Genomic DNA, 128,166 nt, shown 5'->3' with positions numbered 1-128,166 from the left:
CAGTGGGCTTAGGAGGGGCGGGCGGGAGGCACCTGCCTCCGGGGGAGGAGGCGTGGCTTCCAGTCGAAGCCTGGACTGGGAGGGGGAGACGAGTTAGCGGGGTGCCCACAGGCCGCGGGGGGCCGGGTGTCACCTGTGCGGCCTGGCCGGGTCGGGAGCAGCGGAAACCCCACACAGCCCTCGGCACCTGTTCCAATAGTTAAGGTGGTCAACGTGCCGCCTTCCCGGGCGGAGATCTGCCACGCTCTGACCCAGAGAGCCCGTACTTAGATCCGCGTTCAGGAAATGCCCCGCAACCAGAGTCCTTTACACACAGTGGAAGGGGCCCACCGCCCCAATCCAGGATTCATTCGAGAGACTCTGCTCTCCCAGGATGCCCGGGGTCCTGGCGGGTGGCACCGTGCTAACCCTCCTGCTGGCTCCTCCCAAGCTTCGGGGACCGAGTGCAGGCAGCTGCCTCCCCAGGACTGGGGTGCCAGGGCCCCGGGCAGGAGGGCGGTCCCGCTGACAGCCGCCCGAGGGGAGGGGCGCGGCCTCGCTGGCTGCGGGCCGCACCGGCTGGGAGCACCCCTCTGCTGGGTGGAGCACAGCGGGACGAGGATCTAGATCCCTCTTTTACTTTCCAGCAAAAAACCCCACATGGCCGACGTCCACTTCCAGCTGAGATGGACTACAGGGCCTGGACTACTTTTCTCGTCAGAAACAATGAAACGCAGACAAAACATCTGAAGTTAAGAGTTTTCCAGGGGTCCGGACGTGAGGTGACGCTGAGCCACGGTGCCCACGGAATGTGGAACAGAGCAGGTGGGCCAGCCGAGTGCTCCGGGACGGAGTTCCCAGGCCGCTCCGCCTGAGCTGAGGGTGTGAGCATCCGGGGAGACCGAGGCAGCCATGGTTTGCAGGGCGAGCACAGGGCTGATGGGCAAACTGAATCTGTAGCTAAAATCCTTCCCACGAAGTCAAGGGTCTGGACGGTTCCGAGGGGGGAATTGTGTGTCACGGGTGAGGAAGAATGGACGTCACTTCCACATAAGCTCTTCCGTAAAATCCAGAAGGAAGGAAGAACTGCCGTTCCGCCAGGCCGGCGTTATCCTGACACAGAATCAGCCACGATATCCCAAGAAAAAGAACACGAAGTTTCTCAGGAACACGGGTGAAACATTCTCTGAAAGTTTATTAAATTGAACCTGACAATATATTTATTTTATTTTTAATTTTCTTCATTTATTTGAGAGAGACAGTAATAGTGATGGAGGTAGCGATGGAGAGTGAGAGTGAGGAGGAGAGGGAGAAGCAGGCTCCCCACTGAGCAGGGAGCCTGATGCGGGGCTCCATCCCAGGACCCCGGGATCACGACCTGAGCTGAAGGCAGATGCTCAACCGACTGGGCCACCCAGGCGCTTCCAACGATAAATTAAAAAAAAGAAAAAGAAAAAGTCATCAGACACCACACCCAAGTGGGGTTTGGCCTGAGAATCCAAGGTGGGTTTATATTCAAAACTCAATCAGTGTAACTCACGCTGGCAAAGTCAAAGGGAAAGAGTAGGGTTGATTATCTCAATACACAACGGACCCCCGACAAAATCCAACACCCACTATGCTAAGAACTGGGCAAACCAAATAGACGGGAACTCCCTCCTGCCTGATACAGGGCGTCTCTGGAAACCCACCCACGGCTGACGTTACCCCCAGGGTTGAGACCAAATGCTTTCCCCCTTGGATCAGGAGCAGGGCAGGGAGTCCATGCGACGTCCACAAGAGACCCCAGCACGTGGACAACTGAGTCTTGGCAAAAATGCAAAGTCAGTTCAGCGGAGAAAGGAGTCTTTTTAACAAATGGCACGGGAAGCGGGGTCTAGCCATGGTGGGGGGACGAGCCCTCTCCACACACCCCGAGCTAGCAAACCAGCTCACGAGGGGGCGCGGGGGAAAGAGAGGGTCCGCGTCGTACAGACACACATGAAACCTAGACTTGAAACTCCCACACAGAAACACAGAGGAAAATCTTTGCTGCTTTGGGTCAGGCAAGGATTTCTTACACTCAAAACAAAAAGTAGGATCCACGAGAGAACACATCAATAAAGGGGATTTCATCAAAATTTTAAAAACCTGCTTTTTAGGGCACGTGGGTAGCTCAGCAGTTGAGTGTCTGCCTTTGGCTCAGGTGTGATCCTGGGGTCCTGGGATCAAGTTGCACATCGGGCTCCCCTGCTTCTCCGTCTGCCTAGGTCTCTGTCTCTCTGTCTTTCATGAATAAATAAATAAAATATTTAAAAAAATTTTTTTAAATACCTGCTTTTTAAAAGACACTGGGAAAGAATTAGAAGACCAGTAGCCAGAATATATAAAGAGCTCTCAAAACTCAACAATGAGAAATTAACCCATTTGAAAAGACGGGTAAAGGATTTGAACAGATAACTCACCAAGGATGATGTACGGTGAGTAAATGAGAACACAGAGAAAAGCTCAATGTCATTGGTCATTAGGGAGATTAAAACCACAATGAGACACTACTACCCACCAACAGAAGGGCTAGAAAGGAGAGGCCCGCCAACATCAGGTGTCGGTGAGGATGTGGGGCGAGTCATACGCTGCCCGTGGGAGTGGGAAGGGGTACAACCATCTTTAAAGACAACTGGACGGTCTCTCCTACAACTAAACATACCCGTCCCATGACCCAGCACGCGACTCCCCGAGAGAAAGGACAGCACACATCCCACAAGGACTTGTGCATAAATGTCCACAGCAGGTTTTTTTAAAAACAGATTTTATTTATTTATTCATGAGAGACACACAGAGAGAGGCAGAGACCCAGGCAGAGGGAGAAGCAGGCTTCCTGCGGGGAACCCGATGTGGGACTCGATCCCGGGACCCCGGGGTCATGCCCTGAGCTGTAGGCAGACGCTCAACCCTGAGCCCCCCAGGGGCCCCACAGTTTTATTTTTGACAACAGAACCAAGGACAAGCAGATGTCCATCAGCCGGGAGAGGGTAAGCCTCACAGGGATTCTGTTCAGCAGTAAGTGGGGGTGAGACACAGGCCCGCACAGCGACGAGGCCGAGTCTGAGGACGCCGACGCTGGGTGACCACACGGTCCCGCTTACGTAAGCTGGAGAAAGCCCCACCTAATCTGTGGTGACGGAAAGCAGGTCAGCAGTGGCCTGGGGATCTGGTGGGAGGGTGCAGAGGGCAGGAGCGCGGGCTCCCGGGGGGCAGGGGGAGGCGGGACGGTTTCCCGGGGTGACGGAACCCGGCGGGCCGTGCACTCGGGATGCATGTCGTTGCGGGCGCGTCAACTTTAGGAGGCTGTCTTGAAAATTCCGCATCACGACGTTGAGAACACGGCAGAATGAGGACATCGGAAAAGCCTCTTATCCGTGAAAGCAACGAGGGCGCTGCAGGAATGGTCAGGATCGACTTTCTCGGGCGCCTGGAAATGAGCCAAAGCCTCAACGTGGGGAACGTTTCTTCAGGAAAAACACCTGGACCTCGGTAGGGGCAGTGAGCTCCGTGGCATCATCCGCCCCATCTCCATGGCAACCTGGAAACCAGCAGTGCCTGGAGGGGACGCCTGGGGCCCCACCCCCGACAAGCGTCCTCGTCCCTGGCGGGTGCCCCCCCTCCCCCCACCAAGGCCCCACTTGCTAAGCCCCTTGGTGCGCCGCGGCCTGGAGCTCACGGCAGGGACAGCCGTGGCCCCGAGGGAGTTCGCTTGGGGATATGGCATCCGAGGGAACTGTCTAACAGGGCAGCCGCCCGAGGCCGTGGCTGGCCTGTGGGGTGAAGAAGAGGCAAAAATAGACCAGGGAACGAGCTTGAGAGCAAGAGCTGAGGAAGGAGCCGTCCCCGGGGCATCGGGAGATCCTACACGGTCCCAGGGCTCCGCACGGCCCGGCACACGCGTGGGGCTGCACCGGGGCCCCTGGAGACTGGGGGGCCCTGCACGAGCATCTGGGGAGCGCAGGATCCCCGCTGCCGGGTGGGCTCGCAGGCACAGCCTGGGGCGTGAGCGGCCTCCGAGGTGGCTGAGCGCTGCGCGGAGAGGACGGGCGGCCCGGGACGCGTTCGTGAGATCACCGTGCACACGGCGACAGACCAGACACGGGGCGTGGGGGCAGAACCTGGTGTCTGCAGCTGCCCCACCGCATCGTGTCAACTCTCCAGTCTGAAAACAGCAGCGACGCGCAGAGAACCGAGAGACGACGCCCCGTGCGCCCCAGACGGGACTTCCAATCAGCTGGCGTACATGTGTGCACAGAGCTGGAGGAAACCACGTCTGAAGACCCCAAAGAAGGTATGAGAACGAAGTGTCCGCAAACAGGGAGGATCCGCAGAGAGACAGAGGAAGAGCGGGGGAGATTCTGGAAGACACGGGGCGGCCACGGGCGGCAGGGAGGCCGGGGAGCTGGAGCCAGGGCAGCCCCCCAGGCACACGCTGGAGCCCCACAGACGGGGAAGGAGAGGCAGGCGCAGGCAGGATATTTGAAAATGCGAGGCCCGAAACGTCAGCAGTTGTGGTGACAACCATTCCCGCGCACGTAGTGGAAGCTCCGCCTGGGCGCCCCGCGAGGGAAGCGTGAGGAGCAAAAGCGGACGGAGGCCTCCCTGGGTGGGGGGGAGGATGGAGGAGGCTGGCCTCCCCGGGGGCCCTGAGGCCCACCTCAGAGACCCCCCAGCCCAGGACTCTGCCCCCACGGAGGCCGTCCCCAAAAATGAGCAGTGAAATTAAGACGTGTGAACAAAATAATGAACGAAACAATAAAATGTAAGTAAATGCCTTAGGGTTTATAAAGACATACTCTTAAACTTTGACAAAATGAACAAAATAAACCCGATCTAGCGCGCCCCTCAGGAGCTGGCCTGGCCGGCCCCAGGCGGCGGGGAGGCAGCCCGGGGGGTCACCGGAATCCGCGGGGAGCAGCCTCGAGCCTGGGGAGGTGGCGGCTGCGACAGGCGTTCCACACTGTGCGCGGCTCCGGCCGTGACGGCGGCCCCGTGAGCACGGAGCTGCCTCGTGGGCTGCGGCCCCGCTCCCAGCACGCAGCAGGTGCACAGCTGAGCACGGCCTGGCGGCCCACCGGGGACCACTCACCACGGGGCCGAGGATCAGATAAATGTGCAGCCGTGAGACAGGACGGGGGGCCGCAGACACCCGGCAGGAAGCGAAGCACGCCGGACACAGCCGGTCCCTTCGGGGAACCACTTGGAACAAGGAGACCCAGGGAGCCGGGACTGGGAGCTGCTGGGGGCGGGGCTTCTGTTTGGAGAGAAGGTTCTGGACCTGACGGAGGTGGCGAGGCCCAACAGGGTCCGTGGGCAACGTGGTGCTGAGCCACACTTCAGCGCTGAACGGCAAGATGCGCGAATTCAATCTCAGGCTTGAAATGTCCCTCAGAGGATTTCTGTAAGAGGTGGAAGGACGACAAGAGCACACGGCGGGGCCGGTCCCCGCGGACGGGCCCCTTGCCCCAGGGCACGGGGGGCCCACTGGCCGCACTCCGGGGGCGAGAGGGCAGCGCATCGGGGTCCCCCCGCCCTGTCTGCCACGGCCCCTAGGAGCACCCTAGGGCGTCCTGACCTGGACACCCTGGTGCCCGGGGTGCCCTGACCTCTGGCCACGGCAGCTCGTGGCTTGGGCCAGCTGACTGCCCCTCCCTGCGAGGCCCGCTCTGCCCACACCTGCCACAACGTGAAGGATGTCGTGTTGTGGGCGGGGGGGGGGGGGGTGAGCGCATCTTTGCTGGGGATTCTGGAAGCCAGTCTGGGCGGGCAGGGGCGGGGGGCGTGTGCCTGGCATCGCCTGCCCTTGGCGCCCGTGCCCGGTGCCGGCGGAGGCCTGGCTGGGGAGGCTGCGGGGCAGCCCCAGGACCGCCGCCCTCGCTGCGGCCAGCCAGCGGCCTCCAAGCCCCAGCGCCGGCTCACGGACACCCGACAGCAGGACGCTGCAGGAAATCACCTTCCTGGCCCGGAGACAGGAGGCCAGCGGCTCCCGGTGCGCGTGGCCGTCGTGCCCCAAGCAACCGCGGAACGCACGCGGCCAGAGGGACCCACGGGGACTTTGGGGTGTGGAAATAATGGGCAGCCCTGCTGCTCCCTCCCAGGACGCGCCTGGCCAGGCAGGGTCTGTGCGTCTGTCTGTCCAGAGCCCCAGCAGCCTCACAGACGCCCCGGGAAGACAGGAGGCGCCCCCGCCGCGGGGGGAGAATCTGTAACACCTTGCACCATCCCAGCTGAGGAGGCCCAGGCCGCAGGGTCGGGAGCGAGGTCTACACCTGCACCGTGGTCTACACCCCACGGACTCCACCAGCCCGGCTCGGGACACTGCGGGATCCTGACGCCCACCGTCCGACCAGTAAGGAAACTGGGTGAAATCTGACTTTTTAATAGAAAGTAAGCATTTGAGGTTTTCAGAGTGAGTGGGAGGGTAAACAGCATCCTCACTGGTAGGAAGATACAGATACTGGTGGGCACCCGGGGTCCTGGGGGGAACTTCCCAGGGGCAGGGACCCTCCTGCAGGTGCCAGGTGAGCCCCGGAGCCGCCAGGGAGCAGATGGCGAGACGGAGCCCTCGGGTCAGTGCGAAAGGTCTCCAGCCCTCGGACCCTGCATTTCCTGGCGCGGGCAGCTCTGAGCCTCTCCGACCTGGATCCCAGGAGACTTTCCAAACACGGACTGGTTTGGGAATCCTGCCACCCACCCCCTCCGGAGTGTCAGAGCTCGCAGAGCCCATTAAAGGCTCTGGTAAGTCCTGCTGCAAGCCAAGCCTCCACCTTGCCCAACTCTGAGTCTCCCAAACTACTCTGGCCAGAGAAGCCCCTTCCCATGTCATGGCTGATACCTGCCCCCCCAGCTCATACAGCGACCTTGGCAGGGCTGCTGCAGGGGAACCGCACGGGGAGACTGAGGCAGGATCTGGCCCCCGACGGGGGTCCTCTGCAGCCCTCCCTCACACGGGGGCTCGGCCTTGGCCACACACCCTCCTCCCCCCGCAGAGCGAGACAGTCGTGGGACGGCCTGACTGTGGAGCGCGCCACCATGGCACCCGGGCGGACACAGGATGCAGCCAGCCGCGGGGCGGTCCAGGCTGAGGGGCCCTGAGGACACGGCGGCTGTGAGGCCCAGGGGCCGGCAGGGCTCAAGAGCTGGCCCTACAGCGGATGCGGGGCCCTGATGCAGCGGCTGCGGTGTCCGTGTGGATCTGGCCCAGGACAGGCCCCACCGTCGAGGCTCGCCCCATGGCCTGGCCATCTCCGCATCAGAGGCTCGGCCTCCACACAGGTGGGCCCCCAGCAGCCAGAGGGGTGGGCAGCCAGGGCGCCCAAGCCTGAGGGTGCTGACACCCTGTGGTGGGCCGAGCTGAGCCCCCTCCAAGCATATGCTGAAGCCCCCCAGCACCTCACGACGTGGCCGGACATGGGGACGGGGTGATTAAGGGAGGAGGAGGTCCCTAGGGTGGCCCCGATGCAGTCTGACCCATGTCCCTGTGAGATCAGGACACGGGCCCAGGGAGGGGCCCCAGGAGGAGCCAGCCCTGCCCACACCTGGACCTGGATTCCAGCCTCCAGCCCTGGGGGGACGCCCCCCGGGGGATGGTGTTTGTTGTGGGTGCCGCCAGCCTGCCTGAGCCAAGACAGCCCAGGACCCTAACTGGTGAGAGCCAAGACGAGCCAAGGGACCTGATCCCCCTCATAAACGAGAAGAACCCCCTGGGCTGTGTGGGGTTTTGTGGGGACACCGCACGTCAGCAGCCCCCTTGGTCCCTCCAGGAGGAGCGTCGTGGGGACAGTAACCAAACACGTTCTCCGAGACGCCCCCGACTTGGTACAAAACAGCACACAAGCCGCACACCCCGCTCCCAAGGCCCCCCCACCCGGGGCAGGAGGGCACGGCAAGGTCCTTGGGACACTGTGGGTGGTAAGCCGTAGGCTGAGACGCTTCGGGGGTCCATGGTCCAGCCCTCACAGACTAGGGAAACTGAGGCCAGAGAGGGCAGGATGTCCCCGAACGGTCCTTTCAGAGCGGGCCCCCCTCCCGACCACCCTGAGGCCCCCACCCCTGGAGGACAAGCAGCCCACCCGGGCCCTGCCCCGGGGCTCCGGGCCCGTCCCCGGGGGGTGTGGGGGGGCAGGGCGCATGCCAGCTCGAGGGGGCCGGGGGCCGCCCCCCCTGTGCCAGCCTCCAGCGCCTGGCTGGCCCCTGCTCCTCCCTGCTGGCCCAGGGCAGGCCCTGCGTCCTGCGGGCCCGGGGGCGGGGTGAGGCAAGAGGGGGTGCCCGTGGCTGGCTGAGACCAATTCCTGAGGTCCCCAGCCCGGGCAGGAGCTGGGGAGCCGGTGAGTCCCGCGGGAGCCTCCCCACGGCCCGGTGCCACCGCTCAGAGGGGAGGCCTGCCAGGCCCCGGCAGCACGACGGGGTCGGGGGGTCCGTCTGCTCCTCGGCCCGCCGTCCACCATGGGCTTCACCGCTCTCACGGCCCACCCCCTGCTCCCTCTGTCCCTCGGATTCCCGGGCGGGGAGGGCCAGCTCCCCCCACCCCTGCAGCAGCACCCGGTGGGCTCCCCGGCGGCGAGGCTAGCAGGGCACACTCTGGGCAGAAAGGGTGCCTCTCCTGCAGGCGCCCAGCTACACAGCAAGCTCCGCCCCGCGTCACCAGGGGCGCCAGGCTGGGGGGCTCCGGGGAAGGCTTGGCCAAAGGGCACGGAAGCAGCGGACCAGACGCTGGGGGCTGGGAGGCACTGGCCACGGACCCCCGTCCAGACTCCCCAGGAAGCCCAGCCTGCAGCTTGGCCCAGAGGACGGCGGGGAAGAGTGGTCGGGTCTGGATTCTGTCCCTCCCACCAAGCACCTCACAGCTAGTAGAGCCCCCTCCCCGGCTCATCCCTGTGTGTCCCGGTGGTGCGTGCGGCAAGGCTGCTGCCTGATGCCAGACGGGACAGGCGAAGGTCCTGGGGTCCAGGAAGAGCTGGCGCCTCTCCTCGGGTTCCACAGCCCGCTGCCCCTGCCCACCACTGCAGCCTCGGTGCGCGGAGGGTCCCTGGGCACCCCCCGTGGCCCCTGCCCTGTCCGGGCCAGCCTCCAGGCCCCAGACGCAGGGTCGTCTCATGTCCCGGCTCCTCCTTCCTGGGGCCCCAGCCCCCTACTCCCAGGCCTGACCGTGGTGCCCAGACAGCGCCCCGAGCGTGCAGGCTGCCATTCGCACGGCCTTTGCATGTGCAGAGCCGCTCGCCCACGCAGCGCTGCCAGGCTCGCTCCTCCCCCACCCAGCCCCGCACCTGGGTGGCCTCCAGCTGTCCCGGGTGTGGCCACCAGCAGCTTCTTGCTTCCCTTGCCTCCTGGGAGATGGACTATTCCGGTTGCTTCTGGAAAGTGTGTTTGTTATTTGGCTCCTGGAAACACCATCTGATTACAGACTCTGCCCTGGGCTCCCAGGGCCCCCCAGCAGGCAGGAGGGGGAGGCCACTGCAGCTGTCCCCAGGCTGGGACATGAAGAACTCGGGGAACCCCTCTCGGGGCAAACAAACGCGTGCCTTCCCAGCGCCGACCTGCCGCACAATCACACCCCGCAGGGCACCTCCCCTGCCGCAGGTGGGCACCTTGGGCCTAGGAGTTCAAAAACAAAGAGAGCTGGGGATCCCCGGGTGGCTCAGCGGTTAGCGCCGCCTGCAGCCCAGGGCCTGATCCCGGGGTCCCGGGATCGAATCCCACGTCAGGCTCCCTGCCTGGAGCCTGCTTCTCCCTCTGCCTGGGTCTCTGCCTCTCTCCCTGTCTCTCATGAATAAATAAATAAAATCTTTTTCAAAAACAAGAGAGCCCCCTTTCCCACACGTGCGTGCACACAGGCACATATGTGTACACATGGGCACACAGGGGGCACACTGTGTGCACACACACACGTACATGTACATGTATGCACACCGCACACATGCAGGCATGTGCAAGTACGTGTGACACATGCACACATCCCGACAGTGTGATGCAGCATGTTTGGAAAACACATGCATTCCCACATGTGTGCAAGACCGGCATCCATGTGTGTGCACACAGGACACATGCATGTGCGCACACATGTCCATGTTTGAACACACACATGCATACACACACGCACAGACACACACACGCAGGCCCTAGTGCGGCACCGTGGTGCATTCAGACGGACCGCACCGCCTGCACACCTAGTAAATAAGTAACTGAACAAAAATGTAAATCGTTAGTAACGTCTCATCAACGCCACTTGGTGGAACGCGGTCTGCTACACGCGAGACTGCGGAACTCCTTCCTTCACAGAACACGGCCCAGCGCCAACCCCTCGGCTCCCCGGAGCCCTGAGCCCTCCCCCTACAGCCCGCAGTTCTGGGGACGCAGAGGGGCACCCCCACGCTCAGGCAGACGGGGCTCATGAGGGAGGGACCCGGCTCTCCGCGGGTCACCCCCCACGGGCAGTGCCTCGGGTCTCCCAGACTCCATGTCTTCACACACTGAGGTCAACAGACTCTAAGGGTGGGAGACCCCATTCCAGCCCCGGGTCCCCTGGGGCGGTGCCGTGGGTGGAGTCCAGTGCGCGGGCCTCACTGACAGCACGTGACCTGGTGCCTTTTCAGAGGACGCGGCCGGCTCACCCCTTGGGGCTCTCGGGGCTGCAGATTCACTCCCGCGGCACCTGCCACCCTGCCTGCCTGACGATGAGGGTTTTGTAACCCGAATGGTAGCTACTGAGGTAGGCATCTGACACATTCCCTGGGGTAGGACAAGTGTGTAGGACGAGACGGGCGTGGGGGGTGGGGCGTGGGTGGAGGGGAGGACGATGTGGGGCATGGAAGTGTGGGGGTTGGGGGACGGGAGTGTGGGGATGGGGGGTGTAGGGGATGGACAGGTGTCAGGGCGAGCACTGAGGTGCTCGGAGAGCAGGGCTCTGGCTGTCCTCCCAGAATGCCGTGAGAAATGACCCCTTGGGGCCGCCAGAGCCGTGACCCCCTGCACCATCAAGGCAGCCCAGTGCCCTGTGGCTCAGGCTCCTGCTCCTCGTTGGCTCGGGCATTTTTCCACCATGTCCCCACCAGCCTGAGAGCGGAGCACAGAGATCCCGGCTAGGGCTCTAGGGCCGGGGTTGGGGAAGGGAGTGGGGGGAGAGCAGAGGGGACAGGAGAGGAGGGGAAGGGCAGGGGTGGAGGGGTGATGGGGCAGGGGGAGGGATGGGAGAGGGAGGGGAGGGGAGGCCAGGCCTGTGTTCCTGACGCCATCCCGCCATCCGGCAGAGGTGACAGCTACCTCACGTCATGGGGAAGGCATCTGCAGGGCCTGTCGCCACCATCGGGCAGGGTGAGGGGAGCGGGGCAGGCTCAGGCCGGGGCAGATGGGAGCCCCAACAGCCCGGGGGAGCACTTTCCCGACAGCCGCCCACCTCACAAAACTTGTGCCCGATTCCAGGGACGATCACCGACCTGGTCCTGTTTGCCGTCAGCCAGACCAGCCAGTCCTGTCACTTTTGTCCACGTGTTCCTCGCTTCCTTGGCCTTTACCTCATTTTTCTTTCCTAGGTCTGGGATTGAATGTTGAATTCACATATTATTTTAGTTCTTTCTCTCTAACTCTTTTAAGTAGGCCGCACACCCAGCACGGAGCCCAAGGTGGGGCCTGAACTCACGACCTGGGCCGAGATCAAGAGTGGGATGTTCACCCGACGGAGCCACCGTGGCGCCCCTATTACACTGAGGCCCTTAAAGATGGTAAGCTTTCCTCCGAGTGCATTTTTGGCCGCCTTCTAGAAGCTTCCCCGGGCAGGGTCTTCTGCATGCAGCAGTCTGCAGCAGTCACGCGCCGTCACCTCCTCTGGGACTCTAGGGTCAGCTGCAGAGCGTCAGTTCCATTTCCCGATGCCCCACTAGCCAGGAGGGGCTTCCACCGCCCCTATGGGTGAGCTGGGGCCTGGTCCCTGCGGTCTGCACCCCAGGAGCCCAAGCTGCCGGCCAGGCCACCACGTCACAATGCTACACCGTGTGCGGACTCGAAGCATCCCCCAGGGCGGCACATGTCACTCACTCTCGAGGCCAGATCCAGGGCCAGGGGTGCAGGCCCAGCATGCGCTGCGCGGGGGGAAGAGGTCAAGACAGGGTCTCCCCACCACGGCGCCCTTGACATCGGGCACCCTGACGCCCCCGGCAGAGCCAGCACGGCCAGAGTGTGCACACAGGCTTCCTGCCGAGAATCGCTCACCGGGTCCCAGAGCCTCCCCTGGAGGCGGCCGTGGGCACACTGTCCTCTGGGTCCCTCGGGGCTCCCCTCCTGGGGCTGCCCATCGCCCACGATCCTCAGTGTCAACCTCTCCCTCAGGCCCTCCAGTCCACTCTTGAGCGGACACCTTACTTTTGCATCCCTGTTAGGGTCCAGCCTGAGGGAAGCGTGGGGGACGGCAAGGGGCTGGGCTGCGCCCCGTGCGGGGCTGGCCGTGGCTCCTGGTCCTGAGCGCAGGCGGGCCCTGAGGCTCAGAGCTCACTGACTCGGCTGACCCGGCGGGGAGGGACAGCGGTGCCCGGTGTCGGCCCTCTGCGCGCTGGCCGGGAGGTAACAAGGAGACCCCAGCAGGCCTCATGGGTGAGGGAGGAGGCCGGGGCCCTCCGGTTAGGGGCGGTGAGGAAAGGCCCCCGGCAGGACCCCAGAGATGGGGGTAGCCACGGCACAGGACCTTCCGGAATGTTGGGAGCAGGGCATCTGAGGGGCAGGCCCAGCCAGGGTCCTGTTGGGTCCGCTGTGGCCTCTGTAGGACCTCGGGACTCCCCCCCCAAGGAGGAGGTCAGGGTGGGGCTGGGGGCTGCTCTGGGTCACCCCCACCGCCACCCAGCCTGACCTGCATCTGGGCGCTGGGTATGGGCCAGTGGGAGTGGGAGCGGGGAGCAGGGCAGAGCCAGGGCACAGCCGCCTCCCCCCCCACCCCTGCCCCCTCCAGGGCGGGAGCTCCGAGGAGAGCGGTGTGGGTGTGGGCACCCCCAGCTGCTGCCCCGGCCGGGAAACCCCAGCAACAAAACATAACCCAGCCAAGCACGTGACCCCAGGAATGCAAAGCCGGGCGGCAGGAGGAAAGGTAATCACACCACTGGGCCCCCAGCAGGAAAAATAATAACAAAATAACAAAACACATGACTTTCTCTACAGGAGCCAAGAAGGAATTCAGTAAAAGTCATCTCTGCCCAGTACGGGCGCGCCCCAATTAGGAACCTCGCTGTCGCCCCTCGTCTGATAGGAAGGTAGGCACGGAGGAGCAAACGCTCACCGAGAACACGTGCGTGCCCGGAAGCACGTATACTGAGCGTGCACACGTGCAGATGCAGCACGCGAGCACACGCATACGACGCGCGCACGCAAGGGCATGCACATAAGACGCTGTGCACATGCACACGGCGCTCCCGGTCCCACACCTGGGCCCCACGGCAGCTATGTCCTCAAAAGTGGTGCCGGGCCGCCGGGTGGGGCGAGGGTGAGGAGCTCCCGGGGTCCCCGATCCGTGCGTCTACCCCCTCCCGCTCCCCCGCGGGACGTGACCCCGGCCAGGCAGCAGGATCTCCTGGTCCCAGTGCTGCCTCGTGTCCGGATCAGGGCTCTCCACCCCTCGGGGGAAGGTGACCGAGGTGCTGGGGGCACCTGGCCCAGAGCAGGAGCAGCCCGGGTCAGCGCCGCGACCGCCCGGCCCTTGCAGCCGACGTCATGTGCTTGTCAGGACTGTCGTCCGAGCAGGGCCGGCCCCGGGTGCTCTGAGGGCCCCTAGGCCGGGGGCCTTGCAGCTGGGCTGTCCCCAGGCAGCCCCTGAATGGGGTCCTCCCCGGGGGCCATGCCCCCAGTGCCGAGAAGGGCCCCACCGAGCTTGGCGCTGCTGGGAAGGGCAAGGGACGGGGCCAGGTGACAATGACCCAGGGCTGCGGCCCGCCCTCCCCACTCCCCCTTCAGGAGTCCTCGCGTGTCCCAGGCCCTCCCGCTGCACGGGGGCCGGCAAGGCCAGCGTCCCAGGTGTGCCGGAGCCACATAGCAGCCCACCCAGGTCAGGGCCCCCACGACAGCGGGGCCTCCAGGTCCAGGGGCACAGGGGTGGGGGGGGCTTCAAGCCCACAGGACAGACGGCAGACCAGCAACTCAGAGGGGGCTCCCCCCAGCCTCCCCTCCCCGCGGCGTTCCCACGGGAGGACGACCCCCTGTAATGCCTCTGAGCACACCGGGGGGCTGCCAGGCTAGCGGGCAGCTTGACCGGGATGCCAGAGGCCTGCCCCCTGCGCGTGCACCGACAGCCTCGGCACCGTGCGGCCGTGCGCGCACACGCGTTTGAGGGGCAGGACCGGACAGTCAGTCGGAGGCCCGGCCGTGCGTCCCTCTGGACAACCCCTGCTGGTCACCAGCGCCTGGTCCGCCCGCCTGGGTCCCCAAGGCCACCTTCTCCCCCAGGAGTCACTCTTGGGCCCCGACGGGCCTCGTCCGCACACAAGACACAGGCAGAGGCCGAGTGTGCCGTGGGCTAGACGGTCCCGCTGCCCCAAGTAGGCCTGGGTGCAGCTGGGGTCCCAGGTGCTACCCTCCCGCTGGCCCCCGGCCCCAGCACCCCAGGGCCCATCTGCAAGGCCAGGGGGACCCGCGCAGGGCTGAGCCAGAACACCTCCTCTGGCCACCTTGTCCTGCCTCCGGAGGTCTGCCCTGTGCCCAGCGCCCGAGGCGTCCGACCACCCTGCGGCCACCACCACCCCCGCGGCCCTTCCCCTGCAGGCGGTGTGCCCAGCCGAGCCACCAGGAGCCGCATCCCCGTGGCTGGAGGCCAGAGCGCAGCTCAGCCCCCGGCGGCAGGATCAGCACCTGAGGCCTGGTGACAGGACTTGCTGCGCATGTGATGCTCAGATACGCCAACACCCACCTGGCGCGTCCACGGTGGGGTCGAAGGCTCGGCTGAGGAGCCCAGGCCTTGCCCTACACTACCGAAATGGAGACCGCTATCCACCCTTGGCCGTCCCCCTTTTCCTGCCTGGAACAGTGGCTGGCGCACTAGCAGCTGCTATAGCAACAGGAGGAATAAAGGACTAGCAGCTGCTGGTAGCACCCTGGAGGGGCAGCCCACCTCAACATAATGAGCTGCCACACAGCATAGCCGGAACGAGCAGGTGACCAACGCACCCCTCTCCTCCCGGGTCCCCCACTAGGTGGCATCCCCACCCTGCTCTGCCGTGATGCTGGGTGGGCCCCAAGCCAGGCTCCCCTATGCCCCCCACCCATGCGGGGCCTCCACCACCAGCCCGTGTTTGGGACTTGAGTTCAGCTGGCAGGGGCTGCCGTCTCCCTCCCTCACACTCGCCACGGGCCCCTCCCCTGGAGCCCTCCCCGCGGGGCTAGGCACGGCCCTGGAGCTGCAGGTGGCAGACAGCTGTGCGCTGGCTGTGGCGCGAGGGTCGGCCCAGACCCGCGCAGACAGGCTGGCTGGGAAGGAGAGCACAGGTCCACTAGCAGGGGGAGGTGCTCACACAGGCGCCCAGAGCCTGGGGCGCTGACCAGGCCACAGTCTCTAATTACACAGTGATGGAATGACAACCGGCTCCCAACCTCGGAGACGGGGTGGGGGGGGGGGTGTGTGTGGGGGGGGTAATCAACCCTGCGCAAGAAGCCCGTGCACCAGAGCAGGGAGCGGGCGCCTGAGCCCCGGGCTGTGGCTTGCCAGGCACTGGCCGGAGCCTGACCTGGGGGCAGGGGTCAAGGGTGGGGTGGCTGGAAGCTCACACTCCTGAGGACCTCAGGCTCAGCAGGCAAAGCACCTGATCATCCAGCTCCGGTCCCAGTCCCGGCCAGGGGAGCACTCCCCCTGCAGAGAAGGTCCTAGGTAGGGGAGCGCTTGCCCCCGCAGAGAAAGTCCCAGCCAGGGGAGCACTTGCCTCCTGCAGAGAAGGTCCCATCCAGGGGAGCACTCCTGCAGAGAAGGTCCTAGGTGGGGGAGCACTTGCCCCCTGCAGAGAAGGTCCCATCCAGGGGAGCACTCCCCCTGCAGAGAAGGTCCTAGGTGGGGGAGCACTTGCCCCCGCAGAGAAGGTCCCATCCAGGGGAGCACTCCCCCTGCAGAGAAGGTCCTAGGTGGGGGAGCACTTGCCCCGCAGAGAAGGTCCCATCCAGGGGAGCACTCCTCCTGCAGAGAAGGTCCTAGGTGGGGGAGCACTTGCCCCCGCAGAGAAGGTCCCATCCAGGGGAGCACTCCTCCTGCAGAGAAGGTCCTAGGTGGGGGAGCACTTGCCCCCGCAGAGAAGGTCCCATCCAGGGGAGCACTCCTCCTGCAGAGAAGGTCCTAGGTGGGGGAGCACTTGCCCCCTGCAGAGAAGGTCCCATCCAGGGGAGCACTCCTCCTGCAGAGAAGGTCCTAGGTGGGGGAGCACTTGCCCCCGCAGAGAAGGTCCCATCCAGGGGAGCACTCCTCCTGCAGAGAAGGTCCTAGGTGGGGGAGCACTTGCCTCCTGCAGAGAAGGTCCCATCCAGGGGAGCACTCCTCCTGCAGAGAAGGTCCTAGGTGGGGGAGCACTTGCCCCCGCAGAGAAGGTCCCATCCAGGGGAGCACTCCTCCTGCAGAGAAGGTCCTAGGTGGGGGAGCACTTGCCCCCTGCAGAGAAGGTCCCATCCAGGGGAGCACTCCTCCTGCAGAGAAGGTCCTAGGTGGGGGAGCACTTGCCCCCGCAGAGAAGGTCCCATCCAGGGGAGCACTCCTCCTGCAGAGAAGGTCCTAGGTGGGGGAGCACTTGCCTCCTGCAGAGAAGGTCCCATCCAGGGGAGCACTCCTCCTGCAGAGAAGGTCCTAGGTGGGGGAGCACTTGCCCCCTGCAGAGAAGGTCCCATCCAGGGGAGCACTCCTCCTGCAGAGAAGGTCCTAGGTGGGGGAGCACTTGCCCCCGCAGAGAAGGTCCCAGCCAGGACTGAGCTGGCCCGGCGGCCCCCAGGGCCCCCTCTTCCACCAGCAGGAACCAGAGCGAGAAGGGACAAGGCTTCAGGCTGGCAGGATGCCCAGCAGCCTCTGTGGCACCAGGAGACATGTGAATTCAAAGATACAAGTACTCACTGATTTTTCTCCCTAGAATCTGAAAAATAACATTTCCCAATCTTAACCAAACCTTAAGAAACACAAACCAACGTCAGGAACACGTCTGTAATTATCGCTGCAACCTATGCTATTTTAACACCTTTAGAAGAAAATGCAGTCTACTGAGTCTGTTTGACTTCAAAATAAGGAGGTTGTCCACACAGGCCAAGGGTCTCAGGCCCAGAAGCAGGGGACTAGCTGGCCTGGGAACGCGACATTAGAGAAAGGCCCGGAAGGCTGGCGTCTTGCTATCTGCAGGAGCCGGCTGGCTCTCCCGGTATCTTGGAAACATGCACTGATAGCAGCCCCCTGGAACCCTGGTCATGGGGTGAGGGCCAAGAACCCACTGGGGCCATGCAGGGGCTGGGCCCCGGCATCTCCACAACGCTGCCAGCCCAAGTGGCTATTGTGGCAGTTATCGCTGCACGAAGAACGTTCCAGCAGTTTGCACGACGCTTGACTTCCAAGCAACACAGGACCCTGACAGGCACGGCTGCCTGGGCCTGACTCACCGCCCAGCTGGGGCGACCGGCACTGATGCCCTTCTTTGCCCGAGACCGAGAGAGCCTGAGTCCGCGTGCAGGCCGGCACGCAGAGGCTCGGGCTGCATCGGGCTCACGCGTCACCACCCGCCCGGCGCCGACCCGGGCTCCTCTTGAAGCTACGTGCGGACGGGGTACAGCCATCACCCGCCCAATGAGCCAGACACCCAGACAGGAGCCAGCCCGATGGCCGACCTCAGGGCCCTGTGGCTTGCAGGCGTGTCCAGAACCAGCCACCGTGGTCCTGCGGAGGGGACCCTGAGGGCTGTGTGTTCACACCCGACTCCCCCCTCCTCTCCAGGCACTTCCGAGTCAGCGCCTCAAATAACCCTCTCCCCGCTGCAGTGTGTAGACGCGAGGCTGGGCTCGCCTGGACCCCGGGCCCGGTCACCTGGGCCCCACAGCCCGGTTTCCCGCCTCAGTCATTCACGCAATGCCCTGTCACCTGTTGGCGCGGTTCCGGGGCGGCCGACCCAAGCAGCGCCAAGCCAACCCGGCCCTCAAGCATTTCCGCGTTTGGGGAAAAAAAGCCAGCACGGAGAACGTAAGGGAAGGCTGGAGCGACAGGAGCAGCCGAGCCGGAGAGAAGCGCTGGGTGCTGAGCTCTGGGGAGGGCGGGTGGGGTGAAGAGGCCCCGCCACGAGGGGGCCCCAGGCCACCGCCCGAAGCCCCAGCGCGGCGCTCTGCGGTCCTCGGCTGCCCCACGCCCCAGTGCCCTGGCCCGTGTCAGACCCCGACCCACAAGGCCTCCCAACGCCCAGCGCTTGGCGGTGCAGGGATTTCCCGCCCCACTCGGCGACAGGTAGTCCACTCTGGATGTGCAGATGTGCATCCTGTCGGCCCGGGACCTCCCCCCAGGCCTCGCTGATCTCTAAAGCTTCCCGTCTGCCAGGGACCTCAGAGCGGAACTGTACTAGGGGACAGAAGTGGAGGTGGGGTCACACTGCAGCAGGGTGGGCCCCGGCCCAGCGACTCATGAGAAGGCAGAGGGAGAGCCAGGGACACCCAGGAGGGACCCCGGAGCCGCTGGCAGACAGCACACTGGAAAGGGAAGGGACACCTCCGTTGGAGGCCGCTGCAGACGGCGTGGCCCTGACTCCCCGAGATAATACGTTTCCGGTGTCCAAAGCCACCCCGTGTGGTAATGGGGTGCCCAACAAACAAGTCCAGTGGCAGCCTCAGGCGAGCCCGGCCTGGCCCAGACATGCGGGGGAAGCACGTGGCTGCATGCTTTGGGGGGTGTCTGTCACGCGGGGAGATCACGGCACAGGACGACGGAGGCACACGTCAGGCAGAGCAGGGCAGCAGACGCCGCAGCCAGAGCTCCAGAAGGGAACAGGGGAGGGCTGTATGGGGAAGGAGGATCTGGGTGGGTCACTGGAGTGCAAAAGGGGGTCTTGAAAATTTCTGGCTGGGTAGATCCCTTGGCCTCCTTGCCAGGAACCCTGAGAGGTAAGCCTGGTGCGGGGCGGGCGCGCCACGGCAGGAGTGCACAGGGTTTAAAATGCACCACCACCGCCCGACTGCTCCGTTCCACCACCTGAACTTACCAAGTTGGCGAGGTCCGCCGCACGCACGCACGCACGCCTTCCCTTCCTGCTGGGCTGCAGGGGACGCACAGGGGCGGCCTTTCCCGCCCCATGAGCCCCGCTCATCTGAGCAGCAGCAGTCATCAGGGCCCCGCACTCTGCTCTGCGGGTGAGGTCCCTGCACGTTCGAGGCTTCTAAGTCATCTCGGGGTGCGTTCTGAGCTCAGTGGTCGGGGCGGCGCGTGCGTTACCTCCTCGCGGGGAACCCGCCCACCCTGGGCCGGCCTCTCCCCTTCCCACAGCACACGCTCTCCTGGGCAGCCGAGAGCACAGTGAGGGGAGCACGCCGGCCGTCGTCACATTGGAGCTGCTGGAGGCCCCTCAGGACACCACATATGGCCTCAGTCATCGTCCCCAAACTCAGACATTCAGACAAGCGTGATGGAGAAACGCCACGGCGCCCACACCCCAGTTTCTCCCAGCACTTATTTTATTGCAAAAATCAGTTCGTCACAAATATCATTTTGTAAGCAGCTGATCTCCCGTCTAGAGAACCGGGTTCTGTGCGGAGAACAGGAACAACCCGTCACTTAGGGGCTGGCGGTCCTGGCTGGAGGGCCGTGCTGCCCTCTGGCCGAGGGGATTCAGGCTCCCACCTGCAGCCTCACGGTCACATCTGTCCCTGTCTGCGTCCCATGCCTGGGAAGTGCCCACACTGTGTGCTCTTGTGCAGAGAAGGGGCCCAGGATGCCCAAGGGGGGGTGGGGCACGGGCTCAGATTCCGTTCAGCCGCCAGTTCCCAAACGGCCTTGGAGGGCACTGCTCGGGTGTCCGTCAATCGTGAGGACTCCGGCCACGGAGGTGGAGGGCATACCTGGGCCCACGCCGCTGAGCCACAAAGCCGAGTGCCTGGCGCCTGAACGCACAGACGCAGCACCCAAGGCTGGAGCCCACCCCCCACAGCCGCATAGGGGTGCCCAGGCCCCTAGGCCACACACCACCACCACCGACCCTGCAGGATGAGGGCGAGGAGTCCCCACGCAGCACTCCCAGCTCCCACCCCCTGGACAAGCCTCGGCCTGTGGGGCCGGGAGAAGCAGCCCCTTCCACATCCTCAAACTGAGGCTTTCCGTCGGTGTTCCTGCAGTCTGGTCTCCAAAGCCCAGGCTTCTAGCACACAGTCATCTCGCTCGCAGGTCAGCTGTGTGGCCCCAGGTGGGACCAGGCCAGCTCCCAGCCTCGGACTGTGGACAACCGGGGCCCTGCCCACTTGAGTCGGAGGAACAGGCAGGGAACAACACAGGCTTGGAGCCAAAGGGGACCCGGCGAGGGAAGGGCCAGCGCGGCACGGGGCAGGACAGGACAGCACGAGGTGTCCCATTTGAGCCCCTAGGAAGTGGGAGGGCAGCAGGTTCCCACAGAACCCGACACGACGGCATCTCAGGGCTGCGGAGCAGCGGGGGTCCTCACAGCCCCCTGGGTGCCGGGTGCTGGATGCTGTGGGGGCCCGGGGACCGCGGGCAGCCATCCTGGCTGGCCAGCCTGGAGAAGCCTCAGAGCAGTCTGGAAGCGCAGGGGCCTGCGGGGGGCACAGAGAACTGCCCCCACCCTGATGCCTGAGATCACACCTTTATTCATTGCACCAGATTCGGTGCAAGGCCGGCGAGGGGCGATCTTGGGGCTCACGGCACGCTTCCCGGCGGGGTCACAGCCACTCAGAGCTGGCTGCCACTGTCCAGCTGGATCTGCTGAGCCAGCCGCTGCCCGATGGCCAGCAGGGGGCTGGCCCTGTAGGTCGGATTGGCCAGCAGCTCCCGAAAACGGGCACTTTCTTCCTCGCTGAAAGAAAGGAGATCAGAGCAGGTCAGCAAACCCCACAGCCCTCGTGGGGGTGGGTGGGGATGAGCATCAGCCCCGCCTTGGCCAACCCACCCCTGAGGACCTCAGGGCAGGCAGCCCAGGCCAGGGCTGACCACGGGGATGGGGTGGGATGGGGGGCGGGAGGGTGAGGAAGGTGGCAGGGCGGGAAGAGGGCTCAGGAGCAGCCTTGCTGGCCAGGCCCAGGGGGCTGAGCGAGTGCTCTGGGCAGGAAGAGAGCAGCCGCCCTGGGGCCTCCTCCGATCACACACAGGCTCAGGAGCCACCGTGCCCACCCGTGGGTCTGGGGGGACTGGTACCCCTGCCTCCCCCAGGAGGTGGGCTCTCGGCCCCCGCCCCCTGCCCCACCTTGATGTGGAGCTGCTACTCAGAGAGGAGGCAGCTGATCGACGTGGGGAGGTAGACCCGCAGCCTTACACAGCGGCGCCCTCCGTCCAGCGCTGCCAGAAAAGGGGTGCTGCAGGAATGGAGGGCAGGAGCCCCGCAGCCCACGGGACCGACCCGGCCCTTGTCACCAAGGGTGCCAACAGACACTGCAGCAGCTGCCCCGCATGGGGCCTGGAGGCTTCCTCCTGCGTCCCCCGAGCCCGCAGTGCTGGCTGTCGCCGTCTCCCCCGGGTCTCTAAGCCCAGCCAGCTCCCAGGTGGCGCCGCAGTCAGGCCACCTCTCAGAAGCACTGGGGCCAGCCCCAGGTTTGCAGGAGCCTGGCCAGGCGCCCTGCAGGAGAAGACCTCCACACTGAAACGTCAGGGAGGCAGCTTCAGAACAAGCGCAGGTAGGGACGGCCCTGGTGCGGGGGCATGGGGAGCAGCCAAGCCGGTGCTGCGCCCGTGTGCGCTTGACGGGGGGCCAGGCCAGCCCTCCAGGGGCCCGTGCCCTCGGCCGCTGGCAGGGACAATGAGCCCACTGGACTGACCGCCCGAGCCAGGGGTCCACACCCACAACGCCCGGGATGCAGGGGGCTCTGGGCTCCAAGGGTGATCCCCAACAGCCGGCAGCTCGTTCTGGTAGCATCTGCTCCCTGGCCCAGCTACGAACAGGCTGCCTCACGCCAACAAGAAGAGCCACTGGCCACGCTGCCCACGTGGACCAGGCACTTGGGACAGAGGCCAGAGAGCATGGGGGTGAGGTGGGAGGACGGGGTGGGGGGCTACTCACAGGAGCTGGAGCCTCTGTGCAGCGCTCATGCGGCTGAACTCGGCGGGCCGGGGCCTGCTGCTCACCCTGCTGGGGACACAGACAAGCAAGTCGGCACAGGCTCCCTGGAGCCAGCGCAGCCTGCCTCCCCGTGGAGCCGTCACCCCGAGGCACACACGTGCCCGCACCGCCAGCAGGAAGGGCGAGAAAACCAGAGCCCCAGGCCAACACCTAAATTTAGCCTCCAGACCAGGAGCCCTCATCCTTTATTCATGGTTTCTGTTAAAATATGAATGAAAGACCTGTCTCGTGGGCCCAAGACAGAGCCCGCACGTGCCCCCGCTGCTCCCGTGGACTGGGACACCCATGCTCAGCGCGGGCCTGCCCAGACGGCCCTCTGCGCTCAGAGCCACGTGCGTGCCGGGGCCCGCCTCAGATGCCCCGCCTGCAGCTGGCCTTTCCCGAGTCACCCTGAGCCCCAGGCCACCACCGGTCTGCTCCTCTCACTGCTGCCCTCCCCGTGTCCACCCTGCGGCAGGCCCCTGGCAGAAGCGGCTGGCATCCCCAGGACACTGCGGGGGGTCAGGGAGCCCAGGCCTTGGGTCCGCCCCTCTGCACCCTAACCTATGAAAAAGTAAAATCTGGGCATCTGGGTGGCTCAGTCAGTTCAGTGTCTAACTCTTGATTTTAGCTCAGGCCATCTCAGGGTTGTGAGATCGAGCCCCACATCGGGCTTTGTGCTCAGCAGGGAGTCTGCTTGGGATTCGGAAGGAAGGAAGGAAGGAAGGAAGGAAGGAAGGAAGGAAGGAAGGAAGGAAGGAAGGAAGGAAAAAAAAGAAAAAGAAAGAAAAGAAAAAAAGAAAAGAAAAGAAAAAGAAAAAGAAAAAGGTAAGGGGCACCTGGGTGGCTCAGTGGCTGAGCATCTGCCTTCAGCCCAGGGTGTGACCCCGGGGTCCCAGGATCGAGTCCCACATCGGCCTCCCCGCAGGGAGCCTGCTTTTCCTTCTGCCTGTGTCTCTGCCTCTCTCTGTGTCTCTCATGAGTAAATAAATAAAAATCTTTAAAAAATAAAAAGGTAAAACCCACTGAGCCCCCCACGGCCCTCTAGCTCTGATAGCAGAGCATCAGTGTAGACACATCTGGGAATCCTCTCGGTGCCAATGGGCCAAGTGCAGTCTTTTTGTTTGTTTTTCAATTTTTCAATTTTTATTTTTCAGTGGCAGCAGCCTCGAGACACAGCTAAGGCCACCAGGACCATATGAGGTGCAGTGGGTGGCCGGCCTAATGGCTCAGCTACACAAAGCTCCCCACCCCAACTCATGATCTCATGATGACCTTCGCCTGACGCTCTTCTGCTCAGAGGGCTGATTTCCTAGAGAACCTAATCTTCCACTGATGAGCAGCGTCAGTGCCTGCATGTTGGCTGGTCTCGGGAGCCCTGCATGCAACCTGTGCTGTGTGGCGCCCACCCAGTGGTCTGGGACACACCGTGCCAAGGCGTGCCCTAATGGCTCAGAACCTCAGGATCCCTGCAGCCACTGCCTTGTGAGGCCACCTCATGGATTTGGAACGGGCTTGGAGCAGCCCCCCGCCTTGGTCAGGGTGTCCCAGTAGGTGACTGGTGACCCTTGCACTCAGGTCTGGGTGTCCAGAGCCACAAGGTGGCTCCTGTCCAACGCTGAGTCCAGGACTCGCCTGGAGGAGTGGTGGCAACACACCCCAGTCAGCAGAGCCTTCTGTAATCTGTGTGCTTTGCAGAGTCAGCCTCTGATGTGAAGCACCCTCAAGCACAGAAGCTTCTCCCTGGCTCCAAGGACCCTGACCTGGTGAAGGCCACCAAGGGGACCCAACACCTCCTGTGACAACACTGAAGGCCTGGCCTGCTCTCAGGGCTGAAGGGTGAGAGGTGATGGCATGGGGATCCCGCTCTATGAAATGGGGCTGAGGGCTCCCTGTCGGGCTCCAGTCGGCTCGGGGAGACGCGGCGCAGGAATGGAGTAAAGGGACCGAAGGCAATGCTTACCAGCTACTGGGGGCGGGAGACACAGGGGCTGGGGAGCACTGCTGGTTGGTAACAGTCCCTGCATATTGTCACGGTGCACCCATGGGGACAGGACAGCTGGAAGCTCTGCATCTGGAACCCTCCTGCTCCCTGCCCCACGGGCCTCCCCCTCAGCTGACGTTAGCTCAGGCCCTTCAGCCAGGGTTGTTGAGTCCTAGGCAATTACTGAAACTCAGAGTGGTCCTGGGGACCCCAGACTTGGAGCCAGCGTTAGAAATGCACGTGGCTGGCTGGCTGGCTCAGTCGGCAAAGCGGCAAAGCGTGTGACTCCTGGTAGCAGGGCTGTGGGTTTGAGCCCCACAGTGGGTGTAGCGAATGCTTAAAATAAAAAAAAAGTGAGAAGGGTCTTGTAAACTGTTCTGGTAACATTGTAACTTTGCAGGAACACACAGGGTGCACGCACACACAGATTTCCTCCCTCTGGCAGCAGGAGGGACCAGGGCTCCCTGCAGACACACGGACTCTAGGCCGGGCAGGAAGCTACCAAGGTGAGCCTGGAGCCCCTGGAGAGCCGGAACGGAAGGACGTGCTCAAAAACAAAACCCAGCACCCGTCTCAGTGGGCACATCAGAGGGACACGGCGTCCGCCTGGAGAAGCTCCCGGGGGCCAGAGCGGGGTCAGCCCCGGCCAGAGGGAAGGCGTGCTGGATCACAGCCCACGGTACTGAATAAATATCCACGCGTCCCTACGGACGTCCACGCGGGACTGAGTCCCGCCCGATGCAGAAACAGTACTGACCCTCCTCCTCCCGAGGAGGATCCCACCATGTGGGCACAGCGGCTCCGTCCCCGGGGAGCGGCACCCACCTCCCCACTCCCCAGGTGTGGGCTGTGCACGGTGACGCCCTTCCCCAGGGGACAGCGCGGGCAGAGGAGGGAGCACCGTGGAGTGGGGACGCCTGGCAGACACACCTCCGCCAGGTGACCACGGCCAACATCAGCGACAGGTCGTGTGGACGGCATGCACCTGGGCCGGGTAGGATGGGCCGGGCAATCCCCCTCCGGGGTCGTCCCCCCAACCACCCAGGACCCTGTCCCATCAGAGAAACCATCGTGCTAATCCCACCGAGGGGCAGCCCCCCAAATGCCCCACTAGTGCCCCTCAAAACTCAGGGTCATCAGAGGAGCTGTCAGGGCCCAGAGGGGATGTAAAGGGCCGTGGCCAATGTCCCGTGGTGTGCTGGAGGGATGCTGGACAGAAGAGGGACATTAGGGGTCACTGAGGAAATGTGAACAACCTATGGGCGTTATCCTCTCACCGTTACTTATGTACCAACACCAGTTCCTTAAGCTGGGCGTCAGGGACGTGGGAACGCTCAGTGTCCTCTCTTATCGTTTCTCTGTAAATCTAAAACTGTTCTAAAAAAATATTTATTCAAACCAACAGCTCCCCAGTGCCAAAACACACTTGAGGAGGGACAGTGAGCAGGAGACCAGCCGGGGACCTTCGCGTACCCGGGGAGCGGGAGGGACCTCCAGCCCAGCCCAGCCCGGCCCAGCCGCCCGGCTCCTCGAGGACACCCACATTCCTGCTCGGGCTGCGGGCCGGGTGCTTACACAGCACTTCCCCGCTCTGGGAGCCCCGAGCACATTTTTCAGATGAGAAAACTGAAAGCTGGGGAAAGACACTTGACCGGGGTCACATGTTTTATCAAGCACCGAGGGGAATTTGCATCTCAGGCTCTGCTCAACCACCAATCTGCACTGTGACGGCCACTCCTGGACTCCTGGTCCAGACCAATGGTTCTGGGTGCTTCCATCCCGGGAGCTGGCCCGGGGTCTTCTGGCTCCGGGGCCGAGTAGCCCTGAGCAGGTCGCCTGACACCCCCACCCCCCAGCCTGCGACAAGAGACGGGAGGGACAGCAGAAGGACTGGCTCTTCTCCAGCACGCATGTCCGGGGAGGCAGGAAGCGCCACAGGAATGCGTGCTTCTGGGTGGGGGGGCCACAGCTAGCAGGCACGGTGCAGGCTGCGCCCCTGGGAGTGAAGCAGCGGCGCGAGGGAATGAAGCCCAGCAGCAGTGCTGGACGCCCCCCCCGCAAGCCCCCCCACCTCCACCCCCGGCTAAGCTGCTCCGAGGCCCCCACGGGAGAAGGCCAACAGGCGCCCCTCACCAACATGCCGGCCAGGCCCCAGGGCTCCAGCCCCAGGACGCCGTCACCATACCGCCTGCCCACAGAAGCATCAACACGCAGGTGAGGCACCTCTGTGGCCTCTGCCTCCCCCCCACACCTGCCCCAGCAGCTGCTTCTCGGGCTCCTGGCCTGCACTCCCCGGGCAGCCCCAGACGGACACTCACCCTCTGGTCCGTGGCTGCCGGCCAGCAGCCTCCAGCTCCAGCAGCTCAGGGAGCGCGTCTCTCAGGGGCTGCAGGTCCCCCACCACCACCGTGGCCCTCCGTCTCCGCTCCGCCTTGCGCTTCTGCTCAGCCAGCTTTATGGCTTCGATTTCTGAGGTGGGGCAGGGGGTGGGAGGGGCAATGGGTTAGTGACCGGCAGGCCCGGTTCTCTCCTGGCGGCACCTACAGGGCCCTGGGAAGCGGAGAGGCAGGCCTGTCCTGAGGGCGGGTGCTGAGCCTGAGCTGCAGGCGCTGAGGCCTTCTCTTCTCTTGAGGCCCCGTGCTCTGGGCAGGCGGGCGAGGGGAGGACAGGGTGAACAGAGAGTCCCTGGGCAGTGGGGTCATGCTCTCCTGTGCCCCCCAAGTCTGTCCTGACACACCAGGAGGAAGGAAGCGGGTCCCCACGTCTAGGGAGGTGACACAGTGGCCCGGGGCCTCCAAGGAGCACCACTGAGGCCCGAGGAAGGAGGCAGCAAGGCAGGCCAGGGGCGATGGAGCGGTGGCTGCCGCTGACCGCAGGACAGGGCCTCTGCACTGGAGAAGGGACATGGGCAGGGCCTGCATTGGGGGCACAGTTTCAGGATTTTTTTTTTCAGATTTATTCATTTGAGAGACATCGCATGTTGGGGGGGGGGCAGAGGGAGAGAAAGTCTCAGCAGGCTCCCTGCTAAGCACAAGCACTGAGCCCAACAGGACGTAGGACTCGATCCCACGACCCTGAGAGCACGACTTGAGCCGAAACCAAGAGTCAGACACTCAACTAGCCACCTGGGTGCCCCAAAGCCTTGGCATTTGATTTTCACTTAGTGATGTTTTTATTTCATGGCACCCAGGTGGCTCAGTGGGTGAGGCGTCAGGCTCAGGTCATGATCCTGGGGTCCTCGGATCAAGCCCCTCAGGCCCCCTGCTCAGCAGGGAGTGTGCTTCTCCCTTTGCCCCCACCCTGCTTCGTTAAGGGGATCCCCAGGTGGCTCAGCGGTTGAGCATCTGCCTTCAGCCCAGGGCCTGATCCTGGAGACCTGGGATCAAGGCCCACATCGAGCTCCCCGCATGGAGCCTGCTTCTCCCTCTGCCTATGTCTCTGCCCGCCCCCCCCCCCCATGTCTCTCAGGAATCAATCAATCATTTAAAAAAAATTTGTTTCAAAATTGCTAGTAAAATACATATTCTAATGCATTATTTCCAGTGTGGCTGGTGGAAAATGCCCCCTCACTGGTTTGTGTACAGCTCTCCCCAGGGAGACAGCGGGCAGGGCCAGGGTTCAAACACCACTGAAGAAAGAGCCAGAGGCTGTTCTACATGAAAGATGCACATGCTCTGCACTGACGGATGTTAATTTGTTCTGCATCAGGTCTCTTCTTGAAAAGCTGAGACAGGAGAGCTGCTGTGGGATGACCAGACCTGAGCCTGAGCCCCGTTACCCTGCTGAACAGCCAGCCATACATAGGATCACACTTAAAAAGGCCGTGAAAAGCCACCTTCCTGACGAACAGCCAGGCGGAGTTGCAGCCCAGAGACCACCAGCCACCAGCCTGCACAGGCCAGGTATGGGGCCGTTGCCCCGTGAGCTGCTGCTGTTGTAGAACTAGGTCCGACAGCCTCTAAGGGCACGTCGGCCACAGCATCCAGAAAGGCAGTGACCACAGGGCACTGGGCAGGCCCGGACCGGAACCCCAGCACAGAGGACAGACTGTGGACAGCACGCCGCCCGGTACCAACGGATCAGGTCCACACAGAGCCCCAGGGAGCATACGTGAAAGGCAAGTGGTGAGGGGTGACCCCAACAGGCATCTTCAAGAGACCAGTTTGTAGACACACCTGCCAGGGAGAAGCACCAAGGAAGGCCTCCCCGAGGTAAGAGCCAGCTCAGCAAGCCTGCGGTGCTAGGGCAGTGCCGCCCCCCCGAAGGCCCCCAGCTGCCCAGGGCAAGCTCTGAAGAGCCTACCCTGCCTGGTCCAAAGTCAGGGACACACATGCTGCCCCCAACCACGGGCCCTAAGAGAGTCCTGGGGCACCCAGGGAGTAAGGCTGCTCACCTCGCCCCGAAGAGCTGAGCTCAAGGGAACATGGATGGCTCAGCTCGTCAGCCCCTCAAGCACGGAGCAAGCCCGCAATGCTCCCGATTATTAGGACTCACAAGACGACCATTCAGTACTTTCTCTCCTGCAGGAAGAGACCCAACAATTTACTGAGCATCTCATCAAGCCAGGTGGCCTCTTCCCCGTGAGCCAAGTATCCTGGGAAGGCTGCAAAGGCCAGGGTGGGCACTCTGAGACCGCAGCCCCTTCAGCGGCTGACAGACCAGCCCAGGGGCCAAGGGCAGCCAAGCACAGGCCCGTGGTTCCTGGGAAGACACATGCACACAGCTACACAAATGTTCACAAATCCCAGCTGGAAGCGCTTTAAGTGTGTAACACATGCTCCCTACTGGAGCATAACTGAGGCACGCAAGGACAGCTGCACACGGGGACATCTGCCAGGAGGTCCACTGCGGGTCCGTTTAAACAGGAAGGCCACCATCGCCGCAGAAGTGCCAAAGGAGGGACGCCCGGGTGGCTCAGCTGTTGAGCATCTGCCTTCGGCCCAGGGCATGACCCCAGGGTCCTGGGATCGATTTCCACATCGGGCTCCCCGGAGGGAGCCCGCTTCTCCCTCCCCGTGTCTCCGCCTCTCTCTGTGTCTCTCATGAATAAATGAATAAAGTGTTTAATATTAAAAAAAAAAAAAAAGTGTCAAAGAACATGAGAGAACTCACTATCCACTCACCATGAAAATTACAGAAAAAACCACAAACGGAAGCAAATTCCTTAATGTGACAAGAGGTTATGTGCCAGAAATAACACTCTCTAGCGAAACATCAGAAACCCCCCCACCAACCCTTCGTGACCGGCTCCACACCCAGGGCGGGTGGGGGTGCGGGGCTGGCGACCATGAGAACCCACAGGACGGGGCTTGGCCGCTGCACACAACCAACCTGCAAAGTTGACACAGCCTCAAACTTCAACAGGACTTTCAACTGAACCTGTGAAGCTAATTCTGATCTTACCCTAAAGAAAAAAAAAAAAAAGACCTAGGGACGCCTGGGGGGCTCAGCAGTAGAGCGTCTGCCTCTGGCCCAGGGTGTGACCCCAGGGTCCTGGGATCGAGTCCTGCACTGGGCTCCCCATTGGGAGCCTGCTTCTCCCTCTGCCTGTGTCTCTGCCTCTCTCTGTGTGTCTCTCATGAATAAATACAATCTTAAAAAAAAAAAAAAAAGACTAAATGTGTGAATAACGGAAATATTTTCTTACAAGAACAAGCAACAAGGAAGTGGGCCTACCGGACGCTGAGGCAAATCACAAAGTGACAGAAATCCTAACAGAGCAGCGTCCTGGGGCTTCTGGGGAGACGTGGGTCCCTCCCGCCTACCCTAAAAACTAAGGATTAAACACAAATATAATAGAAATCAAAAACCTCAAAACACCAGTGCACACATGCACGTGCACACCACACGTTTCTAGAGCTCCACCCCCCAGGAGAAGAGCAAGGCCTGCATGTTTAATCCTGCACAACCAACCGAGGCTCTCCCGTGCACAGCGTGCTAGTGAATGGGGTCTTCAGCGCCATCCGTATCTCCTAAACAGTTTTATAACTTTTTATGTGGGACTGAAATATTACCGCGTCCTCAGATTTGGGTGCCTTTCATTCCAGCCTGGGGGCTCTAGGAGGTGCAACCGTGAACTTAAAGGGGTGTCAGTTCTGTGCTGTGGGCTTGGCACGGGGACCCTGGCCGGCAGCACGCTGCAGAGGACAACGGGGCCCCGCCCCGCCCAGCCCAGCCCAGCCCACTCCCCCATCTGCCCCAGAGCCAGAGCCAGGGGCGCAGGGGGAGAGAGGGGAGTGCCTGGAGCGGCCTCTGAGGCCTGGACCTTGCTACACCCTCTTCTGGCACCGAAGCCTCCCTTCCACGGTCCAGGCCAGGTGGGAAGGGGCCTCCTGTCCACCTCTCTGAACCTAGGCTGCAAACAGCCCCTTCACTGACTTCTCTCCAGGTAAACCCCTCTGGGGGTGCTGGTTTCTCCCTGGGGGGGGGAGAATCTCACGCCCAGCCCACTGGTAAGCAGAGTGGCAAGGAAAGGCCCATTCTACCAACTGTGTGGTCTAGAGCAGCAGATTCTGAGCATTTTGGGGGTCGGGGGCTCCTCCTGCCCCTACCACTCCCTCTCCACTGGCTCTGGAAGGCTGCCAGGGACCGACACCCCTTCATTCTACGTGGCTTGAGGTGTAATCAAGAAAGCATTCCACATGCTGAGCCTCCAAAAACACCTTCACTGGCTAGGCAGATGCTGACCATGGGAGAGTTATATGGCTGGGCTCTCCCACCAACAGAGTTCAGGAGGAGGAGGAGGCAAGCACATGCCCCGTCACTCTCCTCACATCCCTGCCCACACCTGCTCATCGACTAGAAGCTGGGGGAAGTTCCTTAGAAACAGGCCTGACGCAGAGAGCACTTGACGGCACCGTGCCGTGCGCACCTGTGTAGCCGGTCCCAAGCCCTGGCCCTGGGCTGGGCACAGTTCACACCCCTTCCTTCAGTGCACCGAAGGTTCAAGGCCCTGTTGGATGATGAAGAGAGGACACGAAAACACGTTTGGAGAGGAGGATGCAAAACTCTATCCTTTTTAGGCAGCATGATTTTTTACGTAGAAAGTTCTAAGAAATCTACAAAATAACTATCCGCATACCTGATTTTACCACAGTCAAAGGATACGGTACTTTTAAAAACCCATCTTCTATATGCTAGTACAAAACTATGTGCTAGTATATGCAGAAAACGAAACTTTTGAGAATCCCATCAATAATAACTTCAGAAAACATGAAGCTATCAGTAATCAGCTTAATAAAACCGAAACCAAAACCATGTCAGACCTCTACCCTGAAAATTCTACGGCGCCGAGAATGGACGTTAAAGAAGATCCACATAAATAGGGAAATACATGTTCGTGGACTTGCAGACTCAATATTGTTGACACGGCAACTTCCCCCAAAACGATCTACACACTCAAGGCAACCGCAGTCACAAGCCTACCAAGGTTGGTGGTGGTAGCGGGTTTAAGACGTCGACGCGCCTACAGTAAATTTACACAGAAACGCTGAGGACCTGGACTCACACAGAAGAGCCAAGAAGGAGGGCGTCTGCTATGTGAGGCCACAACCTCCCCAAGGCTGCCCGGTACTTGTGAAGGCGTCAAACAGAACCACACTCAGGAGGCCACGTAATGTTCTGCAAAGCAACCAAAGCAATCACGAGGGAAGAAAAGTCTTGATGGCAAATAGCGCCAGGATAACTGAGCATCCACGCGGAGGGGGAAAGAGCCTCAGCCGGTTCCTCAGGCCACGAACACTAACTCAAGATGGATCAGAAACCTAACTAACCTAACCATTATGAAGATTTTAGAAAAGCAGAACAGCATCTTTAAGACTTTAGATTGGACAAGGTTTCTAAATCAGATGCCTCAAAATTAAACTTCTCTTCGTCAAAATCAGACATACCTCTGAAACCAAGTATGAACTTTACGTTGTCTAACTGAAGCTTAAAAAAAAGGAAAGAAAGAAAAAGAAAACGAATAGGCAAGCTGCAGTCTGGAGGAAAATCTACAGCCACGCGTGTGACGCAGGGCTGTCCTCCGGGACGTCAGAACAATTCCTGGAGCATGATAACAGACGGCAAAGGGCCCCATGAAACCACACCTGACTGGAGCACACACGCAATGCTCGGCTGGCCTGAGAGCAGAAGGCAAGGAGCAGCCGCGCCCTGCCCCACGGGGAGCCAGACTCGCTGTGGCCAGGACGCCCCTCCAGGACGCCCCTCCAGGACGCCCCTCCGCGGCGGAAGTGTAAACATAGCACCACTCTAGAGAAACGTCTGGCAGTTGCTTATAAAACTAACCATACATCTGCCCTCCGACCTGGCGTTCCATTCCCAAGGATTCATCCAAGAGAAATGAGAACATACTCCACAAGGAGACCTACAAAGAATGTTCGTAGCAGCCTTTTTCATAGTAGCTAAAACGAGAAAACGAGGTATCCATCAATAGGAAAGTGGGAGCAAACAGTGCAGCCAGACAAACCCTTCCCAGCAAGAGAAGGGCACAGGCTACAGCTACACGCAGCAGAGGCCTCCCACGCGAAGCAGACATCCAGAAACAGACAACACACCCTGCAAGATTCCACTTATAGGATGTCGAGAGCAATAAAATCTAAAACTGTGACTCAAAAGACGAGACCGTGGTCACCTCCGGGGCGGTCGATAATGGGCGCTGAGTGGGAAGGCGCAGGAGGCTTCCTGGCAGGGGGCTGGCCTGCATCCTGCAGGAACTCTGGCTGCACCAGCTTGTGCCCTGCTCACAGGTCACTGAGTGGCCCTCAGGTTTGCACCTCATCGCATGACAGTTCCACTCAAAATAAAGATGGAAAAGAACCATCAGCAGATACTGAGCTGTAGCAGAATCACCCGGGAAGAAATGTCCTGACAGCCGTGCACTCAGGAATGTGGGGCCAGCACACGGGGTGGTGGACAGACGGACGGGAATGGGCAGATGTGGTAAGGAACAGGGTCCACGGCACATCTAGGTGGTGGGAATCAGCGTGTTCACTGTCAAGTTCTCCCTGCTTTTCTGTATGAAATTTTCATGATAAAACCAGGTAAGCCCGTGCCGGGCGGGGCAGCTCACCCAGCCCTCCACTCCTCGACACAACTAAGAACAACGAGCCAAGTAACTCAGACCTAAAGAAAGGAAGAACAGGGTATTAGAAAACCAGAAACTAATAATTTAGGGCACAAGAAAGTAGAACTGACTAGTAAATACAAGACTTAACTCTTGCAATGGGAGAGAGAAAGTAACGAGAAGGTCAAGAAAGGGACGTAAATACAGGACAACAAACAGGACCTGGGACGATGAGAGGCCAGGGGCCCCTTGCCAGTGATGGTGGGGATCTGATTAGAGCAGATGCTAAGAGGGGAAAATAGGAGTGGCCACACCCGGCTCGAGGAGTGACAACAAAAGACCGAGCAGCACGGAGAGTTTCCAGTACCACGGCACGCTGGAGTGCAGAGGCACGCAGGGCCCACGGCCAGTCTGTCTGCTCCGAGTCTAGATGACAGAGAATACTCCGCACAACCCCACATGGGGACTGTGGGAAAGAAAATGCACAAATGAGTCACTTATGTAACCAATAAAGTGACAAAATATAAAATAATTGCTGGAAGAAGTTGACAGATTTCTCTAGAAAATAAAAAACATAGGTTTTCTTTAAAACCTTCAAGGAAAAAACTAATTTTAACCAGGAGAGGACATACAGAGATATTACAAATTAATTTTAAAAATCAGCAAAATCAAAAATTTTAAAATATAAATAAATGAACACAAAAAAATAAAAGTCAGCAGAATCATACTAAAATGAGAATAGCAGGGGATCCCCGGGTGACTCAGCGGTGGAGGCCTGCCTTCAGCCAAGGGTGTGATCCTGGAGACCCGAGATCGAGTCCTGCATCGGGTTCCCCACGGGGAGCCTGCTTCTCCCTCTGCCTGTGTGTGTGTGTCTCTCTCTGTGTCTCTCATGAATAAATAAATAAAATCTTAAAAAAAAACAAAACAAAATAAAATGAGAACAGCAAGAAAAAACTGCAAAGCAAGCCTCCTAAAATGCTTAGAAAACCATCAGTGAATATTCAGGATCATGAAAAATAACTCTCTTTTCCAAAGACACTTGGTGGGAGCGAGGCACCCAGCACGGGGAGGCGTCTGCTAGAGCCGCGTGACGAAGCCCCTCAGACAGGCCCTGGGAAGGAAGGGCCAGATGCCCCGTCACACCCAGAGCACCCTGGGCTGCCTCGGCCTGGAGAAAGGTCTGCAAGGCACAATCTCACAGGAAGGTGGCGGGCCCACGCCCTGGGACGGTTGGCCTGTAAAACCCTCGGGACAGCAGTCATCTGCGTGCTGATGAGCCAGCCCTGAGCACCAGAGCCATGTGCTTGGGGAGGAGGGAGTCAGGGCGCTGCCGTGCGGGGCGGGGGGCACGGGGACAAACTTACTCTGCAGCCACCTCTCACGCCGCAGCTTCAGTTTCTCCTTCTTGGGCAAAACAGTCCTCGCCTCTGCACCTGAGGACAGAGACACACAGGGGTGAGTGCGGTGCTCCGTTCCCACAGGGAGGACCGGGAACTGGGCCCCCAGGCCAGGCGCGGCCCTGTGTCAGGACGGATCCCTGAGGGCCTCCTGCGAGGCTGCGCCAGGAGGACCTCTGGACGGGATGCAGGTGACCAGGCAGCCAGAGAGGCCACACAGCTCACAAGGAGGAAGCAGGTGCTCTCCGGCTGGGCAGAGAAGCCCGGTGGCTCCGGGGACCCGGCCCCCAGAGCAGAGGCTCCCGGTCACCCCGTCTGTAATTTCTCGGCACAATCTAAGCAAGAGATGGTCCCAGACCTTGTCGCTGATTCCCCTCGGGTAGTAAGAAAAGTCCACTTCTCTTCACACAGAGCTTCTCTGGAGGCCAGCGTGGAAGGTGTCCTCAGCGTGTCCCCGGCCTCACCCGCCCGGCAGGACACGCCCTCTGTTCCTAGGACACCTCCCTCACCAGAACGCAGGCCGCTGGCTGCCCTCCCGCCAACCTCCCGCTCCCCTCAGCTGCCCTCACTGGGGGGCCTGCCCTCACCCCAGGTGCCTGCACATCCCCTCTACGGGTTAAGCTGGTCCCCAAACGCATACGCTCAAGTCGTCGCCAGAACCTCTGCGTGCACCTGTGTTTGAACACAAGACTGTTAACAAGGTCACCAGGGTGGCCCCGATCCAACAAGACTGGTGTCCCCGAGAAGAGATCAGAACGCAGATGTGCGGGGACGACAAGTGAGGACACGGGGACGACGGCCGTCTACACAGCCGGGAGAGAGGCCTCGGGGGAGCCAACCCCAGCAGCACCCTGACCTCAGCCACCCGCTGCCTGGGCTGCCCGGGTGTGGTGCTCGTTCTGGCCGCCCGGGCTGACCGCCTGCACCCAACTCCTCAGGAGCCGGGAGGCCCTGCACCTGCACCACCAGCCGGGCACCAGGCCACCAGCCCCACCTGCCCAGTGCCTGCATGGATGCCAGTTACCAGGTGCCGAGGCGGCGGCGTCCCCACTGCCCACAGAGGCAGGGGCACAGGGTCACACTCGTTCACTAACCACCTGGAGGAGCCTGCGGACCTTTACGAGCGCTGGGTATGTTTCTGTCGGAGGGGCCGTACCCACCCCCGGGGTCAGGGGACCCGCCACGGACCGGCCTGGAGAGAAGCAGGGCAGCTGAGCGCGGCGGGCCGCCATGGCGCGGGGCCCCGAGCTGGGCCCTCCGAAGCTGCTACCAAGGTCCCAGGGGGACACACACACCGCGGGTAAACCCAGAGCCACGGCCCGAGTACAGCCTTTCCAGCGCTGAGAAATTGCACACGGGCCGGCCGCAGGGCGTGGGCCCGAGGGGGGTGTGGTGCCGGATGTCCCAGGGCTCTGCCTCCCTGCCGGGCGAGCCCGGTGGCCTGCGTCCAGCTCCAAGGACGCTCGGTGGCCTCCAGCGGCGCTGGGCCAGCCTGCCTCTGTGAGGGCGGCGGGGAGCTCTCCTGGGTTCAGGGCTTCGGAGCCTCTGTGTTCTAGGGTGAAGGGCACAGGGTGACTCTGGCATCGGGTGCAAGCTGTGATCCGAGCCCACTGCGCCCCTACCCTGCGGCCGGGCAGGACGGGGCTCCAGCATGGTGTGAGGCTCCGGGGTGCCCGCTGCCTGCCCCACGTCACGGCCGCGGGAACGCAGGAAGGCCGGCTGGGGGGGGGGGGGGTGCGCCGGGCCATCAGACGGCCTCTGGGCCTCGGGCGGGCTCCATGGCCTCGGCCGGGCTGGGGCACAGGCAGGCTCTGGCGCGCACCTCCCTCCAGCTCCACCTCACGCCCACCCCTGCCGGCGGCCCCGACACCCCCTGACCCCCGACGCCGGAGCAACCCAGGGCGGATGGTTTCCAGCAAGAGGAGGCGGCGCGCCTGTCAGACGGGACGTTCCAGCTCCGAGCGTGCGGGAGAGCCCGTGAGAGCCGGTGCTCCGCGAGGACTGAATCCCCTCGGCGGGAGTGAGGCCTGGCGCCGCGGCCTTGTGCTGAAACTTCCAGGCGCGCTGGGGCTGACCTACTTTTCTCCCGGCCGCCCTGACCTCCCGGCCCCACCGGAAAGTGGAGGCGTCGGGACTCCCAGTCAGCCTCAGCCGCTCAGGATGGGGGCGGGTGTGAGAGGGTGCCCAGGGCTGCTCGGGGGGACCCAGGCACCGCTGCTCCTCCTGCTGCACCCCCGCCCCCCGCCGCCACCAGGGAGTGCGGCCTGATGCGGGGCAGGGAGGGCATCTCTGCGGGCTTGTGCGAGCGTCAGGGGCCTCTGTGGGTGGGGGGCGACAGTCCACAGGTCGCAGGGCCGTGTCAAGCCACACATGGGGTGACGACAGTGCCCCCTGTGGGCCTGGGCAGCGAGGCCAGTGACAGGAGCAGAGCTGACCCGCACGCCCAACAGGCTGAAGCAGGAGGGTGGCCCCCCAGGGAAGCATCGGACGCCGGGACGTGAGGCAGCTCGCTCTCTCAAAGGTTCTGGGAGATGCTTTCTCGACACTCCTACAACTTCCTGTAATTTTGAAATAAGTTCAAAACAAAAACGAGTCTGTGAGCAGGAAAGACCGACAGACTCCCAGCCCTGCTGCACCTGAATGAAGAACAGGCTGAGCACGAGCCCAGGGATGCCTGTGCCCCGACCCCACCCCAGGGCCTCTGCCCAGGAGCCTGGCCGCGCAGCACAGGGGACACAGGAACTGAACCTGATGTCCCTGTACACAGCTGGCGCCTGGAGAGTGAGGCCCTAGGAGCTCCTGGAAGCACCGGCAAGAAGACCCCACAGGCGCCAGGCGGCAAGGATGGGGACGGGCACCACAAGCCCTGCTCACCTGTGTCCTGCCGCGGGCCCCCAGGGCATCTGGAGGGTTCCAAAGCCCAAACCCCTAAGGGCGAGGCAAAGTCCTAACTGTGCACAGAGGCTACAGCCTCGAACGAGACAGACAAGAGGGCAGGAGGGGCGTGCTGGGCAGTGGGCCAGAGGACAGGCTTCACAGAGGTGGTAGTGGGGGTGTCGGGGTCTGGGCACCCAGAGCCTGAGGCTGAGGCTCAGCGTGGCAAGGCAGCCGCCCAGGTGCTCCTCACTGTCCCTGGACGGTCAGACCCGGAGCAGAGGCATCCTCGGAGGCCATCTCAGGGCCGCGGAAAGAGATCCGCAGATCCTGGCAGGGGAGAGGGGGCCTGGCCTGGGGCGGCCTCCTTCCTGGAGCTTTTCACACACACACACAGGGGAGAGGGGAGAGTAAGGAAGCCCGAGTGCCTCCAGCTGTGTCCTCTGCCCTGCTCGCTTACAGCCCAGCTCGGAGGCACCCTCGCATGCCCGGCAGCTGCTCTGGCTCCCGCCCCCAAGCCCCTGGCCAGGCTGGCACCTGCTCACCACAGCACCCTCGGTGTCCTAGCCGACACCTGTGAAAGGGGATGCACCCCATGACCGTGGGCTGAGATGGATCAGGACATGCTCAGGGGGCCACATGGTGGTCTGTCCAGTCCTGGTGCCAAGACTGGCCATGACCCCACACGGCCCCTCTCCCTGGGCCCAGCCCTGGACAGGCCAACCACTGCCCCGCAGCATGGCCTGACTCATTTCTACACAACAGCAGGCCAGTGGGGCCTCTGCCACAGGGGCCAGCAACCAGGGGTACTAGTTCACATCTTACCCAGGAACCACCACCCCAGATCCAGCCCCAGAGCATCCCCCGAATTCTGCTCTGGCTCTCGATTACTCCCACCCCACCTTGTCAGCTTCCCTCTCATGGTCACTGTGGTTACAGGGTGCTGGTCCCACACATCCTATTCCTCCTGACACCCTGCAGACAGCTGGGCCATTTCACAAAGGGAACCACTGAGGCCCAGAAGGAGACCCTGCCCAGAACCGTGCAAAGACAGCACAACGAGCATCTCCCACGCCAAGGCCGACAGACCCATGCGTCGGGTCACCGTGCCCTGTCCCAGTTCTTACAACAGAGTGAGCAAATCAAATCTCCAGTCACCTTCTATGTGACTGGAGTCATGCAGTCAGCTCTATGTGACCCGGGACAGCAGAACACCAGCCTTGGAGAAACGGGGGTGGCTGGGATTACGCTGGGCTCTTTGGTCGCAGGTGGGAGGTGTGTAAGCATGGCAGGCAAACCTGGGCTGCAGTCCCTCCCAGGGTCACTGTCCTGGGTGTGCCTCACGTCCAGATCCCCTAGAGTCTACACTACAGTCCCACCACCCTAGGGGAGGGGAAGGAGAGGTGTCCAGCAGCATCTCCGACAAGTGACAATGTGACTGCACACTCTGGGGCGGGTCATCCCAGCCAGAGTGCCCAACCCCAGCTCAGGGCACGTGCCAGGGATGCCAACTCTAGGGCAGGTCTGGCCTACCCTATGTGACCCAGTGAGCGTGTGTTCTCCCTTGGGGATCAGAGAAAGTCTCCAGAACCTAAAAACCATCAACCCACTGACCATGCTGAGCACGGGAAGACGGGTGGCCTCCCACATGCTGTACCTGTGCCCCACCCACCCACCTTCAGGGCCCCCTCCAGTCCCCACCCTCCACCGGGCCTGAGGCGCCTCCACAGCCCTGGGCAGTAACCTCAGCTATAGACCAAAACAGCTCGGGCAGCCCGGGGAAGGATGGGCACAAACTCAGGTACCAGCCACTCTGACAAGAGACACAGCTTCCTACAGCAGGACAGCGAGCTCGATCTCCAGGAGCAGGCACACAGCAACCTTCTCATGTGGGTAAGGGGAGAGCCGCCATGGGACGTGTCTGTGAGGGTCCAGGAGAGACCCTTGGACTGCAACCCAAGACGGCCTGCGCCCCAGCAGCCCACCTCCCATGCGGTCTGCTGCCGGGCAGGACGGATGTGCTCATGGACCTGAAGAAAAATCAGTACATAGTTAGCTTTCCAGTAAATGTCAAGAACCTGTTGTATCACAACAAAGATGTGCAAAAACCAGGCACAGGTAACAGGAGGAGGCAGCGCAGGTTTCAGAGCCGCTTCAGGAGCAGGATGGCGTGACTGAAACCTCGGGCAAAGGCAGCCCCAGACACAGACACTTGCATCACAACTTCTCAGTAAGTGCAACCAAGACACAGATTTGGGGGAAATAAAGAGGGAATCCTTCCCGTCCCTTTAGCATCAAAATAAGGTCCCAATGTGTGAAGTGTATAAGCAACAAAACCATAAAAGTACAACAGAGAAACACGAATGAGTCACCAAACATGAAGGAAGTATCAATTTGGCTACAAACAGGTCAAGAACTTCTGGAGCGAAAAAGTTACGTGAAGAAACTCAAAAGGCGTCACTGATGGGGACACCAACAGGGAGCGAAGCAGGCAGCTTCCTAAACAGCTTTTCTGAATCAACAGGAAAGACAAACCGCATAAAAGAACGGGAAGGAGCAGCACGGGGCTGCTGACAGAGAAGCAGGGCTAACAGCTGCTGAGGAAGGGCACGGTTTACAGGCCAGCCCCCCGCTCACCCGACATCGGCAGAGACCCAAGCGTACACCGGCCAGTCGGACCACAGGCAGAGGCAGACTCGCACCCGGAGCGGGAGCTCCCCAGGGGCCGGTCTTCAGCAGGCCGGTGCGCGGGGCCTGCTGTTGTGTCACGGGCTTCTCGCGCTCGGTCCCCAGTCAGAGGCATGTACCAACACCCTGGGCCACACGTGGGGACTTGTGATGCAAACCGGGGGCCAAGGGACCATCTAGCTCCTAAAACCATCCACGGACTTTTTAAACGTCTGCATATCTGACTCAGCAGTTCTGCTGCTACGTTTCTATCTACAGACGGATGTACTAGCATCCACCAACACGGGTGGACAGGACGTGCTCTGCAGCGTGGCTGCCATCATACACCAACCCCAGCAGCCTTGCAGAGGAGCGAGGCCAGCGTGTGCTGATGGCCAACCGTGCCCAGCACTCAGGGAAGCGAGGGGCAGGGCCAGCCATGTGGCAGACAGGGGAAACACAGAAGCCTGTGGGGGGGGGGGGGTGCTGCACCAGAGTCCCCGCATGCAGTCCCCACGCTGGAGCAGCAGGCAGTGGCCTGACACCAGCCTGAGGAGAGCAGCTATCCCTCCCGGCCAGGGTGTGTGAGTGCCGTGGGCTCCCCAGGAGGGACAGGATGGGCCCGGCACCCGGTGGCCAGAGATGCAGCCTGAACAAGGAGGGCCTGCTCCCCACCACGGCAAGCCTGAGAAGGCGGTCACCTGCAGACGGTGCAGCTATATTTTGTTCCCTTCATTGTCCCTGTTTTCTAGACAGAAACCATTAAAAAAAATTCTTTTTTAAAGCAAAGATATAAAAAAACTAGGGACTAATTTCCCTAACTTGAGACAGCGTCTGGGAAGAAAAGTGACAAGATTATTAACCGAAGAGACCACATCAACATATTCTCATAAACACACCCAAGTTTTACTGCTAAAGCACCCTTTGGTTGATGAAAACCTCTCCCAGGATGGAACTCCCAGATACCCCAAATTGTAGCGCAGGTCGATTCAAAACCCTGAGGGCCAACTTCTAACACAAAGACCATGGTGAGGTGGCCGTCGGCGCGGCTTTCAGAGCGGAAGGCCGACAGGGCCACCAGCGGCTTCGGTTCTGTGGCGCCAGAGCTGTCCTCCTCCGAGGTGGCCCTGCCGGCCAACAGACTGACGGGAGGAACAAGGAGCAGCACCCACGGGCAGTACCCAGGGGCTCCGGGGGGCTCGGCCAACCTGCTGTGCTCCCCTCGGGGCAGACTGTCCTCCAGCGCCTGGGCCCCTGTCCCTGCAGGACCCCGTCTGCTCCCCCCTCGGCGCCCCATCCTACCTGCGCCAACCTGGCCCATGTCCACGGCCTTCCGCAGGCTGCTGTCAGGAGACCAGGTGGGGGAACCCTCCAGAGGGGGCCAGAGGGACGGCGAGCAGCACAGACGCATTCCGACGACAGAGGCCAACAGCCCACCATCTCGGGCTCCCTTGTCTCAGACACCACCTCTACAGCTGCATCACAGCCAGGCCCCCAACAGGGCCATCAGGCGGCACCCCCACCCTGGGACACGCAAGCCAAGGCCAGCCTCCCCCGGCAGCTGCTGCCAGGAAGCAAGGGGACCCTGGGCGAGGTGCACTCCCCTCCTCGCCCCTCCCCACAACCTTCTGGCACCCGGGATGATCCCACAGGGCCAGGACAGGCCCTGCTCAAGACTCCTGGCCAGACAGGCCCCACACAGCCTCCCCGAGCGTGGCCAGCACCGAGCACGCACAGCGAGAGGGGGAAGTCACGGGCAAGGGCAGGGGGCGCACAGGAGGGCCCCAACCTCCCGGACTCCGCCCGAGCACCCTGAGGTGGGCTTTGGCAGATAGGCAGCGGCTGCCAGGCGCCTGGGCCACAAAGCCCCCATAAGGTGGGCCGCGCAGGCGAGCAGAGGCCACGCACAGGCCTCCTCTCAGGCACCGGTGACACGAGCGGCAGCAGGCGGCCCGGCGGGGTGCTGCTGCCAGGCTCCACGAGCAGCAGAAATGTGTCGAGAACCTGAAATAGCTCCTTGCCGCCAGGTCCAAGGTGCCAGGTTTAGAAATAGCACCCGCACTCGGAGAGCATCTCCCCACCGCGCCTCCTGCAGCACGTGCAACAGCCGCACCACGGAGCAGTACCTCTCATGTGGGAGTGACCCCCGGTGACCACACAGCCCCACGGGGTCCGAAGAACGATGCCAGGGGACAGCACTGTGAAGACAGCATCCCCTCGTGGAAGGAAGGTTCTGCAGAGGTGGAGAGGAGCAGAGACGCTCGAGGGGTATCGGGTGATGACGGAGCCCCCCCCCCCCCCCCCGCCCCGGCCCGCCACGACCAGGCCCAACTCCACGGCCGGAGGAGCTCTGTGCCAGCGCAGCCCCCCACCCGCCACGTCTCCTCCAGGCTGCGGAGAGGCAGGCCAGGGCACCGCGAGCCCTGCAGGAGGCACCCAGGGCTATCCCAATCAGACCCCCAGACGGAGCCAGCGTGGGGTGCAGCCCCAGGCACCAAGAGCCGTGAGGCCGGCTCACGAGAAGGGCAGGCGGCGTGAGCGCTCGGCTGTCAGTGTGTGGGCACAGCGGGTCACAGACCCAGAATCCCACAGGGGGACACAGGCGCAGCGGTCTCCGAGGGGGAAGGAGGCGCTGTCTTTTCTGGATGCACACCCTTCTCCACTGTGAAGTGTTCCCTTTCACAAAAGTGGTTTTAGGGGGAGGCCGGTCTCGAACTTCCACGCCTCTGCTAGGGCTCAGCCAGTCGTGCTGGGCTGAGGCCTCGGGCGCCCACTCACACACCAGCTCCGCTTCAGGGGGCCAGGACCTCGAGCAAAACAGAGTGAGGTGCTTCTGCCAGTCTGGCCCCCGCCCCCCCGAACCCCAGCTTCCAGAGCAAGCCCAGATCTGCTCCCTCCCACCGATGCGCAACACCCCCCACCCCATGCATGGAGAGGTCTGCTGCGGCAAGATGCTGGCCCCTCTGGAGGCCATGTGTTCCCCCACCGTGCACGCTAAACCTCTTCTAGGACAGGTAAATCCAACAAGTGACCTCAGTCTGATGGACACGCAGCTGGCCGTGCTGCTCTAGGACAGAGGAGGGGGTCGCCAGGAGCCGCCCCGTCACCTGCTCGGGCCACGCTCTGCAGTCAACTCTGCAAGGATGCACGCCCAGGGCCCCCAGCAACCCTCCTGCACATGAGGGGGCCAACCACAGAAAGCCTCAGGCCGCCAGCGAGGAAACGATGGGCAGGACGTGGCCGAGCAGGCGGGCTCCTGACTGCCCCCCGAGACAGCAGAGGTCACCTCCTGGGACAAACGCAGCAGCGTACAGATGGCTGGCGGGCTGAAGGCAGCCCCCACCAGCAGCAGGAGCCGCGCGGAAACGCTCCTGGGCAGGCTGGCCTGGGAGCCGCTCCAGTGTCTCCACAGCACGTCCCTCGCAGGAACAGGCTAACGGGACAGCCACTCACTGCTTCCAGAGAAGAGCTGGCCTCCCAGGTCCCGGGGGCAGTGAAAGGCACACCCGGCCACAGACGCCTCCTCACACCAGCACTGCCCACTGGCCCAGGAGGCGGCCTGGGCACAGGTCAGGGTGGGACGGACGCCCAGAGCTGTCCAGGAGCACAGGCAGGCTCGAGCACCCTCAGGGTTTGAGCCCGATCCAGACCTCGACCTGGGGCCTCGGCCAACAGGCACACCATGGCCCTGCAGCGTGGCACCCCAGCGGCTGGCCTGTAGAGTGGGGCACGGTCCTCCCGGTCCCATCCTTGTCCTTCCCCACAGACAGGCAGGACCCTGGGCCTTAGTCCTGCGAGGTGGCTGCCCAGCTCCCCTGATGGTCTCCCTCCATTCTCCAGAGGATGACTCACCTGGGTGTACCCTGAGCCAAGCCAGGGACCCCTGATGGGAGGAGGAGGGGTCCATTGCTCAAAGACGCTGTGACTGTCCCTGAGGCCCTGGACCTGGTGAATCATGACCTGTGGGGCCTCCACCCTGCTGTGGCTCACACCACCTCCAGGAGCCCGGCGTGCTGGCGTGTCCCATCTCCTCCCCACCCCCAGGTGGGCTGTGTAGCTCTGCTGGCATCTGGGTCACCAGTGCTGGGCAACAGCGTGCGGAGAGGGCGTGGGCGGGGCACGCCTGCAGGGTACACCAGGGGCCGGCTGGGCCCCACCCGAGCCCACAAAGACACCTAAAAGCCAGCAGCCCTCCTCCAGCACAGAGTCAGCCCCCTCACTGCCCTCGGGGCTGCCGGGATGGGCAGAGACTCCCGTGAGCTCAAGGGGCGGAGGCAAGCTGCAGCCTCGGGGATGCTGGGCGCTCCCAGCCCCTTGGCACCTCAGGCCACATCCTCAGCGCATCTGCCTCAGCACACGCTGTGCACACAAGTCCTCACACGGCTGCCGCAGGGCCCGTGGGCTTCAGCCAGGTCTTCCTGTGCTTTACCTCCCGCAACGAGCCCGTCTAGAAACTGGAAGAAGGTCCTGGAGATGAAGTGGCTTTGGCTTGTCCCAAACTGGGGAGGAAGGGGATCCATGCACAGGACCAAGCACTCCCACGTTCCTCCCCCCAAAGCCCGGATGACAGAGGGGCAGGAAGCAGGCCCCATGCCCTGCAGCCTCACACCCATACCCTCTCAAAACCACCCAAGCAGGGCTCCTCTGGGCTGCGCCCTTGACCTTGCCCTTCCCTGCTTCCTGTTGTTAACAACCAACGGGCTGGAGGCAGACCAAGGCATCAGCAGCCCGACGGCGGGCCGCTTCCTGCCCCGGCACCGCGTGACTGCAGGGCCAGATGCCATCCGCATTCCAGCACAGCGGCCCGGCAGCTGCCAGCAGGCCCAGAGCAGAAGACCCTGCCTTCCAATCCCCCACCTGGTCAGGGGCGCAGACTTCGGGCCCGCAAGTCAGGACGCCCCCAGAGGCAGTGGGTGCCCCTCCCGGGGGCTGGGCAGGGCCGCTCCCCCCCAGGGCCAACACCCACAGCAAGGAACCAATACCCTGGTGAGAGCAGAGGAGCCCACAGCCAGCAGCCAGCAGTCACAGGAGACGCGGCCACCTCCAGCGGGCGGGCGCCACACGCGGCAGCAAGGACACGGGAAGGCTCTCTGGCTCCCGAACCTGGCAAAGGCCCCACCCGCTGCAGACCTCGGGGACCCCCTGCAACGGTCTTCAGGAGGACCAGAAGCCACGGGGCTCACACAGCCCCTCGGCCAGGCGGTCCCCAGACCACTACCAGCAAGGCCGCCGCGCTCTTGCCTGGGCTGGTCCAGAGAGCAACAATGCCCTCTCCTCGCTCCTCTCACATTCAGGGTGGCATGGGGACAAGGAGGGAAAACCTGCCGGGGACTTTGTCCCGCCCCTGCTTCACGGCTGGAGGAATTAGTGCGAAAAGTCTTTGAAGGGGGAGCTTTACAAAATCCCCCAAGGCCCCGCATGGTGCGCAGGAGCTCCGCTCCCCAGGCAGGGCCAGCCTCTCCAAGCCCGGGCGGCCTCGCGGGAGACGCAGCTCTGCCGCCCTCTGCCGAGCACTCTCCAGGCCTGCACCTGCTCGGGCGGGAGCGAAGGTCACAGGCCTGCAGCCCGGAGCGCGGAGCCCGGAGGAGCCCGGAGCCCGGAGGAGCCCGGAGGAGCCCGGAGGAGCCCGGAGGAGCCCGGAGGAGCCCGAGAGGGCAGGCCCAAGGCTTCGCCCTGGAGCCTCTGCAGCCCGGAGGCTGGCCCAGTCCACTCGGCCCCCAGAGCACCTGCCAGCAGCCTCCGCACCACCAGCATGCGGCCGCCCAGCGTGCTTCCCTGCCTCTCTTCCACCACATTCCCTAACCAGGCCTGTCCTCGCGTGCCGGCCTCACTGGCTCAGGTCCCGGGCCAGCACTGCCCAGCCCAGGCCACAGGGCTGAGCACTGGCCCAACAGCCCACCTCCCGTGTGAGAACAACGGAGCTGGTTTTTTGCAGCTTTCCAGACAGAGGAATACAGAAGTAGAAAGAGAACCAGCAGAGTGGTGTCCTGTGCAGGGGAAGGGTACAGGAGCCCGATGCTCACCCTGGACCCCCGGGGGCCCCCAAAGACAGGTGCGGAGGAGCTTCAAAGCCCCTTCGCACACAGGTCCATGAGCCCACAGAGCCTGACCCTCGGCAAAGCCGAGTTCTGCTGCTGCTGCTGGTGGCGCCATCTGCTGCAGGAACTGGGGGTGACCTCCGGCTCCACACCACAGCCTCCTGCCCCCAGGGTGGGAGATGAAGCCCCCCAGAGCACCTCACTGGGAGCTCAGTGTCCCTGCCCGGGATCAGAAGGTAGGCCCAAGGAGGGACAGACCTGGCTCCTAGGCTGGCAGGGCTCCCAGAGGCTCACTGCACAAACTCAGAAAAGATGGCACCTGCAAAGCACCCACAGGGTCCAACGGGCCCCGTGGGTGAGCACAGGGCCGCACGCGGGAGGAGCATGTGCACGCGTGCTAGGGAAGGGGAGCCGCACGGGTGCACAGGGTGGGGATGTACAATGGGCCAGAGGATGGCCCCACAACCAGGCTAGGGCTCCCCCGCAGGTTCAGCCTCCTCCAGACCATACCCGTGGCATGGTGCGGCACGGCGACCAGAGGCAGGCGCAATTCCTTCTGTGACTCATCCCAGGGCAAGGACTCCAGGAGGGACACGTCTGCGCTAATGCAGGCTGACAGGCACGCTCGTTCTCACGGCCCAGCAGGTGGCCAGGCAGCAGATGCCACCTTCCACAGGCCCTGAGCCTGCCCCAGGCCACCAGCCCCAGCTCATCTGTCATCTCCCTGTAGGCTCCAGGGCCCTGGCCAGTTGGGAGACAAGGTGACACAGGCCAAGATGGAAGAGCTGCGGGCAAAGAGGGAGACGAGGTGCAGGGGGAGGCTGAAGCACGGCCGCCTGAGCTGTCTGGGCACCTCCAGCCAGCAGGGGAGGGGCCATGGCTTCCGCAGCATCAGCTGGGCTAGAATCAAGCACCATGTCAAACACGTCCGGTCTGCGAACCCGTCTTCACCAAAACAGGCCAAACCTAGGAGGCGAGCAGCGTCTTTACCGCCCTTTCCCAGACGAGGAACACGGCCCAGAGCAGAGCCAGTGCCCTGCCTGGACTGCAGCTCGTGGGCTCCCGAGCGCACACTCCTACCCGTTGGCAGCTTGGCCCCAGGCTACGCCCACTTGAGGGTCCCCGGGACCCAGACCTGCACCCGAGGCCTTCCGAGCTCTGCTGACTGCAAGACCACAGAGCTAACAGCCCGTCGCCAGGCCCTCTCCTTCTGTAAGCAGCTTAGTTTTCTGCGTGCTATGGTATCTTGACGTCCTAAAAATACACCTTCCTGGCTGGGGAGACTCCCTGCTCCGGGCTAGCCAATCCCCGTGCTCGGCCTGCTAACCTCCCCGGTGCTCCCACCCCGTGGCCCCGTGTGCTTGCTCCTGTCTCGAGGACCTGAGAGCATAACACACTGTTCTCCTGAGCTCCTCATGTCTCCTTGTGAGCACACCTGACTGCCCGTCCCTGAAAGAAAGCCAAGCACCTTCCTTCCTTCCGCCTCCCCTCCGCCCCAACCCCTGTGGTTTTCAGGCTTACACCACCCAGACTTCTAATGTTCCCTTTGCTGGGAAGTAACATCCTGCTCTTTCTGGGTGGCCATGCTTTCTGTGGTGGTCTAGAATCTTCTAAAGAGCCCTCAGACTCCGTACAAAGCCAAGAGGTAACTGAGTTTCGCCCACTGAGCAGAGATATGAGCGCAAGGTCCCAGATCTGCGGTGACCACGGGGACTCCCACAGGACTGCAGCGGCTGCTAGGACCCAATCAGATCAGGAAGGACTGGGTCATGCATAGCGAAGAACCGAAGAACCGAGAGGACAGGGCTGGGGTCCAGGATCGCCAAGAGTCGATGAGAAAAGATGGAGACGCTTCTGTACTCCTCTAGCAGCCAAGCAGGACCCGCGAGGCTACTGGCCAGTATCCTGATGTGGCGGCATCACAGACACGGGAGGGTGGTGGAAACAAGGTCAAGCAGGTCGGGATGGGGTCCCAGTGACGCTGGAGCTGGCTGGGGACCACCCTAAGGTGGGCACACAGCCTCAGCTGCTCTCTCTGCACAGGGGAGGTGGGGAGGAGAGGGATGTGGGAGGACTGTGACCATGCCCTGCAGGGAGTGGTGCCAGAGGGAGGCCCTGCTGTCCTACATCAGCGAACTGGGCCCCTCTATTGCCACTTCACCTCGTCCTGTGCCACGTCCTCTGTGAAGGGGGACAAAGGATGCCAGCCCCTCACGGACATGGGAGTGCTACCTGCATGCTAAAGGGGCCCCAGACAGCTCCCAGGCGGCCACGTGACACGCCTGCCCGGCAGATGCAGTGAACCAGATGCTCCAAAATCCAGCAGCCAACGGTGTGTAGCGCCAGGGCTCCAGTGCAGGACCCAGAACTAAACACTAAGGCTCTGTCCCCTCTGTCCCTCCAAGCTGTCGGGGACACTGCGGCACAGACGGCTTCTCCCACCGTGCCCTGGGCCCTCACCTGGGGCCAGCCCCTCACAGAGACCCCACTGCAGGCAGTGGGCCCGGCGCCCGTAGAGAGCCCACCTACTCAGGTGTGCGCCTGCGCTTCAACAGTCACGGCTCCTCCTGAGAGAGCTTTGTCAGCGTCCCAGGAACAAGAGCCACGCACTCTGCAGCTACATCCACCGGGCCCCTGGATGGAGGTGGCAAGAGCCCAGCGCTCAGCATCAGGCAACAGGTGTGGGTGGGCCGTCACTGCAGGCTGAGCGCCCACAAACGTGCCGCTCACTCAGAAGGACGAGAAGGCGAGAGCACCAGCCCAGGGGCCCATCTCCCGCTGGCTGCCCACCCACACCGCGGGAAGACAGCATCTGTCGGCAACCTGGAGGAGTAACTTCCTGGGCCGTGTAAACACCCCAGAAGGGCTAACCTGAACAGTACACACAGCGCTCACCCACGTCTAAGGAAAGCGATAAAAACCGTCCCAATGTGTAGACAGACCAGAAGAGGACACTGAACACGCGGAGAGTCTACGTGCCCGCGGCCTCAGGTACAGGCCTGCCCTGGCCCCAGGTCCCCGCAGGAGCACAGGGCTCACACCGGGGCGGGACGCAGCCAGAGCTGCCACCTGCTAGGTGGCATTCGTCCTGAGACACAGTCGGCAGGAGGGTCTGTGAGGGACGAGAACAAGCCACCCTGGAACGTGCCGCTTTGGCCGCCGTGAGGATTCCCCTGAGCCGGAGGCAAATGGGATCGACAGGTGAGGAAGGCAGCCCTCCCTGCGCTGCCCTTCGCTGACTAACAGCAGAAAATCCCGAAACTGACCGCCACGGGTCCCTCTCCTGGGACATCTCACGGCCGTGAAGATGAGAAATCAGCACCCGGATGCACCTGCGCACACAGGCCCTACTCCGCTAGGTTTCCCCCTTAGGATGGCCTTCTCGTCTGCCGTTGGAAGCCACAATGTGAGCGCTCTGCACTTACCTGACAAGGAAACACTAATAGGTTCACGTGTAACAGCAGTATTGCACGTTTATATTTTAAGAGCCCTCAAAATATACATTAAGATTTTATTAATTTGACAGAGAGACAGGCAGGCGGAGCCGCGGAGAGGGAGAAGCAGACGCCCCGCTGAGCAGGGAGTCCGACGCGGCACTTGATCCCAGGACACTGAGACCATGACCTGAGCCACAGGCAGATGCTTAACAGACGGAGCCCCCCAGGTGCCCCTGGAAATATATATTAAAAGAATTTATAAGTAAAACCCTGTTTGTGTCAAAATAACCCCGTATGTGTCGAAAGAGGGTGACGGGTACATAGGGTATCCTCACACCGTTCTACTTAAACGCACATTAAAACTTGTCCATTAACAAAAAAAGCCTTTCAAGAACGTACAGGCTAACTTGCAGCTTGCCTGGCACACACGAGTGTGTTAGACCAGCCTGGTGCCAGAGCTGTAAACACCCGGACCTTGGCCGCACGTTCTCACCTCTCCTGACGGAAGCAACGCTCCTCGTGTCTGGGTCCAGCTTCTGCACCAAGGCACTGGGGTCTATCTTGGTCCCGGCAAAAACATCACTGTTCACGAAAGCCCATTCCTAGGAAGGAAAGAAGACGGAAGACTTCCCTGCGGCTCCAGAGCACAAGGCCAGGTCGGTCCCGGGGCGGGGGAGCCCTTGGCGGGGCGTCCAGGTGAGCAGGCCAGCTCCTCCCCGAGAGCCTGCGGGAGGTAACCCTCGTCCCCCTCCGCCACCCGGGTTGAGCCCACTGGGAGCTCGCAGCTGGGAACCTAAGGCACTACTTCCCGCCTGCCTCAGAACACCGGACGGGCTTCGTTCCTGGCGCGGGGACCCTCTCAGAGCAGACGGGATCGGCAGCGATCGTGAGCTGAGAGGTCAGCCCCCGGCGCACCGTGACAGGAACCAGGTTTCCTCCCGAACCCGCGCCATCTCATCCTTCCCAGAGCACTCTCTGTTTCATGACCACTGCTGGACCTCGGCAATCCCCCCCCAGGCTTCCGACCCGCGCTCACCCCACAGGGAGACTTCAACCCCCCTCCCCTCGCCTCCCCCCGTCACTGCCGATCACACTGTGCTGAGCCAGAGCCCACCTCCTGGGCCCACCTGGCTCATTCCAGGTCCAAGCTCCAGGACTGGGGCGAGCGGGAACTAGCCTGAGGGCCCAGGTGAGGGGCTGGCCTGCACCCAGAGCTTGCACAGGGCACCTCAACGAGAAGCCCACGCTCCTCAGGAGCTCCCAGGGTGGGAGGGAAAGTCAGTAAACAAGATAAACAAGACACACGAGGAAAATCACAGGGGCCAGTGCTGGAGCCTGGGAGGCGGCTGGGAGGACCACGCAGTGAAGGCCACCCCAGTGGAGCCCTCCCAAGGAGGAGCCGCAGGGGGTGAGGGGCAGTGCCGCCCCCGGCCGCGTGCACACAGCCAGTCCTCACTTTGCATCACGTGCCCATTTGGACACTGTCCACGGTGGTGCTTTACAGCTTCACATTTCTGGACCCTCACACATGAGGGGTTGATGCTGCGCCACTGGTGTCCTTCGAGGACTGCGATGTCATCACGTGACCAGACCCCCGGTGGTCCGTCCGTGGAACTTCCTCCTCCACGCCACAGCGCGGCCCCTGGACTCCTCATCGCTACTAGGCCCATCTGCTGCTCTTCCCCTCCAGGTTTCCTTCTGCTTCCTTCTCTTCCTTCCACGTGTTAGACACACTCATCCCAGTCTCCATGTGACAATTCAACCTACTGCCCTCCCAGCGTTGAACTCTGATGCCGACTGTCATGCGTGGTGGGCCGTGTCCCTCTAACTTTGTCCACAGTCCTGAGTTCAGCAGGTTTCACTGGCTGTGGGAATCCCACGAGGCCTGGCCAGCACAGGGACGGAGAGCCAGGGCTGCAGGCGAACCGTCGGGTGGACAGGGACAGGGCTGTGGCAGGTTGTCCCCAGCAACCACTTCGCCAAAGACAGTTACAAATGTCACCAGAAAGGAAGAAACTGCAGCTCAGGAGCTATGCCCTGCCCCAGTCCACCTTACGGAAACCCCGGGAGCTCGGCTCCTGTGCCCCTCCGTCCCCCAGCACGGCCACAGCCCCTGGTCCAGGGAGGTGAGGCCCCTCGCCCCCACTGCAGGCGGGAAGGCCGACAAAGTGGTTCTCCCCACTGGCCCAGCTTCCCCTGCAGGGCAGAGGTCCTGAAGGGCCAGGACGACTGGGGGCCACGCCCTACAGGCCGGGGTCTCTTTCTGGGGTGATAGACACGTTCTGAAGTCTGTAGTGACGGCTGCACGACTCTGGATACACTAACGACGCCGGTAGACGTGTACGCTCCAAACGAGCCACTACTGCCAGAGCTCTCAGCAGAGCCAGCGCATCGAGCTCCTTCCTCACCCTGCGCGTCCGTGTAACGGAACTCGGACCGAACTCGGACCGAACTCGGACTTCTCCGCGGCAAACAGGGAGAGGGCGGTTGGGAAGTTATGAAGACTGGGAGTGCAGCCGTGGTGTGGAGCGCTGTCCTGTCCACTGTCCCCGCGCCTGTGCCTGGCCACGGGGGCAGCATCAACGCCCTCAGGCAGCCCAGGGGTCAGTGCAAGGGTCGCAGCAGGGGGGCTGCAGCCCAAAGGAGGCACGGGGCAGAGGGGGGGTCAGCCTGTGGTCGCAGCCTGGGGGTCGCAACCCGGGGGTCAGCTGAGGGTCACAGCCCGAGGGTCGCAGCCCAGGGGTCACAGCCGGGGGTGGCAGCCCGGGGGTCAGCTGAGGGTCACAGCCGAGGGGGGGTCAGCTGGGGGTCACAGCCCGGGGTGGGGTCAGCCGGGGGTCACAGCCAGGGGGTCACAGCCCAGGGGTCTGCCGGGGGTTGCAGCCCGGGGGTCAGCTGAGGGTCACAGCCCAGGGGTCAGCCGGGGGTCACAGCCCAGGGGGTCAGCCGAGGGTCATAGCCTGGGGGTCAGCCAGGGGTCACAGCCCGGGGGTCTGCTGAGGTCACAGCCCAAGGGTTGCAGCCCGGGGGTCACAGCCTGGGGGATCAGCTGGGGGAGTCACAGCCCAGGGTCAGCCGGGGGTCAGCCGAGGGTCACAGCCCGGGAGTCAGCTGAGGGTCACAGCCCGGGGGTCAGAGCCCAGCGGTCACAGCCCAGGAGTCAGCCGGGGGTTGCAGCCCAGGGGGTCAACCGAGGGTCACAGCCCGGGGGTGAGCTGAGGGTCACAACCCAGGGGTCAGCCAGGGGTCAGCCGGGGGTCACAGCCCGGGGGTCTGCCGGGGGTCGCAGCCCAGGGGTCAGCCGAGGGTCGCAGCCGGGGGTCACAGCCCGGGGGGTCAGCCGGGGGTCGCAGCCCGGGGGTCTGCTGAGGGTCACAGCCCGAGGGTTATAGCCCGGGGGTCACCGCTCGGGGGTTCAGCCGGGGGTTCACAGCCCGGGGGTCAGCCGGGGGTCGCAGCCCGGGGGGGTGGGCCGAGGGTCGCAGCCGGGGGTCACAGCCCGGGGTTCACAGCCCGGGGTCAGCCGAGGGTGGCAGCCCGGGGTCAGCCGGGGGTCGCAGCCCGGGGTCAGCCGGGGGTCGCAGCCCGGGGGGTCAGCCGGGGGTCGCAGCCCGGGGTCAGCCGATGGTCAGCCCCGGGGCCACACGCACGGCGGGGCCGACCCCCGAGGACGGCTGAGGCGCCCTCCGCCGCCCCAGGGACCCCGAGAGCAGCAGGCTGAGCGCGGCCCGGGGGCGTCCCGGGGACACAGACACACACTCCGCCCGCCGCCCCGCCCGCCGCCCGCCGCCCGCCGCCCGCCGCTCACCTTCGCGCCGAGCCCGCCGGCCGCCTCCCGAGCCGGGGCCGCCTCCGGATCCGGGGGCGCGGGGCCCGACGCCGCCTGCCCCGCGGGCCTCACCGCCGCCTGGTGCACGCGGGCGCGCAGCCCCCTCACCTTCCCCATGCTCCGCGAGCCCCGCCGGAAGCCGCGCGGCGTGCGCCCACCGCCGGCCGGAAGCTGGTCCTGCGCGCCGGCGGCCGGGCGGAAACAGGGGCCGGGCGGAAACAGGCGCCGGGCGGCTGGGATCCGCGCTCCCCCCTCCCGCCCGCCGCGCAGGCGCCCGGCGGGAGGGGGCGGGGCCAGGACTGCGGCCCCGCCCCCGGCAGGTGTGGGTGACCGCGGCGCTGCGGACGGCCGTCGGGCCACCTGCGGGCGGGGGAGGGTACGGGTCCTGCACGTTGGGGTGCGGGTGGTCAGGCACTGGCTCGCCGCCGGCCCCCTGTGCCCTGCTTCCGAGAACTGACCACCCGCCAAAGGGAATGGGGGGGACTCGCCAGCCGCCTGCAAAGCGGGGTGCCACCTGCCAGGGGGACACAGGTGCTTCCCAGCGGGCACCACACCGATGACCACAGCCACAGGGCCGGGGTGATGGCATCTGTGATTTACCCGAGGCCACGTAGCAGGCTGATGTATGATGTATGTCCGCTTACACGTTCCAGGCCTTGCTGAGCGCATGACATTCTAGAAAAGGCGAGGCCACACATGTGCCAGGTAGACAGCAGGTGTGCGCCGGGCGTCTTCCCCAGGCCGGGCAGGAGCCGGCTTGTCCCGGGCCGGAACGTGCCAGCAGGGAGCGAGGCCGCTTGTAGGTAAAGAAGGCGCCCCAGAGACCTCAGGCCGGAGCGGACAGGGGGGACGTGCCAGCGGACATCCGGGCTGAAGGCACAGACAAATGTCCCCGGGAGACCCCCCAGCAGCCCGTCTGAGGCTTGACACCCCCGCCCCCTGCTCCGTAAGGGCTGCCGGGGGCCAACGTGGGTCTGGGCCAGCATCTGCCAGACCAGGTGGTCAAAGGAGAGAGCGGCTTGCTGGGGCTACAACCTCCTCCTGCCCGGCGGGAGCCCCACCAGGTGGCCTCCAGGCCTGCTGGACCGCGCCAGCTTCAGGGCCTGCTCTTTGCCTCTTCCGGGCAGCGCAGGTTTGCTCAGTAAAGGGGAAAACAGTGGCAGCCCCGGGGGGCTCAGCGGTTTAGCACCGCCTGCAGCCCAGGGCGTGACCCTGGAGACCCGGGACCGAGTCCCCCTGTCGGGCTCCCTGCATGGAGCCTGCTTCTCCCTCTCCCTCTGCCTGTGTCTCTGCCTCTCTCTCTCTCTCTGTGTGTGTCTCTCGTGAATAAATAAATAAAATCCTAAAAAAATAAAAATAATCTGAATGACAAAAATATTTACAAAGGAAAAATCATCCATAACAACCTGTGTTCAGGGCCCCTGGGAGGCTTGGCGGTTATGCATCTGCCTTCGGCCCAGGGCGTGATCCTGGAGACCTGGGATCGAGTCCCACAGTGGGCCCCCTGTGTTGAGCCTGCTTCTCCCTCTGCCTGTGGCTCTGCCCCCGCTCTTTATGAATGAATAAATAAATAAAATCTTAAAAAAAAAAGAGGGGGGGGAAACAGCATCCAACAAAAGGGACCAGCTAGGAGGTTTGAAAGTCCTGGGGTCTCTTCTGTCCCTGGTCCCCCTGACTGACCTCCTCCCGTCCATGCTTCCATACCCTACCCTGTTATCCTGACATTTCCATCTGCAGCTGGATCTCTCCATCTCCACCTGAAAATGTAGTGAAAACCGCAAAACTGAATTCTTGGTTCTGATCCCAACCTGTTCCACTGCCTTACCCAGGCGGCTGCCCAAGCGGAAACCCGAGGTGTCGTCTTTGCTGGCTCCCCCTCTCCCTGCCAACCCGGCAGCCCCCTAATCTCTGCCCCCCAAACTCCCCCCCCCACCCCAGGGGCTCCTGCTCTGGCCCCCTCTCTGGGCTCCGCGCCCTCTAGCTGCACCCGGGGACCCCTGGAGTCCCTCTCTGCTTACCCGCCCCTCAGCTGCCCAGGCCCTGCCCTCCGCGGGAGGTCCCGCCCCAGCTGCTCAGCGCCTCCCAGTGCTCCACCTCCGAGTCTCCACTGATCCCCTCCCTGCAGGACCCGGATTCTTTGCTTTCTCTCTGGCTCATTCCTTCGTCGCCCGAGGGCGCTCACGGCCCGCCGTGGTCACACCCTGGGCCTCTGGGCTGGGAGCAGGGGCCTCCTGCCCTCTGTGCACCTGTGTGCGCCGAGGCCTGGGGTCCCTCGCAGATGGGGAGGGATGGCCTCCAGGTGGTGCCCACTGCCCCACTGCCCCTCCCTGTCCCCCGGGCCCTCCACGAGGGGCTTTGTCATGAAGCACCCAGGGCCACTGACTTTTCCACACTGCGTGTGCCAGCACCTACCCACAGATTCCCGTCGGAGGGCAGTGCCCTGCAGCTCCGGTGCCACCCGCAGGTCCTAGGATTTGGACTCCCCGCCCTGTGTGCCCCCAGCCAGTGCCCTAACCCTGCCCTCGCCAAGTGCCAGGTGTCAGGACCTCCTTCCCGGGGTGGCCACGGGGTGGGGGGTGGCCACCAGCTTCCCAGGTGCAGCGCCCAGGCCCGTGCCCCTCAGCCCTGGGAACGTGTCCTCCGCCCATCTAGGCCCCTCTTCCTGCACAAGTCCTGGCCTGAGTCCAGGTTCAGGGTGCCCCGGGGCCTCACTCCAGGAAGGAAGGCCGGTGCGCGAGCCCCCAGGTAGATGGCGAGGCTTGGGGTTGACCCAGACCTGTCTCCCCATCTCTCCACAGGGGTTGGCACCTTGGGGTTCTGGAGGCTGCAGGCGCAGTAGACTCCAGAGGCCCCAGAAAGGTAGGCCTCAAATGCAGGGTCGGGGTGTGGGGGCAGAGGGGGCGGCATCCCGAGCGGGACCCCAGCCCATCCTGCCGGGCCCAGGTGCTGGAGGGCGAGGGAGGGGAGGCCGTCCTCCACCTCCAGCGACTCTGGGAAGGCCCTGCCTCGTGGGGGGGTGTGCGCTGAGACCTGCCCCACTGGCTACAAGCTGGGAGACTGAGGCAGGGGTGGAGGCCGGTGCTCCTTAGCCTGTTTTATCAGCGGGGGGCGCCGCGGCCATGCCCAGAGCCTTCCCCGCGACCCAGAGGGCACAGCAGGTGAGCTGCTGGCGGGGATGGGGTCGCCTGTGCTGCGTACACACGTGGGCACCCAGGCTCCTGGGCGCAGTGCCTCCCTGCGGTCCCTCCAGACACGGCCCCGGCGGGTGGGCTGGGCTGAAAGTGCAGAGCTGGCTTCTGCCGCCTACACCCCAAGACCCGGGGCTTTGCTCCAGGGACTTGCGGGGTTACGGCGGGTCTGAGTCCCTGCGGGGCCACCTGTCGTCTGAACATCTCCGCGGGCAGACCCCGCGCGCACACCCCAGACCTTGCGGCGGGTCCCCAATCTGTGTGCTTGGGCGCGGGGCAACCGCAGGTGGCGTGTCCACAGTGTCCGTGCCAGGAACGCAGCAGGAAGCTTGGGGGCTGCCGATCAGTGGCTGCAGAGTTCCCAAATTTGGAAACCTTTGGGGTGAACATAATGTGCCCGACCCACTGCGGGATGCTGGGGCGACTGGAGGAAGCGATGGGGGGGAGCGGGGGAAGTGCTGCAGCAGGTGCCTGGTGGGGCCGCTGGCTGCCCCCCAGGGCGGCCCCACAGCCCAGGCCCCAGACTTCCAGGTTTGCTTCTTGCCTCTCCCTCCAGCCCCCAGCCAGGCAGAGAGCCGCTTCTGACGTTTGATACGCGGTCAGATTAACTTTTAGGTAACATCCTTTCTTTAAAAAATATTTTATTTATTTATTCATGAGACACAGAGAGAGAGAGAGAGGCAGAGACCCAGGCAGAGGGAGAAGCAGGCTCCCTGCAGGGGGCCCGAAGCCCACTGGACCCTGGGCCCCCAGGATCACAGCCCGCCCTAAGGCAGACGCTCCACCCCTGAGCCACCCAGGGGCCCCGGTTAGCATCCTTTTCTGGTTACAAATAATACGTGGCTGTCGTAAACCATTTGGAAAATAGAGAAAACTACTTTAAACCGTTACAATCCCTCGGTTCCCCTTGCGCAGAGGTGCCTGGCAATGGACGGTCAGTTCCTCCCAGCGCCTTCCCCCGACCCCCCAAACTGGGTCTTGCAGCTTTTTTAACTAGGAATTTTCATGTTGCTCAGGTGTAAGAAGGGTGAGGTCTCCCTGGCGCCCACCCAGCACCGCAGTCCAGGGGCTCAGCCCAGCCCCCCACCTACCCGTGTAACCTCTTCCGACCCCCCCGCAATTCCTCATGTGGATGGGGTCACCCCCAGATCAGGGCACACGTTCCATCCCTCGCTCCACCTTAGCCTCACCCCAGCTTAACCAGCTCCAGGGTGCTTTGCCTGCAGAATGGGATCTTCCCCCCTCTCCCACCCCTGTGCTGTCACACTCACCAGCCCTGGTGGGCTGGGCCCTGGGCACTTCGCCCAGACCCCTGCCCCACCTCCGTCTTTGCAGGCTGTGTTGAGAGCTTCAGGGTTTTCAGCTCAGCGTCCTGAGAGGAGGACCCTTCACCCCCACCTTTCAGGAACTGGGCTACAGCCGTGTAGCCACCTGGGCAGCGGGCTGGCGGGACTGCAGTCCAGGCTTCCCAGAGCCCAGGCTGTGGGCCGCCACTGCTGCCCTGCCCTGCTCCTCTGCTGCCCCGTGCTGGAGAGGTACCGCTATTCCTTGAGAGAGAACGAGGAGGAGACAGAGAAGACCGCCTCCCGGCCTGCAAGGCCTTCCCAGGTGAAGGAGGGTGAGATCTTTCTGGATAGGTCCCTCTGTGCCGAGAGGCCAGCTCTCAACTGCGGCCCAGAACCGAGGCCAGGTGGGGGAGTGGGGGCAGGAAGCAGGTGGACAGGGTTGGAGCAGCTCACGGGAGACTGCGAGCTGGCTGGCAAGGGTGATGTGGACTCAGGTGGGCAGACACAGGGACGCCCACCTCTGGGGCCTGGGGGAAACTGGGGAGCCCAGTGAGATGCCTCAGTCTCCTCTGCAGAGGAAAGAGAGTCTTGAAACTGGTGCGAGAGGCCAAGAGAGAAGTTTTTCAAGAGAGAGCAAAGGCCCCTAGGGTCACCTTCAGCCTCAGGTGATCCTGGTTCTGTCCTGGGCTCCGGATGTCCCCCGCTCCACCCCAGCACCGCGTGCCGCCTTGGTGCAGGCTCCGTGGGGCCTGGGCTCCGGCCCCTCCTGAGGATCAGACCCCCCCCCCCCCCCCCCCCCGGGTGTGTGAAGCCCTCGCTCCAGCCCCACAGCACCACGGGGACGGGACGGGATCCAGGGGGCCGCCGGGACCAGTGGGTCCGCATTCCTCGCAGGCACCCTGCCGAGCGCTCGGCCGGGATTTCCAGGTGCGCCGCCCTTCCTCCTCCCCCACGCGGTCCTGCCCCCAGATCTGCTGCTCCGGAGCGGGCTCGCCGCGGGGTGGGGAGCGCAAAGCTCATTTGCCTACGGCTGCTCTGTGGCTGCCGGTGCCCCAGGGGCAGAGCCCAGCAGTTTCCGCAGCAGCAGCCCCGTGACCCGTGACCTGCAAAGCCTGCCCTGGGCGCACTCTCCGTGCCAGGCGCTGTTCTGGTCCCCGTTGGCCCAGAGCCTCACACCCTCCGGTGTAGGCCGGTGCTCAGCGTCCTCACTGGCAGAGGGGGAGGGGCGGGGCAGAAGCCAGGAGGGAGCAGCCGGGTCCTTGTCCTTCCCCTCCACGGAGCCAGAGCCGGAGCCGACAAGACACGTTCGTGTATTGAGTGCCCCCGCCCAGGGCCACAAGAAAGGATGGGCCCTTACCAAGCACGGGCACAGCAGGGAGAGCCCTGGGAGCGGCGTTTGGGTGGACCCTGCATGACGGGGAATGCCCAGGCAGGGCGGGGGCGGAGGGCTTCGGATGGCCCTGCGGACCAGACGACACAGATGGGCTCGGGCATGGGGCAGGCAGGCAGACTTGGCGGAAGCGAGGGCTCCCGGCTGGCGGAGGAAAATGAACGTGGGCTTTCTGTGGAGCTTCCCAGGGATGGCTCCTGGTGGGAAGAGGCGTCAGAAAGCTCCTTACACGTGCCTCCCAAATGTCAACCTGCCCTGAAACCCACCTTCTTCTGGGGATGGGCTGGGGCCGGTGCGCCACCCGCGCCGCCGAAGGCCTCAGATGCCGTGCGTGCCTCCCCTGCGTCCTCCTTCCCTCGTGCTCTCAGCGTTCGGGGAAGCTGGGCCCTCACCGGCACCGCGCTTCCGGGGCGGGAGAGAAGAAAGTGTTGGGCTGAGAACTTCATTCCTGTCCATTCCATGCAAAGAAACAAATGCAGAAAAAGTACATTGTTCCCCCAGGTCCAAAAGTTAAACGGTGGAAGCAGAAAACTGAACGAGAAGAGAGTTCTTTTTATTTTCTTAGAGAGGGAGGAGCGGGGAGGATCAGCGGGAGAGGGAGAGAGACTCTCAAGCAGACCCTACAGTGAGCACGGAGCCTGACGTGGGGCTCGATCTCACGACCCTGAGATCACGACCTGAGCTGAAGTCAAGAGTCGGATGCTTAACCAATTGAGCTACCAGGTGCCCAAAAAGAAATTTCTCTACAAATCTAGGAATAGATACTCCCTTAAAACAAAAAAAAATCTGCAGTAGTTTTGTTGAAAGCTCCACGATCTCTGGGACCTTGTCTCCATCACCTTTTTTTATGGTTTGCAACTTTACATTTATTGAGCACCTGCTGTGTGTGCCAAGCCCTCTGCGGGACCCTTTCATAGGTCTTCATTTGTCCCCACAATGGAAGGACGGCGGGGGGAATCCAGGGCCCAGGGAAGGAAAGGGATCGAGTGTGTAGAGGCTACTACCACCACCAGTGGGCCGATCTGGGGGACCCCAAGCACAAGCTCCTCTCTTAGCTCAGCAGTCATGCCCCCAAACCAGGCCTCTGGAGCAATCATGGAAACTGAGTCCTTTAATCTAGGGTTGGAAGGTACAAAGTTGTGTCAACAAAGGCAGCGCAGACTTTCAGTGGACACGCATCCCTAACGATGTCCACAAGTGGCTCTATTTGGCATTGGTAGAAATGACAAATTGAACAGGAAATGGCAGTTTGTTAAGGAGAGGAAGGGACCTGGGACCTGGGACCTGGGACCTGGGTTAGGGTTGGGTGACTTCCTGACCTACTGGCGCCCCACAGGTCAACCTGGTTTTCTTTTTCTTTTTTTTTTTTTTTCTTTTTCTTTTTTTTCAACCTGGTTTTCATACTGAAAGGAGAAATTAGATTCCAGGGGGCAGGGAAGGCATGATGACCTTCCATTTGTGGTAATGAGGATGTTAGCTTCTCACACCCCCGCCCATCCCTCACATCTCTGTAGAACTATAAACAGTTTCATTTTTAAATTATGTTTTTTTGGTTGTTTTTTTTTTTAAGTAGGCTCCATGTCCACCGTGAAGCCCAACATGGGGCTTGAACTTATGACCGTGAGATCAAGACCTGAGCTGAGATCAGGAGTCAGATGCTCAACCAACTAAGCCACCCAGGTGCCCCGAACAGCTTCATTTCTAATCTGGGCTCAGGGCTGTTGTTATTCTGATCATGTAAATGTGCACGACTGAGCCAAGTGGACATTCTATAATTATCGTTTCTTCCTTGTACAACTTCTGGTTTTCCCCCAGAGTTGATCATTGCTTCACTTTTTCTGGCTCAATCTCCTCTGAATCCAGAGCCAAGTCTTCTGCCCTCTAACAGGGTCTCAGTGTGATCCTGCGCATGGTCAAGCCCGTTGGCTAATCTTTGTGTTCTGATGAGGGCTGGGCGGTCTCTGCTCAGGCTGTCAGTCAGCCCCCGCCCCAGCCTCCTCAGGGTGTCCTTCCTTTAGAGGAGCTGGAGGGAGGAAGCCAGAAAGAGGAAGACTGCTTGACATGTAGGTGGGGATGAGGATACCCAGGCCAGCATCCAGGAGAGTAGGTGGCTAGAAATGGCCCCAACCTCTCCAATATCTTCCCCACTTTCTATGCTCACCTGGCAGCCCTGACACCCATGTGGCGTGGCTGACAGTAGGGCTGTCCATTGCCCTGGCACGGGTGACTTTCTGCCCGTTTGTATGGATCTGTGGGGGATCCGGCGAGACAACTGTTTGGAGCACCTACCAGGGCAGCCACTGTTTTCTGCTCTGTTCCGCCACCTGCCCACCCCCCAGTAGTGCTTGCCTCCTGCCTCTGCAGCTGCCTCTGCCAGCTCCTGCACTCCCTTCCTCCCCCACAAAGGGAGCCACAGCTGAATCAACATCACAGAAGGAAGTTACTGGTAGGAAAAAAAAATCAAAAAGAAAATAAAAGCAAAGATGGGGGAAGGGTCAGGAAAAGACAAGAGTTGGGGCAGAAGGAAGTTGGCAAAGGAATGCAAGATAGGAGGGTGTGAGCCGGGAATGTGCTGTCACAGCCTTGCTGTTGACCTAAGTGCCGTCTCATCACAGCATCCTTTCAAGGGCCAAGCTTGTTTTCTGCCTTTTTTTTAAAAAAAGATATATGTACCTATTTGAGAGAGAGCGCACGCATGCAGTGTGTGGACTCAAGTAGGGAGAGGGGCGGGGGGAGAGAGACCCCCAAGCCCACTCCTGGCTGAGCACAGAGCCTGACTTGGGGGTGGATCCCATGACCCTGAGATCACGACCTGAGTGGAAACCAAGCGTCAGACACTCCACTGACTGAGCCGCCCCCGGCGCCCCCGTTCTCTGCCTTTTGAGTGCTGGGTGGCTGTTTCTTTGGTGCCTCCTCTGATGAGTGGGCCCCCAGGTGTCATGCCCTGCTCATCATACCCACACAGCGCCGTGGGCTGCGTGCCCGACTCTCCAACCTTTCCCCAGCATCGGCCAAGATACCGAAACCCTGCCTGGGATTCTCTATGAAAGGAGCCTCATTTTCTCCAACATTAAAATATTTTATCATGGGGCAGCCCGGGGGGCTCAGCGGTTTAGCATCTGCCTTCGGCCCAGGGCCTGATCCTGGAGCCCCGGGCTCGAGTCCCACGTCGGGCTCCTTGCATGGAGCCTGCTTCTCCCTCTGCCTGTGTCTCTGCCTCTCTCTCTCTCTCTCTCTCTCTCTCCCCCTCTCTGTCTGTCTCTCATGAATAAATAAATAAAATTTTAAAAAAATTATCATCTTCAAAATCTCACAACGGAGTCCTCCGTAATCCTCTCGGCGCCGTGTACTGTGGGGATGCGGCTGGGAGGGAAGGGAGGCTGGGCGTGCCCAGGCCAGCATGGGGCAGCCAGGGCATGGAAACAGCCTGCCTCCCACATCTCTTCCTCCTTTCTGCAGCCTTGGCTGGCCCCAGCCCCCCACCCCCGTGCCCTGAATACTTTGGGGGAGCCCTTCTCATTCCGCCTTGCATCGCCGTGGTATGCCGGTCCCCGAGCTGGCCCTGGCGTTGCAGAGGGCACTAACTGCCGGGCCAGGTGCCAAGGCCTCACTGACCGCCCGAGGACGTGCAGCTGATCTCCTGGACGCTTAGGCGAAAGCGGCCGCAAATGGAAGCTATTGGCCACCTTAGAGGGAAAGGTTGTCCCCAGAATTCTGTTCTGTCATCTTTTCTCAAAGCCCAAACGTCCTCCCTCATGGTCACTGCCCCCGGAGGCGCTGCTGCTCGGGCCGTCCTATCCCCTGCGTCACACCCTCACCTCCGAATGGACAGCCCCTCGGTGCGCACCCCAGGACCCCCGTCTGCCACCTGCTGCCCGAGTCGGCAGCACCGAGCCCTGGCTCCACGGCCTCGGAGGTGGGGTGCGCCGTGGGCTCTCTAGCCGTCTCCCTGTTCGCGGACAGTCTATTTACATGGTTCTCTGGCGTCACACGGCGCTGGCGGTCGGGGTGTCCTGCGAGGAAGAACGGACGTGCCCGGTGCCCGGTGCCCAGGTAAACGCGTGGGGCCCGTAGCGCCCCTTACCTCACGGCCCCTCCAAACCTGCGCCCTTGCAAAGTGCTATCTCACTTGGTTGGGGTGTCTGCCTTCCTGGCGGCCCCCGTCTCCGCACCGCTGGCTTTCGTGCGGCCCCCGGGCTTCCTCCACTTGGCATAAGGCTTGGGACTCACTCATGGTGCTGACGTTCTAGTACACGCGTGTGACGCCGCGGACTCCGCTCGGGGCGCTGCTGTACTCGGCTTCCTGGAGATGTGATTCGCAGCACTTCAATCCACCCCTTCAACATTTTCTAATTTGCCTGGAGGCCTCCATTTGACCCACGGATTATTCAGAAGTGTGTCTCCCCGGAGCTTTCTCTAGGCCTCTCTGCTGCTTATGTCCTGGTTTTAATTCCACGAGGCTACGGGATGTGTCGGGTGGGACTTCAGTTCTCTCCGACGGCTGCGGGTCTATTTTGTCACCTGAAGACATTTGCCTCACAACCAGCGGGTTTAGACCATTTACAACTAATGTAATTATTTGAAATGGTTGGATTTAGGTCTGTTGTTTAAAGTTTTGTTTGTTCTCTGTTTTCCATTTTCATTTCCCTCCCCTGTTGTTTTTTGCTTTGATCTTTCAGCTCGCATAAGTGTTTTTAGCGCTGCATTTTAATTTATCAGCTGGGGGCGCCTGGGTGGCTCAGCGGTGGAGCATCTGCCTTTGGCCCAGGTTGTGACCCTGCAGTCCTGGGATCAAGTCCCACATGGGGGTCCCCACAGGGAGTCTGCTTCTCCCTCTGCCTGGGTCTCTGCCTCTCTCTCTGTGTCTCTCATGAATAAATAAATAAATAAATAGATAGATAAATAAATAAATAAATAAATAAATAAATAAATAAATAAAATCTTAATTTATCAGCTGGCTTCCTGACCGAGGGTTTTGCCAGCACCCCTTGTCTCCACCCATCAGGGCATCCCTTCCCAGCCCAACGTCCAGAAAGTGGAGGCTTCTCTTGGCCACGTGCACCATGCTCATCTGGGGTGCTGGCTACCTTGAACTAAGCCTGGGGTCTTGGGGGGGACAGGACATTCCCCCCATATCAACCTTTCATCAGGTTTTGACTTCTCACCCTGATCTTTCAGAAAATTGCTGTATTTCACTCTGTGTGATATGTCTAGTTGGGATCAGTGATAGAGATGGAGTGGGGTGTGCTTGCTTGGCCTCAGCTGGGGCTCGAAGCTGCTGGTGGCTCCTTTTTCCTGCCAAATGGTCTCCATTTTGTTTCATTTCTTACAAGTTCATTAAGGTAGAATTTACATGCCAATACTCACGGATTTTAAGTACAGCATTGAATGATTTTAGCAAATTTACAGAGTTGTGAAATCCTCACCACAGCCCAGCTTTAGCACATTTCCATGACCTCACACAGTCCTCTTGCTCATTTGTAGTCACTCCCTGTTGTTCCTTTTTTAAAATAAAATAGCTCAAGACTACAGGAAAGTGTGAAGACCAGCATCACCAACACCCACATACCCGCCATCCTCGTCCATCCGATCTTAACATTTTGCCTTTTACTTTGCCCAGAATGTTTCGCCCTTAAAAATTTTAAGTTAAAGACCTCTGTGCTCCCCTCCAAGGAGTCCTCTGTCCTCTGTGCCTTCAGAGGTGACCACTGTCCTGAGCTGGGGACTCATGAGCGCATGGTTGTCTCCTGCATCGCGTGGGCCGCGTGTTATCACACCACACGTCCTTCCTCAAGCCCTGCGCTCAAGAACCTCAGCGTCGACATTGGAAGGTGACTTGCAGATACACACAGCTCCGCAGAAAACACTTAAATTGGTGGTTTTCATTCCAACGTGTGAATGTCCCACAGCGCGTCTCCCGAGTCTGCATTCGGTTTGCTGCCGGTTTCTCAGGACTCCGGGTATTTCCTTAACGTCACCCTTTGGTTAACGGCTCCTTTTCTCATACTGTGTCCATGGATTTGGCCTCCTTAGGACATTTGTACTTTAGAACATGTCGAGATTTCCCTGGTGGCTTAATAGATGATCCGTTTGTGGGTTGGAGAGAAGGGGTCACATTCCTCAGATTCTCTACAGGCCTCACTGGCGTTTCTGTTCGCGTCTGAGAGAAGCACCGTGAAGACCGCGGTCGTGGCCGGGGCCACCTGCTAACGGGGCTGTCATCAGTTTTTGTTCTACGTATTTTTGTAGCCGTTTTGTGCAGCACAGAAAGACATGCGACAGCTCAGCTTTCCTTGTGGATTATGAATTCTATGACCTCCATCGTTCCTTAAGCATTTAACGCATTTTTTGCCTTGACTGATACTTTTTTTTTTTTTTTTTTTTTTTAGGGAGGAAGAGGAGGACGAGGGGCTGAGGAAGAGAGAGAATCTTCCGCAGGCTCCCTGAGATCATGACCTGAGCTGAAATCAGGAGTCGAAGGCGTCACTGACTAAACCGCCCCGTGCTCCTTGAATCAGACCTTTCGATATCATCATTTCTACATAATTGTGAGTATTTCCCAGCACATACTACGTTTGTCTTCTAGTCCTCTATTTTAACAGTTTATCTAATAGGTAGCATTTTTTCTTTTTTTGCCCTTTTTTCTTTTTAATTGTGGTAAACAAACAAACAAACAAAAAACCCACACAACATCAATTTAACTCTGACCTCCCTTCCCATTTTTAAGTGCCCGGTTCAGACGTCACTTCCACATTGTGTGCAGACAATTTCCAAAACTTTCTCATCATGTAAAACTGAAAGTATCCTCCTTAAGCAACTTTACACTTCTCTTTGCAGTGAAAAACAACAAAAAAACAAAACAAGACAAAACAACAACAAAAAAAAACTTTTATACTACGGAAAATCGTACACAGCCACGAAAGTGGAGAGAACAGTTCCGTGCGTCCATACGTCCCCAATATTCGCTTCACCAATCTTCAGCTCCCGGCCAGCTCTTGTTTTATTTATGCTCTCACCCACTGTTGTCCCAAAATGAGCAAAATGTTTTAAAACTTTGAAAGAGAAAAGAAGAGAGTTTTTACTGGAGCCCCATGAGGCCAACTGCCCGGGCTCCGCAGAGCTCACAGGGAAGACTGTGCTTGGGGAGGGGGTGATCGGCGCAGTTATGTACGGTTTCTCATAGAATCACCAACCACGGCGACCAAGGACATTCCAGAAAGCTACAGACTTTATCTTACGTTCTTGGTGTGGGCGAGGCTGTGTGATTTTAATCTTACGGGAGTCAGGGAGGGCTTTTTGGTTTTCTTACCTTTATACTTGGAATGCTCCTTTCTGGTTGTTTTTTTTTAACAAAGCAGACGTACAGTGTGTGCTCCGGGCAGAAGCAGAGTCCATGCTTTGAGCTCTTGCTGAGTCATTTTGACCTCGGGTAGATGTTAAGATAGAGCTCCCCTGGGAGCCCGCACCCCGTGCATGAGAAGGTGAACATCTCCTTTATTTCACCATTTTTCCTCCATCATCCGACCCCACCATTCCCCATCAGTTTGGCAGCACACCCGGCGCATCGTATCACGTCATCTGTAGACATTTCAACACGTCACTCTCAAAGGCGACAACGCTTTCCTATAATCACAAAATCTTTAGCACACCTAAAAAAAGTAACAGTAATTTTTTTTTAAAAAAAGATTTATTTGTTTGAGAGGGAGCAAGAGAGCACAGGGGGTGGAGGGGCAGAGGGAGAGGGAATCCCAAGCAGGCTCTGTGCTGAGCGTGGAACCCAACGAGGGGCTCGACCCTAAGACCCCAACATCACAACTTGAGCTGAAACCAAGAGTCACATGCTTATCCGACTGAGCCTCCCAGGCGCCCCAGCAGTAATTTCTTAATATAGCAGATCCATGCATCGTGATCGGTTGATTTTTCTCCCAAATCCTTTAATCTACGGGTTCCTGGGCCATGTTTTCTCCCTCCCTCTTCTATCTCTTGCAGTTTGGGGTCTTGGCGCTTGCATCCCTGTGGTGTCATTAACACGTCCCTCTGTCCCCTGTTCTTCCTACAACCTGTTAGTTAGATCTAAAGTCTTGGTCTGAGTTGGGTTCAGCAGTAGCAATTGCTGTACTTAATTTATCAGTGTCTAAATTTATACTGTTTCACCCAGACAGCTCCATAAAAGGCATGTGCACAGTACGCGGTATCTGTCTCTGTGGTGTCGGGGCCGGTGACAGTCACTGCTTTATCTCACGAGCCGCCAGTGGGGGTGACTTGGGGACAGTCTCAGTCTACCTTTCTTTGTTATTCTCTGGAATCATTCCATAATGAACAGATTCCCACGAAGAGAGCATTTAATGGGATCTTGTCCTGTCTCTTTATTTTTAAAACTCAATGTGAGAATTGTTTATTTGAAGAGGGAGATGGCAACCCACTCCTAGGTGCTGTGATTCCTGAACTTCTGGAATATTCTAGAACATTTGAAATCATTCCTGGGGCACCTGGGTGGTTCAGTCGGTTAAGTGTCTGACTCTTGTGTTCGGCTCAGGTCATGGTCTTGGGGTCATGAGATCGAGCCCTGCGTCAGGCTCAGCACTCAGTGGGGGAGTCTGCTTGGGGTTCTCCCTCCCTCTCCCCTGCCCGTCCCCCAACTCGTGCACCCCCCCTTTCTCATAAATAAATAAAATCTTTAGAAATATGATCATTCCTGGTATCTTATTGTGTGTTTTTAATTTACAATCCTTTCTTATTCATTCTATTTCTTCTTCCTTTTTTATTTTTATTTTTTACTTCTTCTTTTTTAAACAAGATTTGTCAAATTTTCTTTTTTTTTAGATGCATATATCCTATTTAAATTCTTAAGAAGACTCTCTGTTCTTAAATATAATAACAAATACCTCCTCTTAAAACGTCCATCGACGAGCGTCAGGAACAGCAGTGTGCTCCCCTGGTCTCCTGTTATTTTTGTTTCAGATTCTTCATATTTTTACCTCTATTTTTAAAACCTACAGTTACATAGGCTGGGTCATTTCTGCTTACATCCTTGCTCACCTCTGTGTCACGCACCCTCGTGTCCCCGTTGGATGTGTGCGTCTGCCCGTGTGTCTGCCTGCCTCCTGCTGCGGAGCATCCTTCGCGCACAGTGCAGGGAGCTAAGGGTCTGTGTCCTGGTTCATCTGGAGATGCCCGATTTTGTTTCTGTGTGGACCTAACCATCCCCGTCCCCACCCGAATCCCCCGCACCTCGTGGCACCCTCTCATGCTATCTGCTCTGTCCTGCGAGGGCATCAGGAGGGTCCCGAGGGCATGTGGCCTGCTGCCCCAGCCCCTCTGTGGGACCTGCAGCTTCTCCTGGCACCGGGTGTCTGCTCCTCCTTGTGCACAGGTACTTGCTCCCAGGCCTGGTGGGCTGATGGGTGTGGGCATCATGCATCTGCACCTGTCTTGCCTCTTCCGACCTCTGTGCTGGGGCTGCTCCTGCCCTGCTCACCATTCTGCTCCTCAGTCCCTGTCATGCTTTTCATCTCCGTGACCGAAATCCTAATTCCCGGCCCCTGATGGAGGCACCCGCCTCTCCTGTGTGTGCAGTCTGCAGGCCAGGCCCCTGTCCCAAGGTGCAAGTCCGTGGTCCTCTGTGCTGCAGGGCACAGCCACCTCCGCCCATGGGGGTGAATCCTTGCTGTCACCATAGTACCTGGGCCACACTGCTCATCCCTCCCTCGTGCTGTTCTGCTCCTCGCCGAAGGCGTGTGACGAATGGCAAGCCCCTTGTCTGCTTGTGTGACCCTCCCTGGACACCCGAAGGCGGGAGCCGGTGCAGAGTGCAGGGCTGGGGTCTGACGGGACACTTGTGGTGTGCAATCAGCCACATGTAACTACTTCCTCTGAAGCAGCTTTGGAGCAGCTTCTTCAGAACAGGAAGCACCATACCCTCACCAGTAGGGCTCACCGGCCTGTTTCTCAACTGTGCAGCAGCCCAGCCTGGTGAAGAGCGGAGCGGACGCCCCTTCCCTGCCCAGCCCGGACGCCCACCGAGGTCACCGGCATCAGCGGGGTGAGTGCACAGGGGCTCCTCTGTGTCCAGCTTCTTCTCCTGGAGGGGAACGTTTCCCTGGGGAGGGGCCCAGCCCTGGAGAGGACCCTGTAGCCTGGTCCCTGGTACCCGCCTGGGGCCGGTCCATGCCAGGCCCCCCTTCCTGAGATCCGGCGGGGGGGTGAGCGCCGTGCCCACCTCGGGCAGAGCCACACGGGGCTCTGGGAACATCCGTCACAGGGGGGCAGGAGGCAGCGTGGCAGGAGGATGGGCCAGACCTTCAGGCCTCAGCCGCTGGGCCTGAGGTCCCTGGTGAGCCCCTGATGTGAGCCAGAGGGCGGCTGGGGGCAGGCGAGACACCCAGAGGAGCCGCAGCAGGTGGAACCGGGGCTGTGCGGGGAGTCTGGGGCCCCAGCCTGCCTCTCTTCCTGCTCGGAGAGGCCTCCAAAGTTGGCAGCGGTGGTCCAGCCTCCCACGGAGTCTGTGCGTGTGAGTGTGCGTTGTGTGTGAGCGTGTGAACATGTGTGCAAATATGTATGGGTGTGTTTACGTGAAGATTTGAGTATGTGGGATGTGTAGGTTTGTGAGTGTGTGAGGTACGTACAGGCATGTGGGGTGTGCGAGCGTGTGTTGTGCATGTGCACATGTGAGTGTTGTGGGGGTTGTGTAGGCGTGCGAGTGCATTCTGCCGGGCGGGGTCCACCTCTTCTCTTGGACTTTCAGAGGGTCGTGAGCTGGGGCTGGGAAGGTGTCACCTGGGAGCTGAGTTTCAGGGGCAGGTGTCTGGTGTGTGACTCAGCGTCCCACCCAGGCTCCGGGGAGCGGGGGGCCTGGACCCCCTGGGTCCACCTGGATTCCAGCCGGCAGCACCTCACCTGCAGTCCCCCGGGGTCGTCTCCCCCTGGCGCCCTGTCCTCCCCCCACCCAGGGCTGGGAGCCTACCCTGCACACCCACTGGAGCCCGGAGCACTGTTCCTTTGAGGAAGCCTGGGACCCCGAGGGGGCGGGGAGGGGCGGCCCCCTTGCCCCACGTCCTTAAGGAAGGTTCTGGCGGCAGTGGCCGGGCCCTGGGCTCGGTCCCACATCCTGTGCAGGCGCGAGGCCTGTGTGTGGACGCCTGACGTCCAGGTGACCGGGGACCACTCTGCCGGCTGTCACCGCGCTGGGGAGCTGGCAAGTGCATCCGCGAGCGGGTGGGGAGCTGGCTGCGCAGAGGCTGCAGCGGGGTCCGAGGGGGCATCTCGGGGAGGCTGGGCCTCCGCCCCCTGCCCTCCGGGATTGCTCCCGCTGCCCCGAGCGCAGGGAGGCCCGGCACCAACTCTGGGCGCCGCTGAGCTGTCCCGGGGCCGGGAGCGCTGAGCGCAGCACAGGCCTCGTCTGCAGCCCGCTCCCTGGGGGACTGCGTGCTCCTGGGGGGACGGGGCCTGACCGGTGGTTCAAGCCCCAAGTGACTCCACAATCGCACGTGTAGTTCGGCACCACTTCTGGGGCTCGGGGAGCAGGCAGCCAGCAGACCCGGCCTCCGCAGGGACCCCCGGGGGGCAACCCAGATAGGAAGGGGCGCCCCGGGGTCGGTGGGTGGCTCTCACGCTCTCTCCACCGTGTGGGGCCCACGGCGGAGCGGGTGCTCCCATGGGAGACACATTTTCCAGCTGATGCTGGACCGGAGCCCCGATGTCTGGGGCCAGGGGCCCCGGGTACCCCGGACCCCGTGCACCCATTGCCTCCTCCGGGTGCCACCTCCCGGTTTCCCACACCGGGACCCTCGGCCACGAGGCCACCATCACCCTCTTGCGCCAGATGGGCTCCTGAAACGCCGTCTCTGGCGCCCGGAAGGTGTTCTTTTGGACCAATTCTCGGTAGCTTCTTGGTGATATTTTCTCCCTTCCTTTTTATGCTCAGAAGCTCTCCCGACCTGCAGGTGCACATCCTCCCGGTCCTTCCATCACGCTGTTCCCCACACGGAGCGCGCGTGGGCCTCTGGTGGGAAGGGGCCCCTTCCTGGGGAGCTCCCCCACCCGCCCGTCGCCTTCCAAGGCTGATGCACCACCCGCTCAGGGCCTCTGACTCGCCCACGGGCACGCGGCCTGCTCCCCGCCGCCGCCGTCGTGACCTGTCCTCCCAGAGCGGCTGGGCCTTCGACACGGCTCGTCCGCTGCTGCCAGGGAGACAGGTTCTGCTGTGTCAGCTTTAGCTTCCGTTTCATCTTCCGCCTCACGACGCGCCCCGCAGGTGCGTCCCCGCCTCCCGCACCCTGGGCCCTGTGCCCGCAGGGGTCCCCTCCGTCCTCGTCGCAGGGGAGCACACAGGGCGGCGGGCTTCAGGCCCCGTGAGGCCGCTGAGCACGGGGCCGAGGATGCTGTCTGCAAGTACCCCGTGGACCCCCTGACCTGAGACGTGCCCAGCAGCAGAGCTTTCACATCTTCTAATGAGTACGTGGGAGGACGTGTCGCCGTTTTCCTGTGGCCAGACGCTGCGGCCCTCGGGAGGCCTCTGCTCCTGGACTTCCCATAGAGGCGCGGTGGTGGGGCTGGCGCCCTGAGGACACGCGTGTCGCATGCAGCCTGTGCATGGCAGCCCCCGCCCCCTGAGGCTTGTCCGGCCTCCTGCCAAGCTCCCAGAGCCCCCGTGTGTCCAGGCATCCTGCCCCCACGGGGCTGGGGGGCTGCAGGGGCAAGGACACGTGTCGCGCCTCCTCTGGCCTCCGGGCCCGTCTGCGGCCTCCGAGCTCCTGCTCCGACCGCGGCTTCTGTCCGGGTCTGGGGGCTCGTGTGGGAAACAGAAGTGACCCCATCTCCACGTTCTCTCTTTTGGTGCAAAGAGGCCGACCGGTGCCTGTTTGAGAGCCGTCGCAGACGTTTGCTTGTTTTCTCCGTCAAACACGTTTGAATCCCCCAAGCTCCTGGGGTGAATGCAGGTGTGGGGGGGGGTCCCCTGCCTCCCTTTTGTGTTTGTTCCAGGGGTTCTGAAATTCGGTGATTCATCAGTTGCAGGTCACACCCGGTGCGCATCACATCACCCACCGCCCCCACCTCCTCCCACCCGTGAACTTTCCCGGCAGCACCTCCCGCCCCCACCCCGCCCCCGGCACCCGATGCGGGGAGCCCCCATCAGCCGCGTGGACTGGTTCTCAGACCCAGCGGCCTGGAGGCACAGTGGGTCTCCAGTGGGGCTCTCCAGTGGCCTAGCTCAGGGGTTGCACTTTTGCAAAACCTCCGACTTTTGTTGTAAGGTGGGTCGGGAGCCAACGGTGAAGAAAGAATTCTTGAGGCATCTTTGGTGCAAAAAGGTGGTTTTATGAAAGCCCAGGGACGGGACCGTGGGCGGGAAGAGCTGCTGGGGATTGTGGGAGCGTTGGGAGAGTAGAGACAAAGGAAATTTCTTTTGTTTTCTTTTTCTTTTTAAAGATTTTACTTATTTATCCATGAGAGAGAGAGAAAGAGAGAGAGAGAGAGAGAGAGGCAGAGACCCAGGCAGAGGGGGAAGCAGGCTCCATGCAGGGAGCTCGATGCAGGACTCGATCCCAGGACCCCAGGGTCACGATCTGAGCCCAAGGCAGATGCTCAACCACTGAGCCCCTCAGGGGCCCCGAGAGAAATCAAATTCCTAAAGGGATTTTCGTAGCTGAAGCCACAGGACCCTGGAGGTCACACTACGCGAAGCTAAGGTGGCTTCTGGCCTCCCGGGAAGCGTTCGTGCTACCGCAGTTGTGAGTTCCTGCGGGATCGTCCTGCGGGTCCTCAGGGGTTCCTTTGGTCAGCATCTCTTCATCGGTGACAGGAAGCCTGATGTGACACCCTTGCTATCCTGACTCTGCAGGCCGCCCAAAGTGTTTTCTTGCTAAGGTTTCCTCTTTTTCTTGTCTTTCACCAAATATGGTGTGTGTGGTGTTGGGGGGGGACTCGCTGGGCTCTCCGAGCCTGGCCGTAAAGAGCTGATCCTCCCGAAGGTGGCCTTGGTCCTCCGCACTCACGCTGCGGGTGCTGCTCGGGCCGGGGACAGGGGAGCACCAGGCCCAGGTCTCGGGGCTCCAGGAAGCCACCCCACAGGAGACTCCCAGACCCGCGACTTCCCGCGGTCACACTCAGGTTGCGCCAGGATCCTCCTGGCAGGCAGGGTCATGCAAGGGTGGCTGTGTCGCAAAGTCCTCTTGGCCGGGAGGACCCTGGGTTTCTCAAGCACCTGGGTCCCCGTGAGGGGCCCACCCTTCTCTCCGGGAGACGAGGTAGAAGGGCTGGTAGAGTGGGGTGCCCCACCTCGGTGGCAGGGCGGCGGGAGGGCCTGAGCCGCACCGGCTGGACCCGGGGCCCTCGCCCCTCCCCCTCCTCCTCCTCGCTCAGCTCCGCCTGGGCCCCACGTGCCCTCATGCTCTCGTGCCAGGGTCCTTCCGAGTCCAGTGCCCACGGGGACAGGTTCTGCGGCGCTCCAAGCTGGGCCACCACCGGAGCGGGTAGGCCTACGCACCCCGCTGCACCCAGAGGGACCCAGGCTCGGCGGGCAGCCCCCGTGCTGCTGGAGGGGCTGGGCTGCAGGACTCCGCCCAGGGGAGGCCCCCGTGGCAGGGTCTCCCGCAGCCTGTGCATGGCAGCCCCCACCCCCTGAGGCTTGTCCGGCCTCCTGCCAAGCTCCCAGAGCCCCCGTGTGTCCGGGCATCCTGCCCCCGCGGGCCTGGGGGCTCCAGGGGCGAGGAGCGCTTGGGGACAGGGCCGCCACCAACCCCCGCCCAGCCTCCCAGGGTCAGGGCCAGGCCATCTCGGCCTGGGCGGTGTCTCCGTGACCGTGGCTGTCCCCTCTCGTGGGGGCCTTGGCACCCAGGCCCACACCTGGCCGCGGCTTGGGCCTCAGCTCTCACATGATGGCCCGAGGAGCTTCTGTGCCGGCTGCTGTGACTGTTTGGGGGCCTGATCTGTGGCCGCCGGAGAGCCAGGCGGGGCTGGGGTAGCCGCTCGCCCTGCTGGAGCTCCGGGGGCCCAGGGTGCCTGGGGCAGCGCCCAGGTCGGTGGGCACACCTGAGGCAGTGTGAGCAATGGGCTGCGGAACCTCGGAGGGACCCGGATGCAGCGGGGAAGGCTGGAGCCGGCCTGGCCTGAGCCCCACGTGCCCACGGCGGGCGACAAGGGGCTTTCTCTCATAAACGTGCGGGGCCTGGACTGCTCCCAAACTGCCTCCCCGGCCCATCCGGCCACGGCTCTGACCCAGGAAGCCACGGCACCATGTGGCTTCTGCTTTTGACCCCAAACGGGAAGGATGGAGGGTTCTGTTTTGACATTTCTGGGTCCTGATTATGATCTTGGTGGGGCCCAGGGAGCAGGGTCACCTCCAAAGAGACGGAGCGTGAGGCCGCGCGGGGCTTCCAGGAGCAGGAGCCCCAGGCTGGTTCTCCCAGGGCCCCCGGGGGCGCAGAGGCAGGCGTTCCGAGGGCGGGGCCGGGGCCCCAGCGGGGGTGGTGCTGCCCGTGCCTCCCGAGGGCCGTGGGTCAGAGGGCGCCCTGTCCGCCCTGAGGAACCAGAGCAAGGCCCTGAACGCCAGGCCTCAGCCTCCCCAGCGCCCAGCCTCCAGGAGTGACTGTGCCCGGTCCACGCCCTGCCTCAGGTGCCGGGTGTCTAAAGACAGCAGGTGTGTCCAGACGACGTGACGGTGGCCTGGAGCTGTGGCCTGGGCGAGGCCGACACGGGCTGTGCGCGCTGACTCGCTCCTGCAGGGGCGTCTGAGAGGCCGGCTCAGGCCTGGCACCCGGGAGGCGCTCCGGTCCTCACGCCCGGTTCACTGGGGACCCAGGCGTGGGACGGCCGCAGCCCTGACCCAGAGCGTGCGCACCCTGCGTGTGCTGGGCGCGTGCTGGGCGTGTGCTGGGCAGGGGCCCCGGGGTCCCCGGCAGGGCCCTAACCCCTCGGGCCTCCTCTCCTGCGGCAAGGCCGTGGGGGGCGTGGCCTGCACCCACGCAGCGCGGCCGGGCTCCCAGCTTCGCACCTGCCGGCGGCCAGCCCGGGGTCCAAGGCGGTCGCTGACCCCCCTCCCTCCCCAGGACATGCTGCGCCACAGCTCCCTGCTGCTCACCCTGGAGGGTCTGCTCTTTCTCTGGGCCGGTGAGTCCCACGCGGGCAGCTCCGCACGACACAGCCCACCATGTCCCGGGAGGGGAGAGCGGACCTGCCCCCTGTCCTGTCCCCCAGGGCAGCTCCGCCCCGACCCGGGCCTCCTGGGGACCCTCCTTCTCCACCACCCCGTGTGTGGGGCTTCCCTGCCCCCCATCCATCAGCGGCGCCGCGTGGGGTCGGCCCGCGTCAGGCCACCTCTCATGGAGCTGCCTCCTCCTGCCGCCAGTGTCCTGCCAGGAGTGCACCAAGTACAAAGTGAGCACGTGCCGGGACTGTGTGGAGTCGGGGCCCGGCTGCGCCTGGTGCCAGAAGCTGGTAAGAGCCCCCCCGCCAGGGACCTGGCGCCCGTCCTGCCCGTCCCGTGTTCCCGTCCCCGTTCCTGTCCCCACGCCCTCCCTCTGCCTCTGGAGCTGGGCACCAGGGGGACCACCACTCTGTTTCCGGGGAGGCACGCGCAGCCTGGGGGCTGAGAGACAGACAGACAGACAGACTCGGCCCCACCCCAGGGCAGCCTGGGGTCACCCGGCTGTGTGCCCCCTGCCCAGGCAGGAGCCCTGAGCGGGGACCACAGGACGTGAGGAGGTTGTCAGGAAGTGAGAGCACGGGGATGAGGTGCGGGAGGCTCCGCATGGGACCTTTGTGCTTCTCACGGGGCGGCCGCGACCCTCCTGTCCTGGGCCCATCCACCTCCTGGAGAGAAGCCCCAGGCCCCGCCCGCGGCCCCCTCCCCCTGCGCCCCTGTCCCGACCATGCCCTCCCGCCCTGGGGGTCCCTGAGGTTCTGACGCTGCAGGACGGGCCGGAGACGCATGCGCGCACTGAGGGTAGACTGCAGACCTGAAGCCCCTTTGTCCCTCGTTACTTCAAGCATCTGTCGCTAGCCCAGGCCCCCCAACCCCGACACCCACCACACGCTCCTCCTGGGACTGGACCGTGGCCACGGCACCTGCTCACGTCTGCACGCCCTACGCAAATGTTCCCAGCTGTGCCCATGATGCTCTCGATCGCGCTTGCCCCGGGCTGTGCGATGACCCAGGATCACACCCGGCAGCAGGTGTCCTGGCCCTTCAGTCCCCCGGAACCGGGAGCCCCTCAGCTCTGGGTCACGCACCACCCCCCGCGCCCGGCACTTCCGAGGGGCTCAGAGCAGCGGCCGCTAGGAGGCCCGGCGCTCGCTCTCCCTGGGTCCAGGGCGTGTGTTTGGGCAGGTGCCCCGCACGGGGCTCAGGGCGTGCCTCTGTCCCCACACTGGTGATGCTGGTGAGAGCCCCCCAGCCGAGGGGCGTCGCCTCCACCGCGATGTCACCATTAGCTCTTTGCGGTTAATACGTGACTTGTGGGGTGATGCACGTGGCCAGGAGGCCTGCTTCCTGTGAAGCTTACACCCCCTGACGTTAGCGCCCGGGGGCGGGGGGGGCACCCCAACCAGTCCGGCGAGGGCTGCACCGTGGGGGCGTCCAGCGCGCGCACTCCCCTGTGGCTCCTGGTGTAAGGAGGACTTCATCCACCTCCCCCGTCTCTGTCCCATCAGAGCGTCCAGCAGGCGCACCTCCGCGTCCATTTTCTGAGCACTTTTTTTCTTTTCTTTTCTTTTTTTTTTACATTTTTTAAATTTAAATTTAATTTGCCAACATATAAGACCCAGTGCTCATCCCATCGAGTAGTGACATGGCCCAGGCCCAGAATCGTCCTCGTCCTCGCCCCCGCCGGGGAATCTGGCGGTTCTCCGCAGGCTCCTGCCTCCCTTTCAGGAGAAGCCGGGCTCCGGCCCCCGCAACACGTTTCCTCCTTTTCTCGGTCCCGCCCGACGCGGCAGGGGCTTCGGAGCGGCCGGCCCACGCCCCGGCCACAAGCGCCTACAGGGAAGTGGGGTGCCGGGTGTGGTCTCCCCCCTTTGACACGGTGTGGCCGCAGCCCCGGGGGTGAAACGTCCCCGGCAGGTTGGAGTTCCCCATTCCCCGCGACAGAGCTCGTTAGATTCCTTGGAAATAGGGCGAGGCTCGTTAGCTTCCACGCAGACTGCAGCGTAGGCCTTTGTTCCCGGGGGGCTCACTTTGTTCCTCGGGTCCTGCGAGCAGTGACAGAGGTCCCGGGGGAGACGGGCGGCTCGGGAAGTGCCCACCCTCCGGGCGCCGCGGTGGGCCGCACCTAACCAGCCTCCGGCATGGCCACCCCTGAGACATGACCTGCCCCTTCCTGGGCCCCCCTGAGAAAGGGGGCAGAGACGTGTCCGGGTCCCTGAGCGTGTTCTTCCTTGGCCTGGCGTCAGGACCCACGGAACGGGGCCCCTGCTCCCACCCCATCCTCTCAGAGCCCAGGGGCCTCTATGAGGACGCTGCCCTGATCCAGGACCCCGCCCGCCTCTCCCAACAGCCTGGGGCTTGGCCCAGAGGCCGGCCTGTGTGCTGGAGCCCCCGGGGTGGCACCTGCCTCCTCTCGGGAGGGCGCTTCTGCTACTAAAGGCCCAGCCACCCCGGCCACTCCTGGCCAGGTGCCCCGGCAGGGCCTGGAGCTGCTGAGCGACCCCAGGGACAGCCGGGGCCTGAACACCTTGGTCCTTCCATCATTTGGGGTGACCCACAGCCTCAGGGAGAGGCCGTCAGAGGGCGGGTGTCCTCCTCACACCCAGCTGCCTGGCCTCCCACCCTCACCCCTCCCCACCCAGACACCTGTCCCCAATCCCAGGTGCGACAGAGGAGGGGCCGCCTCCTCAAGTGACCCCGAGGGCCGCTCTCGTGCAGCACCCACAGTGCGGCCCCCACCCTGCCTCTGCCCTCCTCCTGAGCCCTGACCCCCCCGCCCCCCAGAACTTCACTGGGCTAGGGGAGCCCGACTCCGTTCGCTGTGACACCCGAGAGCAGCTGCTGCTGAAAGGATGTGCGGCTGACGACATCATGGACCCTCAGAGCCTGGCCGAGATCCAGGAGGACAAGAAGGGCGGCCGGCAGCAGCTGTCCCCGCAGAAAGTGACGCTCTACCTGAGACCAGGTAGGCTTGGCCTCGGCCGGGGTCAGGGGGCACCGGCGTGTTGGTGGCTCTGGGCGCCAGGGCTGGGTGATGGTCCAGGCGTCCGGTGGCCAGGTCGGGCAGCAAGGCAGGCGAGCCCCGGAGACTAGAGACTGTTGGACACTCGGCCAAGGGAGTGTGGCCCCTGCCCTCCGCCTGCGGGAGGACCCCCAACGCCCACCATCGGCGGCTCTGTGCCTCGGCTCTGTGTCCTTTCCAAAGGGGAGGAGGGGGATCCCTGGGTGGCGCAGCGGTTTGGCACCTGCCTTTGGCCCAGGGCGCGATCCTGGAGACCCGGGATCGAGTCCCGCGTCGGGGTCCCTGCATGGAGCCTGCTTCTCCCTCTGCCTGTGTCTCTGCCTCTCTCTTTCACTGTGTGCCTCTCATAAAAAAATAAATAAAATTAAAAAAAAAGGGGGGGGGAGGAGGAACTCTTCTATCCCCGTCTCACACCGTCAGGGGCTCTTGGCAGAGTAAAAGCCCTGATGAGTCCTGTAGCCAGGGAGCCTGGGCGACGTCGGAGTCATTGTTGCTCAGACTGACTTGACAGCAGAGCCCCGTCAGTGCTCCAGGAGGAGTCCTTGGGGGAGGCGGGCCTGGTGGGAGGAGCAGGACCACGGGGCGGACTGGCCAGGGTGGGGCTGGGTGAGCACTGCCCCCCTGGTGCACCCGGCAGGCGGCACAGACGGAGACGACCAGGCCCCCTCCCTCCATCGTTCACCCTCCCGTCACGTGTTTGCTGAGCACCTGCTACGCTGAGGCTGGGACAGGGGCCTGCGTCCGGCTGAGGGGTGCCCGGTGCCGGGGATGGAGCAGGGCTGGTCCGGGCAGCCAGGTGCCCGTGCATGGCAACAGTGCTCCGTGAACGAGGACTCGGTGGCATGAGTAGGTCCGGAAGGTTCTCCTAGAAGTTCAAGTCTAGCCGGGAGCCCGGTGTCATGTCCACAGGCCTCGGAGGAGGGGGCGGTGATGAGACCTCGGGGCCCGTGGAGGGCAGGTCGGGGCCTCGGAGACGCCTTCACGCTCGCCCCGTCTGCCCGCAGGTCAGGCGGCTGCCTTCAATGTGACCTTCCGGCGGGCCAAGGGCTACCCCATCGACCTGTACTACCTGATGGATCTGTCCTACTCCATGCTGGACGACCTCATCAACGTCAAGAAGCTGGGGGGCGACCTGCTGCGGGCGCTCAACGAAATCACCGAGTCCGGCCGCATCGGTGAGGTGACCCTTGGGTCCCAGGCGGGCCTGCCGCTCATGCCCCTCCCAGAGCCACGCAGGGCAGGGCAGTGGGGTGGGGGGTGCTGCCTGGGTCACCCCCCGGCCATACCTGGCCACCCCCAGCCACTGCCCACCCCTGGGTCACCCCTGGCCACCACTGGGTCATCCCCCAGCCACCCCTGGGCCACCTCCAGCCACCCCTGGCCCATACCTGGCCACCCCCGGCCACCCCTGGGCCACCTCCAGCCACCCCCCATCCACCCCCAACCCCCCTAACCCCTCAGGCCGCCCCAGCCTCCCCAGCCACCACCCCCGACACTGCCATGCAGCCCTCCACTTCCTCCCTGCTCCGTCCTTCTCCTTCCGTCGTGTCTCAAACACAAAGCCGTACGTTGCTCTTTATTAAAAATTAGAGAACTGCCCCCACCCCCCGCAGTGTGTGACCTGCACGGTGTCCGCCCGAAGCGCAGCAAACCTGCACGGCCCGAGTGCCGGCGGGGCCCTGGCGCTGACACCCACGGGCGCATTCCACACCCCCCGCCCCGCACATCCCGGCACCCGTGCGTGGGGCCAAGGGGACACCTGCCTTTCCTCCCTGTGTCTGCCCGGCCGCTGTCTCTGTGTGCAGGGCCTCACGCCCAGGCCCACGCTGCATGTGCACATATGCGTGCTCACACACACGTGTGCCGTCACACTCATGCACGTGGGCGTGTGCAGACCCCACACCCGCCCCGGTGGGCGGCAGGGAAACCGAGGCTTGCCGCCGTGTGCCCCCCGCCCCTGCGCTCATCCCGCCCCCCCCTCAGGCTTCGGGTCTTTCGTGGACAAGACGGTGCTCCCCTTCGTCAACACGCACCCCGAGAAGCTGAAGAACCCGTGCCCCAACAAGGAGAAGGAGTGCCAGGCGCCGTTCGCCTTCAGACACGTGCTGAAGCTCACAAACAACTCCAACAAGTTCCAGACGGAGGTCGGGAAGCAGCTGATCTCGGGGAACCTGGACGCGCCCGAGGGCGGGCTGGATGCCATGATGCAGGTCGCCGCGTGCCCGGTGAGGCCCCCCCGCCGCCCTGGGGCCCTGAGCTGGCCCGCTCCGCCCCGCCCCCTGTCCCCCGCGACCTGCGCCTCGGGGCCCCCGTGGGGTCTGCCACTCAGCCCCTCCCCCCCGCCGCCGCTGGGCCCCCAGGGCAGGGGGCGTCCCCGTGCCCACCCCCTGCCCCCTCGCTGGCCTGGCAGTGCTGGCAGGTCCCCTCCACCCGCTGCGTTGATGGCCTGTCAGGCTACGGACGACAGCCTGGGTTTGTTTTTTTTTAAAACGATTTTATTTATTTACTCGTGAGAGACAGAGAGAGAGAGAGAGAGAGAGAGGCAGAGACACAGGCAGAGGGAGAAGCAGGCTCCATGCTAGGAGCCCGATGTGGGACTCGATCCCGGGACCCTGGGGTCACGCCCTGGGCCAAAGGCGGTGCTAAACTGCTGAGCCCCCCGGGCTGCCCAGGTTTTTTGTTTTTTAAGATTTATTTATTAATTGGAGAGAGAGAGGGAGAGAGCTCAGAGGTAGAGAGAGAATCTCAAGCAGAACATGGTCCCTGTGGGGGGCTCCATCCCATGACCCCGAGATCGCGACCTGAGCTGACACCAAGAGTCGGATGCTCAACCGACTGAGCCCCACAGGTGCCCCCCCTTTTTATATTATTATTTATTTTCATTTTTTATGGCACCGTGTTTTAAACCTTCAGAGACCAGGTTCCAATCCCCCAGCGTGTGCGGGTCCCCGGGCACATCGTACTGCCTCTCTGTCCACGGCATGCGTGTCGCTAGCGTCCCCTGGTCACCCGCGTCCCCTTGAGAGCCCCTCAGTTTCTCTCATCTTTTGTGCCTTCCGGGTTTCTACATGGCAGTGGCCATGCCTGTGAGTCGGCTCCTTCGGTTCCCGGGGACATTTCCTTAGGATCAGTCCCTGGCCCGAATGGCCACAGAGGGTCTACGCTTCATCTCAAGCCCCCAGCATCTGGCCCGTGTGCACGGGCGGCCTCGAGCAGCCACGGCGTGGACCCCGCGTCCCAGCCGGGGTCCTGGAGGAGCCAGGGGCACGGGGACGGCCCGGGCCTTGGGGAGGCCCCCCAGGCCCTGCCCGCCGAGGCCCCTAACCTGGCGTCTTCTCAGGAGCAAATCGGCTGGCGCAACGTCACTCGGCTGCTGGTGTTCGCCACGGACGACGGCTTCCACTTTGCGGGCGACGGGAAGCTGGGTGCCATCCTGACCCCCAATGACGGCCGCTGCCACCTGGAGGACAACATGTACAAGAGGAGCAATGAATTTGTGCGTGGCGCCCCGCGTCCTGGGAGGGAGCAGACCGTGCGGGCCCCCGGAGGGGTGGCTGGGGCTCTGCCCCAGGGGAGCAGGGAGGTGGCGGCCCAGGGAGCCCAGGGGTCGGGGCCCTCCGTCCAGGGGCCCGCAGTGTCCTCGGGCCTGGAGGGGTCAGCGGCCGGCACAGGAGCTCACCTCCGCCTGCGGCCCACCGCCGCGGCCCTGGTGGAGCAGCCCTGGGCTCCGTCCCTGACCCCGGCCGTCTGACCGGGCCTCTCCCCCGCAGGACTACCCGTCGGTGGGCCAGCTGGCACACAAACTGGCCGAAAGCAACATCCAGCCCATCTTCGCGGTGACCAAGAGAATGGTGACGACCTATGAGGTGGGTGGAGCCGGGGTGCCGGCGGCTGGGTGGGCCGCGGGCAGGTCGGTGGCCGCGTGCCCACGGCGTGGACGTGGGCCAAGCCCCAGAGGCGGGCACGGGCCCGGGGGCGCCCCTGTGGTGGGGGCTCTGACGGGAAGGAGGAGGGGTGTCCCCGCGGGAGAGCCATGGCTAGCCTCTGTGTTCCCCCGAGCGGGACGACGCGGCCAAGCCCCGCACACCCCACTCTAGACCTGCGGGCCCGCGCGTGGGGACCCAGGCGCTCCATGGGCGTCAGGTGCCCGCGGCCAAGCGCCCGAGGCGCCCCGCCTGCCCGCAGGAGCCTGTGCCCTCGCTGACCGCGCTTCCTTCTCGGCTTCGGGAACCGAGTGTGCCCTGACTTCACGGAATCGCTGTTCCTGTTCCTTCCCCCAGGGCGCGGGGATCCTCCTGGCCGTGCTTCCTGCCCCGTGGGGCACTGCCTCGTGAGCGGGACTGGGGTGGAGCGGGGCGGCCTCTCCGGCCCGGAAGGCTGCAGGGGCACCTGCTGGCCGCCCCCAGTCCTGCTTTCCGCCGTGGGGGGCCTGCTGCCGCTTGGGGGGGTGCAGTGGGGGGTGCTCTGCACGTGCCAACGCCCTGGGCAGCTCCTGCTCGCTGTTTTCCAGACTCCAAAAGAGACCTGGGACCCTGCAGGAGGCACAGGGGAGGGGCCCCGGCGGGGGAGGGGGCTAGTTTGCCGAACCAGGGGCCAGTGGCTCCGTGCAGGGCTGATGACCCAGTGCCACCACCTGCTCTGGCTGCAAGCATGGGCGGGTCAGGGTTGGCAGCCGTGCTCTGGGGGGCAGCAGGTCCCCGGGACAGTGCACTGCTGCAGGGGAAGCTGAAGCAGGAGCCTTGAACCCTAAACCCGCACTAGCGGGACCTTCCCTCGGCGGATCCCTGCCCTTCCTGAGCCTCCTTCCTGGGGCTCCTGTGTGAGGGGCATCGAGGTGACCCAGAGCCTGCAAGGAGAGCATTTGCGGGACCATCCTTGGGGTCCCCACATGGTGGGGAGAGCAGGTCGGAGGGGCAGGGCAGAGAAGAGCCCAGCTTCCCAGAGCCATGGTGGGATCCTTCGCCCGGGGTGGAGCGGAGAGGGCGGTGGAGGCCACGGGGGTTGGCAGCTGGGCTGTGATGGTCCTTGGGGGCCCGTGGAGGTACCTGGACTCCGTCTGGGGAGTCACGGGGGGCACTTTGGGGCAGAGAAGTGACCCAGCCATCAGTCCTGTGAAAGACCTAGTGAGGGGAACGCGGGGGCACCAAGGTGTCCTGGAGGCTGGCCGCAGGCTGCCCACGCACGGGGCCGCGGGACCAGCCGCCCACCAGCCAGTTGTCCCCTACCTGCCTGACGCAGCGTCCTGAACATTAAGTCACACCAGCACGTTAAAATGCTCCAAACTCTTCCCTCCCCGACGTCGTCGGCCCATCTTGTGGCTCTGGGCCCTTGGCTGGACCTGAGGTAGCCACATGCTGGAGGCGCTGGTGGCCAGGCATGTCGCCCCCCAGCTCACGGCCAGGGGTGCCCGCGGCTTGGGGTCACCTGAGGAGGAGCGTGTGCGGCAGGGAAGTCCTGAGTCGCTGACCACACGCCGGCCCTGAGATACCTGCCGCGGGGCGGCCTGGGCCGGTTCCCGAGCAAGAAGGAAACCCCCTGGGCTGTTAGGGAAGCGGCGACGCTGTGGCTTCGGTGGCCCGGGTGCCAGCTGAGTCGGGTCTGGTCTCCTCGCCCAACAGAAGCTCACCGAGGTCATCCCCAAGTCAGCGGTCGGGGAGCTGTCGGACGATTCCAGCAACGTGGTCCAGCTCATCAAGAACGCCTACAACGTGAGTGCCGGCCCCCTGCAGGCCAACAGGGGCTGGTCTGCGGAGAGGGGCCCCGCTCTCTGGTGTGCCTCCTGCACCCCTGCACACCGGGGCCTGGCTCTCCCCGCAGGACAGCCACTCCCCTGGGGTGGCAGGGCCCGGCCACACCCGACCCTCGCCTCTGCCGCCCGCGGAGCCGCGGAGAGCGCCCGAGACGGGCCGGTGCCCTCGGATTCACCTAGAGCCCCGTGGAGGGCGTCCTGTGCGCCCCAGACCCCCGAGGCAGGCCCTCCTGGGTGTCTGTCGTCACGGCCACGACACCGGCACGCCCGTTCGCCTCTGACTTGGTCTCTTGGTCCAAATAGAGACTCGGTCTCTTGGTCTCTTGGTGACTTGGTCACGCCCCTTCTGTCTTGGTCTCTGCCTTGGTCTCTCCCTCTCTCTCTGTCTCTGTCTCTCCCTCCATCTCTCCGTCTGTCTCTGTCTGTCTCTGTCTCTCCCTCTTTATCTCTCCCTCCGTCTCTCCCTCTGTCTCTGTCTCTCTCTGTCTCTCCCTCTCTATCTCTCCCTCTGTCTCTCCCTCTGTCTCTGTCTCCCCCTCTCTGTCTCTGTCCCTCTCTCGTCCCCGCACGCAGTTTCTCCAGCCCCTGGCCCACTCCAGGCACTGGGCGTGTGGTGGCAGGTGGGATGGTCGGGCTCCCGTCGGTCCCCTCGCTGGCCTGTCCCGGGGGCCGTGCCGCCGCCCGCAGGGGACACAGGACCTGCCGCCTCCCCAGCTCTGCGTGGCGGGTGGCCGGGGGAGGGAGGCCGGCACCCGGGGGCGGCCGGAGGGGCAGGGACGGCGGGAGGAAGGCCCTGACCCGAGCCGCTCTGCCCGCAGAAACTGTCCTCCAGGGTCTTCCTGGACCACAGCCTGGCCCCCAGCACCCTCAAGGTCACCTATGACTCCTTCTGCAGTAACGGGGTGTCGCAGGTGGACCAGCCCAGAGGGGACTGCGACGGCGTCCAGATCAACGTCCCGGTGAGACCCTGTCCCGACCTTCCGGAAGGTTCTCTCCCGGGGACGAGCCGGGGCCCATCCAGGCCCCGGGCTTCCACTCCGTCCAAGGCGGCCAACCTCTGTGAGGTTGTGGGTCAGGCGTCAGGAGCCAAGCAGGTGCCGGGCTGGCTCCCCCGGTGTAGACGAGCGCCGAGGGGGAGGCGGCGCCCCCTGGAGGTGGTGCTGGGGCCGCGTCCCCACAAGGAAGGGAGTCCTTCCCAGCCCTCCGCACAACTGCTTTGGTCTCGTTTCCTGATTTTTGTGTTTGGGGTTTTTTGCTTCTTTTTTAAGAAGTGTTTTATTTTATTTATCTATTTTTAAGTAGGCCCCACCCCCAGGGTGGGGCTGGAACTCATGACCCTGAGATCAAGAGTCGGATGCTCTGCGGACGGAGCCAGCCAGGCACCCGTTTTGTTCTTTTGACAAACATGAAAGCATGGCCCACGCGGATGATGAGACATAGGCGCGGAGTTATTCCCATCGTATTTTGATTTTATTATAACCATAAAAATTAAATTTTTCCCTTTCACGGCTGTGAACTAATATTCAACAAAATACTAGTTCTTTGCGTGGCAGTTTTAAATAGGACCTTGGAATTCCTTCAAATATGTCCCTTGCTAAATGTTGCGTGTAAATTCTTACTGAAACAGCTCTCCCTCGCACTGGGCGACCCACACGGGAGTTTATTCAGTCTCACGACTGGCTGGTTGTGTCCTCCACGTTTTTTTTTTTTAGGATTTTATTTATTTATTCATGAGAGACACAGAGAGAGAGAAAGAGAGACACAGGCAGAGGGAGAAGCAGGTTCCATGCAGGGAGCCGATCCTGGGTCTCCAGGATCACACCCTGGGCTGAAGGCGGTGCAAAACCACTGAGCCACCCAGGGGCCCCTGCGTCCTCCACGTTTTTCCCAATATTTCTGTCCTACCCGAATGTCCTCTGTAGCAATTCGTTGAAATCTCTGTGTTTCTGGCATCTTCACGAACCACATGCAAGGAGCAGCCCCTAAATCTCCTTTCTGACATATGGTTGTTAAAAATATTCCTGACGTGGCCCCCCGCCCCCCCAGCCTAAGGCTGAGCCAGAGATGATGGGTGTGGGGAGCAGTGGGCTCGGGCCTGCCACCCCCACCTCCTGTGCCCCAAACTGGGGGTCCAGACGTCCTCCTCTCTGTTCCCACATCAGGTCCCGGATTAATGCCCAGGCTCTGGTGTCCTCCCCATCCCCGTGCTTCTGTCCACGCCCCCCCCGGGGCCCAGGGCAAGCTCCTGGACAAACCCCCAGGTCCAGGCCGCAGGGCCAGGAGGGGGGAGCAGGGTGCCCCGCTGCCCAGCCTCGCCTGAGCCCGGCTCTTCTCCACAACAGATCACCTTCCAGGTGAAGGTCACGGCCACGGAGTGCATCCAGGAGCAGTCGTTTATAATCCGGGCACTGGGCTTCACGGACACGGTGACCGTGCACGTCATCCCCCAGTGCGAGTGCCAGTGCCGGGACGTGGGCCAGGACCACGGCCTCTGCAGCGGCAAGGGCTCCCTGGAGTGTGGCATCTGCAGGTGAGGTGGTGCAGGCAGGTGCGCCGCGCGGCCAGGGGAGCCGGACAGAGGGGCAGCCAGCCCACGTCACCGTGGGAACCTGAGCCTGGCTGCTCCCGCCGCAGGTGTGAGGCTGGCTACATCGGGAAGAACTGCGAGTGCCTGACGCACGGCCGCAGCAGCCAGGAGCTGGAGGGCAGCTGTCGGAGGGACAACAGCTCTCTCATCTGCTCGGGGCTGGGGGACTGCCTCTGCGGGCAGTGCGTGTGCCACAGGAGCGACGTTCCCAACAAGAACATCTTCGGGCGCTACTGCGAGTGTGACAATGTCAACTGCGAGCGCTATGACGGGCAGGTGTGCGGGGGTAAAGGTGAGCGTGGTGTGGCCAGAGGGACGGGTGAGTGAGGATGGGCAGATGGACAGGCAGACAGGGGGACAGGGAGATAGGGGTCAGGTGGATAGGGGGACAGGTGGACAGGGAGACGGGGGGGTCAGGCAGACAGGGGGACAGGTGGACAGGTGCACAGGCAGATGGGGGGTAGGGGGTCAGGTGGACAGGGGGATAGGGGGACAGGGAGACGGGGGGATCAGGCAGACAGGGGGACAGGTGGACAGGTGCACAGGCAGATGGGGGGTAGGGGATCAGGCGGACAGGGGGATAGGTGGACAGGGAGATGGGGAGGTCGGGCAGACAGGGGGACAGGTGGACAGGTGCACAGGCGGAAGGGGGGTAGGGGGTCAGGCGGACAGGTGGACAGGGGGACAGGGAGACGGGGAGGTCAGGCAGACAGGGGGACAGGTGGACAGGTGCACAGGCAGATGGGGGGTAGGGGGTCAGGTGGACAGGGGGACAGGGAGACGGGGAGGTCAGGCAGATGGGGGACAGTGGACAGGTGCACAGGCAAATGGGGGGTAAGAGGTCAGGTGGACAGGAGGATGGGGGACAGGGAGACAGGGGGGTCAGGCAGGCAGGGGGACAGGTGGACAGGTGCACAGGCAGATGGGGGGTAGGGGGTCAGGTGGACAGGGGAATGGGGGAAAGGGAGACGGGGGGGTCAGGCAGACAGGGGGACAGGTGCACAGGTGCACAGGCAGATGGGGGGTAGGGGGTCAGGTGGACGGGGGACAGGGAGACGGGGAGGTCAGGCAGACAGGGGGACAGGTGGACAGGTGCACAGGCAGATGGGGGGTAGGGGGTCAGGTGGACAGGGGGATAGGGGGACAGGGAGACAGGGGGGTAAGGCAGGCAGGGGGACAGGTGGACAGGTGCACAGGCGGATGGGGCGTAGGGGGTCAGGTGGGCAGGGAGATAGGGGGAAAGGGAGACGGGGGGGTCAGGCAGGCAGGGGTACAGGTGGACAGGTGCACAGGCAGATGGGGGGTAGGGGGTCAGGTGGACAGGGGGATGGGGGAAAGGGAGACGGGGGGGTCAAGCAGACAGGGGGACAGGTGCACAGGCGGATGGCGGGTAGGGGGTCAGGTGGACAGGGGGATAGGGGGACAGGGAGACAGGGGGTCAGGCAGGCAAGGGGACAGGTGGACAGGTGCACAGGCAGATGGGGGGTAGGGGGTCAGGTGGACAGGGGGATAGGGGGACAGGGAGGCAGGGGGGTCAGGCAGGCAGGGGGACAGGTGGACAGGTGCACAGGCAGATGGGGGATAGGGGGTCAGGTGGACAGGGGGATAGGGGGACAGGAGACAGGGGGGTCAGGCAGACAGGAGGACAGGTGGACAGGTGCACAGGCGGATGGGGGGTAGGGGGTCAGGTGGACAGGGGGATAGGGGGGTCAAGCAGGCAGGGGGACAGGTGGACAGGTGCACAGGCGGATGGGGTGTAGGGGGTCAGGTGGACAGGGGGACAGGGAGACGGGGAGGTCAGGCAGACAGGGGGACAGGTGGACAGGTGCACAGGCGGAAGGGGGTAGGGGGTCAGGCGGACAGGGGGACAGGGAGACGAGGACACGCGGACAGGGAGACAGGGGTCATGTGGACAGGCAGACAGGGGGATGGGGGACAAGTGGACAGTGGGACAGGGAGACGGGGACAGCAGATAGGGAGACGGGTCAGGCGGACAGGCGGACGGGGGAGAGCCGCGGCACTGGGCGCGAGCGGAGGGCGGGGCTGAGCGTGCCCGTCGCCCGCAGTTCGGGGCTCCTGCAACTGCGGCAAGTGCCAGTGCGAGCAGAACTACGAGGGCTCGGCGTGCCAGTGCGTGAAGTCCACCCAGGGCTGCCTGAGCACGGAGGGCATCGAGTGCAACGGGCGCGGCCGCTGTCGCTGTAACGTGTGCGAGTGCGACGGGGGCTACCAGCCGCCGCTGTGCGGGGACTGCCTGGGCTGCCCGTCGCCCTGTGGCCGGTACATGTGAGTGCCTGCGCCCGCCCGCCCCCGCGCCTCCTCCAGGAGCACCTCCCCCTGCCCCCCCATGGCCCTCGCCACGGAGCCCCGGCCCCCCACGGACACCCTCCCCACCCCGCCTGGCAGGCCTGTCCCCGCCTGTCCCCGTGTGTCCCCATGTGCTCACCCCGCACCGGCCCCTCCGCAGCACCTGTGCCCAGTGCCTGAAGTTCAAGCAGGGCCCCTCGGGGAGGAACTGCAGCGTGGAGTGTGGGAACGTGGGCCTGCTGAGCAAACCCCCGGAGAAGGGGCGCAGGTGCAAGGAGCGGGATCTGGAGGGCTGCTGGATCACCTACACGCTGCGGCAGCGGGCCGGCTGGGACAGCTATGAAATCCACGTGGACGACAGCCGGGGTGAGCCCGGGGACGCAGGCGTGGAGAGCGATGCGCGACGTGGCGGGGGCGTGGGGTGGCACGGGCACAGCCTGCCCTTGGATGGAACCCCGGGTCGGGACCAGGAGGAGCAGGGGAGACCCACAGGCCCCGGCAGGTGCTGTGTGGAGTCAGTCGGTGTTGAGGAGAATGCTGGGTCGGTGACAGTGACACACCTGGGGACTGGGGCTTCGGGGGCTTCGGGGGCACGGATGCATGGTGGCATGGGTTTCGGGGCTCTGGACAAGCAGCACCCAGGGGCACGCAGGGCACACAGACTCTCAGCACTCCCCTTTCCCGCTCAGAGAGCTGAGGGCCTGGCAGCCCAGGAGGCCCAGCCCCCGGGGGAAGGCGCCAGGTGCAGGCAAGCCGTCCCCTGGCCCTGCAGCCCTGGGACCTGCTCCCAGCTCCCCTCCCCACAGGGGGAACCCGGGAAGCCAGGGGTCTCAGGCCCTGTGTGGCCTGGAGCTCACAGCCTGTGTCTGGGGCTGCAGATCGTGGCCTGGCAGGGGGCAGGGGTTTGGGGGGAGGGGGCCTTCGTGGGGCTCCTTCGATGGCAGATTAGGATTATGTCTGAGTTTGTGCAGCCTTGGCCATGTCGCTCAACCTCTGTAGGGCACAAAGGTCCTCCAGAAAGGCCAGGATGATGGAATGTCCAGGGGCAGGGAGTCAGGGACAGGGTGTCCAGCAGTGGGGTGTCCAGGGGCAGGGGGTTAGGGTCACGGGGTCCAGGGGCAGGTGTCCAGGGGCAGGGCATCAGGGGCAGGGGTTCAGGGGCAGGGTGTCCGAGGGCAGGGGGCAGGGTGTCTAGGTGCAGGGGGGCAGGTGTAGGAGGGCAGGGGCAGGGAGATAGGGACAAGAGGCAGATGCAGGAGGGCAGGGGCAAGGGGGCAGGGGCAGGAGGCAGGGGCGGGGGTGGCAGGGACAGGGAGTTAGGGGCAGGGTGTCCAGGGGCAGGGGGGCAGGGGTGGGGGCTCAGGGGCAGGGAGTCCAGGGGCAGGGGGTCAGGGGCAGAGGGCAGGGGCAGGGGGTCCAAGGCTAGGGGTGCAGGGGAGCAGGGGTGCAGGGGGACAGGGTGTCTAGGTGCAGGGGGACAGGTGCAGGAGGGCAGGTGCAGGGGGCAGGTGCAGGAGGGCAGCGGCAGGGGGCAGGGGCAGGAGGCAGGGGTGGGGAGGCAGGGACAGGGGACAGTGGGGGAGGGGCAGGGGCAGAGGGGCAGGGGCAGGGGGGCAGGTGCAGGAGGGCAGGGGCAGGGGGCAGGGGCAGGAGGCAGGGTTGGGGAGGCAGGGAGAGGGGACAGTGGGGGAGGGGCAGGGGCAGAGGGGCAGGGACAGGGGGCAGGGGCAGGGGGGCAGGGGCAGGGGGCAGGTGCGGGGAAGCAGGGACAGGGTCAGGGGCAAGGAGGCAGGGGCAGGTGTCCAGGGGCAGGTGAGTGAGGGCCCTGTCCCCTGGTCAGGGGCTGAGGGGTGGCACATCGCTGCCCACTGCCCTGAAGGAGGAGGAGGAGGCGGGGGTGTGAGGACCCCACACGGGCATCACTGGTGGGTCGTCATCCCCAAACTGGGCCCGAGGTGATGTTGGGGCGTCGGGCACCCCGTCCTGCCGAGGGTTACCTCCGTGCCCGGGAGCTCTGGTGAGCGGGCCGCTGCCGTCCCAGCCGTGGCAGCCGTGTCGGGAGGCTCGGGGCTGGTCCTGGCTGTGCCACGGCTCCCGGCATCTGGGGCGCCCGTTGCTCTCCGCGTGAACCAGGGGCCTCTACGCCTCACCGGGTCCCGGGGCGCCCGGCCCTCCCTGGCTGGGCTGGGGGCTCCCCCACGGCCCCGTTGCCCGGATGGTGAGCACGGAGGTGGGACAGCCCTGTGCACCTGGGCGCTGGGCCGTGACCTGGGGCAGAGCACACCTGGGGCCAGGTGAGCGGGGGTGGGGTGGGGGGCAGCCTGACACTCCTGTGTGCGCTTCCTCCTCGCCCCAGAGTGTGTGGGGGGCCCCCAAATCGCCCCCATCGTGGGCGGCACCGTGTCGGGAGTCGTGCTCATCGGCATCCTCCTGCTGGCCATCTGGAAGGCTCTGACCCACCTGAGTGACCTCCGCGAGTTCAAGCGATTCGAGAAGGAGAAGCTCAGGTCCCAGTGGAACAACGTGAGTGGCTGTCCCCGGGGTGGGGGGCGGGGGGGACCGTCTGGCCGTTTGCCCCCGTCGTTCATCCTCGGGCCCCCGGGAAGGCCACCCCTGCTCCTGGCTGCTTCTCCCCCCGCTGACGAGCCGCACTGCCTTTCCCACCAGGACAACCCCCTTTTCAAGAGCGCCACCACCACAGTCATGAACCCCAGGTTTGCTGAGAGTTAGGGCGCTCGGCGGAGACGGCGCTGGCTGAGCCCGTCGGGTGGAAGCCCCCGAACCACGTCTCCCCGTCAGGCTCCTCCAGGGACGTGGCCACCGCGCTCCTCGATGTCACCCACCAACGGATTAATACACGTGCTCAAGTAATAGATCCGGTCAGGGGGCGACACGGGCCCATCAGAGGGACGGCCTCCCGCTGCGGGCGTGTCCCACCTTGTGGGCGAGACCTGGAGGGGCTGCTTGGGTCTTACGAGGGTAGGCGCGTTTTTCTATAAAACTTAGAGTGGCAATCTCATTGAAGTGGCACAAATTTATTTATATTTGAACTTATCGGGGTATTAAATCACATCCCATTGGTTATATTGTCTCCCCCATGACGTGTATCAAATAAATTAATAAAACTTCAGCGGCGGCTGTGTCTGCTCCCTCCAGGGTCCCTGCGGACCGCGGGCCGGGGCGCGAGCGCCTCCTCTTGCGTTTGTCCTTCCTGCCCTGTTGGCCCGACGTCCACGGCGCTCCCTGCCCCCGTCCCTGCCCCACGTCCTAAGCAGCTTTCAGAAGTCACGCGAGGCAGCGTCCCTGAAGGGGCCGTCTGCGGAGCGCGGGGACGGGCATCAGGATTCTAAAGTTAGTTTGTCGCCGGTGAGCTGGGTGACAGCCCACCCTCGGCGTTCCGGTCCACGTCGGTGTCCGGCGGTGACGACCAGGACACATGAGTGCCCGCAGCGGGCCCGGGGCCGTGGGCTTGGTGTGGGCCAGGGCCGCGGGGAGCCCAGCAGGCTGTGGAGGGCCCGCGGTCCCCCGGGGCAGGGCCACGTTCCTGTCCTGTGCAGCCTCACCAGTGCTCGGGCCGCCTCTCAGCTCCGGATCTCCGGGTCCAGGAGCGGCAGGGCGGGTGCAGGGGGGGCGAAGACGCAGGGCAGCCGACGTGTGGATCTGCAGTCACTACAGAAACGTGCTTTCAGATGATGTGTACGCAGATGCTATTTCCTTTTTTTTTTTTTTTTTTTTTAGATTTTATTTATTCATGAAAGACACACAGAGAGAGGCAGAGACACAGGCAGAGGGAGAAGCAGGCTCCCTGCAGGGAGCCTGACATGGGACTCGATCCCGGGACCCCGGGGTCACACCCTGGGCTGCAGGTGGCACTAAACCACTGAACCACCCGGGCTGCCCTGCTATTTCCTTTAAAAAAAAAAGTTTTCTACGTATAAAATTCTTTATTAAGATCCCAGCTTAACTCAGCGGGCCGCCTGGCTGGCTCCGCGGGTTAAGCATCCAACTCTGGGCTTCGGCTCAGGTCATGACCTCGGGGTTGTGGGATCCAGCCCCAGGTCGGGCTCCACGCTCATCAGAGTCTGCTTCACATTCTTTCTCCCTCCCTCTCCTCCCCTCCTGCGGGCACGCTACCCCCCCCCCCAAAATAAATAAACAAAATATTTAAACAAACGAAGCAACCCAGCTGCTCATTCCAAAAGCACTGACGGGGCGGTGCCGCAGCCGGTCCCGGCGGAGCCAGGCGGAGCAGACACGCAGAAGTCCCCACGCAGCCGGGACCCGACTACAAGCATGTGCCGGGCTCGGGAAGTGTGTGACGCAGGACGTAGAGCAAAGGTTCCAGACAGAAACCCGAGGACCGGCCGCTGCTGCTCCGAGTCCTCGCCGCTGGCTGTTCCTTCTGCGGGAGGAAGTGCCTGGCCCGCCCCGGGGCGTGGGCATCGGCCTCCCCTGCCCGTTTGTGCCCAGAGGCCTCCCTGTGACCTCATCCTACCCGAGGCAGCCTTTGTTGATGATTTTATCAATTTGAGAGAGAGACAGAGAGAGAGATGGGGCGCACGTGAGCAGGGGAGGGGCAGGGGGAGAGGGAGACGCCCCGCTGAGCAGGGAGCTGGATGCGGGACTCGATCCCAGGACCCGGAGATCACCACCTGAGCAGAAGGCAGACGCGTCACCGACGGACCCCCGGGAGCCCCAGGCTGTATTTTCTCCACCCAGGATGTTGACCCCAACTGAGCAAACTGGAATAGCTTCCAGACACCGCAGGGCCGCAGGTCACCCCACAACTCCTGCCGCACCAATGTTGGTGACGCTGCCCTGTCAGCTGTGACCCCCCCAGGAACGCCCCCGTGTGAGGTGAGCCCGTCTCGCACGTGGCCTGTGAGCCCCAGGTCCCCACTCTGGACCCCAAGGCCCTGCAGACACCCGGTCACGTCCCAGGGAAGGCTGGCATCTTTCCACCGACGGGCTCTCCTGCCCCAGGGCCCCTTCCCTACACGGCCGTCTACACACGCTTGGGGGGGCGGGTAACTGTTTCCTTCTCGTGCACAGGGCTGGGGTTCTCCCCCAAGGCCCTGTCCCCGCTCAGCCCTGTCCCCGCTCCGCCTCGAGCCTCCAGCCGGGGCCGCCGCGCTCTCTAAAGGGGGGCCGGGGGGTGTCACGGTGACCTGGGCGTGCGTCCACAGCCAGGCCCAGCGACCGGCGACGCGAGCAAACCTCTGTAAAGGCTCGTACACGAGGGGAGCCCGTTCAGATTTCCAAGTCGGCGTGACTGTCCGCCACCCTCGCGGGACCGGAGCCTGACTGCGGCCCGCCCCCCTGGGGCCCCTGCTCCGGGCCCCCAGCCGAGGGGATCGCGTGCTCCTGCTCCCACATTCCTTCACCGCACGACTGTGACTCCAGCCATCCGCGCGGCTGTCACCTCAGTCCTTTCACAGGATGTAAGGAGCACGTGGCCCCGTGAACACTGTCCACGCTCCAGAGCCCTTCCTTCCCTGTGTCCCGTCAAGAGCGAGCTTGGGCTCAGAGAAAACTCTTTTCTCTCTTATGGCGATCCTACAGGTTTCTTCATTTTTCTGTAAACACCAATTCCGCCGGTTTGTGTCCCGGCCTTAACAAGGAAGGTCCTCTGTCCCGGGAATGCGAGCCGCCTGGGCCAAGGCGGGTGGCCGGCCACCAAGCGGTTGCCTCGGTTCTCTGAGGACGCGACCGTGCGTCCCGCAAATTCAACCCAATCTGGAGGTGGCTGCAGGTCCCACAGCTTAGGGGCTCGGTCCCACGGCGGCTCCTCCTTCAGATGCCAGTTGCCATGCCAGGCTGTCGCCTGTGCTTCTGATAACGAGCTGCTGATCCGAGATTCAGCTGACGCGCGGGAGCGGCCCGGGGACTCGGGAGAGCAGCCACCTGGCAGCTGCCCGATGATTACAAAGGATCCGAAGGAACAGAGATGAGGAGGGCGAGGTTGGGGAAGGGGTGCAGAGCTTCGTGCCAGGGGCCCGCTCGCCCCCAGGGGCCGTTTGGAGTCTTGGGACCTGGGCTGACGGCCAAGAAAGGATTCTTGAGATGTCTTTGGTGCAAACGGTGGTTTCAATAAAGCACAGGGACAGACCCTGTGGGCAGGAAGCCTGGGTCCCTGGGATTGGGAGGAGCGATTTATGCCTGAGGCCCTTGGGGGAAGTAAAGACAAAGGGAAGTTCCCAGAAGGACTTTCATATGCTCAAGACTCAGGACAGCCCGAGGCCTGGCTCGGGGTGTCTTCCCCTCCGGTGAGGCATTGAGGCATTTGGACAGTTGGGAGCCCCCGGGAGGAACCTGGACCCGGCTCACCTCAAGTGCTGGTCAACCAGGACGGGGGAGGGAGGCAGGTTACAAGGACATTTTACTTTCCCTGCATTTCCTGGCCCTCTGTGCCCCACATCACCCACACCTCTATGTCTCCCCACCCCCCAGGAACTCCCTGAACCTGTCGCTTTGGGCTTTCTGGGACGCCCCATCACACAGACTGATGAACTCACTGGTGATTGACGCGACCTCCAGCTCCTCTCTGCTCTCACAGGGTTGGTTTCCCCGGCCACCAGCACCCAAGCCGAGGTGCTTTCCAAACGTCACCCCTCGAACAGAAACTCAGAGGCACTCGAAGGGGGGCTGCTGTAAATAACAAAGGATACCTGGATCACTCTTACTTGGACTCAGTAAAGTCCAAGGGTTTTAGGAGCTTTGAGCCAGAATCAGGAAGACCAAGCATCTATGGCTTATTATATCGTATATCCCGCCTGGAATGTTGGTGAGTGAGGTCCGGAGCCGACGGCCAAGAAAGAATTTTTGGGACGTCTTCAGTGGAAAAGGGATTTTTTTTAAGACATTTTATTTATTTACTCATGAGAGACACACAGAGAGAGAGAGAGAGAGAGAGAGAGAGAGAGAAAGGCAGAGACACAGGCAGAGGGAGAAGCAGGCTCCATGCAGGGAGCCCGATGTGGGACTCGATCCCAGGACCCGGGGTTCAACCCCTGAGCTGAAGGTAGACACTCCACCGCTGAGCCCCCCAGGTTCCCAAGCATCTGACTCTTTTTTTTTTTTTTAATTTTTTAAATTTTTATTTATTTATGATAGTCACACAGAGAGAGAGAGAGAGGGGCAGAGACATAGGCAGAGGGAGAAGCAGGCTCCATGCACCGGGAGCCCGACGTGGGATTCGATCCTGGGTCTCCAGGATCGCGCCCTGGGCCAAAGGCAGGCGCTAAACCGCGGCGCCACCCAGGGATCCCAGCATCTGACTCTTGATGGTGAGATTGAGCCCCACGTTGGGCTCTGCGCTGAGCCTGGAGCCAGCTTGGTTCTCTCCCCCTCCCCCGGAAAGAAACAAATATGAACCAGAGTCAGTCCAGGTCCATTTCCTGTTTTTGTGACACAGTCCCACTAATTTTTAAGTGATTCTCAAGAAACCTTCCCACCACGTCCCCGTGGGATGGAGGGGGGCTGAGACTCTGGTGAAGCCCTGGCTCCAAGTCTGGCCCTGCATCTCACTGGCTGTGTGACCCTGAAAACGTTTTCTGTCTTGTCAAAGTAGGGGAGCAGGGGCCACTAGAGCCCCTCCCGGCCGTTCCTGAGGACTCCCCCATCTCGCGTCTCAGGCCAGAGCAAATCCCTGGGCCTCAGAGGCCCCTCAGGGCAGGGACCAGGACCAGCTCCGAACCCATGCAGCTAACAGCCCCTTGCAGCTCCCACGGAGCCATCCCACACATCCGGGCAGGGTCCGTAGCAGCCCTTGACCCAACCTTGGCCTCTGTCCCCCCTCCCTCTCTCCCTCCCTCCCCCACTGAGGCCCTCTGGTTCCCCCTGGCTCCTCTGGGGGCTCCTACAGATCCCTCCGAGGCTGTCCAAGATCCAGGCCCTCAAGCATTCCCAGACCTCAGCTGAGCTGCAGATGAGCTCTCCCGGTGGCAGCAATCAGACTGGTGCTACCCGCCCGGGAGCAGCTTTGCTCCTTTTCCGTGTGGCCTTTCTGGAAGCAACGCCTGAACCTACGAAGAGGAATGTACTCCGGGTGGCGGACAAAATACGATGGCACCGCGGACCACAAATAAAAACAAGCCTGGTAGAAAAGCCTGGTGGTGACTGGTGCAGACTCGGGTAAGGGGCCCCCGGGAGCTGCAGAACCAGGGGGCTCTGGCTTCCAGCCGACGGCCAGCCTGGTGTTTGGGGACAGCCCTACTTCCCCTCATTGCATGCCGTTGTCACCGTGTCAGTCTAAGTCCTTAACTATCTTTCTTAGAAAAACCATACGCTTTAACTGCAGACTGCCGAGAGGACGCGTCCTGCTTCCCTGAATGATCATTGCACGTGTGCTTCTCAGGACACTCGAGCGTCTCCTGGGAACGTGAAGCTGTTGGACAACTGAATGATGCCCCTACCTCCCCACCCTTAAAACAGGACACACTCTAGTTACTGAGTATTTTTGGAATTTCTGTGTTGTCGGATTGTTGCAGAACTCAGGTTGTTTTAAAATGCCATTGCTGGGGCGCTCGGGGGGCTCAACTGATGAAGCGTCTGCCCTCGGCTCAGGTCGCGGTCCCAGGGTCCTGGGATCCAGCCCAGTGTGGGGCTCCGTGCTCAGCGGGGGCTGTGGGTCTCTCTTCCCCTCTGCCCACGGTGTCTGCTCTTACAAAAAAAAAAAAAAAGCCATGCATGGCCGATGGCACTGTTTCCAATGTCACAGCGTCCACTGCATCCTGGCTCATGTTTACAGTTGCCCAACGCCCTCCGGCTCACCAAATTGTTGCCGCGAGTGTGTGTTGTCAAGTGAAAACAGGTTGGTTTCTGGGGCCACGCTTGTCAACCCAGCAGGTGTTTATTCGTTTCCAAAGGCAGGAGCTGCTGGAGTTGGGCCCCTGGCCCTCATGTCCCCTTCCTTCCTCTGGCCCTGAGGCCTGGGGCAGTTATCTACCCCCGGGGTGAGGGGCGGGGCAGAGATGGGGTCGTGCTGCCTGGAGCCCCCGCACGGGGACCAACGGAGACAACAGTCCTGGCACACCGGCGGGGTAAGGGCAACAGAAACTTTAAAGGTTGTGGGGCCCTCGAGGGAGGGGAGGGGCGGGGTGTCACAGCCCATCCGCCCGATCCCCATCCCCGATCCCTGATCCCCATCCCCGATCCCCGATCCCCGCACGAAACCCGAGCAGGCAACCGGGCTGTCGGTCACGGTCACGGGTCAGGCCGCAGACCCACTGCGTTCCCCGGGTCCTTCCCTTCCCGCCGGGGCGGGCGTGGGGCAGTGGGGTCGCGCCAGCGGGGCCGTGGGGGCCCCCCGAAGCCCCGGGAGGGCGCCCCCGCCCCGCCCCCCCAGGGCTCCCCGGCCCCAGCCCCCGCCCCCCCAGGGCTCCCCAGCCCCAGCCCCCGCCCCACCAGGGCTCCCGAGCCCCAGCCCCGCCCCCCCAGGGCTCCCCGGCCCCAGCCCCCGCCCCCCCAGGGCTCCCCAGCCCCAGCCCCCGCCCCACCAGGGCTCCCGAGCCCCAGCCCCGCCCCCCCAGGGCTCCCCGGCCCCAGCCCCCGCCCCCCCAGGGCTCCCCGGCCCCAGCCCCCGCCCCACCAGGGCTCCCGAGCCCCAGCCCCGCCCCCCCAGGGCTCCCCGGCCCCAGCCCCCGCCCCCCCAGGGCTCCCCAGCCCCAGCCCCCGCCCCCCCAGGGCTCCCCGGCGCCCCCAGGGCTCCCCGGCCCCAGCCCCCGCCCCACCAGGGCTCCCGAGCCCCAGCCCCGCCCCCCCAGGGCTCCCCGGCCCCAGCCCCCGCCCCCCCAGGGCTCCCCGGCCCCAGCCCCCGCCCCCCCAGGGCTCCCCGGCCCCAGCCCCCGCCCCACCAGGGCTCCCGAGCCCCAGCCCCAGCCCCGCCCCCCCAGGGCTCCCCGGCCCCAGCCCCCGCCCCCCCAGGGCTCCCCGGCCCCAGCCCCCGCCCCACCAGGGCTCCCGAGCCCCAGCCCCGCCCCCCCAGGGCTCCCCGGCCCCAGCCCCCGCCCCCCCAGGGCTCCCCGGCCCCAGCCCCCGCCCCACCAGGGCTCCCGAGCCCCAGCCCCGCCCCCCCAGGGCTCCCCGGCCCCAGCCCCCGCCCCCCCAGGGCTCCCCAGCCCCAGCCCCCGCCCCCCCAGGGCTCCCCGGCGCCCCCAGGGCTCCCCGGCCCCAGCCCCCGCCCCACCAGGGCTCCCGAGCCCCAGCCCCGCCCCCCCAGGGCTCCCCGGCCCCAGCCCCCGCCCCCCCAGGGCTCCCCGGCCCCAGCCCCCGCCCCCCCAGGGCTCCCCGGCCCCAGCCCCCGCCCCCCGGGCTCCCTCCACGGGCCAGGCAGCCCCGGATCCGGGGAGGCAGGTGCATCCGACGGCGGCCGGGGAGAGCGCGGGGAGCCAGGGGCGTCCCGGGGCGCGCAGCGCTCCTCCCCAGCCTCCCGACGCGCTCGGAGCCGCGGACCCCGGGGCGCCCCTGCGAGCCCTCGGGGCGAGCCCCCCGCCCGGCCTCTCCGCCTCCGGTGACCGCTGCACTGCGAGCCGTTCTCCGGCGGCGGCACCGCCACCCGGTCCCGGGGCCACCCCGCCCGACCCGCTCGGCGCCCTGGGGTCGGGGTCCCCCGCCGCCCCAGGACACGCCCCCCGCCGCCGCGCAGGCGCACCGAGCCGCCGTGAGCGCCGCCCGCAGCCCGCCCCCTGCCCCCGCGCACGCGCACTGTGCCGCGCCCGCGCCGCGCCGGGAGGCGGGGGGGGGGGGGTGGGCAGCGGCCGGGGGGCGGGGCGAACCGGGAGCCGCGGCTGCGCAGTCGGCCTGCCGCTCGCCCCGCCCACTTCCGGCGCGCGGCTCTTCCGGGGGCGGGGAGGCCGCGGAGCTCGGCGGAGGGGACCGCGTCCGGCTGACGTCCGCCCCGAGGGCTCGGCCGCCATGGCGTTCGGCGGCGCCCGCGGGCTGGGGCCGCGCTGGGAGCTGCCCCGCGGCGCCGTCGCCTTGTTCCTGCTGCTGCTGTCGGCGGCCGCGACTCCGGAGCCGCCCGGCGCGGGTGAGGGACCCGGGGCGGTTAGAGACGGCGCGGGGGGGCGGGGCGGGGCGCGGTCTCGGACGGGGAGGGGTCGCGGGGGCCCGGGCGGGGCGCGATGGGGTCGCGGGGTCCGGGGCGGGGGGGCGGGGCGGGGCGAGGTCTCGGACCGGGAGGGGTCGCGGGGGCCCGGGCGGGGCGCGATGGGGTCGCGGGGTCCGGGGCGGGGGGGCGGGGCGGGGCGCGGTCTCGGACGGGGAGGGGTCGCGGGGTCGCGGGGGCCCGGGCGGGGCGTGATGGGGTCGCGGGGTCCGGGGCGGGGGGGGCGGGGCGGGGCGCGGTCTCGGACCGGGAGGGGTCGCGGGGGCCCGGGCGGGGCGCGATGGGGTCGCGGGGTCCGGGGCGGGGGGGCGGGGCGGGGCGCGGTCTCGGACGGGGAGGGGTCGCGGGGTCGCGGGGGCCCGGGCGGGGCGCGATGGGGTCGCGGGGTCCGGGGCGGGGGGACGGGGAGGGGTCGCGGGGTCGCGGGGGCCCGGGCGGGGCGCGATGGGGTCGCGGGGTCCGGGGCGGGGGGACGGGGAGGGGTCGCGGGGTCGCGGGGGCCCGGGCGGGGCGTGATGGGGTCGCGGGGTCCGGGGCGGGGGGGGCGGGGCGGGGCGCGGTCTCGGACCGGGAGGGGTCGCGGGGGCCCGGGCGGGGCGCGATGGGGTCGCGGGGTCCGGGGCGGGGGGGCGGGGCGGGGCGCGGTCTCGGACGGGGAGGGGTCGCGGGGTCGCGGGGGCCCGGGCGGGGCGCGATGGGGTCGCGGGGTCCGGGGCGGGGGGACGGGGAGGGGTCGCGGGGTCGCGGGGGCCCGGGCGGGGCGCGATGGGGTCGCGGGGTCCGGGGCGGGGGGACGGGGAGGGGTCGCGGGGTCGCGGGGGCCCGGGCGGGGCGTGATGGGGTCGCGGGGTCCGGGGCGGGGGGGGCGGGGCGGGGCGCGGTCTCGGACCGGGAGGGGTCGCGGGGGCCCGGGCGGGGCGCGATGGGGTCGCGGGGTCCGGGGCGGGGGGGCGGGGCGGGGCGCGGTCTCGGACGGGGAGGGGTCGCGGGGTCGCGGGGGCCCGGGCGGGGCGCGATGGGGTCGCGGGGTCCGGGGCGGGGGGACGGGGAGGGGTCGCGGGGTCGCGGGGGCCCGGGCGGGGCGCGATGGGGTCGCGGGGTCCGGGGCGGGGGGGGCGGGGCGGGGCGCGGTCTCGGACAGGGAGGGGTCGCGGGGTCGCGGGGGCCCGGGCGGGGCGCGATGGGGTCGTGGGGTCCGGGGCGGGGTCGCGGCGTTCGGGGCGGGGCCGGGGCTCTGGGCCTCGGTCTTGCCGGGCCGCCCCTGCGCCCGGGGGCCGCCGCCCCGCCCCCGACTCCGACCCCGCCCCGGGCTGGGGCTGCGGCCGGCGGGGGCCGCCCGAGGGTCCCTTGGGAAGGGGCAGCCGGACCCCTGTCTCGGTGGAGCGGGCGGCGGTGTGCGGGCCTGCGGGGTCGTCCCGGCTGAGCCCTCGGCGTAGCCTCCCGGAGCCTCTCCGGGGATCCCGCGGTGCTCGGTTCCGAGCTGGAAGCGGAGCCCGCTGCCTGCAGGAGCCCCAGAGCCGGCGGGTGGCGGGCGCCTGTGCACCGCAGGAGCGGACCTGGGTCAGGGCAAGCCTCGGTGGAGGCAGGAAAGCTGGGGCCGGGGGCCTGCGCTCTGAAGGAAGTGGATTCCGCGGCTGCCCTGAGCGGGCCCCAAGCCTGTGCGCCCCGGTTCCTCCCACCTGTTCTCACCCCGCCCGGTGCTGCCCGGGCCTGGGCCCGGAGGTCAGCAGGCGGAGTCCCTGCCGGCCTGGCCAAGAGAGTGCCCACACGGGAGGTGGGTGACCTGGCCCAGACTGACGTTTCAGAAAGTTCCAGAGACGGAGTGCTGCTGGAGCGCGGCCTCCCGTGGCCAGTGGAGGGGGACCGGGGGTCCTCAGCCTCTGGGCCCGGGGGAATCAGAGAAGCTGGGCAGTGTCGGTTGGCCTGTTGCAGGACGGTCGTGCTGGCCGGCGTGTCTGCAGCCCGGCGAGATCTCCGGTTGTGGTCGTAGCGCCACATGCAGGCCTCCTGACCTCCGCCCGGGGCTTTGCGAGGAGGACCCCCTTGGGGCCAGGGTTTTCCTCTCCTCCCGGCAGCCTAGGCCTTGTCGCTCCGTTGAGCACAGCAGAGTACCTTTCTTCGGTGACTTACAGAGTGTTTGCTCAGGGGACTGTCGTGCCAGTCCACTTCACATGTACGCGTGACCTTGCCCAGGCAGCTACCTGGACGTTTTTATGTGCAGCAGCAGGATGGCAGTGCGTAGGGAACTTTTGGTCTAGACTGAGCCATAAGCGTGAACGTGGATGGGGATCGTTTACCCGAGTAGGTGGATGAGCTGCGGGAAGTCTTTCTCCGCGGTCAGCGGGCGTGTGTGCGTGACTGCAGTGCGCATGTCAGGGGGCGCCGGCAGTGACCTGTGTGACCACTCTGTTATACTGCCCTCGCTCCGTCAGGTGACCAGGGGTGGCCCTGGTGACTTCGTGTCCTCCGTAGGGGCTTAGACCAGAGCTGCGGCTCCATATGCCACAGCGCCTTCAGCCACACGGCGTTCGCTCGCAGTCAGCTCAGGGGGCAGCTGCCCATCACCGGCCTCGGCTCCTAGGGATCACCTGTCTGGGATACACCGCAGGTCCTCGGTGGGTGGCGGGGTGCTCTTGTTTCCCCTGTCAGCAGCACCTCCTCATAGGGGAGTGGTGTGCTGGGTGGGTGCTTGCCAGCCGGTCCCCTGCTCCGCTTCCTTGGGGTCAGGGGGACTGTGAGAGCCCCGAGACCCCCCTTCCACAGAGCCCAGGCTGCCGTGAGGCGTTTGCTGCTTGTGCTGGAGGAGCGGGACTGCCGTTCACAGCCTTGCCAGGGCATTAGGGTTCTTCAGAGAAACCACCGGCGGTGTCTGTGGCTGTAGAGAGAGACAGATCATGAAGGGCTGGCGTGCGTGATGGTGGGGGCTGGGAAGCCCCACGACCTGCGTCTGCTGGTGGAGCCGTGGGAACCAGGTGCACCAGTGCCCAAGGCAGGAGAAGACAGTGGCCCGGCTTCAGCAGAGTCAGTTCTCTGCTCCTCTGCCTTTTTTGTTCTGTTGGGTCCCCTGTGGATTGGGTGATGCCCACTCGCATGGTGAGGACAGTCTTCCCGACTCTGTCCACCGGGGCGAACGCTGAGCTCCTGAAACACCTGCAAGTGTCCGTCACGGTGGAGGGGAGATGACCCCGAGCACCAGCGGCCCGGGGATGCAGAAGAGCTCCGTTGTGGCCTCTGCAGGTGGGCGGGGTGGGGAGCCCACCCTCACTGCTCCTTAGGACGGGTGCTGGACTTGGAGGGGGCTTGCCATTCCTGTGCTGCCCATCTGCTGCTGAGACCAGGGCTTTCTAACCCGGTCGTAAGGGTGTGGCAGCCAGCGCGTACACGGTACCCGTTATTTGTATGCACGGACAGCCCCCGCCTACACGGGTCTACCTAGGACGTTCTAACGTCATGGTGGCACAGAAGTGATGTGCACACAGTAGGAGCAGCGCTTGGCACTTCGGATGTGGGTCTTTGCCAGGCCAGCACTGTGCGGTCACGGTTGTCGCATTGGTCACGGCCGTCCCGTTGGTCACGGCGGGCATTCGGTCATCACATGAGCTGCTTGACTCTCACGGGGTAGGCCCTGCCTGAGGGCTTCGCCCGCCCGCCGCCCCCTGCGTGTGCTCAGCACGTCGACGGTCGGCCAGGTGTATTTTTGCTAGAACGTCTTCCACTTACAGTGGGTTTCTTGGGATGTAAGCCATCCTCGGTTGGGGAAGAGCCGTGCCACCCTCAAGCTCTCTTGTTCCTACTGAGCTAGGAAGACATGTGGGGCTTTTTGTCTGCGTGAACTTTTTACCCTTATTTCTCGTGGGAGCTTGTGATGTGGATGCTTCCTGTGTGTCTGTCACCCAGTGGAGCAGATGCAGTGTCCAAGGAGGGGCTTGGTCTGCCGGCCCCGGCCCCTGGCCTGTGGTGTGACGCACATGTGGGAATGTCCTCATTCGTTTTTTTATTTTTATGAACCATCTCTTCGCGACGAGGGTGTGTGTCCTCTGTACTTAACAGGCTCCCCTGCAGCTCCAGTGCGATGTGGGGCCGTGGGCCAGTGTATCTCGACACAGTGAACTTCCGTTTTCTTGCTTTGGTCTTTTTGTTTAATTTGCAAAGTGAATGATGTGTGACGTTTTCTGATTGTTGGGGAGTGGACTCTGGTGGAGGATCTTCAGGCCCAGGTCTCGCAGAGCCGGGGCGTTGGGTCTTAGCGCTCGACTTAGGAAACGAGGGCAGCGCCTGCTTCTCGCTGGCTGTCGGCGCCTGGTTTTCCACGTCCCGTGACCAGAGAGGTGGGCCTCTGAAGCCCTAGCACGCGGTGAACGTGTTTGCCCTGCCAGCCGTGCAGGACGGTCAGGTGATCCGAGGGGGATAGTGAGCGGCCTCTCCCCGGCGCCCGCGTCCTGGAGCGCTGGACACAGAGCCCTCTGCCCGCTGCCCGGCCAGGGCGGGGAGAAGCAGGGTGGTCGCCACCGACCCCTGCTCGCTGGTCCAGAGGCCATGGGGTGGGGTCGGATCGTGTGTCCAGGAGCTGAGTTCACACAAAGCCAACTGTCAAACATGAAAAGTCCCCATGACAGAGTTCTTCTAGCCTCCCCTGCCCCCTGTGGCTGCTCAGTCAAGATTGATGAGAAGTAGGACTTTTTATGATTTTATTTTTTATTTTTTTTGAAGATTTATTTTTATTTATTTATGATAGAGAGAGGCAGAGACATAGGCAGAGGGAGAAGCAGGCTCCATGCCAGGAGCCCGACGTGGGACTCGATCCCGGGACTCCAGGATCAGACCCTGGGCCAAAGGCAGGCGCGAAACCGCTGAGCCACCCAGGGATCCCCAGAAGTAGGACTTTTCTTGTAGAATCTTTCCAGAAGGACTTAAGGGTGGGTGTGTCAGCAGTTGTGCACATTTTCCCAGCGGCTTCCTGCCTAACTCTTTGTTTAGAAAAACGTCAAAGCTGCAGAAAAGTTGAAGGAATAAACAGTTTAGTTAACTTCCAAACGCCTTTGTGTTCTCAGCGTTTCCGGGTTTGCTTTGCGGCGCCCCGTGTGCTCGCTGCCCTTTTAACCAGCCCCGCGGGGAGCTGGCCGGCCCTTCCCCGCAGCCGGGAGGCCCTCCCGAGGCCTGGGGCGCGAGGGGCACGGTCGGGACAGCCGGGACGGACAGCCGGCATCGCCATGATCCCTGAACTCCGTGACGGGGCCCGGGGCTTACAGACACGGTCCACCAGTTGCCCCAGGGCCGTCCTGTCCCTTTCCCCTCCTGGACACGCGGGGCTTCTGGCCAGGAGGTCTCCCAAGCTCCCGTCGCCTCCTCGGCTCTCAGAGGACGGCGTTGTAGAAGGCCCTCCGTGGGTCCAGCCTGCTGGCCTCTACTTGGACTCCCGTTTGGCCAGGATTCAATCCCCTGTGGCTGGGTCCTTCGCCCTGCACCCCCAGGGGGCACTTGCTGTCATTTCGTTCCCTCGTCCTGTCTTTATTGTGGCGATACTTCGGTCACTTCTAAGGTACCATCTTGTCTTCATAAGTAATTCAACCGCGGGGCGCCTGGAGGCCGCAAGGGCCTGTCACCTCACGGGTACACACTGTGGCCTCAGCGTCCAGATTTATCAAGATGACTGCAAATGGCAGGTTTTCTACCCGCTGCTTCGCCTTGGCTGGTCGGCCTTCCCTGTCCATGGGAAATCCTGGACCGTTCGAGACGTTAGCGGCCATTGTTGTCAGCCACCTTGATTTGTCATTGTCCCTGTTTGGCAAGGAGGACCCCTTCAAGCTGGCTTCTGGATCCTTCAGTCATTGACCCCCTACATCTGTGCCACCATGGCGCAGCAGTCTGTCCCAGGCCGGTCCTGTCCTTCCTCTGTCCCAGTTCTGCGATCAGGTGTTCCTCCCTGAGCCCTGGCTCCTCCGCGGGGACGGTGTCCGCACACTAAGGTCCCTGTGCTCCGGGTGTCGTCCTCTGGGCCCTTTGGTGGATGCCAGGACCTGGGCTGGTGAGGTACCGGCAGAAATCAAGGTGGTGGCGGGTCATCCACTTTGTTTACCCTCCTGGAGCTAAGGTAGGGCTGTTGCTGCAGGAGGAGTCCTTGAGGGAGCGGCACCTGCCAGAGGCTCTGGGAGGAGTGCTGTTGGGGTGCTGGGGAGCAAGCTGGGGCCAGCGGGCCCGGCTCACCCTGAGTCAGGCAGGGCTGTATAGGGTGTGCGGAGAGGCAGATGTGCTGTGGGTCACTGTCCTGGTCCTGCTCGGTGGCCGCGGTGGGCGCCCTCGCACCTGGGGGTGAGGCGCCCCTGCCCTCAACACGGGGGAGGAGGCCGAACTGAGCAGTAGGCACGCGCACTCGGGATTTTCACACTGCACGGAGTTTTGCGGTCCCTCCGCGGCGCGTGGGATCTTCCCCTTTCCCTGCGCTGAGCTCTGTGAGGTCCGCTGCCTGGGACCTCCCAGCACCTGTCGTGGGCCGGAGGTTAACGTTCGTCCTCCTTTCTCTCATGCAGGAAGTTTTGAGTGCGATGAAGTGCAGGAGTCTTAAGTGTGCCGGCGGTGAGTCACACCTGTGCGCCCTGGCCCCCGTCAGGCTCCTGGATGCATCTGTCTCTGGAAGGTTCGGGTGCCTGGCCTTTTCCTGATGTAGGGGATGCCCTGCTCCAGAGCCGCCTGTCCAGGGAGCCCACAGGATGGCCTTTCGTGTCAGATATCTGTGGGCCTGCGTGACATTTCTAAGATAATCCATGTTTCGTGTGTACGGGGTACGTCTGCTGGCTGAGTACCGTTCCGCTGTGCAGCTCCACTGGTTTGCCCATCCTCCTGTGCCTGGGCATCTGGGTTCTTTCCAGTTGTTTGCTGTTACCATAAAGTTGCTGGTGGCGCCTCGGCTCCGTCGGTGAAGCGTCTCCTTTCAGCTTAGGTCGTGGTCCCGGGGTGCTGGGATCGAGCTCCCCCATTCTGCAGGAAGCCTGCTTCTCCCTCTGCCTCCCCCCACGCTGCTCACTTGTGTGCTCTCTCTCTCTCGCACTCTCAAATACATAAAATCTTAAAAAAAAAAAAAAAAAAAGTTGCTGTAAACATTTCTACGCAAGCCTCCCTGGAGGCTTACGTTCTGATTTTCTTGAGTAACATAGTCGAGTGGGGTTGCTGACTCACGGGGGAGCAGGGGTTGGTTTTATGAGCAAACGCCAGATCTTTTCGCTGTTGGAACTGTCCTGCTCTCCCACCAACGCTTTGTGGGAGTTCCCCACTGCTCCCTCTTCACCAGCACTTGGTGGTGTCAGCCTTTTTAACTTTAGTCATCCTGGTGGGAGTACAGTGGCATCTCGTGATGACGTGAGGTTGCCATTCCTGGTGACTCACGAGCTTGCACACAGAGCTCTTTTTAGTCTGTTTTAGCAGTGGGGTGTGGTACTGGCAGCTTGATAGGGGACGGGAATGCTGTAGTCATACACTAGTTCTTTACTTCTGACTAACTTGAGTTCCAGAGCTCTTAGCTGCGTGGAGTTTGAGCTCCTTGTGCTGTGAGGAGGGGCCAGAGCTGCGGGGTGCCCCGTGGGGTTGGCATCAGCTGATTCAGGGAGCCTTCCCCGCACGTCGGTGGGACTGAGGCCTGACCTTTGTCTCTTGGGCCTGACACTGCTGTGTGTGCTGACGAGCCAGTGGGCCTAGGCCGGGTGGGGTCCATTGGACACAGCCAGGTGCTCGTCTCCTCTTCGCTGAAGGTCCTCCCTCCGTGTGCCAGGGCCTGTTTTCACGCACGGACCTTTGCACCTTTGCAGGGTGCCTGTCTGTCCTCCCTGGGGCCCTGCTGGCAGCAAGGCTCAGTAGCTCTTGCTGATGTCCCTTGAACACTGGGTGCTGGCTGTGGGTCTCCGAGGCTGGGAGCGGCGCCCGGGCCCCCTACCCCCGAGTGCACGTGCACATTGCCTGACTCTCACCGGTGTGTGTGTTCTTCCCCACAGCTTGCTCTCAGAACACAAACAGAACCTGTGAGGAGTGCCTGAGAAACGTCTCTGTAAGTAGCACACCCCCTTCCTCAGCCCCGGGGTCTCGTGTGTGAAGGGCTCTGCGTCTGGGGGTCCGTGGAGGTGTCTCGTGTGATGCGTACGGAACATCATTTTAGTGTTTCTTGGGCGTATTAAACCGTCTTAGGAAAACTGCACGTCCCACCTGTGCATCACCGATATGCTTTCTTTACCTCCTGAAACAGGTATCGAGGGTTATGAAACATGCGCTAGGCCCCCTGGCTGGGAGCGTGTGTGAGCTGCGTGGGAAGCATCAGGCCTCACCGAGGCTGGTGGGCTTGGGGTCGGGTGAGGGGTTGTGGAGGGCCAGGGGGACAGGAGGAGCGCTGGGCTGGGGACTCATTGAGCATCTGGTGTGCAACTGTTAGCTCTTGACCAGGGCTTTTCATGGTGGTGTCATTGGAATGCAGAGCCCTGGTGGGGACAGGGGCTGTACTCTGTTTTGCCGATGGGCCCCGGGGACGTGGCAGGGGGTGTCCTGAGTGCGCAGAGGCCTCATCTGCTGCCAAGAGGAGTGAGGGCTGTCCATGAACCTTGAACCAAAGTCTTCAGACTGCGTGTCCCGAGTTCTCCAGGCTTGGGGTAGATGCTTCCCCCTTGGCTCTCCGCCTGGGAACAGGGAAGGGTGAGGGCGAGGAGACACACGCAGCCATCAGATCACACAGGACCTGGTCTAGACTAGCTCCCCAGAGTTACAGGGGACACTTGGAGCCAGGACGCTCATGGGTTGTCCCTGCTCTGGAGCAGGCCTGGTGCGCATGGCAATCACCTCCAGGTGGGTCGACTGGGTTCTGACACGCAGGCACGTCTGCAGCTGATCATCAGGGCAAGTAGGAACACTGGCAAAAGACACCCACCGTGTAAAGCCCACTAGGGTCTTGGGGCAACTGTACCGCTTTGTTAGGATCCTTCTGCCCTCCTGGCCGGCACCAGCTTCCTGAGCAGTGGGACTCAGGAGCCCCGGGCTTCGGTTCTCTGGCTCGTTTCAGCGCAGCCCTGTGTGCTCAGCGTTAGAGCCCTGAGGGCCATGTGGGGAGGGGGGCTGGGAGAGATGGGCGGCCTTCACCTGGGGGCCTGGGGCAAAGCTGTCTCCCCTCCCTCCAGTCGGGTTTTACGAGGGTATCTTAGCGCATTGCCCTGTTTCCCTTCCCCAGCGGTGAATTTCACTCTGGGACGGGTCAGGAGAGACCTCATCAGACAATTTCTGCTCTAAGATAGTCACATTTTCAAAAGAGTTTGCTGGCTGCAGGGCGGCGTCATGGTTTGAGGCCTGTGGGGTCGTGGGGCCCAGGGGACCCCCGCCTTGGCTGGTTATAAACCGAGGGAGGTAGTTACTGCAGCCTCAGCCCTCGCTGTTGATGCTGTTGATGACACTAGGCTTGTTCAGTGGCCTCGGCCCCTCGAGGGGTGTTTTCTTGGCTGGGCTGCCAGGGGGCAGGGTGTGGCTACGGGGAGTCATCCTGGCCTGGCCTGAGAGCATTGAGAGCAGCCCAGTGTTTACCTCACCGCCCCCCCCCACCCGCTTCCCTGCGGGGGCGCTTTTGCCGGCGTCCAGTCCAACCCTTCCCTCTGTGGGAGGAGATTGTGTGGCGCACGGCCGAGGGACGGCCCCCATCACTGGGGGCTCCCAGCAGACGGCCCTTCCACCTGACCTGTGGAGTCCAAGACACAGCCCCCCTCAAGCCAGGGCTGTCGCAGACCCGCCCACATGGATCCTTGGGCGCACGCGGGTTTCTGGAAGGACGGGCCGGGGCCCAGGGGCCAGAAGGGAGGCGGAGGGTGCGCTGGTCCCCCTTAGGTGCTACCTGAGTTGCTCACCATGTGTGTGTCACTTCGTTAATCTAAAGAGCAAATAGAACCCTGTGACGGGATCCCTGGGTGGCGCAGCGGTTTAGCGCCTGCCTTTGGCCCGGGGCGCCATCCTGGAGACCCGGGATCGAATCCCACGTCGGGCTCCCGGTGCATGGAGCCTGCTTCTCCCTCTGCCTGTGTCTCTGCTTCTCTCTCTCTCTCACTGTGCCTATCATAAATAAATAAAAAAGAAAAAAAAAGAAAAAAAAAAAAAAACCTGTGATGCCACCACAGCAGAGAACTTGGCCTCCCAGGGAGCTCCTGTGGCTTTTGGTAAAATGGTTATAAAAATGAGAAACAGACATTTGAGATTTGCATTACTTGAAAATGGAGGATTTACCGAAAATGGTTCAGCCAGGACCAAGCCGCTGCTGTGCAGGATGCTCTCAGACGGCCAGGAACAAGAGGGTTACCATGTTCCCTGCGTGCTCGGAGTGTCTTGCATACGGGCGCCCCGGGTGAGCCTGCAGGATGGCGACGTTCAAGATTCAAAGTGCCGAGCAAAGGCCCGACCGGCTGGCCCATGAGGTCTAGATACAGCTCGCCTCAGGTTGCGGAGTGTGGCTCCGGCCTGGGCCGCCCGGCGTCGGCCAAGCACTGGGGTGGTGCTGTCTCTGCGCCTGCATTGCCCCTCCTGGTTTTAGGGACCCCAGACAGCATCTGTGAGGTGCACTCCAGCTCTGAGCTTCTGGTCGGCTGCCTCTGAGCCTTAGATGTGCTTTGTTTTTCCTTAAAGATTTTATTTATTCACTTGAGAGAGTGTGGGAACACAAGCAGGAGGGAGGGGCAGAGGGAGGGGACGCAGACTCCCTAGAGCGGAGCACTGGACGCTGGCAGGTCCCAAGGCCCCGGGATCTTGACCTGAACCTACAGCGGACACTTCACCCACCCAGGCGCCCCCGGTGCGGGGTATGTACGACGGCAGAGCCCCCGCGCGGCTGGAGAGGCCGCAGTGTTTTCCAAGGTTGCAGAAGTCCGCTGACCAGTACTTCCTGCGCTCCCCCCGTGGGCCCGGCTCCGGCCCGCCTGCCAAGGATCCTTCGGTGAAGCACACAAGTGCCTACCCTCCTGCAGACAAACGGGGAGGGGCACCCCAGCTGAGCGAGTCTGGGTGCTTCTGAGGGGAGGGGACCGGGGAGGCAGGGCGCTGGTGGGGAGGCGGCTCAGGGTGGGCCTCGTGGGGGAGCTGAGACAAGAATGTTCTGGGCAGGAGGAGTAGCTGTGCAGAGACTCCGGGCAGGGAGCCACCTGGCAGCTCTCGGGACCTGCAGGAAGGCCAAGAGGCCGGGCAGGGTGCCTGGTGCAGGAGGGTTGGAGAAACCTCGGCCCTGGTGGGCCAGGCCAGGTAGAGCTGATGGGGGCTGGGGGCCGAGGCCTGCCAGTCACCTGGGGGAGCAGAGGTGTGTTGGGGGTGGTTGTCCTGGACAGTCTGATTCTTCAGGGCATACGTTGCATTTCTGATGTTTGTCAAACTTTTCTCTCTTTCAGTGTCTTTGGTGCCACACAAATAAGGCGTGCTTGGACTACCCGGTGAGCAGGATCCTGCCACCCAGCTCCCTCTGTAAGCTGAGCTCCGCCCGCTGGGGCGTTTGCTGGGGTGAGTCTTCGTTTTCATGGAGTTCTTGCAAAAGCAATGCTGTCTTGGAAAATCTGCTTGTGCTCAGTGGACACAAGCTGTCAGAACGCATGTTCGCTGCAGGAAGTCAGGAAGCCAGTGAGAGCACGTGCTTTCTGGGGGGGCAGCTGGAGGTCCCCGGGTGCAAGCCCGTCCACCTCGGCCCTGCCCTGGGTTTCCACGGCCCACGACGGCGGCGGAGGGCACGGGGGGGTTCGTTCGGGGACTGTTTGCCGGGCGGGTCAGCACATGGTGTGGGCGGCATCTGTGCGCTGGGACTGCCGCTCAGTGTGGTTGGGCCCGCCTCTCGTCATGTGTCCCCCTCTGCGTGTGGTTGGTGTCGTGGGCAGTCTCTCTGGTGGGTTAACCCTTGTGAGACCCCACAGAGAGCGCCCTGACCGGGGAGCCTGGGGCATCCTGAGCTTCAGCTTCTGATAAGCGTACACGTTAATTCTTCCTCTTCGTGTGGACGGTAGTGTTTAGCAGAGACAAGTGTACGTACCCAGTTCAGGGAGTTGAGTGAAGCCTTCCACGGGCAGGCAGGTCATCTCCCCTCAGACTCGCAGCCTGACCACGGAGGACCCTGTGGGCCGTCCCTGGACTGACCTCTGCTCCCCGCGGTGAGTGCTGCCTGCGGCCCTTCCCCGTGGGGGAGTCACGCGCTGGTCTCTCCGAGTCCTTTGGTCGTGTGGCTGAGACTCCTGTGGCCCCTGTCGCAGCCGCTCAGTGCCCTGCTCAGTGCCCTGCAGCTGTTCATGTGTTGTGCTGCTGGTGGACGCCCGGGCGTGCCAGTGCTGCCGCAGCTGTGCTCGTGTGCACCGCTGCCCACACTCCGTCCCGCGGTCGTGCACTGAGGAGCACGGGCCCTGAGTCCCTGCACAGAGCGGCTGTGCCAGTTACGCTCCTCCCAGTGGGCCAGGGGGTGGTGGTGCTCCCCTTGTCCCACGTCCCTGCCAACACTTGGGACAATCAGTCGTCTTCGTTTTAGTTCATTGAGTGTGTAAAGTGGTATCTCATTGTGGTTTGAATTGGCATTTCTCTGGCTGATGATGCTACACACCCTTCAAGTGGGGGCATTTTTGATAATTCTCCTGTGAAATGAAGTCCCTGCCTTTGGGCCATGAGGCTGGCTGAACACCTGACGTGGGCCAGTGAGACCCGCAGCCTGGGGGCCGGGGGTAGTGGGGCGGTGGGAGGCATGCTGCCCCTGCTTCCCGGAGAAGGCGCGGGTGGTGTCCTGAGCTGCGGGGCTGCGGGTGTGCACCCGGAGGGCTGGGCGGACATGTCGGGCCGGGGACCTTCTCCATGGGAGCCCCCCAGACGTCAGGGCGGCACGTGACTCTAATCCCAGACCTCACACGCGCAGGGCGCTCTTTGATCTCACAGAACTTCAGAATCTTCTTACCCAGTTTTGGGCAAAACTGTTCTGAGGTTTTCACTGTAATGACCTGCAATCATGCTCATTTGGAGAAACTTGAGGTTTTCAGGAGATCGTCCTATCGTGCATAGGCAGGTGTCCCTGCCCCACTCAGGTCACCCTGACATAGCTCTTCCATGGGAGGCTCACAGGGAGGGCGGCCCACAGCGACTTCCCGTCGTGATCGGGATTTCTTTATTTTATAGCTTGTTTTAGCTGCTAGTCAGAGAGCTGTTTTGTGGGAGGGCGGGGGGGGAGCCTATTTCCAAGCCAGCTGTCTTGCTGATGTGATTGGTTTTTAAAGTTGACTATTGGGTGCCCGGGTGGCTCCGTTGGTTGAGTGTCTGCCTTCGGTTCAGGTCGTAACCCTGGGGTCCTGGGTTCAAGTCCCACATCGGGCTTCCTGCAGGGAGCCTGCTTCTCCCTTTCTCTCTGCTGATCTCCCTTCTTGTATGCATGCTTTCTTTGTCAGATAAGTAAAGTCTTTTTCTTGTTTTTTAAGATTTATTTAATTATTCGTGAGAGACACAGAAGCAGAAGCAGGTTCCCTGCGGGGAACTCAATGTGGGACTGGATCCCTGGACCCTGAGACCATGACCTGAACCAAAGGCAGATGCTTGACCACTGAGCCACCTCAGCGCCCCATAAATAAAATATTAAAAAAAAAATAGGGCAGCCCGGTGGCTCAGCGGTTTAGCGCCGCCTTTGGCCCAGGGCCTGATCCTGGAGACCCGGGATTGAGTCCCACGTTGGGCTCCCTGCATGGAGCCTGCTTCTCCCTCTGCCTGTGTCTCTGCCTCTCTCTCTCTCTCAAAATAGGGACGCCTGGGTGTCAGTGGTCAGGCATCTGCCTTTGGCTTAGGGTGTGATCCTGGGATCCAGGATTGAGTCCATATTGGGCTCTTTGCGGGGAGCCTGCTTCTCCTTCTACCTGTGTCTCTGTGTCTCTCAAGAGTAAATAAAATCTTTTAGAAAGAAAGAAAGGGAAGGGAAAGGGAAAGGGGAAGGGGAAAGGAAAGGGAAGGGAAAAGAAAGGGGAAGGGAAGGAAAGGAAGTGATTGTTTTAAAGTTCTGTAGTCAGGGTTGCCTGGGGGGCTCAGTGGTTGAGCGGCTGCCTTTGGCTCAGGGCGTGACCCCGGGGTCCTGGGCTCGAGTCCCACATCGGGCTCCCTGCATGGAGCCTGCTTCTCCCTCTGCCTGGGTCTCTGCCTCTCTCTCTCACATGAGTAAATAAAATCTTAAAAAAAAAAATAAAGTTCTGTAGTCAAAGCGTGCTGTTTCTGCTCGTGAAGGAAGGTCTTCCTGGTTGTGTTACGGCCATTACTGCTTGCTGTGCGGGCTCTTCCAGAATAGGTGGAAGGAGGAAAGAGCACGTGATGACAGCTCGGAAGTCGTTTCACCAGACGTAGCCGTATCTGATTGGCGGAGTAGGCGAACACACTTGAGCGTGTGAGGCTCGTGGCCGGCCCGTGTGGAGTGTCCCCCTCAGCAGTGGTGTCCCCGTCCCCAGCCGGGAGGCCCCCCCAGCCACAACGCGGAGACCCGGGAGACGGAGCAGACTCCGATCCCGCCGCCCGGGGCAGATCTCGCTGTCGAAGCCTCCGCGGTGGTTGTATTAACGGGATGAACAGACACGTTGGCAAACGCAGTATCAGAGCTGTTTGGTTGGCTCTGGTTCGTGTTAAATAGGAAAATATCCACAGTTGGGCTTATAAATCCTTCAGGGAAGTTGGAGAGAATTGTAAAACTTGTTTCAACTACTTGATTTGTCCTAGGAGTTGGGTTTTGACAGAAAATCTTAAAATCCTTTGCAGCCTGGCCAGCTGCATTGTGGCTGCGCAGTCGTCGTCTGCCTGCTGGGGTCAGCAGTGGTCCCCGGGGGGGGGGGGGGGGGGGGGAATGCAGGTGACCCTGGGACACCATAGGTTCAGGGGTGCTGACTCCCTGCACACTCAAAAATCCGCTTGTGACTTTTGGTTCCCTGGAAATTGCCGTGGATGGAGGGCCCACTGGCGACGGCATCGGAACAGCCCGTGTTCGTGTGCCCGCGTGTGCTGGGTGCCGTGCTCCTGCGGCCAAGCGGGCCCGAGAAAGGGAAGCGTTAGTAAGAGAGTCCTCAGGACGAGGCGGTGCACTGTGTACCACCCTGTATTTGTGGGAACAGACTGCACGTGTTAGTAGACACGCGAGGCTCAGACCATGTTTGGGGGCCAGCGGTGTAGGGCTGTGGCCTGGCTTGAGGATCGGAAGCGCCGTACCAGGCCGTGCCTCTGTTTCCGGGGGTCCCACAGAGAGTCTAAGGATGTGTTTGGTCAGTGTACATGTCCCGGGGGGGATTTTCCTTCCTGTCCTCAGGCCTGCAGACTCCTCTCAGCGGCAGGAGGTGAGGACAGCTGCCCTGGCGCTGGGGCCCTGGTGCTTGATTGAAAAATTCCAAGTGTGTCTCTGTCTCACTGTCTCTGTCTCTCACACACACACACACACACACACACACACACACACGTGCTGAGAGCAGACCTGGGGGGCTGGTTCTGTGGTTCTGGGGCTGCTCTCCACCCCCAGGGGGTGCTGCTTTGGGGTCCTTGCTCCCAGTCCTGACTCCCCAACGCCCGGTGCACTTGCAGTGAACTTCGAGGCGCTGATCATCACCCTGTCGGTGGTGGGGGGAGCCGTGCTCCTGGCCGTGGCCGTGTGCTGCTGCTGCTGCTGCTGCCGGAGGAAGAAGAGCCGGAAGCCCGATAAAAGTGAGGAAAAGGCGGCGCGGGAGCGCGAGGAGCGCAGGATCCGGCAGGAGGAGCGGTGAGGTCCCGTTCCTGGGGGTGGGAGGTCCCCGGGCATCCGGCCACCGAGCCAGGGGCAGTGACTGGGGCACAAGCTGTCTCCAGCTTTGGGCGGACTGTCCTGTGCCAAGCTTGGGGGCAGGAGTGAGTGCCACGCAGGGGTTGGTTGCTGCCTGGGGCGGGCCTCCTTGGCCAGCACACCGAGACACTGTCCCCTCCTGCTTACGGAGCACTTTGGGGAGCACGTCTGTTGCCACAGGCCAGGCCTTGGTGGCAGGTGCAGCGGAGGGTCACTGGGCCCGCCTGACGGGGGTGGGCTGTGGTTCAGAGAGGTCCCTGCAGAGCCATTGCCCCCAAATAAAACCTAACGTGCACTGACCTTCCTCAGAACCTGGTGTGAGATTCTCGTTGATCGGTATGTTTTCTTCATATGAAAAATATTTTAAGAAATCACAGTACTGGACATTTGAATAGGTAGGAGGACGCCGCAGCGGCTGCAGAAGAGCTGGCCGTCCCCTGCCGGCTGAGTGGCCGCGCCTGTCCCCAGCCTCTCTGCTGAAGGAAGCCAAGGGTGCGTCTCTCAACATCATGTCACATTCAGATGCTAAATGAGATCTCTTTGCTTTTTAGGAGAGCAGAGATGAAGTCGAGACATGACGAAATCAGAAAGAAATACGGTAAGCGTCGGGGGGTGTCCACTCCGTGTGGTTGGGGTGATGCCGCCCCATGAGATGTGAGCGCAGGCCCTGGGCCCTGCTGCCCTCCCGCGCTCCCTCCCACGCTCCGGCTCTCCTCCGGCTCTCCTCCGCGGGGACCGGAATGAACTGAGCCGCGAGTGTCGTGAAAGATGAAGCCTTGGTGTATTTTTCTGTCATCCAGGCCTCCTGAGTACCGCGTGCTCACGGGGTGGACCTCGGCCCCAGCCTGTCCCTGCTGGGATGTGCAGGCTGCGCCCCTTTTGAAGGACTTCGCACAGCTCCCCATCCTGTCCATGTGTTACGTTGTGTTTTGTTGGGGGAGATTGGGGGGTGCGTGACAGAGTATTCAGTCTACTGTGTTGAGCTGGGGGTGGGGGTTGGGAGAAGTGGCCTCACTGGGCCTTCACTGAGGACCGCCGCGGTGCCTCCAGCCTGGGGCCGGTGCTTCCCTGACCTCTGACCTGAGGAGCGCATGCTGCGTGCTGGTTGGACCGGGCGTCTGGGCTGAAGGCTACGTGATGAGGAAAATTGCAAAGTCCTTTCCAACAAGGTGGTCACTTAGCAGTTCTCTGAAGAGGGGACACTGCGTTCAGTGGTGTTTACGACCCTGACCACTAACACCGTGAGTCCCGAAGGCTCAGTTCCCTGGCGGGGCTGCTGGCTGGCTGCTGCCCGCACCCATGCAGGCCGCCTCGGTCAGGTCCTCGTGCCGAGGAGCGATGTCCGGCAGCCTAGAGAGCCGCCTCTTGTGTGCTGCCCCCCTGGTGCTGCTGCTCCCCTGGCCAGCCTGGCCTGTCCCTCTTGCTGCCCTCGGCGCTCAGCCTGGTGTCACGTGGTATTCCCAGGGCAGGTGGTGACACACTCCATGTGAGTGAAATTCCCCACCCAGCTGTCTTGGTGCCGTGCCCCCCGAGGATCCGCGCCCCTCAGTGGGGGCACCCTGGTTTTCCACAAGATTGAAAAGGGTGGCAGGAGTGTGTGGGCACCTGAGCAACATTAACGTAAATACAAGACGAGCCGTGTGCACGTGCACACTCACCAAAGTGCATTTACTGCCAAGCACAAGTAGCCTGACAGTCATCCCCCTTGCCGGCGTGTGCGGGGCCTGGGGGTCAGGCTGCGGCTCCCGGGGCAGGGCTGCTGTCCCTAACTGCACCGGGCCACGTCTTCCTCCCGTTCTGATGATGGTTCGTTTGGGCCCTAACTGCGCTGAGAAAGCCAACTGGTGCCTGTTTACATAGAGACCCGAGAGCGGACTGGGCTTTGGAAAGGCGCAGCGGGTGGAAGGACTCGCAGGGCCCGTGCGGGCAGGGGAGGGGCACACGCCGGCTAACACACGGGATGTCAGCGCGCATGGAGCCTTCTCTGGGATTCAGCAGGCGTTTGATTTCCGAAGCACAGAACTTTCTCCCCCTTGGACTAGAACTAGGACTAGGAGCTGTTCTGCTTTGTCTTTTTCCAACATGACTGCGTGTCTGGCATTTGGCATCTGCGCGCCCTTTACCAGCATCACCGCGGGCTTCCTCCCCTCAGACGGAGCAGCACCCCGCTCCCCCAGACGCTGCGGCAAGTCGATCTGTTGCAGTGGCTGCAGGAGGGCTTGGGGTGTGGTCCAGGTTTCTAGAGAGGGGAGGGAGTGTGTGTTTCTGCAGAGACGACTTGTCTTTGGGTGTTTAGCAGCGAGGATTTCACGACCACGTCCATCGTATTAGTTGCATCTGAACCCTGGACGGTGAGATCGACGGTCACCTCGTTCTGAGTCGACAGTATAAGGATTCGTGACGTGACGTGACTTTGAAAACGGTGACACGTGGTGCTCGAACCTGCTCAGGACAGCCGTTTCTCTTCACGGGGAACTTAGCTGTCTCGCGTTCGTGCATCATCTTTGTCGTCGTCTGAGCGCACTTATGACCAGGACTCTCTCGTTGCAGGTTTGTTTAAAGAAGAAAACCCATATGCCAGGTTTGAGAACAACTGAGCACGCCGGCGCGGGACGTGTTGCGGGTCAGCGGAGCCCCGGCCGGCCCTCCCGTCCCCGCCGGGGCACAGCGCGGCCGCCCGCACACCTGCGAGCTTCTGCCCTTCTCTCTCTCTGCGCTTAGTCACTCCAGACACGGAGCCTGTCCAGGGGCGGGGGTTGGTGTGGGTTCTGTTGTTAGTCTCAGGAGGAAAGGCACACGTTCACTCCTCCCGGTGGGTAAGCCCCCTGCGGACGGGGCCGCCTGCCCTGCCTTCCGTCCCGGCGGCCTGCTGCTCAGTGCGGGGCGCACCTGTCCCTCGGTGCCTCTGCGTGCTGACTCGGGGTGCGCTCCCCGACCCCAGCCACTTGGAGCAGCACCCAGGCCTCGGGCCTATGTTCTGTTTCGTCTTAAATAAGTCTTAGATTTCATTCCTCCACCTAAAATACTTCACCAAAAAACTCCACTGTCAAAATTCAGACCACATATTGGACAGTTTGTAGATTTTAATTTGTATCTGTACCAAACCTCAAGCTTGTTTCGCGGTGCAGACTGGGTACCACGTGATGCTTTAAGGCCGCCTCTCCGGGGCGGCAGCTGGTGGTGCCGTGGGGTGGCCGCGGGCCGTGCTCACCTTCTGCCCCGTTGGTGGCAGGTGTCTGGTGCTGTGTGCAGAGGTGCACGTCAGGCTGCCTGCGCTCTGGTCACCTAGGGACCATGGGTTGTCCTCTAAGGGGGTGGGACCACACGCCGCGGGCCCCTCTGCAGGGCTCTGTCCACAGGGGAGCCAGGGTGTCCAGGCTGGCGGGAGGGACTCCCACGGGCTGTGCAGACACACTGATGATGGTCCTGGGACTGTGCCCCTTAGGGGTGTTGTGAGAGCTCCAGCAGAGGCAGCTCCCGGGGGTGGCCGGGGCCTCCAGGCGGCCTGTGGTGCCGTCTGTGGCGGTTCCGTTTCTCCCATCAAGATCTAGGACCAAGCGCTTGGTGTCGGACACGGCCGCAGACCGGGTCGTGACCGTGAACAGCCTTCCTCAGACCTGAGGATAGGCCCGGCTGCTGCCCTGCATGGATTAGGAAGACGTTTAGCTTTGGGAACGTGGGTCGACAGGCACACGAGAACACGACGTGTTCTGCTTTCGCCCGCTGCCGGAAGCGTCCGGTGAAGTCCCCGCGCAGGCCCAGGTGATCGGAACTCCGCCTGCACCGCGCCGGGCGTGCTGCCCTGCGGCCCCACGAGCTAGAACCCGACCTCCACAGACTCCGTCACCTTTCGGACTTCTCGGGCATTTGATAGCAGTTTAAAGTACTATGAAGCCTTCCTGCTCTCGGACGCCAGCCGCGCGGTTGTCTTTCTACCGTTTATTCCTGAGAAACTCTGTAACAGGCTTTAGCGGCCTTTGTATCCATACAGTCCCGCCGTGTAAGATCATTCCTGCCTTGAGTGTAGGTTGCTGAGCTCCCGCCCTCCACATCCACACTGTGTATCTGATCCCTTCTGGGGTACTGAGCCCACGCCAGGGACCTGGAGGGCTGTCTCGGTCCCCACGCTTTTTTCTGAAATAGCCCTAAGAGCAGCTGATATAACCTCAAGGAAACCGTGAAGCTCAGAGTGCCTTAATTTTAACCAGTTTTCAAAAAATGGTTTAATACACACTTTGTTGAATACACTTTGTGTGCTCGCGTCTCCTTTCTCTGTGGTGGTGGTGGTGGTGGTGTTACCTGGGGAGCAGCACATAGACTTTCTACAGAGACTTTTTTAAAAAAAGATTAGGGATTCCTTGGTGGCTCAGTGGTTGAGCGTCTGCCTTTGGCTCAGGCCATGATCCTGGGGTCCCAGGATCGAGTCCTGCATCGGGCTCCCTGCATGGAGCCTGCTTCTCCCTCTGCCCATGTCTCTGCCTCTGTCTCTCGTGAATAAATAAAAATAAATTTTAAAAATTGTGAATAAATAAAATCTTAAAAAGAGGAAAAAGAAAAAGATTTATCTCTTCTAGAGAGAGTGTGCATGCATGGGGCATGGGCGGGGGCAGAGAGAGAATCCGAAGCAGACTCGCCCAGCACGGAGCCCGCCGTGAGGCTCGATCCCAGGAGCCTGAGATCACAACCTAAGCTGAAGCCAAGGGTCGGATGTTCAACTGCTGGAGCCACCCAGGCACCTGTACGTCGGCCCTTCTGACATGTCCAGATGTGTGAGCAATCCCGGCTTCAGTACCGGGGCCGAGGGGGCGACTATGCCGTGTCCTCACGTTGTCCGGCCCTCCCCACGCCCCAGCAGTTGCTGCCCAGCCGGGGACTCGGGCTGGTTTTCTGCACCCCATCTCCCAGCCCTGCTGTCCTTCTGCTTACCTGGAATCAGATACCAAAAAACAGAGAAAGCCGTTCATGAAGCCTTTAGCTTCGTGTCCTGGGCTGTAACCGTCGGCAGACCCCCGCCCCCGGGCTGCTGGGCAGCGCCTGTCCTCTGAGCTCCAGCTGAGTCCATGTCACCATCACTGCAGTCGTGGGATCTCCGGGACTCCCTCTGTGCTGCAAAGTCTGAAGTCCGTCCACGGGCAGGTAATCCGTCTGTTGTTGCCAAGGTGCTGTGGTCTGCCCCGTGGAGGGCAGCGTGAGCCTGCCCCGTGTGACCCAGGCCGGTGCACTCGGGCACTTCCAGGTTACAGACCGGGGACGGGGCAGCTCTGGGCTCTTCCTCTGGGAAGTCGAGAGCAGGGGAGTGAGAGGTCCAGGGGCAGTCGTGGGGTGTCCTTGGGGATCCGATCTGCGTGGGAAACTCACACTCGCCTTGGACTGGTTGAAGAAGTTCAGAGTCTGATGATGGCAGGACTGGTGCTTTGAAAGGACGGGGTTGGTGAATGAAGTCCTTCCCTTAGGACGTCTGCTCTTGAAAAAAGATCCCCTCGTTGGGGTTTAGCAGGCACGGGACCAGCTGGGTCGTCAGTGGCCGCGTCGCACCAGCTCGTTCTTGGTGTCCTTGCAGGGCCCGTCCGTGTGGCTCCTGGTCTGCTCCCTCGGCACCCGGATCTGCACACGTGGCCACCGCCACTGCCTCCCCCTCCCCGGGGCCTCGGGGGCCTCGTCCCACCGTCCCGCTGGGAGGCGCTGCTGCTTCCACTCGGGTCTGTCCGTGCTGCTTGGTGTGAGCTGAGTCCTTTTCTAGAAGTAGAATCGCGGATCAGAGTGTCTGTGATGGTTATTGAAATAGTAGGATCCGCGGGATCACCCTCCAGACAGAGGACACCCTGTGCGCAGCCACCGGGGACACTGTGCCAGCCGCGTGCAGGTAAGCGGCCCCGCGGGGTGTCGCCAGGGCCTCGTGGAAGCAGGTTACTGAGTGCACAGCTCTTGGGCCCCTCGGCAGAGGCGGCGGGCCCTGCGTGCTGGTGCGTGGTGCGCTGGGGACGGGCACACAGCCCGACGCGGCTGCAGGGTGAGCCCGCCTGGGGATACAGGCAGGAGGGGCAGGCACAAGGCCAGGGAGGCCACGTGTTGGGGTTCCCGCAGGGGGGTGGCTGTCACGATTCCGGAGGCGGGAAAAGCCCCGGTCCTGCTGCTACAGGTGGTCCGAGGCTCCCTGCCCCCTCCCACCCCCACGTCCCCCTTCCTGCTCTTGGTCCTGTATGTTTGTGGGTCACAGACCCTGGGACCGCATCCCCTGTCCGTCCTTGGCTAACTTGGTGGCGGCCCCAGGTGCTCCACCTGAAGAACCAGCAGGTCTCACGGTCACTGCTGTCGCTGGACAGCCGACCTTGGCCACGTGTCCACTTCGAGGAGCCAGGGGGCTGGTGGCAGCCACGTGCTTGTGGGGTGGAGACCTTACGGGTTACCCTGGTACATGGTGTCTGGCCAAACCCAACAGGGCAGGAGCACAGACCCCCAGGATGGTAAGGGCACAGGTTGGCTGCTGCCCCTCACCCCCAGTCCCATGCCTTCCGCTGGGGACGCCGTCCCCCAGATGGCCTTTGAGTCCACAGGGTCTGCCCCAGGGTAGAAGTGGCCCGAGCTGTGTGGACTTCTGGTCGCCCCCGGCTGCTCCATTGGGTGGATTGCTGCGTGTCTGGGGCTCAGAGCCCGGAGACGTTTCCCAGCTGGCAGCGCCTTCCTCCCCAGGGTCTGGTGGCTGTGCGTCCCCTGGGCTCTCGGAGCCTCCAGCCCGCAGCCCGCCCCACGGGGCCGTGACAGTGTCACCCCTACCGATGCCACTGGCAGGAGCCAGTCACCGCCCGGGCCCGGGAGCACGCTCCTCCCTCCCCAGGGGCCACCTCCGGCCTGGCCAGGGTCGGGGGCTGCGTGCAGGGGGGCTGAGTCCATCCCACTGCCCCCAGAAAGCTGCTGGAGGAGCTCCCGTGGGGCTCCCGCCTCACGGAGGAAATGCCGACCCCACGGAAGCGCGCCAGGGGTGCCAGCTCAGCCACACCTGTTGGATTTGGTGGGTTTTCTTCTCCCCAGTGCTAAGGAATGTCTCACCCAGCCTCGGAGCAGGTGTCTCGTTTTAACCCTGAATGCCAACAGCAGTTCCTCACTACAGACAAATCACTTCTTTTTTAAAGATTCTAGGGGGGGAGGGGGAGAGAGCGTGCACCAGGACGGGGAGGGGCAGAGGGAGAAGCAGGAGCCCGACGTGGGACTCGATCCCAGGATCCCGAGATCATGACCTGAACCCAAGGCAGATGCGTCACCGACGGAGCCCCCTCGGGCGCCCCAGAGTACAGCATTATTCCGTCATTTCACGCATCTTAGTTCCCTAGGCTCACGGGCACTGGCAATGAGTCCACGAAATAAAATGAATTTTCTCGGGGAGTGGGCCTCGCAGCGGGGTTTGCAGTCACGTGGGGTGAGGTTGGGGTGCTGGCCAGGCTGGAGGCATCGCGTGCATTGAATTTTTCCAAGAGAATGTTGTTTACCTGCCGCCGTTGTTTACCTGCCCGCCCGGGGTCAGGGTCCCCTCGTGAGCCCGTCCGTGCCGCGCCCTGGGGGCCTGCCCCCCACCGCGCCCCCGCCCCGCCCGCCTGCACCGTGGGTGCTCCGTCCCTAGTTTCAGAGTCCTCCCTGGGTCTCCAGGCCACCCCCCCCATGGAACCTGCATTCTCAATTTTTATAAGTCGTTGTTACTCTTGTTATAAATGATCCACATTTGGCGAAATGAGGTCATGAGGATCTCGCTGAGGGCAGAGCCCTGGGGCGTTCCATGGGCCTCCTGATTTCCGACCCGGAGCCCCAATAACAGCACTGCCGCTTCTCCTGTTTCCAGCCTGAGGGCCACGGCTAGTGACTCAGACGGTCTTAGAGGGCGGCGGGTGGGGAAGGGGGCTGCCCGTGGGGTCCAGCCCGGGGGCAGGGGGCCCAGGGCACCTGGCCGGAGGAGTGGGTGAATCGTTACCTAGGCATGAGGTGTGGTTAACTTCGTATAAAGAATAGGTAAACCTTGTGCCCCGCGGTGGAGCGTCTGCCTTCGGCTCGGAGCGTGACCCCGGGGTCCTGGGACGGAGTCCGGCATCCAGATTCCCGCAGGGACCCTGCTTCTCCCTCTGCCGGTGTCTCTGCTTCTCTCTGTGGGTCTCTCGTGAGTAAATAAATAAAATCTTAAAAAAAGAAAAAAAGAGTCGTTAACCCGGCATAAAGAAGAGCTAACCCGCTCAGCATAGGGGGCTGCCGGGCTGGTGGCTGACGGGCGGGGTGGTGTGCAGGGCCCAGGCTGGGGGGCCCTTTACCCCCGATCACGGCTCCTCGGGAACCCAGACACGGGGGAGTGTGGGGAGTGCGAGCTTGGGTGACTTGCTCAGGAGACCCGGCCCGTCCCCCAGGAAGGTTCCCGGGGTGCCCCCAGCCCGGCCTCCTGGACGCAGCTGGGAAGCCTGGGCCGACCGCTGAGGAGCCAGCCACAGGGCTGGGATGGGGGGGCCCCGAGTTCCAGGGGGCCAGGCACCAAAATTAGGACAGGCTGTTTCAGAGGGTCCTCCTGTGTCCCGAGGGCGCGGTGCCCGGGGAGCTCGCCATCAGAGCCGGCGGCCTTCCGGGGCCGGGACCCCAGCTCTGCCTCCCTGCGCCGCCGCACGGTGCCCGACCCCGTGTCCGCGGCCCGTCGCCACAGCCGGCCCTGCAGCGTGCGGAGTGCGGCGGCGTCCCCGGCCCCCGTCCACGCCTCTGCTCTCCCTGCAGCCCCCGAGCCACCCTGGCCTGAGGGACACCTCTGCTCCGCGGACCTGGTGGGGGACCCACCCCAACCTCCCACGGCGCCCACCACACTTAGAACAAGGCTGGAGCTCTTGGGATCTCCCCCACCCGCATCCCCCCACCCGTCGGCGCACAGGCCCCTTGGTGCCTGTAACAGGCCAAGGCCCGCTCGCCTCAGCCCTGCTGTGCTCCCTCAGCTCCCGCCCCCATTCCCTCCCTGCATCGGGTGTGCGTGCTTTCCCTGGCCACCTACCTGAAGACCCGTCCTGTGCTACAGTCTGTCCCCTGACTCAGAGCTACTGTCCTGTTCTTTTGGCCACCTAGGGCCTCAGGGTTTGACTAGAGAAGTGGGACTGGGAGGCTATCGCTCTATCCCGTCCTCCATCGTCTCCCAGCCATCCAGCCGTCCACTCGTCATCCTCCACCTACCCACCCCCACCCATCCATTCATCTGTCTATGCATCATCCATCCATCTGTCCGACCACTCACCCATCCAGTTCACCCACTCATCCATCCCTCCATCCATGCACCCACTCAACCACCTATACCCATCTACTCACCCACTCACCCACCCACCCACCCACTACCGTGTACCTGTGTACCCCTACTACCTCCCATCCATTCATTCATCTACTCATCCACCCACCTGTCGATCCACTATCCAGTCTGCCCATCCATGCACTCATCCCTCCGTCTACTCATCCACCCACCGATCCATTTATCCATCCACCCACTCACTCAGTTACCTATTCACCCACCCATGCATCCATCAACCCACCTGCACTCCTCTATCCATTCATTTCACAAATGTTTTTATCATGAAAAAATTCTGTATTTTTATTTATCAAACATCAGTCTTCCCTTATGGCTCTTTGGGTGGTTCTATTTGGCCTTTCTTCATTCCGAAATTATGAACATACATTGCCTGTTTTTTCCAGGGCCAAAAAGTGGTCTCCATGCCCAGTGTGGAGCCCAGTGAGGGGCTTGAGGTCGCGACTCTGAGATCAAGGTCTGAGCTGCAATTGAAAGTCGGAATCTTAAGTGTTGGAGCCACCCAGGCGCCCCTAGTGCCTTCTCAATTTTGATTTTTCATCTAAGTTTTTTTATCTCTCTGAAATTTTCACTGGCGTAGGTGTGAAATACGAATCCAGTTGTGTGTTTTTCCAGGTGGCTCCCCAGTCTCTCAGCAGGGCTCAGTGAGGAGTCCCAGAGACGCCCCCCTTGGACTCGCTTCCTCTGGAGATGTGCATCCACCCTTCAGATGTGCCCCAAGATCCCTAGCAGAGGGGAGGGGGGTGTGTGCTGCCTGGTGTGGGGACAGGCCTGGGCATGAGCATCCCTCCATCGCGGGGCCTGCCACCATCCGCCCACAGGAGCCTGGTGGGAGGTAACGGCTCTGCCTGTGACCCTCACCCCCCAGTCACCACCATAGAGCCTGCTCGGGCTGGGGTGCGTGGCCTGATGCTTGTGTTGGGCACTGCAAGCAGGTGGAGCGTCTGCAGGACCTTCCAGGCCTGGCTGGGAACAGAGACAAAGAATCTGGCTGGGGAATTCCAGGCGTCCAGGCAAGTAGGGATGTACTGGGGAGGAGTGGGCGGGGGAGAGGACGAGGCCTGTCAGGATGGCCACCTTGGGTCTCCCAGAGAACCAGTGTGGCAGCCACTCTCTCCCACCCCATTTCTAGGGCAGCACACCAGAGAAAAGGAGCTCTGGAGTGGGGCTGGGCCAGAGCCCATGAGCAGGGGACCTGGGTGTGAGCGACCAGGGGGTGGCCGTCCTGAGGTGCTTCTCCTGACACTGTCACGATCTGGGCCAACTGGGCAGTGAGGGACAGTGGGCAGTGCCCCAGGGTGGACACACGGGGCCCTGTGGCCCAGCTGAGGGTTTGAGGACCGGCCACTCCAGTGAGAACCACTGGGCTTTGGGCAAGCGACCTGGCCATGCCTCTAGAATGACATCAGCACCAGCTGGATGCAGTGGATGCCCACAGCCATGTCACCTGCTTGGGTCCCCTGGTCCAGCCTCTCAAGGGAGGTCCGTGCATGGGCATGAGCTGTGGCCCCCTTTTCCCCCAGCACAGCTTCTGGGCAGATGTTGCCGTGATGATGAGTTGCTGGACAGCTGGACCTAGAGGTGCAGGGGCCAGGCCGGCAGGTGGCACTGGCCACACCCTGAGCCCAGCAGGGCTGCCCTTTGCTGTCCCGCAGGCCTGCCAACAGCCAGTTGGCTTTATGACGGTGGGGTTAGCATCACATCCGACTGTGCTTCTGCCGGGCTGGCTGGTGGGGAGAGGCAAAGGCTCCCCCAGGAAATCTCAGAGAGGGTGGGGGAAGAGTGGTCCTCTTGGGGTCTGTGCTCCTGCGCTCCTCCCCGGGACTGTGTTTCCCGTGGGTGGGCCGTGGAGTGACTCGGGGAGCACCCGAGGTTAGAGCTCCGTGCCAGTGCATGGACCACAATGGCCCGGGCATCTGACAGCCGGAGGGACGTGCCCCCTGCCTGGGCTGGGAGGCAGGGCGGGAGCCCCCAGTGCCTGCTAGCAAGCCAGGAGCTGCGTTTCAAGGGCAGAGTGGCTGCTAACAGAGGGCGAAGCCTTACTCCCGGGGGATGGTCTCCGTGTGGTTCTCCTCCGGGGACCTGCCCGAAGGCGCACACGCTTCCCAAACCACGAGGTCCGCGGGGTTACAGGGCGCCCCGGGCAGGCAGCTCCAGCTTCCGTGCGCTCCGGGCCCCGCCCAGGAGCGGCGGCCTTAAGGATGACCCCGTATGTGGGTCAGAGCAGCACTGCCCACATGTGGACCGGGTCACCTCCGCAATCCAAAGAGGCCCCCAAGTGTGGCAGCCCAGCGTCCACGGCGCTCAGGGCACTGCGCAGTGACCGTCCCTCTGGGGGACCTTCCCACACGCCCCGGGCGACCAACCCCCCAGGAGGGCACCTGCTGGCACGGCCCCAAGGGGGGAAGGGTTCGGCACCTGCCCTGGGCCACACAGGCACTGACGAAACATCCAGCCTTCTGTCCCCATCAGGCCTCGTGAGCTCAGGCTGATGTCACCGTCACCTCCGGTAACAGTGGGCAAGTCCCCACCGTGAGGCCATTTGCCGCCAGGACTGGGAGACACGGGCGCAGCCTGTGTGGGGCCAGGGCCACGGCCGCTGAGCCTCGCTGCCCTCGGCATCGCCGCCTAATGGGTGTCGGGCGGCCCACAGCGGGGCTCGGAGCACCTGGCGCCGGCGGCTCGTGGGCGCATCCGTGTGCTTCGGCTGCCACCCCCCCGCCCCCCCGCCCAGGTGATCTGAACGTCAGACGTGCGCGGCTCCCGGTGCTGGCGGCCGACG

At 62.8% G+C, this 128,166-nt stretch overlaps 3 protein-coding genes and 1 long non-coding RNA gene across 13 annotated transcripts; 2 read left to right on the top strand and 2 right to left on the bottom strand.

Moving 5' to 3' along the window:
- Nucleotides 1-19,617: 19,617 nt before the first annotated feature.
- Nucleotides 19,618-53,665, bottom strand: SLX9 (SLX9 ribosome biogenesis factor). Of its 5 annotated transcripts, none has more exons than XM_049104659.1 (6): nucleotides 53,622-53,665; nucleotides 50,178-50,286; nucleotides 34,636-34,704; nucleotides 26,523-26,673; nucleotides 22,182-22,250; nucleotides 19,618-20,984 (listed from the first exon to the last, which is right to left on the bottom strand). In XM_049104659.1, exons 1-6 carry the CDS (start codon nucleotides 53,628-53,630, stop codon nucleotides 20,861-20,863), a joined length of 531 nt encoding a protein of 176 aa, XP_048960616.1. In that variant the 5' UTR covers nucleotides 53,631-53,665; the 3' UTR covers nucleotides 19,618-20,860. The 5 variants fall into 5 exon arrangements, with proteins under 5 accessions (XP_048960616.1, XP_025317958.1, XP_025317959.1 ...); XM_025462173.3 differs by having other exon boundaries at nucleotides 53,493-53,663; XM_025462174.3 differs by having other exon boundaries at nucleotides 22,182-22,247; nucleotides 53,493-53,663.
- A 15,590-nt stretch (nucleotides 53,666-69,255) lies between these two features.
- Nucleotides 69,256-92,313, top strand: ITGB2 (integrin subunit beta 2). Of its 4 annotated transcripts, XM_025462170.3 has the most exons (17): nucleotides 69,256-69,419; nucleotides 72,220-72,315; nucleotides 75,424-75,484; nucleotides 75,723-75,811; nucleotides 78,303-78,483; nucleotides 79,545-79,715; nucleotides 80,524-80,765; nucleotides 81,881-82,036; nucleotides 82,311-82,406; nucleotides 84,159-84,248; nucleotides 85,108-85,248; nucleotides 86,632-86,819; nucleotides 86,924-87,168; nucleotides 88,943-89,162; nucleotides 89,344-89,549; nucleotides 91,540-91,706; nucleotides 91,851-92,313. In XM_025462170.3, exons 2-17 carry the CDS (start codon nucleotides 72,310-72,312, stop codon nucleotides 91,911-91,913), a joined length of 2,322 nt encoding a protein of 773 aa, XP_025317955.3. In that variant the 5' UTR covers nucleotides 69,256-69,419; nucleotides 72,220-72,309; the 3' UTR covers nucleotides 91,914-92,313. The 4 variants fall into 4 exon arrangements, with proteins under 4 accessions (XP_025317955.3, XP_048960608.1, XP_048960610.1 ...); XM_049104651.1 differs by lacking the exon at nucleotides 72,220-72,315 and having other exon boundaries at nucleotides 69,257-69,419; XM_049104653.1 differs by lacking the exons at nucleotides 69,256-69,419; nucleotides 72,220-72,315 and adding an exon at nucleotides 73,687-73,848.
- Nucleotides 92,314-97,628: 5,315 nt separating this feature from the next.
- On the bottom strand, nucleotides 97,629-98,511 carry LOC112669225 (uncharacterized). Its single transcript, XR_003142132.3, has 2 exons — nucleotides 97,956-98,511; nucleotides 97,629-97,839 (listed from the first exon to the last, which is right to left on the bottom strand). It is a non-coding gene; the product is annotated as an uncharacterized LOC112669225 (long non-coding RNA).
- A 1,516-nt stretch (nucleotides 98,512-100,027) lies between these two features.
- Nucleotides 100,028-120,324, top strand: LOC112669224 (PTTG1 interacting protein). 3 transcript variants are annotated; one of them, XM_025462167.3, is made up of 6 exons: nucleotides 100,028-100,212; nucleotides 108,273-108,325; nucleotides 111,675-111,783; nucleotides 115,843-116,017; nucleotides 116,629-116,675; nucleotides 118,628-120,324. In XM_025462167.3, exons 1-6 carry the CDS (start codon nucleotides 100,098-100,100, stop codon nucleotides 118,672-118,674), a joined length of 546 nt encoding a protein of 181 aa, XP_025317952.1. In that variant the 5' UTR covers nucleotides 100,028-100,097; the 3' UTR covers nucleotides 118,675-120,324. The 3 variants fall into 3 exon arrangements, with proteins under 3 accessions (XP_025317952.1, XP_025317954.1, XP_048960617.1); XM_025462169.3 differs by lacking the exon at nucleotides 100,028-100,212 and adding an exon at nucleotides 106,891-106,924; XM_049104660.1 differs by lacking the exon at nucleotides 100,028-100,212 and adding an exon at nucleotides 106,931-107,069.
- The last annotated feature ends 7,842 nt before the right edge of the window (nucleotides 120,325-128,166 follow it).

The sequence above is a fragment of the Canis lupus genome, chromosome 31 (assembly GCF_003254725.2).
Source record: "Canis lupus dingo isolate Sandy chromosome 31, ASM325472v2, whole genome shotgun sequence".
NCBI lineage: Eukaryota > Metazoa > Chordata > Mammalia > Carnivora > Canidae > Canis > Canis lupus.
Note: the sequence above shows the minus strand (reverse complement) of the source record. Positions and strands in the feature narration are given on the sequence as shown.

What these genes read in the sequence shown, in the direction of transcription:
- SLX9 (XM_025462173.3), bottom strand. Translation starts at nt 53,630, where the DNA reads ATGGGGAAGGTGAGGGGGCTGCGCGCCCGCGTGCACCAGGCGGCGGTG. An exon ending in GCGTGAGAGGTGGCTGCAGA is followed by an intron (nt 26,674 to 34,635) that starts GTAAGTTTGTCC and finishes GCCCCACCTCAG; the next exon opens with AAATCGAAGCCATAAAGCTG. An exon ending in GCACAGAGGCTCCAGCTCCT is followed by an intron (nt 20,985 to 22,181) that starts GTGAGTAGCCCC and finishes CCTTTCTTTCAG; the next exon opens with CGAGGAAGAAAGTGCCCGTT.
- ITGB2 (XM_025462170.3), top strand. An exon ending in TCATCAAGAACGCCTACAAC is followed by an intron (nt 84,249 to 85,107) that starts GTGAGTGCCGGC and finishes CTCTGCCCGCAG; the next exon opens with AAACTGTCCTCCAGGGTCTT. An exon ending in CTGGAGTGTGGCATCTGCAG is followed by an intron (nt 86,820 to 86,923) that starts GTGAGGTGGTGC and finishes CTCCCGCCGCAG; the next exon opens with GTGTGAGGCTGGCTACATCG.
- LOC112669224 (XM_025462167.3), top strand. Translation starts at nt 100,098, where the DNA reads ATGGCGTTCGGCGGCGCCCGCGGGCTGGGGCCGCGCTGGGAGCTGCCC. An exon ending in AGTGCCTGAGAAACGTCTCT is followed by an intron (nt 108,326 to 111,674) that starts GTAAGTAGCACA and finishes TCTCTCTTTCAG; the next exon opens with TGTCTTTGGTGCCACACAAA. An exon ending in AGGATCCGGCAGGAGGAGCG is followed by an intron (nt 116,018 to 116,628) that starts GTGAGGTCCCGT and finishes TTTGCTTTTTAG; the next exon opens with GAGAGCAGAGATGAAGTCGA.